The 144,179-nt window shown below is 47.9% G+C and overlaps 1 protein-coding gene across 2 annotated transcripts; it reads left to right on the top strand.

Moving 5' to 3' along the window:
• Positions 1–34,707: 34,707 nt before the first annotated feature.
• CHAF1A (chromatin assembly factor 1 subunit A) lies at positions 34,708–137,795 on the top strand. Of its 2 annotated transcripts, none has more exons than XM_085639262.1 (15): positions 34,708–34,978; positions 38,160–38,210; positions 38,428–39,251; positions 52,577–52,621; positions 53,424–53,692; positions 57,155–57,215; positions 75,252–75,320; positions 82,151–82,374; positions 100,262–100,499; positions 100,894–100,974; positions 116,671–116,766; positions 117,856–118,108; positions 126,025–126,521; positions 136,403–136,493; positions 137,006–137,795. In XM_085639262.1, the coding sequence occupies exons 1-15, from the start codon at positions 34,921–34,923 to the stop codon at positions 137,506–137,508; spliced, it is 3,360 nt and encodes a 1,119-aa protein (XP_085495388.1). In that variant the 5' UTR covers positions 34,708–34,920; the 3' UTR covers positions 137,509–137,795. The 2 variants fall into 2 exon arrangements, with proteins under 2 accessions (XP_085495388.1, XP_085495389.1); XM_085639263.1 differs by having other exon boundaries at positions 136,403–136,503.
• The last annotated feature ends 6,384 nt before the right edge of the window (positions 137,796–144,179 follow it).

The raw sequence follows: 144,179 nt of genomic DNA, 5'->3' as shown, positions 1-144,179 counted from the left end.
CAAGTCCCTAGCAGGTCTGGAACCCAAGATCAGCGGCCTACCTCGTCCCGAGTGACCGTGGGCTGCTCCTGAAGTTTCCCTGCAAAGGCGTCTTTGCGGTTGCTTCCCCGTTGGCTAGTAGCCCGCCCGAAGACTATCTGAACTGCTCCAAGGGTTCGTCTGGTTGCTCTGGGCCTGCCCTCACTTACCCTCGCTGGGTAAGTTCATCGGACCTTGCTGGTCTGAACCATCCAAGATCTTCATTCTACACGAGACTTGCAGTTGCCAAGGTTTGTTGGCTCCAATCCGAGTGCCAACACCGCCATCAGCTGCAGACGTCGTGGGACCCTCCAACTCTAGCTGCTGGTCTTCCTCGATCTCTCCTGGACCACGTGGGCGAAGAGACAAAACACCATCAGTGACGTGAAGAGACTCGACAGTCGTGGTCATCTATCCTGAAGGCCACCGGTCACTGGCAAGTGACTCTGAACTCTGTCCCCTCAATTTCTAGGTCGCCTGCAACTCCAATCCATCGTTGGATTTCCACGGACACTTCACCCGACGACACAAGCAGCAAGACTTCAACGATTCCCATTGAAAGCAGCATCGCGACCCGACACCAAAGGACACCTCTGCACCCGGCTTCCCTGGGTGAGGTAACTCTGGCATTACGGTGCCCAAGTGCGCATTGGCTATCGAAGTACTTACCCTGTAAGTTGTTTGCTTGTTGTCCATTCCGAAGTGCCCTAGAACTGTAAAATACAAACCGCGACATTTGCCATTGAAACGCATTGAAACCCGTGTGCGTGTTTAGACACTGCACGCGTCTCCTGTGGGCTGATTACTTACCTGTAAACACTGCAGCAGTGAAGCCCCAGCGATTCCCAAGGCCCTAGGCCTCTTACTTTTGCAAGTTGAGTTTGTTATACCACTATTTTAGTATATGGTCTGGTACGCCCCTAGGGCTACAGCCATATTTGTGCTTAATTTATTGAGAACTGTTGATCTTATTAATGTTTACCTGGCTCTAATCTCATAAAGAGATTAGTAGAGTATATTTAGAAATAAATACATATATATTTGATATATATACCTGTGTGGTGTCTTTTCATTTGGTAATTCAAGAGATTATAAGGTAAAACAAGCTGCTTTACATTCCTCAGAGACTTAGCCTGAAGGCTGCTCTCCACAGCTACCACTAGGATAGCTTTCTTTAAAAGGTTGTCTTTAAACCTATCTACCAAGAGTCGAATTGGACTGGTGCAATGTGGCCACTATAACTAGTGACCAGCATATGCCAGGCCAACTTCTCACATTGGTGGGCAGCGTGTGGGATTCCAGCTTGCCATTGTTTTACCAGAAAATCTCTATTTGAATTACTAACTGAAAACCACTTAAGGTACTCAAGGTACATATAAAGTCAAGCTAGTATCAATAAGTTCTACTGAACTTAGAGCTGTTTGTGAAGGGACAAGCACACCCTTGCTACAGCTCAAGCTAGGTTTAGTAGGCCACAACTAGTGTAGGTAGTACAACACTGCACAACACTAGTATGCCTCACCAGGATGGAGCCAGTGGGTCCATCCCGTCTCAGTACAAAGATATAGCCTACACTGAGCTGAAGGCCTTATGCTTTGCAGGAAATCTGAGGGTGGGCAGGAGTCCCTCATCACAACACCTGATAGATCTGCTAGTAGCAGATGACCTGAGACAAGCTCTAGGAGCTAGTGGGTCTGGATCAGGGGGTGGGTCATACATAGTCTCTGGGTCTGATGATGAAAATCAAGATGACCTGTGTCATGATTTGCCTTCCCGCGATCGCGCTCGCTGCAGACGGCAGAGACGCGAGACGCGGAACCTCACGGACTACAATTCCCGATAGGCAACGCGAGCACGTTGCGCATCGGACGACGGCAGCGGACCGGAAGCAGGAAATAAAAGCCCTGCAGTCCGGACCGCGGTGCCGATTATTCTACATCTCCCGCGGGAAAGCTGGACGCTTTGCCTTGCAGTTACTTTGGCGGTAAGAGTGTCAAAGGACACACCCTCCGACCGCATCCCTTGAGTGTCTTCAAAGCATTCATAGAACGACTTCTGAGACTCCCCTGTTGGAGGTGAGAGATTCACCGTGCAGGGGAGCGACCGCGCACTTAGTGGCGCTTGGGCTGCCAGATTGACCCCGTTGGTGAAACCGGTCCCGGTTTCGTGCGGGGTGAATACGCGTCCGCGAATGGTATGCTTTGCAACGTTGGATGGATGAATGAGTGTGACGTTAACCCTCTGAGCATCCCCAAGCTGCGCACCTCGTGTTTGCTTGTCCCAAGACAGTCTTGCATCCCGTTTGTACAACATTATATCGTGCCTGGAAAAAGTATACTACGTTATTTGTTTCATGACTTTGTTCAAATCTGTATACCAGGAACTTTCATTTGGAAAGGGAAGGGAGAAAGTCCACCATTCCTATTCTTTTGTTGCTTTCCTTTCTGGTGTACGTGTGTGCTTCTCTTTTATAGTCCACAAGACGTACGCCTAAACCTCAGAGAGCCAGATATGCAAAGCTGCAGCCCCCACATCTTCTCCTTAACCAGTTACATCGCTCTTATTTCTTTACAGGTAAGAAAGGGTGGATTGAGAGGGGGTGAAGCACAGAGTAAGGGAGAAAGGGGGAATCAAAGAACTTATTGTGTTTTCTTGTCTCTCGCCCACAGGTCTCCCTCCCCGCAGTCCCCACCCTTTACTTCCCCCGCTCAATTGCCCCAAAAGTCTGTGTATATCCATAGCCAGACTTGGGTCGATTCAGAGGTGGGCCCCCATAGAGCATCGGCACAGCCCTGAGGATTCGGACCCGGCAAGCCTGACAGAATAATCGGCCCACGAATCAGTGTCCTCCTGGTTGTGCTGAGTTATCATGGCCTCCTTAGAAGACGTAGTCGCGGCCCTAACGCTTGTACAAGCTGAATTGGCCGCTTCACGTCAGGAAACCGCGGCGCTTCATACCAGAGTAGATAGGCTACAAAGAAATCCGTTTAATGCAGGGGACACAACACACACACCTTCAGTAGTGGTAGAGATGCCAGCCCAAATTCAGCTAGCACCACCGGAGAGGTTTTTTGGGGACATTAAAAAGGTACAGGTGTTCCTCACACAAGTCCTCCTGCATTTCAACTGTAAGCCCAAAATGTTTAGTACGAATCAGGCCCGAGTGGCGTTCTTAATTTCCTACCTAGGAGGAGAAGCCGCTCAATGGGCAGTTCCCCTTGTGAGGAGAGACGATCCGAAATTATACGATTGGGATGAATTCAAGGACAGTTTCGAAAAAACGTTCGACCGCAGAGCCGACACGTTTTCAGCGGATCGAGATCTCTTGAGATTACGGCAAGGAACCACTGAGTTGGTTAGTTATTTAAATAACTTTAGGAGACTCGTAGCAGAGACAGATTGGCCAGAAGCCAAACAGTCCGCTATCTTCTACCAAGGGCTCTCGGAAGACCTCAAAGATGTATTGGCGCAAATCGATCCTCAACCTCGTACGTGTGCGGAGCTGATAGAATTAACGCTTCGATTGGATCACCGGCTTAAAGAACGACGAGGGGATAACAAAAAGAATGAAAAAGGGGTTGGTTTCAGCGACCGAAGCTACAGCGGGGATAATACGAATAACCACCCAGAACCCATGGAAATAGGCACGGTAAGGGCGTCATTAACGCTCAGCGAACGTGACCATCGCCGGAAACAAGGGTTGTGTCTCTATTGCGGAAAAAAGGGACACTTCCTCCGAGAATGCCCAGTGAAACCTAAGTATGGTAGGGGAAGGGTAGGACAAACCACCGCCCTAACCGTGGAAAAGGAGGAGGGAAACGACAAAGCTTAAAGACGAAAGAAGGGAAGTCTTCAGGCGAATATGCCATCCCTTCAGTGGCTGCATGCGATATCGATACTTCCAATCATTTGTTTATACCGATGACAATTACAGTAAACCACGAAACCCAACACCTGATGGCGATGGTAGACTCTGGAGCCACCGGATGTTTTATGGACCTCCACGAAGCTCAACGATTGAAGGTGCAAACAGTTCCCCGACCCTATCCTGAGAAAGTGTATGCGGTGGATGGACAAGAGCTGGAAACCGGTCCCATCACCCATAACACGCTGGAGTACGAAATCGTGTACGATGAGTCCCATAGAGAAAACATAACGTTCTGCATCATACATGCTCCTCAATATGGTGTCATTCTAGGCCTCCCATGGCTACAAAAGCACAACCCCACCATCCAGTGGACCCACAAGACCGTGAGGTTCGAGTCGGAGTATTGTAAAGTCCATTGTACCGCATCGCCGCTCAGACCTTCAAAGATTTTAGCCCATAGCCACCATGTAGCCACTGCCGCTGAGAAAGAGGTCGCGCTTCCATCATACTATGCACCCTACACAGATGTCTTTAGCAACAGCCAGGCCGAAAGACTCCCACCACACAGAGAGTACGACTGTCGCATTGATTTGATCCCAGGAGCAGTGGTGCCCTGTGGGAGAATATACGCCCTTACCCTACCTGAAACGAAGTATCTGCGAGAATATTTGGACAAATACCTCGAGCTGGGGTTTATTAGGCCTTCAAGATCACCAGCGGCATCTCCCCTCTTTTTCATTCCCAAGGCCAATGGAGATTTGAGATGTTGCATTGACTACAGGGCATTGAACGAGATCACCATCAAGAATCGGTATCCTCTCCCCCTGATCCCTGTGTTGTTGGAACAAGTGAGAGCTGCAAGCATATACACAAAATTGGATTTAAGGGGTGCGTATCACTTGGTTCGCATCAAAGCAGGAGATGAATGGAAGACCGCCTTCAAGACCCGGTACGGTCTTTATGAATACCTGGTAATGCCTTTCGGGCTATGTAACGCCCCCGCGGCGTTCCAATTCTTTCTCAATGAGGTTCTGAGACGGTATTTGGATGTATTCGTGGTGGTCTATATAGACCACATCTTAATCTACTCGGACAACGAAGAAGATCATGTTGAGCATGTACGTCTAGTCCTACAAGCTCTGCGAAACCATCAGTTGTACTGTAAGATCACAAAGTGTGAATTTCACGTCACAACGGTGGAATTCCTGGGAGTGATGCTCACCCCATCCGGACAAGTGATGGCGGAAAGAAAGGTGAAAGCCATTCTCGACTGGCCTCGTCCGAATACGGTCAAAGACATACAGAGGCTGTTGGGGTTTGCGAACTTCTATCGCCGATTTATCAGGAATTTCTCGGAATTGGTCACACCATTGACAAGACTAACTCGAAAAAAGGTCCCGTTCCTATGGACCGAGAATACCCAAGCAGCCTTTGACCTTCTCAAGAACGCGTTTGTCACTGCTCCCATACTTACACATGCCAATCCTGACCTTCCTTTCATAGTAGAAGCAGACGCTTCGGAGTCAGCGATAGGAGCGGTACTTTCGCAACATCAGGAAACCACGGGAAGCCTCCATCCCATTGCCTTTATGTCTCGCAAACTCAACGCAGCGGAACAGAACTACACCATTGCAGAGAAGGAACTATTAGCCATTCGAGACGCTTTCATGGAATGGAGGCATTGGTTAATGGGAGCAGTACACAAAATTACGGTGTTTTCTGATCATCGTAACCTCCAGTTTATGAAGGCAGCACGACATCTTACACCCCGCCAACTCAGGTGGATGTTATTCTTTGCGGAATACCAGTTTGTGGTAACCTTCCGTCCTGGATCCCAGAACAAGAAGGCAGACGCTCTGTCTAGACAAGAAGTCGCTTGCCCCGAAGAAAAAACAAGCGAGGATTCTATCATCGAACCTAACAAGGTGATCTGCACTCTACGATCCGAAAGGTTCCTACAAGATACCCGACTGGGAATACAAACCTTCACGTGGAAACGCTGGCTCCAGGCACATCCAGAATGGAGAATGAGACAAGGGCTTCCCATGAAAGGACCACAGCTATTGCTTCCTACTTACAAGCTTCGTAGGGCTGCGTATGTATGGTGTCACGACTCACCATGTGCCGGCCATCCAGGAGGCGCCAAAACACTTGAGAAGATGTTACGTCAGTTTTGGTGGCCCACAATCCGTCCAGACGTATTGAGGTGGGTCCAAGAATGCGACAAGTGTGTGCGAGCGAAGTCAGATCACCAGGCCACACAAGGACTGTTGCAAATCATGCCTACGCCGACAGTCCCCTGGGAAAGGATTTCGGTCGACTTCATAGTGGGCTTACCAAGAGACCAAGGGAATACCGCCATAATAGTGGTGGTGGACTATTTAACGAAGTTGGGCCATTTCATAGTGTGGAAACAAGCCCCTACGGCCAGTCAGCTGGCGAAGCTGTTATTGATCCACATTGTCCGTCTCCATGGTCTTCCCCAGGATATTGTTTCGGACCGAGGGGCCCAGTTCACTGCTGGATTTTGGAAGACATGGTGTTCCGAGCTACAAATGGCCTCATCCATCTCAACCAGTTTCCATCCCCAAACGGACGGCCAGACCGAAAGACTCAACCAGACTTTAAAACAATACCTCAGGTGCTATGTGAAGGCTAACACAGAGGAGTGGGTGGACTGGTTGTGGGCAGCGGAAGTCGCTTACAACAGCGCCAAACATTCCTCCACTCTATACACCCCGTTTTTTAGCACCTATGGTTTCCACCCGAGAGTCACACCCCTAACGCTTCCCAGTTCTACTACACGCATTCCTGAAGTACACACACGACTGCAGCACATGCGCAAAACCCTCGTGGCCATACAGGGCAACCTAGCCAAGGCAAAAGAAAGGTACAAAACACAAGCAGACAGAAGGCGTAGACCAGGTCCAACATACATCAAGGGGGAAAAGGTGTGGTTATCCACGAAACATATCAGGTTTAGAAGGTATAGTGTGTTTAATCCGAAATACATAGGCCCTTATCAGGTGGAGAAACATGTCAATCCCGTGGCAGTGAGACTAAAACTTCCTTCCCATATGCGTATCTATCCCGTCTTTCATGTTTCCCTCCTAAAACCCGCTCGGGGTACGATCTCATCTCGCCCTGCTCCTGTGGTAGTGCAGGGGGAGTTGGAATATGTGGTACAAAACATTTTGGACTCCAAGAGGGTGGGAAGGAAGTTGTGGTATTTGGTTGCCTGGAAAGGTTTCGGCCCGGAAGAGAACTCCTGGGAACCTATGGAGGCAGTGCATGCTCCCAAGTTGGTTGCCAAGTTTCATCGTCTGCACCCGGAGAGACCCTCTTGCAGCTCACGCTCCCGGTAAAGGGGGATGTGCTGTCATGATTTGCCTTCCCGCGATCGCGCTCGCTGCATACGGCAGAGACGCGAGACGTGGAACCTCACGGACTACAATTCCCGATAGGCAACGCGAGCACGTTGCGCATCGGACGACGGCAGCGGACCGGAAGCAGGAAATAAAAGCCCTGCAGTCCGGACCGCGGTGCCGATTATTCTACATCTCCCGCGGGAAAGCTGGACGCTTTGCCTTGCAGTTACTTTGGCAGTAAGAGTGTCAAAGGACACACCCTCCGACCGCATCCCTTGAGTGTCTTCAAAGCATTCATAGAACGACTTCTGAGACTCCCCTGTTGGAGGTGAGAGATTCACCGTGCAGGGGAGCGACCGCGCACTTAGTGACACTTGGGCTGCCAGATTGACCCCGTTGGTGAAACCGGTCCCGGTTTCGTGCGGGGTGAATACGCGCCCGCGAATGGTATGCTTTGCAACGTTGGATGGATGAATGAGTGTGACGTTAACCCTCTGAGCATCCCCAAGTTGCGCACCTCGTGTTTGCTTGTCCCAAGACAGTCTTGCATCCCGTTTGTACAACATTATATCGTGCCTGGAAAAAGTATACTACGTTATTTGTTTCATGACTTTGTTCAAATCTGTATACCAGGAACTTTCATTTGGAAAGGGAAGGGAGAAAGTCCACCATTCCTATTCTTTTGTTGCTTTCCTTTCTGGTGTACGTGTGTGCTTCTCTTTTATAGTCCACAAGACGTACGCCTAAACCTCAGAGAGCCAGATACGCAAAGCTGCAGCCCCCACATCTTCTCCTTAACCAGTTACATCGCTCTTATTTCTTTACAGGTAAGAAAGGGTGGATTGAGAGGGGGTGAAGCACAGAGTAAGGGAAAAAGGGGGAATCAAAGAACTTATTGTGTTTTCTTGTCTCTCGCCCACAGGTCTCCCTCCCCGCAGTCCCCACCCTTTCCTTCCCCCGCTCAATTGCCCCAAAAGTCTGTGTATATCCATAGCCAGACTTGGGTCGATTCAGAGGTGGGCCCCCATAGAGCATCGGCACAGCCCTGAGGATTCGGACCCGGCAAGCCTGACAACCTGGACTCTGTGGGTGAAGGGCCAGACCCAGATGGGTCTGAAGAGAATAGAGGAAATCTCCCTAAGAGAGCTGACAAAGTGGGAGACAGGCCTAGGTCCCTCTCAAGGGATTCTGACAGGTCATACCACTCTGGAAGAGAATCTATTCCACAGAGGAACTCCAACTTTCCCAGGGAGACCTCCTCTGACAGAAGGTTCAAGATGCTCCAGTATGAGGAAGCTAGGCTTGCCCTCAGAACCAAGCAATTGGCCTTAGATAGGGAAGCCTTCGAGCTCCAAAGAGCTTCAAAGAAGGAGGGGTTAGATGCCCCTGGTGGCAGCAACAGTGTCTCTAGAGGCAGAGATTACATGCCAGATCATAGGAACCTGTCCAAGGTTGTTCCTCCCTACCAGAGTGGGGATGATATCCACAAATGGATAACTGCTATGGAGAGGGCCTGTAAAGTTCAACAGGTCCCCCAGAAACAGTGGGCAGCAATCTTGTGGCTCTCCTTTTCAGACAAAGGGAGAGACAAGCTCCTCACTGTTAGAGAAGAGGATGCTAATGATTATGAAGCCCTGAAGAGTGCTTTGATAGATGGGTTTGGCTTAACCACTGAACAGTACAGGTTGAAGTTCAGAGACACCCAAAAAGCACAGACTCAGGATTGGACTGACTTTGTTGATTGTGCAACCAAGGCTCTAGAAGGTTGGCTGGTGGGTAGTAATGTAACTGATTTTAAGGGATTGTATAATCTTATAATGAGAGAACAGATCCTTAATAATTGCCAGAACCAGTTGTTGCATCAGTACCTGGTGGACTCTGATCTGACCTCTCCCCAAGAATTGGGAAAGAAGGCAGACAAATGGGTCAGAACCAGGGTGAGGCAGAAAAACCAGAACCAAGGTGGTGACACTGAGAAGCAAGATCCTAAAGGCTCAGATAAGGGCGGGGATAAATCTAAAGATCAGAAGTCTTCACAAGGGCCCCAAAAATCTGCAACTGGTGGGGAGTCACAATCCAACAAGGAAAAAGGCCAAAAGAAGCCCTGGTGCAAATTCTGTAAACAGAAAGGGCACTGGACTTCTGACTGTACAAAGTCCAAAGACCAAACCACCACCACTCCAGCTCCTAAGGCAACTGTTCCCCCTAATACAGCAAGTGTTGGAGGTAATACTCAGAATAAGGGTGTAGTAGGGTTGACCCTGGGTTCTGATGTGGACTCTGGCCTAGTCAGAGTACCAACACAGGCAATGCTAGTTTGTGAGGGAGACCTTGATATGTCCTTCCTAGTGAGCCCCAGTAATCTGAGCAAATACAAACAGCAGCCTATCATAAATGGCAAACAAGCTTTGGCATTTAGGGACACAGGTGCTAGTGTCACCATGGTGGCAGAGGACCTAGTGGACCCTACACAGATCATCCTGGGTGAAATGTACCAGGTAACCAATGCTAGCAACACCAGGACCAACCATAGCCTGGCAGTTGTTAATTTCTCCTGGGGAGGGGTAACTGGCCTCAAAAAGGTAGTAGTCAGTGCAGACCTCCCTGTCGAATGTTTGTTGGGCAATGATCTAGAGACTTCAGCCTGGTCTGAAGTAGAATTATGGACTCATGCTGAGATGTTGGGCATACCTGCAGAGGTATTTGCTGTGACCAGGTCACAAGCCAAAATGCATAAAGCTGAACCAGCTCTGGATCCTGAAACTATGGACTAGGTGCTACCCAAGAGGAGGAGCAGTAGGGTTAAGGCTGGGCCTTCCCCTCTGTCTCAGATCCCAGATTCCCCTCCTGAGGGAGGAGAAGCAGAGCCTGTAGAAGGAACTGCCCCAGAGGAACTTGAGCCTGGTCAGGTTGAGTTCTTGGGGGCAGGGGGCCCTTCCAGGGAAGATCTGAGCAAAGAGCAACAGTGCTGCCCCACTCTTGAACCCCTCAGACAGCTGGCTGCTGCTGAGACTGCTGGGAGTGCTAGTGGGTCCCATAAGGTTTATTGGGATGAGGAGCTCCTATATTCTGAGGCTAGAGATCCTACCCCTGGAGCCACCAGGAGGCTGGTAATTCCTCAGAAGTTTAGGGGGTTCCTCTTGACCCTAGCACATGATATCCCATTGGCAGGTCACTTGGGCCAAAACAAGACCTGGGACAGGCTTGTACCACATTTTCATTGGCCACACATGTCTGAAGACACAAAGGAGTTTTGTCGCTCCTGTGTCACTTGTCAAGCCAGTGGCAAGACAGGTGGCACCACAAAGGCCCCCCCTGATACCACTACCTGTGGGGGGGGGTTCCCTTTGAAAGGGTAGGCATTGACATTGTTGGTCCCCTTGACCCACCAACAGCATCTGGGCACAGATTTATACTGGTGGTAGTGGATCATGCCACCAGGTATCCAGAAGCTATACCCCTAAGGACTACCACAGCTCCTGTGGTAGCAAGAGCCCTCATTGGAGTCTTCTCCAGGGTGGGTTTTCCAAAGGAGGTCATCTCTGACAGAGGTTCCAACTTTATGTCAGGATATCTAACTGCAATGTGGAAGGAGTGTGGTGTAAACTACAAATTCACTACTCCCTATCACCCACAATGCAATGGGTTAGTTGAGAGATTCAACAAAACTCTAAAGGGAATGATTAAAGGACTCCCAGAGAAGCTTAGGCAAAAATGGGACCTTTTACTTCCCTGCCTTCTGTTTGCATACAGGGAGGTTCCTCAGAAGGGGGTTGGCTACAGCCCTTTTGAACTTCTGTTTGGGCACCCTGTTAGAGGACCATTATGTCTGGTGAAAGAGGGATGGGAGTTACCTCTCAAACCTCCCAAACAAGATGTAGTGGACTATGTACTTGGTCTCCGCTCCAGGATGGCTGAGTACACGAAGAAGGCCAGTAAAAACCTTGAGGCAAGCCAAGAACTCCAAAAAGCTTGGCATGACCAAAAGCCTGTCTTGACTGTTTACCAGCCAGGCCAGAAAGTGTGGGTGTTGGAGCCTGTGGCCCCAGCAGCTCTCCAGGACAAATGGAGTGGCCCCCATACAATTGTTGAAAAGAAGGGAGAGGTTACCTACTTGGTAGATCTTGGCACTCCCAGGAGCCCCCTTAGGGTGCTCCATGTCAACAGACTTAAAGCATATGTGGACAGGGCTGACATGAGCTTGCTCATGGCAACTGATGAGGACCAGGAGGAGGTGAGTGACCCTCTCCCTGGCCTGCTCTCACAGAACCCTGAAGATGGGTCAGTTGATGGTGTTGCTTTGGCAAGCAGCCTCACTGAACATCAACAAACTGAATGTAGACAAGTGCTACAACAGTTTAGACATATGTTTAGCCTGACCCCAAGTCAGACTTCCTGGTGCACCCATGAGGTGGACACTGGAGACAGTCTGCCTGTGAAGAGTAAAATCTACAGGCAACCTGACCATGTCAGGGACTGTATCAGGACTGAAGTCCAGAATATGTTGGAGCTAGGTGTTATTGAGCCCTCAGATAGCCCTTGGGCTAGCCCAGTAGTACTTGTCCCAAAACCTCACACCCAGGGCGGTAAGAAAGAGATGAGGTTTTGTGTTGACTACAGGGGCCTCAATGCAGTCACCAGGACTGATGCCTACCCAATCCCAAGGGCAGATGAACTAATAGACACTTTGGCCTCAGCCAAGTATCTAAGTACATTTGACCTTACAGCAGGCTATTGGCAAATCAAGTTAGCTAAGTACATTTGACCTTACAGCAGGCTATTGGCAAATCAAGTTAGCTGATGATGCCAAGGCAAAAACAGCATTTTCGACCCCTCGTGGGCACTATCACTTTGTGGTAATGCCCTTTGGTTTGAAGAATGCACCTGCCACATTTCTGAGGTTGGTGAATAAAGTTCTGACTGGTATGGAAACCTATTGCTCAGCATATCTTGATGACATTGCTGTCTATAGTTCCACCTGGCAGGATCACCTGATCCACCTCAGAAATGTACTGGAGGCCCTGCAGAAAGCAGGCCTCACTATCAAGGCCACTAAGTGCCAGATAGGGCAGAGTCAGGTTGTGTACCTGGGCCACCTTGTAGGTGGAGGCCAGGTTCAACCATTACAGAGCAAGATCCAGACCATAATGGACTGGGTAGCTCCAACCACCCAGACACAGGTGAGAGCCTTCTTGGGCCTGACTGGGTATTACAGGAGGTTTGTTAAGGGATATGGATCTATAGTGACCCCCTTAAATGATCTTACCTCCAAGAAAATGCCAAAAAAGGTTCAGTGGACAGCTAGCTGTCAAAAGGCATTTGATGACCTCAAGCAGGCAATGTGCACTGCCCCCCTCTTACAGAGTCCAGATTACAAAAAGAAGTTCATTGTCCAAACAGATGCTTCAGAGCTGGGTGTGGGAGCTGTACTGTCTCAACTTAATAATGAAGGTCAAGACCAGCCAGTAGCTTTCATAAGCAGAAGGCTGACCCGTAGAGAGAAACGTTGGTCAGCCATTGAGAGGGAGGCCTTTGCTGTGGTGTGGACCCTGAAGAAGCTGAGGCCATACTTGTTTGGCACTCACTTTATAGTTCAGACTGACCATAAGCCCCTCCTCTGGCTCAAACAGATGAAAGGTGAAACTCCTAAACTGCTCAGGTGGTCCATTTCCCTACAGGGGATGGACTATACAGTGGAACATAGACCTGGGACCCAACATGCCAATGCAGATGGACTCTCAAGGTATTTCCACATAGAACATAAAGACTCAACTGGTCAAGGTTAGTTTAATGTCCCTGCATTTGGGGGGGGGGGTTGTGTAGGAGAGTAGGATCTGCACTTGTGTTGCCCCCACTTTTTTTCTGATGTATACACTGGTTTCTGGCTATAGTCTGGCTGGGTCCCTGCTAATGAGGGCCCCAGTCTACCTGATCTCTCTAAACAACTTGGTGTGCATAGTAGATGCACTAGTGATTGGATACTGTGGTACCTTATCAGCCCCTAGTATATGGTACCTTAGGTACCTAGGGCATTGGTACTTCACAGGCCTACCAGGGGCTGCAGCATGTATTATGCCACCCCTGGGAAGCACTCACAATCTGACACCACAGGCCTGCTACTGCAGCCTGTGTGAGGTAGTGTAAGCACTCCTCACTGAGGTATAGGTTCCTATATCTCACCATACACACACATATAAACCTATCAGTCACCCCTATGGTAGGCCCTATCAATCCCAAGGGCAGGGTGCTTGGTTTACTATGTGAGGGGGTGCTTCTGCCTGAGCAGGGCCCCTCTGCAGCTGGCAGAGTCTATTCTCTGCTGCTGTTTGTGGATGCGGTTAAACCATATACTCTTAAGTGCATTATAACCTCGCGGTAAATGCTAACTTTGGAATGACTGCATCAAACCATGTCGTGTTTGGTGTCAAACAACTTGGAATCCTACACCCACACCAGTAACTGGTGTGGGAGTAGGATCCCGCCCTTCTAGAGGGGACGACATGTACACACTGTACTACACGGTAGAAATCTTCTAGAGCCCTGGCATCACAAAATGGATGCCACCAGCACAGACACCGGGCTGCCTTCCTGCTGCTGACCGAAACTCGCAGTGGAGGGAGCTCAACAAAGGGTTTCCTGTCACAGGGAGGTGTCACAACCTCCCAGACTAGATTTAGTGTATTGGAGCTGGGTGGGTCAATAAAGTACAACAGAGGGACCCTGAGTAAATAGATAAGCGAGGAAGGGCTCAGGGAAAATAACAAATGAAAAACAAAACTTCCTACACTATATCACTTGAGTAGAAGACAATATGTCCATACAATGAAATGATACCCACAGCAAACGGTATATAAAACTGTATTATTTCATTTATTAATTATTTTTATCATTTTTTTATATATAAATCATTTTTTTGAACAATTTTTGTGTTATAGTATATACAATATGGTTTACATCAAACTGTAGAAGCACAATTTGTAATTAATTGTACAACCATTATACAAATAGCAAGACATATATACCACATATAGACGCACAATAAAAGACAATAAATCTGCAACAATCAACAGTTAAAAATCATTGGTTGTAAATTATGACCATAGGACCAACGCCTACGCGCGTTTCGGAGCTCAAATATGATCTTAACCGGCTCCTTCTTCAGGGCGTGTAACTGTGGTCTTTCAGAAGAGAAAAAAAGGCTTCAAGAACTAGTTTGATGTCCAGTACTCCTATATAACAGTTAAACAGAAATCTTTTTTACAGCCGTAGATCTGTGGGTACAAAAAATCACAATGAGTGATTGGGAATTTATTTAACTACCTTTACATTTATTTAAGGCTAAAATGGAGCAGGAGTCATAGAAAGAGAAAAGAATAAAGACCACAATTTATATCCGTGTTGATACAAGCACCCAAAGATAAAGGTTGATGTGTGTAATAGTCCCAAATCACCTAAACTAAGAAAAAATGAAACTAAAGAATAGATAGACGAAACATATTTAAAAAAATGAGTAGTGAATAATAATCTCAACATACTTGCCAATGGCAGATTCTTATATACAGGGGAACCAATACGGATAATCCTAAATCTTTAGCTAAGATATTTTACCCTATAGAGGGAAAGAAACAATGACTAAAATTAATGATAATGGCATAATGGGCTCCCAGAAAAATGCCAATTAGTGCTTGCCACGAGAGTACAAAGCGTGGAAGTGTTCATTCTATGCTGGGAGTTCTTTTACAATTAAATGCTGTACCTTCTGAGGAGAATATAGTTATATTCAATTATTTATCCAGATAGTGAGGGATTTACACTTCCTGTCTGATGCCAATATTATTTCTCGCAATGTACCGGTCAGATATGTTTCGTAACTTATCAACTGCCTTAAAAGCTACACAGAGTTCGATTTCAGTAAAGATAATGGGGGAGCGCGTCCTAAAAAGTTGTATAGATGAATGCACGGTTTAATTAAGGGCAGACAGACTGGTTACCTGTTCTCTTTCTTAGTGCAGTATTTGCGGACGACTGAAAATCTCAAGTGTAGTTCTGGTCGGTCATATAATGATCCAGGCACGAAAACGTCAGTCTAAAATAAATTTATAATGGGGTTGACTGAAATGACGGCATGAGGGTGATACTGACATTGCTATAGGAACAAACAAGAAATGATACTGATAAGAGGAGCCTCTTACCGGGCAGTGAGGCCGAAGCTTGTCAGGAATTGCCACGTACTTGTTTAAAGTCTGGGTTTCAGACTTGTTAGTTCGTCCATAAAGTGACGAGAGGTCGCTAAGCGTATCCGATTTTTGGGTATGATTGCCAATGCACTTCGCTACTACGACACACCACTTGCGCCAACTCCTACGGGATAAAACAACCTTCAAGTGGACCGAGGAGACTCAAGAAGAATTCCTGAAGATCAAGACAGACATCAGCACAGCAGTCCCCTTGAGCGGGTGTGATCAGCAAGCTAGATCAGTATTGTCGACAGATGCGAGTGAAAGGGGCCTAGGAGCGGTCCTGATGCAAGAAACGAAGGAAGGGGAACTAGCCACCCTCAGCTTCGCGTCCAGATCCTTATCGCCCACTGAGAAAAAATACAGCGTGATAGAAAAGGAAATGTTGGCGGCAGTATGGGCCATGGAGAAGTTTCGCCAATTCTTATGGGGTACAAGATTCAGGATCAGAACCGACCACAAACCCCTGGTCAAAGTCCTCACATCATCGGGACATGCTAATGCGACCCCCGCATTGCGAAAATGAATTTGAAATTACTGTACTACAGGTATGATGTAGAACATATCCCAGGAACCAGGAACAAAGTAGCAGACTACCTCAGTCGGGCCGCAGCCATGGAGGAAGCTCCGAGTAAATTCGAGGAGGAAGACATTAGAGTGGCGTTCACGGAAGATCACGAAAAGGTGATAAGTGAACAGGAGTGGAAGGAAGCATACGAGACTGACTCGGACATCGAGGTAGTCAAAAGGTTCACACAAGGGGGATGGCCAGAGAAGAGACACGTGGAGGCAGCGCTCAGAAAATTCTTTGAAGTAAGAGAGGAGTTATCAGTATGTGACCAAGGGATCTTTCTGCGGAGAGATGAAAAAGTAGTTCCGCCCAATGCGCTGGTGCCACGATTACTAGCCATCATACATGAAAGACACCTAGGCATCGTGAAAACTAAGCTCAGAGCGAAACAGACGTACTGGTGGCCAGCAACTGACAACCAGATAGAGAGGCATGTGCGGGAGTGTGATCAATGCCAGAGAGCGGACAAGTCCCAAAGCATGATGCGTCCTCCTTTAGGGAAATTCGACAACCCCACCAACCCTTGGGAAGATCTATCAATAGACATTTTGGGGCCAATATTGGATAACCAGGGAGTCCAGAAATACGTGGCAGTACTGGTAGATCGATACTCCAAGTGGCCCGAAGTGGACATACAGGAAGACATGGACACAGACAAAATATTACAATTGCTCAGAGAAGGTATTCCACACTCTCTCCTAAGTGACAATGGGCCTCAGTTCACGTCGGAAAAATAGAATGCGTACATGGGAAGGAATGGGATAAAAATCAAACATACCTCCATATACCATCCAGCAGGGAACGGAGAGGTTTAATAGAGTCATCATGGGCTCGATACAATCAGCGATAGGATCCGGGAAGGACTGGGAGATAGAACTAAAGCGCATGTTGTTGGCATACAGGATTACCCCGACCAGCACAGGATACAGTCCCTTCCAGATTCTCAGAGGCCGAGACCCATTCACGAAGGACAATGTTGTCTGGAAGGAGCGCACGATCACGAGCAAGTGGTCTCCAGCCGTAGTGCAACATAATCCGGAAAAGGCACAGAGAATATATTCGGAACACTATAACAGGAGGAGGAATGTCAAGGAGACGGAGTTAGAGAGAGGAGAATGGGTTCGAGTCAAACTAGCCCAGTTAAGAAGAGACTTTATCTTATTTGTGAAATGTATATTTGTAAAGGGGGGAGATATGTAGTGTCGCGTTCTAGTCTTCGCGTGTGCGTGATGGCGTAGGACGCGGCAGCCATCTTGGGAACTCGAACATTAGCGCGGGGCCGGCGAGCAGTTCAGACGTCCCCCGGCGCTCTCGTGCATACATATACCTGAGAATAAATTTACGCATATAAGTATTCATAAGTGCCTGAGTCATTCCTCATTGTGGGTCACAGCAACACATTACATCTTCTTTTTATCAATACTGTCAAGGAATGATGAAAGACTGCTTCTAGAACCCCCAACCTTTAAAAAAAAACTATTTATTCCACAACCCATTTCGAAAACCTTTAAACCTGATCTGAAAGCCCTCCTGTCGGAAAGTCATTTTAGGTAACTTCTCCACGTATACAACTTTCTTGGACTTGACTTTGCACCGATTCTATTACAGGACCGGAGGCTTCGTATTATGCTTCTCTTTCTCATTTATTGCTACTCACAGCAGCCAATGAAAACTTATCTTATGTAAAACAAACATTTCCCATGATGCATGCACCACATCACTTCCTGCAGAGCCCCATAAGAGCCAGTAATACCGGAACCTGTCCTCTTTCTTTGCTGCTCACGCAGAAAGTTAAGTTGCTGACATCGTTCTTACTTTTAATTGATTTGTAATGTAATGGTTATATTATTACAAGCCGCGCGACGCATTGTTTAGGCTTAAATGTATGCCTAGAGCCGCTTTGCTGTGTACTGCTTATTGGTGGTTTAAGCGTACTTTGCCTTGTACACGTGTTTGATTACGCGCCCTTGGCGCTGGGAGCGGCAATGTTGGCAGATTTAGCGACCTGGAAAATCTAATTTTTGGCGGCTTAACGATCCTGACTTTATGAGTTCAGCGCTTACATCGCGCTTGTTGCTCTAAAGGCGCGGCGCTCGGCCGCGCTGCTCTGTGTGCACCCAGCGCGTTCAGCGCTTCATTGTACAGCACAAAGGTACCGCTTCGCCTTCGGCGGAGTATAATTATATGCAGATATAGGCGCTGAGGCTCCCCTCGTTTGCCGTGCGCTGGGAGCCTGTCACTTTTGCTTTCTGTTAAGGTTCCGACGTGCGTAGCCCAAATCCTACCAAATATAGCCCAATTGGGCTACGCACGTCGCTACTGCCCGGTTTTATGTCGTTTTTCTTTCGCTTTGATTATTCTGGTCTGGGATTTCCACGGAGAACACTGTTTTACGCTTGGCTGGCTGCAAAAACGACCTGGGCCTGGAGGGAGCACACCTCCTTGGATTTCCTTGCTCTTTTGGGCTCCACTACGCCCTGGGGCTGTAATAATTGGGACACAGCTTTTGCTGAGGAGCTAGGTACCTGTGCTGTTGTGCTGTGGGTTGGCTCCCCTCTTTTGACTCCTCCTTACTGTTGCCTTATGAGCAAGTACGTCTATAAATTTGGCTCCACCATGGAAAATTGGGTGCACTATGAGGAGGATGACACCTTATATGAGGAGGAAGTTGGTACACCTTCCATCGAGGAAAATATTGTTGAGGCCCTGGACGCTTCCGTGCAGGAGTCGGTCAATAAGGCCCTGGAGAAGGCAGTTCCGGGAACTGTGCAGCAGGCATTGGCGACTGCGTTGAAGCTTATTACCAGGAAATTGGAGAGGTTTGCGAAGCATCATGGCTTCACTACCCCAGCAGGGGCTCCGTCAGAAGGCACACGGCCTAAGCCCTGGCCTCATTCTGCCTCTTACTCTTCACTTCCGCGCCCGGTTACGGAAAAGGAGAGGGTTCAAGATACCGATTCGGAACCCGGTTCCACTGGATCTGACACCCCAGATGATTCCCCTCCTAAGAAGAAGTCTAGGAAAGGCAAGAATGTGGAAACTCCACTGACGACTCCTACTCCCTTTACCTTTAATCCCTCGGACATTGTTCATCCTAGGTCCTCTGATTGGCTGCCCGCCCCAGAGGTGGCGGCGTACCTGCGCGAGAATTTGCGAAAAAGTTTTGACAAGGAGGTGCACCACAGACTGCGGTCTGAATGTCCCCGGTCGGATCTCTCAGACAAGGTGGCCGAGACGCCTGAAATTGATTCCAGCCTCTTAACTTTCCTTAAAAAGTTTGCCAAGGACCCTAAGAAGGGTATAGATCGCGCTTGGCGAGGGTGCCAAGACAAGCTTCTTGATGTGGTGGGTCCTTTGGCCAAGATCTTGGAGATGGCTCTTGAGGCGCAGGAATCGGGAACCACCATTGACTCCCATGTGTTGGCGGGCTGGACCCAGAGGGCCATCTGCCTCTTAGGTAATGCCAATTGCGCAATTTCCACGAAGCGCCGAAAGTCCATTCTTATGCGCATGGACTCTAATCTAACGGAGTTGGCGGCGGCAGAGCCTGGGCCATTGGCGGACAGACACCTCTTTGGAGACCGTTTCGTCAAAAACGTGGCGAAATACGTGGGCACCTTCACAATCCTGGATAAAGCGCAGGCAGGAATCAAACGCGTGTTTCAGGCTGGGGTTTTCAACAGGGCCGGACGAGGCCGAGGACGCTCGTTTGGCCGTCAGTTCTCCCAAGGTCCTCCACGAAGAGAGTTCGGTCGCGGCAGGGGAGAGTGGGACTCTACCCGCGGTGGCACCTTCTACCCCACCAGGCAGCGCTTCAACAAGCGACGCTTTAACAAAGGCTCCTATCGGGGAGGATTCCAGAACACCGAGTCCTCAGGTGAGCGCTCCAGACTTATTCCTTCTTCCATTGGGGGGTCGTATTCAGCAGTTTTATCACAATTGGGTTCAACTATCGCAGGATGCCTGGGTTTTGCAGACAGTTCAGGGGTTTCATCTAGATTTCTTCCAGACTCCTTATCAGGTTCATCGGCCCAGACAGCTTTCTTTTTCCCGACTAGAGTGCGATTTCATAGATTCAGAAATAGAAGGATTGCTGCAGAAACACGCGATAGCATCTTGCGACGAGGGCCCTCACGGTTTCTGCAGCAATATTTTTCTGGTACAGAAGAAAGGCGGTGGTTACAAGTTGGTACTCAATTTGAAGGATTTCAACCAGTACATGACTTACAAGCACTTCAAGATGGAGGGCATCCATCTGTTGGCAGACCTCCTGAAGCAGGGGGACTGGTTGGTCCGGCTGGACCTGAAGGACGCCTATCTGTCCATCCCCATATTTCGCCCACATCGGCGATTCCTTCAATTTCAATGGCGGAACCGGTGGTACGAATATTTGGTCCTACCTTTCGGACTTTCCTCAGCACCGTGGTGCTTCACCAAGGTTCTGAAACCTGTAGTAGCGTACCTCAGGGAACAAGGCGTTCGCATGATTGTCTATCTAGACGACATGCTCATCATGGCGCAGTCTCAGGCATTGGCGGTTCAGCATTTGCGCATGACCATTCGTATCTTGCAGATCCTGGGGTTTGTGATCAACGAACCGAAGTCGGTTCTGTGCCCCACGCAGACGATAGATTTTCTGGGGTTCGTCATAAACTCTCAGACGGCCCAGCTCAGCCTTCCACGTTCCAAATTTCGGGATATCAAAAAGGAGCTTCGCTCCCTCCTAACCAAACAAATGGTTTCTCTCAGGGTGATTGCCCGGATAGTGGGACTTCTTGCGTCGTCCATTCAAGCAATATTTCCGGGACCCCTACATTACAGGGCCCTTCAACGACTCAAAATTCAACACTTGCAAAAGGGTCTCTCCTACACGGACTTAGTCCCTCTTTCCCCGGAAGTGCAGGAGGAGATACAGTGGTGGCTTGCCCACGTGGAAGCTTGGAACGGCAGAGCAATTTTCGGCTCCCTACCGGAAGTGGTCATAGAATCCGACGCCAGTCGTTGGGGTTGGGGAGCGCGCTGCGGAAATATTTCCACAGGGAGACGTTGGTCCCTAGAAGAGTTAAATCTACACATAAATTGTCTAGAACTCCTTGCAGGGTCATTTGCGATCAGGACCCTATCTCCCAGACAGGTCTCATGTTGCACCCTTCTTCGGATGGACAACATATCGGCGGTACGGTACATCAACAAACTGGGGGGCACGAGGTCCTCAATGCTGGTAGAGATAGCGAAGGAGATGCAGTGGTGGTTGGCCCACGTCGAGGTGTGGAACGGCAGAGCGATTTTCGGCTCTCTACCGGAGGTGGTCATAGAATCCGACGCCAGCCGTTGGGGTTGGGGAGCGCGCTGCGGAAATATTTCCACAGGGGGACATTGGTCCCTAGAAGAGTTAAATCTTCACATAAATTGTCTAGAACTCCTCTCAGGATCATTTGCGATCCGGACACTATCTCCCAGGCAGGTTTCATGTTGCATCCTTCTTCGGATGGACAACATATCGGCGGTGCGGTACATCAACAAACTGGGGGGAACGAGGTCCTCAATGTTGGTGGAGATAGCAAAGGCCTTTTGGCACTATTGCCTGAGTCATGAGATTTCGGTCATAGCCGAATACATTCCGGGTCAGTCGAATGTGGTAGCGGATTGGAACTCAAAACACAACGTAGGAGAGACGAGGGAAAAAAAGGGGGGGGCTATCTCTGACTCCCTCAGAAAACCTTTAATCACACATGACAGAGAAGCAATCACAGAAAATAAAGAGAAGTACTAACCATTGTAGGTGGGAAAATCTATAGAGATCTTTATACTGCCCTCACACACTCGAAAGTGTCATGCTTCATCATAGGGCCGCATCATACACCCAGGTGCAGACCAACACCTTGGGTGGAGCGCAGTTTTTTTAAAAGGAAAAAAAGGTGGTATATGATGAAGTAGAGTGGTGAGGGTACAGTATAAATGGCAGATAGACAGAATAAACACAGAAGTGAGATTCTGACAAAAAGGAAACGAATAGTCTCCTAAAGGAAGGGACCAAAGAAAAAGTGCAGAGAAAAGAAAGTATAAAACTGTCTCGAGGTTAACCCTCAATTTTATTCCTGTTCACCTCGGGCAGAGTTAAAATAAATGAGATGGGGTATCAAGGGCAGGTAACGACCCCGTAATCCCCACTGCTAAAACCAACATGTTTCTGCCAGTATTCTTCGTGCCCAACTGGGTCACTCTGGCATTCGTCAGGGTGTTGGTCCCTTATTGTCTGGTCTATCCCACTATTTGGGTATATATTACCTTAGTACTCAGGGTATTGCCCCAGCGTTCCTCTCTAATGGGATTTCCAAGAGGAATTATACATCTACAAAAAAAGGGGGAAGAGAAAGCAGGGAAAACAAATCGTAATTCACATGCTCGTGCTTCTCAAACTTGAACATAGTTCTCACAGATAATCCCACAAACTCATAAAAGTGAACAATAGTCTTCAGTGCAGCCTGACCTTAAAACACTACCCTCGTCCTTGTACCGGTGGGCACCACTCACCACAAACATAAAACTGTGTGTCACAAGTGTCTGATAAAAGCCTCGTTTTATCTACAGGATTCACACTTAAAAGCAGATGCTAATGGATCACCGTGTAACTACATAAAATCCTTTCATAACAATCAGCCCCAAAATACCTGGTGTCCCAAGTAAAATATGGCCTTGCATACTCACAAGAGTTTACAGTTTAAATTCTGAACCCGGAACGGCGGGGGAAGGTGCTCTTGTCGTCACACTCTGTCGGCAAAGACACACAGTCGTATTAATAAAAAGCGTGGTCACTCGATCAATGGAGCCCCCAGCGTGCTCGTTGTGTGGTTATCTCTAATCACACCCCACTCTCATATGCCTCGCATCCGATCGTTACCCAACAACGGGTAACAAAGTTATGGCGTCTATGCTGACTCAACCTTTGGTTCTCACGCATACATCCCCTTGTCACACCACCTATGTCAGACGGGTACTCACTACTCCAAAGAGACACTCTCTCTTGTTGCCCCACAACCGTCCTCCGACGATAAATGTGCCTCGTATTCTGCCCTTATATACAGAGACACGCTTAATTCCAACGCTGCTCGCTACACGCCATGTCCGTGTGTGTTCAGGACCGCCCTCTCCCCTGCACTATCATAGAGAAAGGACTACAGAACTATCAGTGGCACTTACAAGTATGTGGCGGCCATTTTGCAGTTCCTAATCCCCTCTATGTAGAAGCATAATTCTATTACAGGACCGGAGGCTTCGTATTATGCTTCTCTTTCTTATTTATTGCTACTCACAGCAGCCAATGAAAACTTTTCTTATGCAAAACAAACTACATTTCCCATGATGCATGCACCACATCACTTCCTGCAGAGCCCCATAAGAGCCAGTAATACCGGAACCAGTCCTCTTTCTTTGCTGCTCACACAGACAGTTAAGTTGAGCTTCCGATTTTGCAATAATGAATGTTTGATTTAACGTTTGATGCGCTATTTGCTGCAGCGGCGCTTGTGTTCTATTGTGTAGTGGCTTCGCTAAGGCCGCTTTGCATTTACGCTAGACTGCCCAACTTTGCGGTGCGGGACGGATTTCGCGCCTTTGGCGCTACGGAGCTCCCGCTGGGAGCGGGGACAGTCTTAGGGCTTGGCGGAGGTCCCTGGATACGGCAATCGATGCGTGGTCCATCGCGCCGATTTCTGGCATGTTTTGCAAGCGCGTCTTGCATTTTACACAGCAGCGCGTTGAGCACTTCCTAATTGTACAGCACGGTACCGCCCCGCCTTCGGTGGGTGTAATTCATGTATCAGCATAGCGCGAGGGCTCCCCTAATAAGCCGGTGCGCTGGGAGCCAGTCACTTTTGCTTTTGTTTCGGTTTCCACGTGCGTAGCCCAATTGGGCTATTTTGGTAGGATTTGGGCTATGCATGTCGTAACTGCCCGTTTTCTGTCGTTTTTCTTTCGTTTTTGGCCATTCCAGGCTGAGTCCCATTCACAGAGCATCCATTACGCCTGGCTGGCTGCAAAAATGACCTGGGCCTGGAGGGAGCACACCTCCTTGGACTTGTTCTTGCTCTTTTGGCTCCACTACGCCCTGTGGGCTGTAATAATTGAGTGACAGCTTTGGCTGAGGAGCTAGGTACCGGTGCTGTGGTGCTGTGGGTTGGTTCCCCCCCTGTTATTTCTCCTTACTATTGCCTTATGAGCAAGTACGTCTATAAATTTGGTTCCACCATGGAAAATTGGGTGCACTATGAGGAGAATGACACCTTATACGAGGAGGAAGTAGGTACACCTTCCATCGAGGAAAATATTGTTGAGCCCCTGGACGCTTCCGTACAGGAGTCAGTCAACAAGGCCCTGGAGAAGGCAGTTCCGGGAACTGTGCAGCAGGCATTGGCGACTGCAATGAAGCCTATTACTAGGCAATTGGAGAGGTTCACGAAGCATCACGGCTTCACTTTCCCAGCTGAAGTTCCGACAGAAGAACCACGGCCTACGTCATGGCCTCATTCTGCCTCTTACTCGTCATTTCCGCGTCCTGAGACGGAGAGAGAGAAGGTTCAGGATACCGACTCGGAACCTGGTTCCACCTCATCAGACACCCCGGAGGATTCCCCTCCCAAGAAGAAATCTAGGAAGGCTAAGAATGTGGAGACTCCACAGACGGCCCCTACGCCTTTTACCTTCAACCCCTCGGATATTGTTCACCCTAGGTCCTCTGATTGGTTGCCTGCCCCGGAGGTGGCAGCGTACCTACATGAGCATCTGCGCAAAAGCTTTGACAAGGAAGTGCGCAACAGGCTGAGATCTGAATGTCCCCGACCGGATCTTTCGGACAAGGTGGCGGAAACGCCAGAAATTGACCCCAGTCTACTAACTTTGCTTAAAAAGTTCGCCAAGGACCCCAAGAAGGGTATAGATCACGCCTGGCGAGGGTGCCAGGACAAGCTTCTTGATGTGGTCGGTCCCCTGGCCAAGATATTGGAGATGACTCTAGAGGCGCAGGAGTCGGGAACCGCTATTGATTCCCATGTATTAGCGGGCTGGACCCAGCGGGCAATCTGCCTATTAGGTAATGCCAACTGTGCAATCTCCACGGAGCGCAGGAAGTCCATCCTGCTGCGAATGGACTCTAAACTTACGGAGTTGGCGGTGGCGGAGTCTGGTCCCTTGGCGGACGGAAACCTCTTCGGCGACCGCTTCGTCAAAGATTTGGCGAAATACGTAGGCACCTTCACGACCCTGGACAAGACTCAGGCAGGAATCAAACGTGTATTCCAAGTTGGGGTTTTCAACAGGGCCGGACGAGGCCGGGGACGCTCGTTTGGCCGTCAATTTTCCCAAGGTCCTCAGCGAGGAGACTTCGGACGCGGCAGGGGAGAGTGGGACTCCACCCGTGGTGGCACCTTCTACCCCACCAGGCAACGCTTCAACAAGCGACGCTTTAACAAGGGATCCTATCGGGGAGGATTCCAGAATACCGAGTCTTCAGATGAGCGCTCCAGAGTTATTTCTTCTTCCATTGGGGGGACGTATTCAGCAGTTTTATCACAACTGGGTTCAAATATCGCAGGACGCATGGGTTTTGCAGACAGTGCAGGGGTTCCACCTAGAGTTCTTTCAGACTCCTTTTCAGGTTCATCGGCTCAGACAGTTTTCTTTTTCCCAACTAGAGTGCGATTTCATAGATTCAGAAATAGAAGGACTGCTGCAGAAACACGCGATAGCACCTTGCGACGAGGGCCCTCGCGGTTTCTGCAGCAATATTTTCTGGTGCAGAAGAAAGGCGGTGGTTACAGGTTGGTACTCAATTTGAAGGATTTCAACCACTATATGACTTACAAGCACTTCAAGATGGAGGGCATCCATCTGCTGGCAGACCTATTGAAGCAGGGGGACTGGTTGGTCCGTCTGGACCTGAAGGACGCCTATTTGTCCGTTCCCATATATCGTCCCCATCGCAGATTCCTTCAATTTCAATGGTGAAACCGGTGGTACGAATATTTGGTCCTTCCTTTCTGACTATCCTCAGCACCGTGGTGCTTCACCAAGGTTCTGAAACCTGTCGTAGCCTACCTCAGGGAACAAGGGGTTTGCATGATTGTCTACCTGGACGACATGCTCATCATGGCGCAGTCTCAGGCATTAGCGGTTCAGCACTTGCGCATGACCATTCGTATATTGCAGAACCTGGGGTTCGTGATCAACGAGCCAAAATCGGTTCTGTGCCCCATGCAGATGATAGATTTTCTGGGGTTCTTCATAAACTCTCAGACGGCCCAGCTCAGTCTTCCAAATTCCAAGCTTCGGGATATCAAGAAAGAGCTTCGCTCCTTCCTGACCAAACAAATGGTTTCTCTCAGGGGGATTGCCCGGATAGTGGGACTTCTTGCGTCGTACGTTCAAGCAATATATCCGGGACCCCTACACTACAGGGCCCTTCAACGACTCAAAATTCAGCACTTGCAGAAGGGTCTATCATACACGGACGTAGTCCCTCTGTCCCAAGAAGTGAGGGAGGAGATGCAGTGGTGGTTGGCCCACGTCGAGGTGTGGAACGGCTGAGCGATTTTCGGCTCTCTACCGGAGGTGGTCATAGAATCCGACGCCAGCCGTTGGGGTTGGGGAGCGCGCTGCGGAAATATTTCCACAGGGGGGCGTTGGTCCCTAGAAGAGTTAAATCTTCACATAAATTGTCTAGAACTCCTCGCAGGATCATTTGCGATCCGGACACTATCTCCCAGGCAGGTTTCATGTTGCATCCTTCTTCGGATGGACAACATATCGGCGGTGCGGTACATCAACAAACTGGGGGGCACGAGGTCCTCAATGTTGGTGGAGATAGCAAAGGCCTTTTGGCACTATTGCCTGAGTCATCAGATTTCAGTCATAGCAGAATACATTCCGGGTCAGTCCAATGTGGTGGCGGATTGGAACTCATGCCACCTCAGGGACTACAGCAACTGGCAACTTCTCCCACGGGTGGTCCGGTGGTTGCAGGAGATATGGGGGTTTTGCGAGATCGACCTGTTTGCCTCCAGGCTGAACCGTCAAATGACGAAGTTTCTCAGCTGGAGGCCGGACCCATTGGCGCTGGCGACGGATGCCTTTGCGCAGGAGTGGACTCAGAAGTTGAATTATGCGTTTCCACCCTTCATTCTCATTCCTCGCGTGTTCACTCGGGTGATGCGCCAGAAAGCAGAAGTGATATTAGTGACTCCCTTGTGGAAGTCGCAGCCTTGGTTCCCGTTGTTGCTGGAGGCGAGTTGCGACTTCCCCAGGAGGATCCCATGGTCCTCGACGATGCTCCAGGGCCCTCATGGAGAGAAACACCCGAAGGTTCTATCGGGGCATCTGTCTCTGATGGCCTGGAAACTTTCAGGCAGCGTTGGCAAATGCCAGGATTTTCGTAACAAGCTTCAGGCTTTATCAACCAAGCGTGGGCCCCCTCTACCAGGAAGCGATATTCTTCAGCCTGGGGATGCTGGGTTCGTTGGTGCATGGGACAGCATGTGGATACCGTGGGGGCAAGATTACCCTTTATTGTAAACTTCCTGTCCGAAAAAGCGTTGGAAGGTTTAGCGTATCGCTCTGTTAATAACTTCCGTTCCGCCATATCGGCAGGCCACTCTCAGATCGAGGGCAAACCTGTCGTAATGCATCCTTTAATATGTAAACTCCTAAAGGGTATCAGAGTAGCTAATCCACCCAAACCAAAGTATTCTTCCTTGTGGGATATCTCGCTGGTTCTGTCACTGTTTAACAGATGGCCCGACAACAATATGTTGTCCAGGAAACAATTGTCGGCCAAACTGGCCATGTTGCTCTGCCTAGCGGCTTGTAGACATTCCTCGGATGTTAAAGCTCTTGATATTACAGGTAGAGTGTTTACTCCGGAGGGAGTTTCGTTTAATATTACGTCTAGAACTAAAACCATGTCACGCAGTGTGGATTATCATGCTTTTCCCGACAATGCTAAACTTTGTGTGGTCCAATACCTTAAGGCTTATGAAGAATGTACCAGGCCTACTAGGCCTGATGGTGTGGTACAATTGTTGATTGCTCTGCAAAAACCGTACAAACCTGTGACTGCGGCTACTATAGCCAGATGGCTCAAAAATGTTATGCAGGAAGCGGGTGTAGATACTCAGGTCTTTGGTGCACATTCTGTTCGAGGCGCTATGGCCTCTAAGAACTTCATGTTGGGTTCTACTGTACAGGATATCATGCATTCTGCAGACTGGTCATCTGAGTCAACGTTTAAATAGTTTTATTATAAACCGGTGGGTGACATATCCTCTGTTGTTTTTAATCAGCGTTAAACTAGCCTAATACGAAGCCTCCGGTCCTGTAATAGAATAAAAAATTGGCTAGCATTCGCGCCAAGAATTTTCAATTCTATTAAGGACACGGAGGCGAGGATTATCCCACCCGGTTAAATTACAGTATTGTAATTATTGCTCACCCGTTTTGCATATATACTCTGATTATACAGAAGTTACGGGTTGTTCTAGCTCTGTTTTTTCAGGATCCGAAAAGAAGATGGATTAGTCGTAATCCTGCTTGAAGTTGACGTTCTTCCGAGCTGGTCTGGTTTCTTCCACGTTGGAAGCTGTTGTTGAACTTTGTTATAATTATTGGACTTATTGTTCGGAGCAAAGAAAGAGGACTGGTTCCGGTATAACTGGCTCTTATGGGGCTCTGCAGGAAGTGATGTGGTGCATGCATCATGGGAAATGTAGTTTGTTTTACATAAGAAAAGTTTTCATTGGCTGCTGTGAGTAGCAATAAATAAGAAAGAGAAGCATAATCCTCGCCTCCGTGTCCTTAATAGAATTGAAAATTCTTGGCGCGAATGCTAGCTAATTTTTTATCCTCGCCTTCGTGTCCTTAATAGAATTGAAAACACAACGTTCTTGTTCACGTGTTTTACTCAATATATGTGAGTGGTGTAAATACAACAGAAAGGTATAATAGTTATTTTGTAAAGTGCTCTAACACATCTGGAATACATAAATAGTTTTGAAGCCAGCTCTGACCACACTGTTCGAAATGCCGCTGCCCGCGTCCCACGCAGAGGGACATCAGCAGGGCAGCCTTCTAGTGGCCGCCCGTCGCAGCCTCCCCCCCCCCCCCCCTCCTGCTCCGCCTTGCTAGCGAGGCCGCGCCCAGGGAGGGGAGCTCCCAATGAGTTGGCCCTTAGGAGGCGTGCCGTTAGTGGGGGCGAGGCTAGACCCCCTTCTTAGGCGCCTCACTCCCCCAGATCCTCCTCTGCTTCCTGCGCCGCTCCTACCTGGCCACGCGCATTCCCACCCTTTCCGCTTACCCTGCGCAGCGGAGGCAGCGCGTTATTGGAATGAGTTCTTCTATGATTGCTGCATGCCAATGGGTTGCGCAGTCTCCTGCGCCTACTTCGAAGCCTTCAGCTCGTTCCTTCAGTGGGCCTTGGGGGACCTTCATGGGATCACGCAGGTGACCCACTACCTAGATGACTTTTTGTTCTTTGGCCCAGCTGGGACAGACGAGTGTGCGGTAGGGCTGAGACGCTTTGAGGAGCTGGCAGAGTTACTAGGAGTTCCCCTTGCCCCAGGTAGGACCGAGGGGCCGGCACAGGTCTTGACCTTTTTGGGTGTGGAGCTAGACACGGTGAAAGGTGAATCGAGGCTTCCCGCTGAGAAGGTTCAGGGCTTGTTGCAGGACATCCAGGCGCTGCTGGGCAAGGACAAAGCGACCCTAGGGGCTGCCCAGAGCTTGGTGGGCAAGTTGAACTTTGCAGCTAGGGTGATTCCAGCGGGCAGGGTATTCTCAAGGAGGCTGGCAGGGGCCACGGCAAATGTACTACAGAAGCACCATTTTGTAAGGTTGACTGCAGGCTTGAAAGCGGATCTAGCAATGTGTGCAGAATTCCTCATTGGTTTCAATGGGACGGTGATTTGGAGGACCCCGTGGATAGCCAGCCAGGAGCTTTGCCTGTTCTCAGATGCGTCTGGTAGGGAAGGTTTTGGCGTGATCCTTGGCGAAGAGTGGTGCGCAATGAGGTGGCCGAATGCATGGCGTAAAAAGAAGGTAACAAACAACATTGCAGTGTTGGAACTCTTTCCCATCCTTGTAGCGCTGCACCTATGGCGGGCCACCCTAAGCAACATGAAGGTAGTTTTCTGGTCAGACAATATGGCGGTGGTGCACGCCATCAACGGTCTTACTGCCTCGTGCCCGCTAGTTTTAAGTCTGCTGAGGGAGTTAGTGAAGGAAGGGCTGCGCAGCAACATTGAGTTTAGGGCGCGGCACATCGCGGGTGTCAAGAATGTGGCAGCTGACGCTCTTTCTCGCTTTCAGTGGCTCCGGTTTCGAGAGGCATGGCCGCGGGCAAGGGCGGAGATGACACCATTCCCAGACCGCCTTTGGCGCCTGCTTCGGTGGGGGAAAGACTGAGGAGGATGGGGGAGAGGTCCCTGGCACCGGCAACGCAGAAGAAGTACGGCTCCCAGTTAGCGACGTTCAGAGCAGTAGTGGAGGCGCAGGGTGGTCTAGCCTTGGGGAGCGAGGATCAGGTAGAGACCTTCGTGGTGTGGGCCAAGGAGAACGGCAAAACCCACTCATGGACATGTGGTCACCTGGCAGCCGTGCGCCACGATGCCAAGCTAGATGGGGGTTTCGACCCAACGGGGTCTTTCAAGATTAGGGCGGCCCTGAAGGGCTGGGCCAGGGAGGAGGTTAGACAACCGGACACCAGGGCACCCATTGAATTCATGGACCTACAGCGTATCCTGGACGCAGTACCCCTGGTTACTTTCTCCCCGTTCGAAGCAAGGCTCTTTTCAACAGCATTCTGCCTGGCATTTTTTGGCGCCTTTAGGGTTAGCGAGCTGGTGGTGAAACCCAAGGCTGACCTGTCTGGCACAGCGCTGGGTATCGCAGACGTGGCCCTTAATGTATCCCTGGAGCTCCGCATTCGCAAATCAAAGACAGACCAAGCGGGGAGGGGAAAGACAGTGGTCCTACAAGCCTTGGGGGACAACAGGTACTGCCCGGTCCACACTGTCAGGGAATACCTGGCCTTACGCCCAGCGGCCCCGGGCCCCTTCCTGATTCATGCGGATGGGTCCCCCCTCACCAGGTTTCAGTTTGATCGCATTCTGGGTGCCGTCCTCGACAAGGGGGGTTTATCTGGGAGTGAGCGCAGATTCTCCTCCCACTCTTTCCGAATTGGCGCTGCCACCTCAGCTGCCAAAGCAGGCCTGGGCCCAGAGGGCGTGAAGGGTGTGGGGCGCTGGGAGTCCGACTGTTTTAAGAGATATGTTCGACCTTGATGCTGCATGTACATTTCTGAGTTTTCCATACTGAGTGTTCCTTTGCGGATGAACATATCCGAGCGTCCTTAAACTGTGTTCTACTGCGGGTATCCCCCCAAAAGTTTTTTGTGTGCAAATAAAGATACAACTGCCTAAAAGCTGCTTCATCGTTTCATTGGCAGGTCACCAGGTTTGGTTGATGGGACACTCCTACATCACGAGGTTGGAACGCTGGGCAGCGCACAGGAATTGGTCGCAGAATTTTGTTAACACACAGTTCGTGTGGTTGGGCTCCCCGGGGATGAAATGGAGTGAAGCACGGGGCTCAATTGAACAGCGCTTGGCGGCTGGGGGGGTACAGCCGTCGGTCATCATCTTGCACCTTGGGGGAAATGACCTTGTTTCCAGGGGAAGGAGGTCCCTGCTTCTGTCCATGCAAACGGACCTGCCAGCCATCAGCCAGGTTTTGGGTTCATGCGAAGTGTGGTGGTCGGAGATTGTCCCCCGCAGGACTTGGAGGGGGGCCAGGTCTCCGGCAGCTGTAGATCGGTCACGCAGAAGGGTCAATAGGTCCATGCAAAAATTCATGGAGCGCAGGGGCATGGGCTTCATCAGACATGCATTGATCCAAGAGAAGGTGGAGGGGTTCTACGAGCCAGATGGGGTACACCTGTCCAGGGTAGGGATGGACATGTTCTTGCTGGACGTGCAAGAGGCGCTAGCAAGGGCAGGGCATCAGTAGCAGCTATGGAGGGAGGGGGGCTCTGGCAGCGACGGAAGCCTCCCCAGAGCTGTGGCGGAGTTACAGGGCGATCTGGAGGCAGAAGGGTACAGTAAGGGTACCTCTGCGACAGGCGGTACAGTAAAGGTACCCCTGTCCGGCACAGTAAGGGTGCCCGAGCCAAGGTCCGGGAGCCGAAGGAGGTTCTGGGAAGACCGCGACGGCGCCCCGTTAGTCCTTCGGGCGGTTGGGGGGCCTGACCAACCGGGGGTGTGCCACAACACGCTCCGCCCCTGTCAAAAGGGGCGGGAGTAGGAGACAGATCACGTGACCCAGTGGATGATCTGAAAATATGTGCCGCACTGCCGGGCATCGACCCACCGTGCGTGCTGGCTCACCAGGCGGGCGGAGCAGCGGGGGGCTGCTTGCCCTGGATCGCCCGTAAGATAACCCATTTATCGTCATACTTATGTTGTATGAAATAAACCTGCAGCAGTTCTTCACCCACAATGAAAGTGTCAGTGTAATCCTTGGGTGACGTCTGTGCATGCGTGTTGAGTGGAGCGGATGACGGTGTGGTGACTATGCCGCTGCCCGCGTCCCACGCAGAGGGACATCAGCAGGGCAGCCTTCTAGTGGCCTCCCGTCGCAGCCTCCCCCCCCCCTGCTCCGCCTCGCTAGCGAGGCCGCGCCCGGGGAGGGGAGCGCCCAATGAGTTGGCCCTTAGGAGGCGTGCCGTTAGTGGGGGCGAGGCTAGACCCCCTTCTTAGGCGCCTCACTCCCCCAGATCCTCCTCTGCTTCCTGCGCCGCTCCTACCTGGCCACGCGCATTCCCACCCTTTCCGCTTACCCTGCGCGGCGGAGGCAGCGCGTTATTGGAATGTTTTAATGTTTCTTCTTGCGTTGCAGGCGGAGTTACAGGGCGATCTGGAGGCAGAAGGGTACAGTAAGGGTACCTCTGCGACAGGCGGTACAGTAAGGGTACCCCTGTCCGGCACAGTAAGGGTGCCCGAGCCAAGGTCCGGGAGCCGAAGGAGGTTCTGGGAAGACCGCGACGGCGCCCCGTTAGTCCTTCGGGCGGTTGGGGGACCTGACCAACCGGGGGTGTGCCACAACACGCTCCGCCCCTGTCGAAAGGGGCGGGAGTAGGAGACAGATCACGTGACCCAGTGGATGATCTGAAAATATGTGCCGCACTGCCGGGCATCGACCCACCGTGCGTGCTGGCTCACCAGGCGGGCGGAGCAGCGAGGGGCTGCTTGCCCTGGATCGCCCGTAAGATAACCCATTTATCGTCATACTTATGTTGTATGAAATAAACCTGCAGCAGTTCTTCACCCACAATAAAAGTGTCAGTGTAATCCTTGGGTGACGTCTGTGCATGCGTGTTGAGTGGAGCGGATGACGGTGTGGTCACTATGTCATTGTCCATCCTTCCGCTCTCCTAACCCTTCTCCCCATTGGGTCTGTTTAGCGCGTGCTTCTGAGTTCTATACTATTGTGTAGAAGCTAAAACGCCACATTTCACTACAAAACAATATTAACGCGTCCTCAAGTTTCGTGAATTATGCCAGACATCAGCTCTGCTTCCCTCACGATGGAAAACAGAAGATACTTCAAAGCAGCCTCTGCAAAGCATTCACAAAACACAAACTGTTGCCAAACGTCACCAATCACTACACCGGGGCGTGGACCAAGGACGAGATACGTCATCATTTAGCAGCCAATCATAGTAAACTGTCTGCCGTTCGCAGAACGTGCCGAACGATCTGCAGGAGCTCTTTCCTTATTGCCGCGTGACAATTTACGTCCCATTCCCATAACAAACGAAACCGGACCATGAATATGGCGGCCATTTTTCAACAAAAGTGTTTTCAGGCTCAACACTGCAAGTTTCTCAAAAATTGTCAAATCAACAAGCAAAAAAATAAATACAAAATAACGTTAATCCTTAGCATAGCTGACATACATACATATAAAGGTAACATTATTTTATACGGAGGTTCATATCGCCACAATTAAAGGAAGTTACTGTTAATGGCTTAATTCCACTTGGTCGAAAAACTAAACGCCTGCTTGATAAAAGGAAGGTCAAAATGAATTATAGATATGAAACGCACCAATTTGAAGACAGTCCTTCGATTTTATCATACTTAAGAAGGGGCACTGAGAGATACTCTTTTGCCACTAATCAGCAAAATAATTTAGCCACTTTCACGAAAATATGTATTTAAGAGATATTGTTTAAACTTCCTTTGCTACTATATTATTTAGTAATATGCTTTTCATTTCTAGGAAGGCTTCGGTTTGATAATTATTTCGGACATATACTTAATGACGATATATTTGTAATACAGTGCGCTTGAGCAATATAAAAGTTTAAAAAATTCGTTCACTGTAAAATATGCCAGTAGATAACAGAAAAGATAACATTCTAGGTAGCCTTGTACATACACCGACATTTCATGAATCTGGGAGCAGAATCAAAACTTTCGCAGACAGTGACGCTATCAAGAATTATCCAATGGACATTTAGTTCACACTAGCGCAGGCCAATCGCAACCTTCCTCGGAGATTGGGCGGGTTCCGTGGACGGGGTTTCTATCTTCTGGCCCAGACGAAGTTACGGCAAGAGTGAATTCGGTGTCACGTGATCGTGGTTCAGCCTATCAGCAGTGTCCGCCGCTGTTCCCTCACACGTTCCCGCCAAATACGATAGGCGGCTGAGGAGAATCACCGGGAGGACTGACGGGTATCGGGAAGTAGACATAGAGGGGTTACCTCGGGGCAACCGAGCAGCAGAGACAACGGAACCCTACAGGAAGCGTTATGCCCACCTCCGAGGAACCGGCGGTCACGGTTGGGGGCCCCCGGAGGAGTCCGGGAGGTGAGTGCGCGCGACGTTCGGAGGAGCTGGACAGCGGGCCAAGTGTCCCCTAGTGGGAACGTTGGAGGCAGGGAGCAGTTTTACCGGCTGCGCTAGTTATACTTCGCTCTCACTTGACTGTTTAATAAATGCCCCTGACTGATGAGGACTGCCCCCCCCCCCCCGTCCGCCTATTGGTCCAAGGCCCAAGTATGTACGGTTGAGACGCATCCTGACCCAGGGCCCTCGGTGTCAACATATCTCTACATCGCAAACATCCCTTCCTCATATTAGGGGGCAGTCATGTCCCCATAACAGATTTTGTTCATACACACCACTCGCCCTTTCCTCAAACTAAGTCCCCTATACTGAGTTACCCCAACAGTACCGTCCCTCTCACAGGTGGACAGCGATACCCCGTATTTTAAATGTCCCATTCCCCTGCCCTCTCAAACCACATCCACAATGAGCCTTGGGTATACAAGAGTACCTTTTTAGAAGAGACTTTTACTGTCAAAATGTCCCTTATTAAATGGAATCTCTTTACTTTCATTACTGTCTCCGCTGTCAGCAACGCTTATCTCTCCCCCTAACAGACGCAACTAAGAGTAACCTTGTTATGCAAAATTTATATAGTGCTTACTACCTATATGTGGGGTACTGAAGCGCTTCACTACATGTGTACCAAATTGTGCAATGTAGGTGTGTGGTTGGAAGGGATGTTGTTTTTTTGTGTGATCCTATGTAGTAAGTGTTTCTATGTTGTGAGTGAGGACTACAGAGGTGCAGTTATCGTGTTATGGGATGCATTACGTAGCAGTTTGGTGGGTGTTGCGATGGGAAACAGATGCACTTTTATGGTTTTCAGTTTGATTGCAACTTTGAACAGCTCTGCAGGTACCTTTATGGTATAGTCTGCTTAGTTGGTTGCTGCACTGGGATGTCCAATCTGAGATCTTATGTATAATTGTGATCCTGAGCTGGCATAGTTGGAGGGGGCGAAAGAAGTGGAGAGATCTGTTAGGTTGGGCATTTTTTTTGCAGCTGGAGTGTAGATATTAGGGGCCTGCAGTGGTGGACAAGATTAAAGCCCTCCAAATTGTCCGGGTATTTAATGTATGTTTATTTGGAGACCTGATTTTTTTTTATTTTTTGTCTGTACAGCACTGTGAAGGACAATCCTCGTAGCAGTGATGTCATTTGTGATTGTAAGAGGTATAAGTTAGTTTGCTGCTGTCCGCTGAGTATTATGCCTTAGTGTTATTGTGGTGCCTATAATGTTATGTATGAAATCACATAACTATACAATGCTCAATTTACCATATATGCGCATGGAAAGCAGGTTTCCGGGTGCGTTGTTTCCTTTCCATGGGTTGTAAACTAAGGGTGAGACTGTCGTTCTGGGCTCTGTTGCTGTGATGTGGGGTGGTGTAGTTATCTTGGTAATAACTATTTTCAGCTGTTCTCTGAAGTGCATGTGCTCCTGGGTTCTTCCAAAGTAGGATACTAGTGAGTTCCAGAGGTTAGTGGCTTCTACTGAGAAACAGTGCCTGCTGCTCATTTCTTATAGTTAGGGGGTACAAGTGGTGCAAACCTGGAGCGCTGTGTTCTGTTTTGTTTGTATTGATTTTGATTTTAATTTTACTTGTAGGTATAACAGTCCTTGGTGTGGGGGGGGGGGGTATTCTATGAACAGTGCAAAGCGCTTTGAACATATAGCTTTAGACAGCGGAGCAAACGCAGTACTGGAGTCATGCTTTCTTTTGGGTAAAGGTGAAGAAGCCCTGACTCAGCATTTTGGATGAGCTGTATTTTACATATGATGAATGCAGGTGCGCCATGTTATAGGCTGTTATCATAATACAGCTTTGCGATAACGAGTTTTAAGATGGCTTGCAGTTTGTTACTGTGCAAGGTATGGGAAGATGCAACTTTATGTAAAAGACACTCTGTGACATTGTTAACATGTGGTTTCAAGGATGGGTTTGAATACATGGTCCTTTGATGTGGGCCTTTAGGTTGATGGGTTGAGGTTTTTATTTTTGAGGAGACATTGAATGTAGGAGGTTTTGAGCTTAGGTGAGGATGAACCTAGTTGCAGGGACTTGTTGAATAGGCATTTAGCTACCGCCCATGCACAGGTTAAGATTTTTGGTGCTACTGGTTCTGAAGGTGATCCAGATGATCAGGTGGTAATGATATTGAGCAAATTGATTTGTGACAGGGTATTGAAACAGATGTCTTGCAATTGTAGTGTTTCTGTGTTTTGGTACAGTATCGCAGAATTCTGTTAGAATTTTATGGAGTTCTTCAGAAGGGCAGTCCAGCTTCAATTGTGCATGTAGAGTAATGGTGTCTTTTTGTGATTCTGATGGCACTTTTGTAGGCGTTGATATAATGGCATGTTTTTGTCAAATCTCTTGATTTTCTCCACATGCACTTTAGTATGTTGAGATGTTTCCGTTCTTTTGATGTCTTTAACTCATGTAGTGTTCTTTAGGTGGTCGACCCTTGATGTGGTTATTGTTGGTATGTGTTTGTCCAGTGCAGTGGAGATCCGGATGTAGGTAGAAGGGGGTGTATTTATTTCAGCTGCATATTTATTGGAGGTTTTTCAAGATTAGTATGAAGTTGTCTTGTATTTTTCATTGTCTGTACGCGTTTGTTTGGTGTGGATTTTTGGTGTCTTTTGATGTGGTATTGTTGATGTTGATTTTGAAAGTGATGATTGTGTGGTCTCTTCAGCTTACCGGGGAGTTGTCTATAACCGTGGCTTGTCCTATGGGTGCAAATATGACCTCTAGAGTGTGCCCTGCGTAGTGAGTTGGGCCAGAAAGATTTTGTTGGTGGTGGTGGTTGTGTAAAGTGAAATGGGCCTTCACCATTCTTTCACACTAAAAAGGAGGAGGCGGCAATTAGGTGTCACATGGTAGTCTTGTCATTCAGTCTATTTTGGAGCGTTTATCATTGCTCTAATCTCTTGTTGTGAGTTATGTCATGTATTTCTAAGTTATGATTAATTTTATGGTTCTTAGGGCCTTTACTTTCATGGGGGTGGGGGGATGTTATGTAAATCCATTTGTCTTGATAAATTGTAAAATCTTGAAAGACCACTTAGGTGATTATTTAATTTCATTTTCCACTATTGTTTTGCTGCCTTTGTTTTGCTTTTGAATTCACACACCTTTCTCTCTTTATCTAGTTGGGCTATCCAAGGAAAAGAAGTCTACCCCTGGAAAGAAGCTTGTACAAGGTAGTATCCTTGAATTATGGAATTGAAGAAAAAAAAGCTCATGCATGTGGTTGTCTCATGAATGCTTCTTTCCTATGCTTCATTTGTTCAACTTGGTTACCAGGTCAGGCCTTAATTAACCATTAATATTAGTAAATTGTATGAGCTGAAAGTAATGGTGTGATCTTGAGTTATCACTGTTAAACACTCGACACACGATATGTTTTATATTTTACAGCTCGGTTGCCTTTCAAGCGTTTGAACCCTGTACCAAAAGAAAATGTGGAAGGAGTATCTGATGTGAAAAAAGTGAAGCCTTCTCAACATGTTTCTAGTCAGAATCGACTTCCAAAGCTTGACACGTCTATAGACTCCTTTGAGAATGATTGCCAGATAAATCCTGAGACTGTCTCCCCACCACCAAAAACAGTCAATGGAAAAGGACCACTGGATCAGTTTCTAAAGCGAAGGACTGATCTCCCAGACCCTCCAGCCATTAGTATAGACTTGACTGAAGACTCTAACAGTTCACACGGATGCAGTAAAGAAGTAAATGCACTGGAAGAGGCTTCAAATAGAACAGTACAGCAGGTCAAAATTCCACTGAAACCTGATTTGTCCAATCAGAATGACCATCCTGAAGTTCCCATGGAAACTGATGAACCAAGTTTGAATACGTTGGCTTTTACGAATGGCGATTCCAAGGATCAGAAGTCCTACTCATCAAATGTATTATCAGATGGTAAGGGTTTAACAATGTCACAGGAGAACGAGGCTCTTATCTTTCAGGGGAAGAAGGCAGTGGTGGTTCTGGAGGACATTATGATTACAAAACCCGCTTTACTGGGGTCAAGAGAAGAAAGTGAGGTGTTTAAGGACAACGATGAAGCGATAGACTCCCCTGTTGAAGTAGAATCTGCTAGTCCTACCAGTTCTCCTTCAGTAGACAGTTCACCTGTTGCTGGAAGGTCACCATTGAGTGGAAACTCACCAGTGGCTGCGACTACTCAGGAGAACAAGAACAGTACAAGCCCATCATCGCTCACAACTCCTAGGCGCAAGGTAAGTCGATTTGCCCATTCAATATTTTCCTATTCTTTTGTACTGGTATTGTGAAACTTGACCTGCAGCCTGTTCTTTCCTGATATTGAGCAATATTTCACAATTAGTACCAGATAGATGTGAGGAGACCTTTGGTCGCAAAGCATTACATCTGTTAAGTTTGATTTTCTTGATGACGATGCTCCACATCCTAATAATTATTTAAATGACACAGACATTGCCTAGTTTAGATTAATGTTAATAAATAGTGGCACTATGAAACCTGCTTTGTGAATGACTAAACTTATTGTGATGCCAAATTGAGAGTTGGCTTCTTGCTGTCTATGGGTGCAGCACTGGAGTAGTTGTCCTCCTTGGAGTACACTTGAACCCTTTGCTTAGTAGCTGCTTGAGCAAACAGGCAGATCTTGTTGTTTTGAAAGAGGTGTATCGTCTGTTATGGAACCAGTTTGACCCAGTGGTGGTAAAGCCTTTATTTGGATTTTACAAAAATATTTCTACATATTTTCCGTTATGAGTTGGAAGCACTAGTAGTGTCTTAATTTATTCATGTCAAATAGCAGTGGGTCTCCGGAGTCCTGTTTAGATGATCCACAGATTGTCTGTAATGAAGCACTGAATCCAGATGGATTTATATTAAATGCCCTGTTTTTGTTTTCCTTCTTTCTCTTCTTGAAGACTGTGTGTCAAATTAAGCCTGATGGTCCATTATCATTCCAGAGAATGAGTGCATGCTACTTTCTGGCGAAGATCCGCTTTACCTAGATAAGAATTTGGAAATGTTATGTTGCACTTTGTCACAGATAATGACCTCTGCTGGTTTCAATGAAGCGATTACATTCTATTATTGATGCTGATTTACTAATAATTTCGACAAGATTCATAGTGTCAGAGACGGTACCCAATAAATGGAAAAAGATAAAGTGATATTTCAAATTTATTAATTCTTATTAAACATTTTTTAATAATTATCACATCTGATTCCTCACACACTGTAGATGAGCTGTAGTAGTTCTGGGGTATGCATTTCTACTTGAATGTCAAGATTACCTACATGCAGAGTCTACTGTCTGGTGTCGTTCCTTGTCTCGATCAGTCACTTGAGGTCCTGTCAGCTGCCTTGTCTCCCCCCCCCCCCCCCCACCCACCCCCACTCTAGCTGCTGTCCATCCATGCATGATCCCAGCATCCTATCTTAAGTGTTGTTTTAATGCTTTATTCTTATTCCTCATAGTAGTGCCTTAATACAAGTGTCTTTGCATCTTTCTGCAGTGTGGTAAAGATGTTTTCATGCCAGGCTGGTTAATTGTCAGTGTGTTGTTTAAAGGACCTGCGGGTACCTGTGGTTGAAGGTTACACAGCCTGTTCTGTTGAGTGTACTGTTCCGTGCCATCAAGGGAATTCGTTTTGAAAGTGCCTTGATACTGGTGCAGTTGCTGTGCTTGCAGTAGCTGCGGTGTTAATTCAGAGTGAGTTCAGCTTTCCCGTAAGCATCCTACCTGTAAGCAACCTAAGCTACTTTGTCTTAAGCTGATATTCCCTATTGACCACTCATAAGGAGTCCCAGTGCCAGTGCCCACATCTCCAGAGCCTGTGCACAGTGGAAGGAAGAGGAAGGTTGATGAGCTAATGGTAGCCGGTCAAATAATTCTGCCTCTTGATCCTGCTTGTACAGAGGCCAAAATGTGGTTTTGATGCTGGTTTCCTTTATTTGGTTGCCTTACCTTTTAGGCCCTTTGCTAGGTTGCAGGGTGAAGGGTCTAGAAAAAGGTTTAGGCATGTGACTAGCCCCTGGTTGATCCACTTTGTAGTCTTCCTTCAATTTGGCTCTCTTGTGTTTTATAGGCTTTTGAACTCCAATCTTAAGGAATTCTCTTTGAACAAAATGCAGAAGCCTCCTAAACTGTCAACCCCACAATATTGATTTGAAACCAGTACATGATCTTTGCCTCTCAAAACACACCTGTGAAATAGAGGATTGTAGAATGCCACATTAACCCACAATTTGTTCTAAAATCCTTCCCATGGAAGCTTGATACCAAAATCATAAATTTTAAGGTCTGGATTCACACATAATTATAGCACCCAGACCTCTTTCGTAAATATACACCCAGCACCAAAACTCTTTCGTAAAAATAAATTTTCCTGGAAATATTAGATACCCTTTGCACACTCCTGCTGCTGTAGCTTGTACATAGTGCACAACACTTGAGTCTACACTGTTTTAAGAAATGTAAATAAATGGGTGAGTGTCATATGCCCCTAAAGGTTGTTTTGAATCTTTCCTCTGAGGGGAAAGCATTGGTATGTGTGCTAGCTTATATTTATGACTCCCATAAAATTCTTTTGTTAAGTTTGAGTGGAGTGTGATTCCTCCTTCACAATCGCCGTGAAGCTTACTTAAGTGATTAGTAAAGAAATTGGATTACTACTTAGGGTGGATGACTGCCCACCTCAAGGAATAGTCGTAATCCATGTCGGGGTGAACTCTCAAAGCTATGGCTCGGCATACCAGACCGGCTTAACTTGGGGCAATGTGTAAAGTATTTATGCAGTCCCAAAATAATAAAGTAGAAATGCAACATAATAAAAATCCCAAACATAATTAGACAAATAGTTAACTTTAATAAACAAAATGACACCACAGTGACAAAAAGCCAATAAAAGATATGAATTTTTTAAAGTTTAAGTAGGAATCTTACCAAGATGCATAACAAAACAATGGTCAATGGTTGCTGTAGACCAGGACCTAGGCACACTTTGAAGCTGAACAATATAAAGCATGAGTCTGAAACGCCAACCAGGTCTGTCCTGGTCAAAACCTTTACCTTCTGACTTAGTCCTTTTTTCTGTCTTGATCCACCACAGGAGTACTTTACTAAAGCCCCTCTAGGACCTCATTGAAGAACATAAAGACTCTCAGGATGTCAGGCAGAGACCAAACAGCAGGGTCCAGTCCATGTTCAGTACCACTGGCCGTCTGGGCAGTTGCAGAAAATCCCTCTTCTAGTTTGTAGCTTTTACGTCCTCCTTATGACCTCTGAAGTCTACTTCTTTATTCTGGGTACAAGGAGCATGTCCGCCTCATTTAGGGTTATTCCCGGTTCTGTCAGCAGGTTCAGTCTTCTGATGTTCTACTGATCAAAGAGTGAGCCGAAGTGGGTGCCTGGAAATGCCCCATTTATGCTTGGCACAAGGTTGTGGCTGGGAATGACTCCTAGAGATGCCCTAACCAATGGGTAAAAGTTCCTAGGGTTAACTCTACCAACTTCCACCATTTTTAAGATGGTGATAATCTTCAATTACGCCTACACTTGACCTCTGAGGGCTGGTAGTGTACTATGGTAATCCTCATGTCCTTTCACATTTATTGCTAAAATCCAGTTTGGAGCAATCGCTGTACTCTCAATAAACCCTGAAAAAGGTGTCTGGTAGAAGAAAGCAGGATTTTCTACCTGCCAGACAGTGAATACACAGTTGTTTTGGCTTCCTGTCTCCATTCCTTTCAAGGGCAACTCCAGCGTTTCATGTAAAAACCTGTCAAGAATGTTTTGACATTCAAACAGGATTGGACACTAATGTCAACAAGAGTTGGCATAGCCAATAGGTCTCGCTTTTGGGACCTTATAAGTATTTAGTTATGCAGCACAATATCCTTGGTGCAACAACATCAACCGTTGCATGGCTAAACACTTATAAGGACCCAAAGGCAAGACCTATTGGCTATGCCAATGCTTGTTCTGTGTAGTTAAGAGAAAGGCATATGCAGGCTGCAAATCTGGAAAAGGCTTTAATGTTAAAACGGGCAGCTGAATTCTCGTTCCCGTCCACCAACAACGTGCAGGACTGTAGACTCTCTTTGCAGTACCTATTGCACCTCTGTGAGATTGTTCTAAATTTTAATGCGGTGTGCTTCTCTGGAAATTCTGGTAAATATAGTTAACTAGAAAGAAAAAAAATCCTAATAAAAAGTACGTTTCAGCTAAAAAATAACAAGCATTTACAATGCAATGGTCTCGGCATTGTTAAAGTTAGAGCTATTGGCATTGCTCATGACATTATTTTTGTTTGTTTTTGTTTTTAAAACATTTAAAGAAACGCCATTGTTATTTACAATGTCAATAGCTTAATCACTCTCAAATGCGAGACCTATTGCATTTGCACACACCCACACACAGAGCCACCCACACACACAGAGCCACCCACACACACAGAGCCCCCCCCCACTACCTCGGCATTTATTTACATTGCATAAGGCCCCTGTGCTCCAAAACAAACGGATGCCTCTGAATGCACAGAGGTTCTTGAGCTAAGGGCTGGGAGCGGAAACCCTCGGACATGTTGAACATACCAGTTGTTAACCCGTTCCAGACTGGGGCGGCTCAAGTTCTGCCATCGGGTATTAAAATGTCTTTGATGGGTACGCACTCGCCACAAATGACCTTTCATTTAGGAATGACCCCATGTACGCGCCCCACAACGTTGGCCTACAGTAGTTACGGATTTTGCGTTTTTTATTGTGCTGTTAATGTCCCAAATACACAACCGAAGGTCCGTCAGACTGCTTTTCTTTTCGTTTTCTTCTTTTACTTTTTAAGATTTTACATTTCTGACAGTTAACTCAAACCACAAGTTGCAAGTAACATGCTTTTTAAGGCATTTTGTCTTTTTCTTTCCATTTTGGTCCACTATTAAACGTGTTAACTGCTAAAGTTTCTATTTACAAAACCGGTACCTGATATTTTATGTAGTTTCATGATCCTGAATACCAAGCTGAGTCGGGCAGATTCTAAAACGTTGCTTACCAGAGACGACGTAAATCAGAACAAAAATAGCATCGGCAAAGCCAATTTCTAACTTAGAAGTTTATTGCCTTTGCCAATGGTTTTTATCAATGTTGTGCAGTATGGCTAAAGGAAAGGAGCAAAAAAGGTGCTATAACATAGCGGGCACGTCCGTTTCTAGTTGTGTGCACCATATACACGTGTGTCTGTAAAATGTGAGCATTTTTTCCCATGTGTCCAGTTGGGTCGGTAGATAAAGTGCAAGGGGAGGGAGCAACACAAGTAGGGGTGGGCGTAACTGGTGTAATTCCTTGTAGCGGAATCAAGTGGAATTACCCAGTATTACGTGAGAAGGGTAACTCTGTGTTTAGTGCTAGTTTAATCGCGCACAATGGACTCAAAGACTCATTCTGCTCTAAATAGCACTAAATTCAACACAATACGAATAGTGAGCAGCAGCGGGCACCCACGCTCACTAAATGCGCTCTTGCAGTCGGATCCCCCCAAAATTATTCTTAATTACATGAGCAGACGTAATCACATTATCACCAGTAATTCTGCATCAAAAAGTAACTCAGAATTACTGCAATTACTCCGAGGTTATTGAAATTCCGCTCAGGCCTAAACACAAGTAGGGGATCCGGCGGCACTGAGGGTGGGGGAACAAAAGCAACATGAGGTGCAGAGGAGAGAAGCAACATCAACATGGAATATGTAGGAGTGGAGCTTATGGGCGAGGGTGACAAGCAGTTGAAGGAGAGCACAACATGGACAGGAAGGGGAGAAGCAAACGAGCGACAGAGAGCAACACTGAGTGCGGCCGGGGACAGAGTCCGGTTACTTATCTGCCGCACGTCCTCGAGCGCCAGGAAACGCTGAGATCAGCCTTGCAGCAAGGAAGAGGCGACCCCACGTCCCGCTCCGTTCCGACCGCGCACAAAATGGCCGGACCTTCCGATTTTGTAAAAAAAAAAAAAAAACTCACTAAGCCGGGACTAGCCACCGTAACAGCAGCAGTACATGCAGCAGCAAGGAGTGTCGGTGACACTTCTTTTCTGACCACATCACACCTGACCTGCCTTCACTCCGCAGGTGATTAGCAGCGCTCTACAATTACCCAAAACATAACAAACTATAACATAACAAAAGGGGAGATGATGTCGCCTACAGCAGTCCACCTCAAAGCTGGGCAACTGGGTTCGAGTCTCGGCAGGGACGCCCAACATCCTGTGATTCTGGGCAAATCACTTAATCTCCCCTTGCCTAACATGAATGTGTCCATCAGTACACAGTTAGTGCTCATGTTAAGCACTCTGATACCTTTGGGTGGAGTTCGCGCTATATGAATAGAAAATAAAAAAATAACATAACATGCCCCTATCAGCTTGGAACCAACTTCCGTTCCATCTGCGTTGTTGTTTGGACTTTACCAAGTTAAAAAAATCTTAGAAGTACTGGCTGTTCCAGGTGTTGTGGTGTTTCTGTGCTGCTCAGCACCGAGATATACCTTTGGGTATGATTTGTTGCGAGATACCAAGTAGGAATAACATAACTCCCTGCTTATTCCTCCTTTTCAACACAGACATTAAAGTATTTCTATTCAGAAGATACCTCTCATAACATTATGCCACCTCGTTCTGTATCTCCCCTCGACACTTGGGGGGGATAATTACAATAAAATGCTGGAGCTTAGAGCACGGCAGAGAACCACAGTACACAGGCAGGCATGCCAATAAAGAGTCACAAAGAAACGTCCACAGAAACACAAACATAGAAACATACAGAACACATAACCAGACAAGCAAACAAACAAAATAACTGTAACTAGCAAGTCAAACAGAGGAGATCATGGACATGACCAAGCAGTCAAACAAAGCTGAACAACCGAGGAACACAATCTGGCAGGGAATAGAGAAGAGAACAGAGAGAAAATAAAGGCGACAAAGGCTGACACACAAAAAACGAAAGACGGGTAAAGCAAAAACCATGTCAAAACACATGCAAAGAGGCAACACCATAGAAATATAACCAGGGAAGAAAAGTGAGAACAGCATCGAAAGAGAAGTGAGTCAACACTAGAGAGAAAAACAAAGTGAGAAAGAAAACAAAACGGGCAGTTCTAGAACAGCATAAATCTCAAATCAGAGAGGCGAGAAATGGGAGAAAAACACTAAGAAATGTAATCTGAAAGTGTTCGGAAACTCAACCAACCACACACATACAGACAACCACATATAAATAAACTAAATCAGCGAAACAGAAAACACAATAGACCGCAACATAGAAGCACTTCTGAAGAGAATACTGTTGACGCAGGATAGGTTGTTGAACACATCTAAGGGAAATTCTAGAGAGCAGCCAAATGGAATTGTAATATAGAATAATCTAGCAATAAAAGGGAGAATTGCACAGAATCCCAAGAACCGGATGAACCAAGAAGTAAAGAAATGCACAGACGTGGAAAGTGAGAAAAAGATAGGGTGACAGCCCACAAGTCTAAACGCTAAACACAGAGAGAGAGACATGCAGAGAGTCAGAAGAAAATATAACTCCAGGGACAAGCACAACGAGTATCCATACCAGACAGGGTGGCAGGGGGCAGTTGCTAGGAGAAGGCATTATTCCTCTCAGAGCTGGGGCAGTTACACCACAAACAGAGATGGGACTGTGGACAGGGATGCAGAGTTTAGGCATTGGTGAGAACAATGCAGGGAGGAAGCAGTGTTTCACATCCAGCCCACAGCTAAGCTCCTTGCACAGTAGTGCCAACTCTCGTTAGCCTGGGTGACATCCCTTGGAGGTTCCTGACGATGTCGCGGAGCATGAAGCCAAAAGAGCTTATGGGCGAGGGAGACAAGCAGTTGAAGGAGAGTACAACATGGACAGGGAGGGGAGAAGCAAACGAGCGACAGAGAGCAACACTGAGTGCGGCCGGGGACAGAGTCCGGTTACTTATCTTCCGCACATCCTCAAGCGCCAGGAAACGCCGAGATCAGCCTTACAGCAAGGAAGAGGCGACCCCATGTCCCGCTCCGTTCCGACCGCGCACAAAATGGCCGAACCTTCGGATGGTAAAAAAAAAAACACGCCCAACACACGTAAAAGAGGCAGGGAGTAAAAAAAAAAGTGGAAGACACGAAAAAAACCCGCCCCCGAATCCGAAAAAGACGGGGCTTGTTTGGAGAGACAAAGCTCTTCTCCAATGGCTGACCAGCATTTAAGGGGCCAGCCAATGGAGAAGAGGGGCGGGTTCAAACCCCACTTCTGAAAAACATTAAATCTCGCGAGCGAGACTGAGCAAGTGCAGCCTTCGCTAGCCGAGACCTAAAAAGTATCAATACACGTTTTAAGTCATGACCCCTCTCTACAGAGACAACCACAGTGTCACATTAGGTTTTTGGAAGTGTTCCTTTCGTCGATACATGCATTGCACTGGGATCACAACACCAAAAACTGACTTTTTTATTTTTTTAAAAACTGTACAGTAATTTGAGTCTAAACACAAGGCTGTGACTCTTGAAGATTGGAAGCTTGTATGAATTAACTTCTAGCACCACTTGTTAACAAGTAAAGCAAACACACGAATCCACAAGGGAGAATGGTCAACACCTAAAGAGAAGGCGGACTATCAACGAATATTAATTTGGTGTCACCAATGTTACATCTCTAAGAGCACCTGAGAGCTAGAGGACATATGTGACAAAAATGGAAAACAATAACGCTGAAGTAGACACTCTCATATTACTGTGAATATTTTCAAAGGGATCTGGGATCCTTTCACAAGGAAACAATATAGATTGCCTCAGTTCATAAGAGAACTTCCTGGAAGAAAACGCCCACTTTCAGGCACGCCTTACCTTAAGGCAAGAGAGTGTAAATCCTCAAAATAATGTAAGTGCAATCCAGTACACTAACAATGCTAACAGCATTACAACCTCAAACAGGACGCATTTAGAAGTCATGAGATAAAGATGGCCTCGCTATTTGCTACCGGAGAGCCAATAATGCTGCTCATTTTTATGGTATGAAGAATCAAAAACTGCCTTGGATTGTCAGCTACATGTGACACGCAAGGAAAGGGGACATATGTGAAACTTTGCCTAATTTAAAGTAACATGTAATGCCTAAAGTCTGGGTGCATGGTACTACTTACATTTTGGCCCATGAGGGTTTACTGGGATGGATATGATTCTTTACCCTAGTGGGATAAAGTGAAATACCATCACCGGCACCTCTTTGCCCAGTGACATGGGATAAATTCCTCTAGTAACAACTTTTTAATCAAATGCTTCCAAAATGGGAAAACTTTCAAAAGAAATGTGGCAGAAAAGATGACGGGCAGACAACTTTGGTGTATTGTATGAGGAAAGAAATATGGCAAAAGCTCCATATATGCTCCCCGGCCTTGATCCGCACAGAGCTCCGCATGTCCAGCTGCAAAGAATGAGAAAGAGGGTATAAGCATACCCAGGCGAGCAGAGTCTATTCAAGCACATATGCAGAGCAGGGCATAATTAGGCTTTAAGATTTAGAGCTAAGCAATGTACAGAACTAGTCAGAGAAGGCTTTCCTAAGGACACACAACTACTGATTAGGTCAGCATCCAGCGGCAAAAGACCGTACAGCATTTCTGCAGAATAAGAGACAGTCTTTCTATTTTAAAAAAAAAAAAAAAAAACACCATTAGCATTATGAGCAGATTTATTTTCCCCAACTGTGCTAAAGATATGCAAAATGTGCTTTTTTCAGACCAGATCTCCTCATCTCGCTTAACAAAACTTCTCGAAAAACAAATCAAAAGTGCAGCGAAGATCTCCAAATAAATAAATGACAGACTTGTTCGATGGCAGCAATGATATTTCAAAAAAGCATGAGCAAGCTTGTTGTACAACATGATTTACCAAACAGCAGTTTATAATAAAGGCGCCCGGTTGCGCTACCTCTGAAACGTTCCAGCGGCCAGGCCATCTCCTCGAAGGCAGCCGACCTTCATGATGGTAGCGCAGCCAACAAGCATCACGGCACCAACGTTTTACTTTTAATGTTAAAAGTAAAGCGCGGGTGCCGTGATTATATCAAAAGTAAAGAAATAGATGTTTTTTTCTGTTTCTTTACTTTTGCTATAATCACGGCACCCGCGCTTTACTTTTAATGTTAAAAGTAAAGCGCGGGTGTCAGAGACTTTAGTAGGTGAGTTTTCAAAGTGCTACTGAAGGCTGGCGGTTCGCGCGTGCACGCTCACGTGAACACAAGCTTGTCGCCAGCCAGCAGCACTTTGAAAACTCACCTACTAAAGTCTCTCCGAGCAGCGCATGCGCGCTGACTCAGCGAGACCTAAAAAGGATTCTCGCAGTCCCACCCAGCATATTCTGTCCGGTTAGAAGTCCTCTCTACCGATTTAGCTCAGCCTGTTTGGTCTTGGGGGTACTTTCCATCTTTTCACACCTTTTCAAATGCTAATTGATAGCTAGCAGAAGTGGTAGAACAAATGCAAATTCAGCCACCAGGAACTTAGTTAGAGAAAGGGGTATCTTTCTAAAAGTTACTTTTCCTTAGTATTTATAAAAAAAATCTGACCTCCATTGAATTTGGATTTTAAATAACTATTAAATAGTTATCTCTCCAACTGGTCCATTTCCTGAGAGAAACTATTAGGATTTTTAATGTGTTGTATTAAAGCTGGCTCTCTATATAGGGCACCAAAATGAGGTACACTGTGCAGAGTCCAGGTAACCCATATTTGTTTACAGACGGGGAAAAAACACTAAATGTTCTTTTGTGGTAGTGTCGGCGAGCAGTTTAGGCTTATCAGAAGATAGTGCTAAGCATTTATTGTACTCCGAGGCAATAAATGGGGTACACGCTCAAAGAATAAATCCAAGACCAATTAAGAAAAATAACTTGTATTTTTAGGTACACTTTGATACTAAGAACTTCGTAAGCAAAAATTAACTTTTTCAAATATCCAATTTCACAGGTAAGTAAATGTCTTTACGCTTCATGCTTTCCTATGGAAGAAAAAGGCGTAAACAGTTACTTGCAGTAGGTTTTCGAGGGTCACCTTCAGGACTTAAGGTGGTAGCGGTGTAATGTCCAAAGTACTACCAGCAGGTATAGTTTACCTACCCTGGGTCGTCGAGGTGCTGGTCGGGTTAGTAGCCTTACGTGCTAGACCTGAAGTAGTTGGGTGTGGGGCACCTAAAACAGGCTACACACCTGGGCACAAGTCCGGAAGCACCCAGCGGGGGGGGGGGCTTGGCTAACAAGTCTGGGGAGGAAGGCAGCACAGTCCTTTTTTTGAGAACCCAGGTAGGGGTGCTGAGGGGTTTGGTCAGCTGGCCTGGTGCGTTGCAGCTCCTTGCGGTTGTCGACTTTGCTGGTTGAGAGTGAAAAAATCAGGGTAGCTGGGCCAGCCTGGAAGTGGATTTCTACGGTGCTCACATCCCTCGACTGCTGCTCAATGTCGTTGAAGTCCCGACTGGACTCACACAGGCTTTGATTGCTGCAAGGGGTCTGGTACCCTGAGTATTGGTTCTGTGCGGCTCCGGTTGGTCCTGGCATCCTTTCACTTGGTGGAGAGATGGATCTGACTTTCTGGAGCACGGTGGCCTCTTCCTGAGCCACTGCTGCGTCAATACGACCGGGCAGCGGCAGCACGATAAACCAGATTTGGTACCTGTGGACTGCAGGGGCGTAGCTTCTCTACCCAAGGGAGATTGGCAATTTGCGATGGCCTGGCAGTCTACCAGAGATCTTGGCAGAGGCTCAGCTTCAGGACAAGTCAGTTCCTTCACCATTGTCGACTGGTGCAGACATGGTTTGGTGCCAAAAAGTCCACAGCAAGTCTTCAGTTCTTGTTTTTGCGGCTCTTCTTGCTTCTCTCTTTCTGAAGCCATCAAATCTCAGTTTGTCATTGGCGGTAACACCTACATACTCCATTTGGGGGAGTTAAGGGGAGTGACAGGTAGTCAATGGGCTACTTACTTACCTTTAAGATGACAACATCCCCTATATGACCACTTCCTGTGGGTACTTACCCAGTGAGACTAATTCCACCAAAAACCAAGATGGTGGAATTTTAGTTTTTGTGTTCACAATAGTTAGCCCAGCTTAGGGGTGGAACGGGCCTGATAGTGAAAACGCCGCCTTACTGCCTCATTTTCCCACCTTTCCTGGTGCCAAATGGTCCTGTGGAAGGGGGTGGCATTTACCGTGTTTGGGGGAAGCTTGGGCCCGCATATCAAAGGCAGCAGAGGGCTTTTTTTAGCATCCTGCCTTGATAGGCTGATTATTTAGCCATCCTTCTTGGAGGAGATGACCCTTCCGACCAGAGAGCGTGGGCTCACTTGCAGGGGGCCCCAAACCGGTCAATGGTGGCAGGCTCGTTTATACCAGTCCGCTAATGCACTAGAGGTCGGTAGGTTCTCAGGTATTCACCTGCGTGTGTTCCTACACAGTATTGTTAGAAAATTGTTCTTCACTAGGCCAGTGGTAAAAACGTTTCCAAGCTGGTGAAGAAAGGTGTAGGGGAAAGTGCCCGAACAGGACTGGAGTGTTGTCCCGCGGTGTTTGGTGGAAATTTATGGTGCCGCACAGTAAACTATGGTGTGTTGGTAAATTTTGCTATTGGGATGTGGCTGTAAAATCTGCATTGGATCGCACATTGTGATTTCACTGCTAGATTGCAGCATTAAATTGTATGGCCCTGAACGGATCATGTCGTTGTTATGAGACCTCTTGGACTATGCTACTCGTATCATCTTTTATGCACCGAAGAAGCGGTTTGCCTTTGTGAAACATGGTGATGATGGACCATATTTTTTAATTGGATGTGCAACAAAGACTAAAATAGGACTACCAAAATTTGAGGAGTGTTTTTGAAATACAAGATTGATCTGACATGAACCCTGACAACTTTGGGTTGACTATTGTGCATGTATATTGAGGTTGTTTATAGATCAATGGTTTGTGTAGTATTTATGGTAATTCGGATAAAGGACCAAGAGTGTTGACTATTTTTTGGTGATAATGACTGATTTGAGAATTGTTTTTAATCATTCGCACCCCCCGCCACAGGAGGAGGTTTTGTCCCTCCTCCTGTGGCAACTGTCCAGCCCAAACTGCCAGGCCGGGTTCTCCCTGAACCGGAACGCAACCAACCCAAGGCAGCTGTTGTCCCTTGACATAGTGCTGTATGCATGACTTGTATCCCAAAAAAAGTTGCTATACTAATGTGAGGATTCGAGCACCACATTGGATCTGGAAAATGTCACTTTCCCTTAGATCACAGGTGAATAGAACAGAAGCACCAGAACAAGGATTTTATTCCTACATTATCCAATCTTTCTATCAACTGCATAAAAACTATCCTCCAGAACCATTGCCTTATAGGCTGAATACCTTAAACTTTTTTTTTCTTGGATGAGGATGGATGATTTTGTTTAACTTATTCTACATTGATGGACTAAGCATGTGCCCGCACATTTTCTTTGTTGAAATATTGAGACTTCTCAGCTAAATTGTGACTTACTTCATTTTTAGATTCCCTTAAAAACCAGTAAACCCTCATCGGAAAAAAAACGCACGGTAAGATTTTTGTTTATCTACCTTCTCTTTGGGATTTGCATCGTGTACGAATTTTTTTATATTTACTTGCAATACTGGTGGCTGCGATGGACCGGAGGGGAAAACCAGCACCAAATGGTTTGTATTTTGATAGGACATGGGTAATGGGCTGTTGAGACAGCATTACAACTCATTGGGTAAACTTGGGACACTTTGTGATGATTTTCTGCAAACGTTACTACCCCCACCCTGTACATGTGTTTTCATAATTGTACGGAAGTGAATATAGTCCTGAACTGAGAGCCAACAATGAGTTTTATCCTAGGTCCTTATTTTTTGCCAGAAAAACTCAAACGTTTGACCACGTACTGTTTTACATGCCTGTTGCCTATTTTTTTTTTTTTTTTTTTTTTTTTTTTTAATCTGGAATGGAAAATAGGTAAACGCAGAATTTCAAAAGATTCTAAAATCACTGGTTTTCTTTTCCCTGAAACACAAACCAGTTGTCAATAAATTAACATTAGTGGACTGGACTTGGTGTTGCATGAGGGTTTTTGGATTTAGGCAGCCTGGCGCTCGATGTGTCAATAAGCAACCAGGTTTCAAGTCTGCATTACCAAGGTATATGGCAGCAGTTAATCCTGTGATTTGGAAGGAAAGAAATCCATTGTTTAAGCTCACTTTCTCTTCAGTTTAGGCCATTCAGTCATTGACATCTGTGATTATTAACTGAGTGCTTAAGTTCGTGATTTCGCAGTTTATATAACACTTCCGTCAGACTACTTTATTTCAAGATGCCCTTTGTTGTGCCTTGTGCAAATAGGAACAAGAAGAAAAAAAGAAAAAACTGCAAGCTGAAAAGGAAGAGAGGGAGCGGTTAAAGGAGGAGGCCAAGAATGCAAAAGAGCGTGCCAAAGAGGAGGCAAAGAAGAAGAAAGATGAAGAAAAAGAATTGAAGGACAAAGAGAGGAGAGAGAAAAAGGACCGGGAAGAACAGGAAAAGAAAGAGAAGAGGGAAAAAGAAGAGAAAGAAAAGGCAGAGAAGCTGCGTCTGAAGGAGGAGAAACGCAAGGAGAAGCAGGATGCCTTGGAGTATGTTGTCTTTATTAGAATTAAAGGGATTAAGTACTGGGTTTTCTAAAGGATGCTCCTATGGTTTTGCTGATGTTTCTGCAACTACGTTTGTTTCAAGGCGGCGAAACCCTCAATTTTAAAGTGCATTAAAAAAAAAGTCTCCATTATTGTAAAGTCCACTCTTTAGCTGATCCTATTTTATAGGCAACTACCTTAGGGTCTCCTGTGTGGCATACAATGGACTCGGATGCTTTCTTGGTATGCCATTTTAGTCAGATCGGTGACTGAAGTTGTTTATTAAAAAACTGCTAGTCTCAAACTATGTTTGAGTACATGGCTCTTAAATAGTTTAATACATAGTACACAGCAAACATAACAATACATAGAAATAAATGTCTCCTATCCATCATTAATAAACATCAGTACATTATCCAAAGCTTATAAGAATACAAAATGTAATTTATCAATGTTATTGTTAGTCAATAGCTGACTCTAATTTCTTTTAAGAAAATGCCTGTCTACTTAAGGCTGTACTTGGTTTCAAATACATGCATTGAATCTTTTGTTATTTTTACTTTGTCAGAGTAAACCATACTAGTAATATTGAATGGAGATTCGCAGACTATCACGACCATGCTTAAACTCACATTTGCCACAGTCAGCGAAAGGCTGTCTGTGCCTATGTTTGCTAAAAGCTTGTTTTGTAATGCAGACTTGCATTTCTATTAACAGCTTATTTCCTATGCAGGGGTTTGCACCAGGTCCCGTTAAAAGATAATACAGTAACAACGTACCACCCGGTTTGCTCTCGCTAACTAGGATTCCGTACTACATTGGATTGTGCTCCCACAAAACCAATATATGCTCATGCAGGCTGCTTTTCTTCTCTTTCTTTTTTTAAAAGAGAAATATTCTCAATGGACGCAAAAAGAGGGGAGAGAAGCGATTAGTCAGTTCTAATCCTTGTCATGAACTTCTTTTGAATGCTCTTCCACAGTTTCCTGTTCTTGAAGCATTTCTGGGTAGCATACTGAGTCTTAATATGGCTAAGTGAGGCCATTGCTGCCTAACCCCAAATTGGACATGTCCTTGGTTGAAAGGACTTGTTAGATCTGCAAAGATCCCGGCATTGTGGCGAGGCCCTTTTATTTATTGCTGCGTAGCACTGGAGTTAGCATCTTGAGGTTCACTGGGCGATTAATGATTAGTTTTAAACAGTTTTTTTGCTGGTAAGATATTTTCACAATTCTTCTGAGGTGTTTGGTGTCTTTCCAGATCATGTGTGTTCACCTGGGAAGTTCAAATTGGTGGATGTCTTTACCTGCCTCATGTTTGTCATTTGTTTCCCTAATGAGCTAAGTTGAACATGATGATCATTTTCAAATCAGAAAGATAAAAGATAAACGCTTCATGGACTCTCAAAAGGGGGTTATGGGTGAAGTTTTGAACTTGTTCCAAAGGTCACTTTACTCCTTTAAGTTTCCACACTGTACAATATGGTACTCGCAAACATTTGCCCAGGGCCGGAAAGTACAGTCTGTGGTGTGACTGAGGGCCACACTGATGCCAGCTGGGTGGTGGCAGGGGGTCTGAGTGGGTCGGGGATTGTGTAAAGAGGTCTAGAAAATGTTTACATTAACGGGCAAGCATTTATTTGCAGGTTAATAAATGCTTGCTTGTTTACTTAACATATTTTTCTGAATAAGAGTGCTTAGCTTGTGCTGCTGTTCACGGGGGGGGGGGGGTGCGCATGTAAAGATCAAGAGGGCCACATGTGGCCCAGGGCTGTACTTTGAGTATCACTGCTTTACAAGAAGACTTAGCATTTTGTTTTTGTGCTCAGAACCTAGAATTTTTTAGAAATCTCAAGTTAAACATTTACTTATATCTTACACCCCTTTACTCCACAAAGGAAGCAAACACCAGAATGGATTAAGTAAGGCAGGCATTTGGCCTGTAAGGGAAAGACAGTATCTCCTGGTGACCCCTGTGGGGACCACTAACAATGGTGCTGCTGATCTTTTGTTTGTGGCACAACAATTTCAGAATCTGGTCTGAGCCTCTTCTTAGACTGACCAGGGTGTTTGCACAGGTATTGTAAGTTGGGGATTGTACCGTCAGTACACCTGTGAAAAACCCCATAAATCTTTGGAGACCCCGGCATCAACAGTGCGCTGCTCCAACAATATTAGTGTCAGCTTTATACCATTAAAGTGTATCCTCCTCCATACAACCCCTTTCACCCTCCACTCCACCACGCACCCACCTTTTTTCTAATCTGGCTTTTACCATATCAGGCTGTGTTATGAAAGAAGGGTGACCACAAATAACTATCGTGAAAGGAGTGAAGCTGTGGGAAACGTTTAAGACCCTCTGTAGAGCAAATAGCAATGCATTGTTTACTGCCCTCCGTACCTTTTTAAACACACCAACTTCTGCAGTACATAGTTGATTCAAAATCTCATACCTGACCTGCTAATCCCCAGAGACCAGGTCCTCTGGCTTAAGTGTCAAGACCCCCCATTTTTAATGGGGATTTATTTTATCAGACTATATTTAGTGTTCTTAATGATGTCTTGAGTTTAAAAGCAAAATGTTTTTGCTTATTTGTAGTAATGTAATTAAAAAGTGTCTGAATTGTTTAATGGTTTGTACTAAACCAAATAAACATGAGAAGAAATGGGAAAATACTTCTCATCTGCTCCATCTTTTCCTCCACTTAGCCGCCTCTACTCTCGATCTTTCCAAAAATCTAGTAAAGTATACTTGGTGGTGACATATTTGCCATCTGCCAGCTAAGGTCCCAAACCTTCTTCGCTTGTATCAACAGCCTGAATTATTTTATCCCTCTTGTTGTAATATCCATGCTGTTGCTTTCACGAAAAGCTGCTTCTCGTTGTTTTGGTCCATGTCAAGGGTCCATATCTCACCTCACTTTCCAAACATAAATTCTTGGGCCTGCAAGATCCCAGTACCTTACATACACACAGCCTTTAGGGTGTCACTCTCAGTTCCATTCAGCAGACCTGCTTATCGTGACTTAATTTGTCCTCTGAGCATCTATGAAGTTCCAGTAAGAAACCTCATTGCTTTTACCTGGGTGCATAAATCAAACATTTATTATGAGGAAACTATCTGTCCCCTGTGTGGGTTTCAGTGAGATGTGTACAGAGAGCTCATTTCCTGCAAGGTGTCCTTCAGCTTAGGACCTGCTTATTAGACTTGTACGGATCTTAGGTGTCTCAGTCTGAGCTCAACACAACAGGTCCACATACTTTACAGACACAGACGTTAAGTTTACTGGTTACTGACCCTGCATAACATACACCATTGTAAGTGTTCCTTTTTTAATGTATGCAGCTTTTGGTTTTGTGCGATTGTCTTCAAAGCCTTAGTTTACGCCACTTAATGTGTTCGAGCCGAGGTATAAATGATAGCTTAATTTAAAGCTCAATGTAATTTGTTTGAATTTGCTTTTAGGGCCAAACTTGAAGAAAAAAGGAAAAAAGAGGAAGAAAAGAAAGCTAAAGAGGAAGAAAAGGTATGGTTTGTTGTTGATGGTTTCTGGTGCTTCTACCTGTAGAAAACTATAGGATATTACCTTTCAAAACCCCTACCTTACCTGTTACTGTTTGTCTGGCTTGAACGACTTGCACCTAATGCATACATTTGATAATCCTCCCATTCTGTAGTCCCATCATGGCTCTTTGCCATTCATATCCTTTGGGTACAGGATTTAATAGAGCCCTTGCCGATCAGGTCAAGACCAATTGATTGAAGACCACCATTGGTGTTTGTAGGCTGTGCATAATGGATCTCTAGGACGTAACTGGGCTGGTGTAGCAATACCATATATAGCATAGTTTAAGGAGCTTATTTGTAAGTATTGTCAACATTTTATTGTCACTGTTCAATAGTGATTGATATGAGGACTCAGTTGTCCAGTCACCCATTGCAAAATTCAGTGATTTGTTTAACATGTAGACAGCATTAACAGCAAAGGCGTATGTAACCCTAGGCTGGAGAGGGATCTCCTGTAGCATAGCCACATCCGTTTTATGCCAGTCCAGATATGCCAAGTCATCTTTTTTTAAATTGTTGTGGCAGCATAAATTCCAGCTAAGTTTCCTGATTGGATGTTGATAGTTAGTGGCCCAAATCTGGCAGGAGACAGCCCTCCATCAATGGGACTCTTTTGTCCCTGCCACATAGTTATATTGTGCTTCAGGCATGGTGGGGCCAGAGACTCGCAGTGTAACAAGGTATCTCACATATAATTACATAAAAGGTTATTATTGATTCATCTACCTCCGAGGATCCTCTTGCTCGCTCTTGCATCAATATAACTTTTCCTATAATTATCGGCATCCTGGTGAGCCCAGTCCTTTACATTTGGAGCACATTATCTGCTACATTCTGAACAGCAAATTATTGACATTGTTGCGTCCGAAAACTACCCTCCAAATGTTTGTTCTGGGAATGCATTAGGTCTTGTATTGGCTTCTGAATATGCACACTTGTAGCCTTTGCATCTTCCTCTGCATCAGAAAATCTACTCTCAGCTGGGTGATCCCTACGGTCCGTTTGTCAGCCTGGCAGTAGTTACTGTTTTTAAGTTGTAGGCGTAATTGTACCACCTCCATATCTCCGCGAACGTTTAAATCTTGTGCTGGTCCCGTGGCATTGGTAGTGTTATCCCTTTTATCAAACTAAAACTTCCCTTGCCTGGATCCAGCCTTTACCATGCTAGCACTTGTTTTTCTTATTTTCGTTATCAAATTTTATTAGGTTTTACCATTCTTGGCAGCATCTACCGACATTAAAGGAACAACATCACTTTTTGTACCAGACCATAGCACGTTATAGTCACACTGGTAGGTGACATCATCACATCAACAGCCCATTATGGGCCCACCACCCAACCCATATCCTTATAATGCTTTTGGGGGCAACCTCTAATTTCATAAATTGGTTGCTATTGGCACGCACACCAGTTGACTCCCCTCCTCCAGAGTACTAGCGAAGTGGGTTCTGCAGGCTTCCAGGCTTGGGCAGTGGCCCTCTTGGCTACCAACAAGGTCACCCCTGTGAAAGCCCTTTCGTACCTCTGTCGCCCTGCTTCCTCTAGGAGACCCAGTAGGGCCACCAGAGGACCCAAGTCAATGTGGCGACCCAGTACCTCCATAATCTTGCACTCTACCCCTCTCCAAAAGAATGATAGACCTGGGCAGGACCAGACCATAGGGAAGAAGTCCGTGACAGGGAAGTAACATCTTGGGCACGCAGCCCACCCGCTGCAGTTGCTGGGGGTTAAGATAGGTCGCTTTTAGTTAGTTGATTTGCACCATTCGAAGCTGTGACGAAACCTCCAGTTCCCCCGGGCCAGGCATTCCTCCCTCCATTCATTGTCCTCCATTTCACCTGCCCACCCCTCCCACCTGTTCCTCAGACAGAGGAAGTTATTGGGTGCAATAATTATCAAGGAGCGATAGATCATGGATAATGGGGCTGGGCAGGTGGGGCTTAAGGTGTAATAACCATGCAGTGTGATGAAGCAGGTGTCATGTGTTCTAGTGCTGGCCTATAGGCCCTGCTCCTTGCCGGTACTCAGCTTGAGCAGTGCTTCTAAAGGTTGACACAACACACTCCATTGTTGTGGCACTGTGTACCTCTCTTCGTGGCTGCCTGGCCACCACTTTCTTTAGCTGTGATTAGTGGTATTCTGCTGCTTTGTTGGCCCCCGATAACATTTTAGTGCACCTGAATTTACCTCCTAGGACAGGATCGTGCTATCGCCAGAGGAGGAGTTGAAAAAAGGCGAGCAACTCTGTGTTGAAAGTAGTGTGAAAACTCAACTCTTCTGATTCCACCACAGCAGTCCTGCCTAAATCCCAGATTATGAAGAGGCAACTGTTTACCATCCCAATAATTTCTACCTCTACTGTGAAGTCTTCTGACAGTGCCCAGTCGTCCAAGAAGGTCCGGTCTATTGCCACACCCTTTTTGACTACTGTGAGAGTGCCATCTTTATTGCATGGTATGCCCCCACTTTTTTTTTTTTTTTTAAACCGTTTATTGCAATCTCAAATAGTTACAAGTATGGGCCTACAACCGTCTGGCCGGCCGCTAGAGTGGCAGAAGCATATGACATACATACAGAAAAATCTCTTGGCGGTGCAAAAAGGGTAAATCAGGAGATATCAGTAGTGCAGGCCACATAACTCCAAACCCACAATACGGTTTCCTTTTGTCAAAACACAACAACACAAAAACAACCACACCCGCAAGGCAACCCGCAATCCCAAGTGACAGCACGCGCTCCTTAAGTGGGGGACCCCAACCAATCGCCAAACTCTGAAGAGGGGAATGAGAACAGATCAAGGACTGGGGAACCACGTGCCCATGGCTGGGGGAGGGGGTCGGCTAGGGGGACGGAGCTGGTGAGGCAGCCGGCAGCAGCGGCGGCTCGCAAATACCCCCGCGATAGGCGTTCCAGGGGCCCCAGATTTTCACCCACGCCCCAGGCTTACCCCTCGCAACATACACCACCTTTTTACGAAACATACACCAATCCATGTGTTCTTTCCAGGCCGACACCGCCGGAGGCCTCTGGGATCCCCACAATTGAGCAATATCACGCTTAGATACCATGTATCCCAGAGTCACCCACCGCGTCTGCGGAACCGAGTAGTCAGTTGGCTCCCACACATTCAGCAAGCATCTCCTCGCTTCAGGCAACAGCACGACACGCGTAACCACTCGCAGGACCTCGTGCACACCACGCCAGAATCGCTCCACCTTTGGGCATTCCCACAGAATATGCAAGAAAGTTGCCAAAGCACCACAGCCACGCTTACACAGTCCATCCTCAGCAGAGCCCATACGTAGAAGCCTTGGCCCCGTCACGTAAACCCGGTGGAGGATCTTAAGCTGAACGAAGCGAAGGCGAGCCGGGATGGCCACCTCCTTCGGAGAGGCCACCGCGGACATCCAGTCCTCGTCGTCCAACTCCAGCCCATCGGCAACCCAGGCCTCGCGGAGGCCAGTCAGCAGGCCCGATCGGTCGTTGATCAGTTTTTTATATATAAGGGAGATCGTGCTGTCTGGGACATGGCCATCCAGCACTCTGTCCTCCAGGGGGGAAGACTCCGGAATGGACGCGACATCCGGGAAGACGGAGCCCAGCGCGTGGCGGACTTGTAAGTACCAGAAGTACTCACTGCCTTGCAACTGAAACTCCGTCTGCAGCGTCTCGAAAGTTTTGAATCCCCCCCTCGTCCAGAGATCTCCCACTGTGCTGATGCCGATCGTGTCCCATTTCTCGAAGCCCTTCGAGGTCCACAGGGAGCCCAACCTCGCCGACGCATATAGCGGTGACGCCCGGGTCAAACGGTCCTTCCACCCCATAGCTGCGTTAGCCGCGTGCCATACACGCACCATGACACGCGTCGGTCCCGTCAGGCGAGGGTCCGGCGCGCCAGAGTAGAGCGCTCGATTGTAGTCGCCACCGGGCAGGAGCATCTTGTCCATTTCAAATGCCGGGTTCAGGGCGGGCCCGTAAAGGCCATGATTAATCGCAGCTAGTTGGGAGGCCCAGTAATACCGTTTAATATCCGGGAGGGCAACCCCCCCATCGTACCACGGGAGCGTCAATTTAGCCAAGGCAATACGTGGCCTCCCGTCCCAGAACAGGCGACGCTGCAAACTCTCCACCTCTCGGAAGTAGCGCGCCGGAACCAAATCCATAGTGTTCTGGAGAGCGTACAGAAAGCGCGGCAACGACATCATCTTAAACAAGGCCGCTCGGCCGAGCGGCGAAAGCGGCAGACGTCGCCAACGCACCACGTCCTCCTTCAAGCGCTGGAGGGGGGGCAGCAAATTCCGCTCGTAGCGGGCCTCCGGGTCCAGAGTAATATATATGCCCAGGTACCGAAACCCCTGGGAGGCAATCTGGATCGGACAGTCCCGTGGTAGGACCGGAGCCCCCCCGGCAAGCACATATACACAGGATTTCGCCCAGTTGATGACGAGGCCTGAGTTGCGACCGAATGAGCGCAAAACATCAACTAGGACGATCAGTGATTTACGCGGGGAGGCGAGATATAGAAGGATATCATCAGCGTAGAGGGACACACAGTCCTCATGCTCGGGGGTCCAGCGGAGACCACGGATGGAAGGGTGCCACCGCAGCCACTCCGCCAGGGGCTCCAGGGCCAGTGCAAACAGGAAGGGTGACAAGGGGCAACCCTGTCGCGTGCCCCGTCCCAGTGCGAATGGGGCCGAAACTCGTCCATTCACCACCACCTGCGCCAATGGGCCGGAATACAACAACTTGACCCAGCCGATGAAGCCTGGTCCGAAGCCAAACTTCGCCAGCATCGCCCAAATGTATGGCCACTCAAGCGTATCAAGCGCCATGGTGGCGTCCAAGGACGCCAAGATGGCCGGTTCCCGCACGAACGGGACACGCCCGAGCACCCCGTGCAAGCGTCGCAGATTAAGGGCCGTGTTACGATGGGGTATGAAGCCGGACTGGTCTTGGTGGACCAAGTCGCCCACCACGCCGACCAGCCGGTTGGCCAGCACCTTGGCGAGGATTTTGGGCTCCGCGTTCAAGAGCGAGATAGGCCTATAGGATGTGACCCGCTCACGGGGTCTCCCCTCCTTGTGGATCACCACGATCGTGGCCAGACGCTGGTCCGGCGGAAGGGAACCCCGCGAGCGGGCCGCCAGGAACATCGCGCGCAGGTGGGGCGCCAGCACATCCGGTCGCAGCTTGTACAGCTCGATAGGAATGCCATTGGGGCCCATGGCCTTGCCAGATGCGACCGAGCGGATAGCAAGAGCAATTTCGTCCGAGGTGGGAGGAGCGTCCAGCGAATCCCTGTCCTCCACCGAAAGGGAGGGCAGCGCGATGTCCCGAAGCAGGGCATGGGAATCCTCCTCCGAGCAGGGAGAAACCGGGGAATACACCTCGCGGAAATAATCCGCGAAGCAGGAGACAATGGCGTCCGGCTCGGTGACACATACACCATCCATCCTCTCGATCAACGGAACCACACGACTCGCTCTCTCCTTTTTATCCAACCACGCTATCAATTTACCAGCCTTATCACCCACATCATACAGTCGCCCCTGCTGCTCTCTACTGAGGCCCCTGGCCGCCTCCGTGACGAGGGCCCTATAGGCCGCCTGCTTGAGGTGTAGGACATGCAATGTGGCATCCGTCACCCCGCTCCCCAGGTCACCCTCTAGTTCAGTAATTTCGGCCTCCACCCGGGTTACCTCCTCCCGCTCGCGCCTCCGGGCATGGGAGATAAAGGAGAGGGCCTCCCCCCTGAGACCTACCCTAAAAGCCTCCCAAAGGGAGATAGCCGAAGGGACAGACCCCACATTCTCCTCAAAGTACCGCTGCAAGGATTTGATCAATTCGGCTCGAATAGTGGGGTCGCGCAGGTACCAGGCATTGATTGGGGCTACCCTGCCCTCCCCCCTCGGGAAGACATCAAAGTGCAGCAGTAGTGGGGAGTGATCTGAAATACCCCGCGCCAAATGGCGCACCTCTCCCACTCTCCCAGCATAGGCCGCAGGAACAAGGATATAATCAAGCCGCGAGAGGCTACCATGGGCACCCGAGTGGAAGGTGTATTGCAGCTGCGCGGGATGCTTTAGTCGCCAGCAATCCACCAATCCTAGTGTATCTAAAAGGCCGGACAGCCACGCCTGTGCCCGGGGGAGGTCCCTAGGGGGATGACGATCCATAGACCCAGAGGCCACCGCGTTGAAGTCCCCCCCCCAACTACCAGAAGCCCACCCGGGAGGTCAAGGAGGAGGCGCCCCAGGTCCGCAAACGTGGTAGATTGCAACCCCGGCGGAACGTACACTGATACAAAAACGACCACTCTGCCCTCCATTCTACCCACCAAGACAGTGTAACGTCCCCTCTCATCATGGCGCACCTCATCAATTTCCAATGGGAGCGAGTTCTTAATCATGATGCCCACCCCCCGCGAGCCCGAGGTGAAGCCCGAATGGGCCACCAAGCGATAGCCTCTCCGATTCATGGCATGAAAGGAATTACCTATAAGGTGCGTCTCCTGCAGGAAGATCACATCTGGTGAAATTCGTTTCAGATACTGCAGGACCACACCACGCTTAATCCTATCCCCCAGTCCGTTAACGTTCCATGATAACAGTCAGATCCCTACCCCCCATCATACATGGAAGCCATCAATCGTCCCCCAAAGAGCATCTCAAAAACAACAATACAGTAAAGGGTTCGCCTTGCGGTGCAAACAAACAACACTCCACCCCCACCCACCCATCCCAACAGAACTCCCCCCTCCCTGCACCCCTGCATGAGCCCAGACAGCCCCCCCAAAGTGCAGTGTGCCTGTCGCCCCATAGATAAAAAACTAACTAGTCCCCCAGAGGAGGAGGGAAAGCCCCCAATGGACTCCGTACGACCTCCATAGGAGGGGAACATACACGATCAGTGAATGGTAACCAAAATGTTGTCCAGAGCAAGGCCTACTATTCACCCCTCAGTTCTGATCCGGCGAGCCCTCCCCGCCAACCGCACCCCCCCCCCCCCCCCCCCCCCCGGCCCCGATCCCCAGGCAGAGTATCCAACCAGTCCCCAGCCGCCTCGGGACGGTCAAAAAAGTGCGTGCGACCATCCACCTCCACCCTCAGCTTAGCTGGAAAAAGCATTGAGTACTTAAGGTTCAGGTCCCGTAGGCGACGTTTAACTCCGAGAAAACTCAATCTCTGCTTTTGGACCGTCGGAGTAAAGTCAGGGTAGAAATTTACGTCCATATTATCGAGCTTGACCGGTCCCTGTAGCCTGGAAGTCTGCAGGATAGCGTCTCTGTCCCGAAAGTTAAAAATCCGGGCAATGAGAGGCCGCGGCGGGGCTCCGACCTTAGGTCTTCCTCCGGGGACCCTGTGAGCCCGTTCCACCGCAAAAAGTTTACTCAGCCCCCGGGGCTGGAGATGGGTGAGGATCAGGTCTTCCACAAACAAATCCGCCGCCTCCTCCTCCCGTCCCTCCGGCACCCCGACAATACGAACGTTGTTCCTCCGGGCCCGACCCTCGGCGTCCTCCAATCGACGGTCCATCATGGCGCTCGCCTGGCCAAGCCGGTTCACCTCCTTTTGAAGGGCCGCCACGTCTGTAGTGAGACTCGAGGTGGTGTGGGCCAGGGAATCGACCCGGTCATTTGTTTTAGACAAGTCGGCTCTCACCAGGCCCACATCCACCAGGGCCGAGTCTATCTTCTGCGCAAGAGTATCAAAGCGCTGGTCCACCGAGGCCTTCATCTCGGCAATGGCGCCCATGACGTCCCGGAGGGTCAGATCCGCGGGCTGAGCAGACTCCTCAGCCGGGCCCGCGGGGGATGTACGCTGTGCCTCTGGGGATCCCTTCTGGAGGGTGTAGCGGTCCATACTGTTTGACTGATGTGCCGGGCCGCGGCGGGTCGATTTCACCTTTGCCCGGTCGCCATCTTGCTTTGTGGACATGTCGCACTCCCAAAGTCGTGCCAATCTCCTCGAAAGGGCCGATAAACCAGTTCACGGGTTCCGTGGGGGGGTGACCACTGGACCGCAGGACAACTCACAGCCGGCGGGTCAGCCAGGCACCGGGACAAGGCCACACCACCGCACCCCGCTCCGCAACCCTACCTCGCTTGAGGGCAAGGAGGGCGCAAAAGCGAAAGTGAAAGCGCGGGGTACGCGAGTCGCCCAGCCCTGCCCGCCGCTGTTGTTCGCTTTGTCCCCGGATCGCCCCACAACTCCAATCCGGGGGGCCGGCGCGGAGAAGGCCGCAATCTTCGATCGGTGCTCCCACCAGTATCCGGGGTCCGATTCGAAAACGGAAAACGGGTGCCGCCTCAGCTCGGGTACACAGACACAGTCCCCTCATCAAAGACAGGATATAATCAGGATTAATTCAGGAGGTCGCGGAGGTCCTCGGGAGCTTCGCACCTACGCGGCCATCTTGGTTGCGCGCTAGGCTCCTCCGTATGCCCCCACTTTTTGCTGAATTGCTGAATGTACTTTGACTGAGTGTGCCCTAGGCTCCTGCCAATCCGGTGCCCAGGGCCTATGTTCCTTCCCTAAACCAAAACCTCCAACCCAAATTGGCAAGCCCTGGCCACATGTCAGCCCCTGGTAAATGGTACCCTAGGTACCCAGGGCCTTGTGACCAGGGAAGGCCTCTAAGGGCTGCAGCACTCATTGTGCCACCCTTAGAGGCCCTGTACCCTAACCCACACACTGCCCTTGCAGGCTGAGTGTCTGGGTACAGGACAAAACAGTCGACATGGCACACATCCCTGTGTGCCATGCCCACAACCTACACTGCCCTGACCTACATCAGCCACCCCTCTAGCTGGGTGCCCTATGCCAGAGGTGAGAGCACAGGAGCATGACCCCTGTGCCCCTACAGTACCCAGGTCCATTCCTGGGCCCTGTAAGTGCAGTGCTGCCATTTAAGAGTACATGGTGCTGGGAGCTTGTCAAACACGAACTCCACAGCACCATAATGGCAACACTGAAGACTGAGAAGTTTGGTATCAAACTGCTCAGCACATTAAACCCGCACTGATGCCAGTGTGGGATTTAATGTACCAAGCACCACAGAGGGCATCTTAGAGAGGCCCCCTGAAACCTCACCTACAATCCACGTCTGGTCTGAGAGGCAGCCTAGGCTGCCACACAGCAGACATGTTGCTGGACCCCTGGGTAGGAGAGCCCCTGCTCTTGTGGGCCTGCAACAATGCACATCCTGGGCGAGGTGCTAGATCTCCTCCCCCAGGATGGGCAGGGGGAAGCTTCAAAGGCATGCCGCCTCTGTGAGCTTCCCCAGGCCACTTGCAACCCCCACTCTAGCTGGAAGCTTGGCCGGAAACCCCAAATAAGGCCAGGTGATGTGCCAGCCTGCCAACCCCACCCCTCAGGTGGGGTAGGCGAGGTGAAGCACATCTCTGGGCGCTCGCCATCTTGAAGATGGGAGGCCCTACCCAATCAGTACTAGGCTACTGCCCCCCCTCCCACAGGAGAGTGGCAGAATAGGGGGTGTATCCACCCCAGGACAGGGACCCATTGGTCCCTGCCCTTTACCTACCTGTAACGCCCCTAAATCTAGTGGCACCCTGAACCTTCCTTTTCCAGATTCCGAAATACAAAGAAGAGCAAGAAGAAGACCTGCCCTGCAGCTGCTAAGAAGAGGAAGACACCAACTGCTTTGGCCCCAGCCCTACCGGCCTGTCGACCCTCGAACCTGCTCCTGCTACAACCCAGCACCTGTTGTGGCCAGCAACCTCTCAAACCCCGGAGGACCTACCTACCTTTTGTCTCTAAGCACCTGGGACTCCCATGAGTAGAGGCTCTACTCAAAATCTGCTTGTAATCCCTGGCATCGGCCCGGAACCGTGAACCCTTCACACTCTGCACCCGCCAAGCATGGCCTGTGCCGGAGTGAACCAAGACCACGAGGACGACCCCACGGAGACTGTGACCCCGAGTCCGGCACCCAAGGACTTCACTCAACGCTCCCGACGACGCCTGCAGCCTTAGAACCAGGTACCCCCCCCCCCCCCCCCCCAACCGCGATCAACTGAGGGTAGAATTTCCCGACACCAAAAGGCACCCCGGCACCCTGCAGCCCCTTGTGCCCAACACCGGGGTACCTACCTATCCTCCAACTACCCAACTTGCCTCTCGAAGTGGTGGTGGCACCTGAAGAATCTTCGTCCCCGAGCTTGCAGTCTTTTTCTAAACCGGAGCTTTCCCATTGAAATCAATTGAGCGCCCGAAGGCTCAAAAGCACCCTGCACCCAGCTGCCCGAGTGGCCCTGGCAGTGTAACCTCTACACCCATCTACTTCCCCATTTGCCTAACGAGAACATACTATACCTGCACCTTGAATTTTCTTCCATAGGGAATCATTGACTGTTTTCTATGAAATTTCTTCTAAGTGTCAACTTTTAAAATGGCAAAATATTGCCTAAAATCATAACGGTAACTAAGTCGACTTTTATCACTTGCTTCTAAGAACTGTTCCAGGACTGAATCTAGGATCCAGTCCTGGAGTTTGAAAAGTAATCCTGAAAGTAATCTATTGCAAATAACTTAACTTCCATTGAACTCAATGCATTATTGTGTTTGAAATTGTGTTGCCTATTGCAACAACTTGTAACTATCTACAAAAGCCAATTGCATATTGCAAAAGTATTTACCTCCAGCATCTCATTCTGAGAAAGTGTATTTTAATACCTATTGTTGGTTTTAAAATAAAAACAGCATATATATATTTTTTTTTTATATATAAACCATTGGCCTAGAGTTCAGTTATTGAGTGTGTGAAACCATTTGCTGACTGTGTGTACAACACAATGCTTTACACTGTCCTCCGATACTGCCTTACTGCTCGACCAAGCTACCACTCTAGAGAGTAAGGTTATATCTAACTTTAACCTCTGCCAAACCTCTGGGGACTGTGGACTCTGTACACACTGTACATATTTGGGAACAGTATATACAGAGCCACTTTCTCACAGCAGGCTTCATTTTTTATGTGAAGGTAGGTATGAGCCTTCTTACTAACTCAGTTGACAAACTTCAGTAATGCATAAACCAGTTTCCTTCATGTCTACATTGCAACTGATGATCACACTATCCAAAAATGGATTTCTCGACCTCCACATGTATTCTCCACTGCCACATCTGCTAACGCTGCCTGTGCAGCAATCATATCCTCAGATGCCTACTCCGCAACGTCCTCCAATGTCTGCTTCTGCTTCACCTCTGTACCCCAACACCTAGGTACCTGAGGGAGAGATTCTAATGACTTGTGATCAGGAATCAGATCTAGACTAAGAGGAAGTTGAAGTCCTGGAGGAAGGGCAGGAGGTGGAAGGTGGTCACCATGATGTGAGGAATGAAGGAACTTCATCCCAAAGAAAGTGACAAAACCACTCTGCTAGCAGACTCCACTGGGTGCCATTTCCCATAACCACCTAGAAAGGGCAGCCAAAATTATGACCTCCTGGTGTCTTGAGTAGTGCAGATGTACTTTTTTATGACTTCCAGGAACAAACCAGTAAAAACTCTTAATGTCATCCCTATACTGGATCTTATTGGAAAGGGACTAGAACCGATGCAGACCTTTCCAGTGGTACAAGCAGTATTACCATTGGGTGGGGGTGGGGTTGGGGGGGGGACGACAGTTGACATGTATAACTTGTCATCTCGTGCTGAGTACCTTTAGTGTGGCGGCAGCTCGAAGCCGTTAAGAAAATATATAGCCTTCCATCCATCTGAGGTCGATAAAATGACTACCATTGAGTTGGGTAACCAACATCTGTTGTTCAGCGCCCAAGATGCCTACGGGTGGAAACGCACTTTACAAATTTGTTATATTATAAAAATAATCTATTTGGGGCTCGGTCTGTCCAGATGAGCACAGGTGTGTTGCCAACCTAGGCCACTGAGTCAGTTCCACGACCGCGACATACATTGAGGCAACAGATGCATTTTGATGGACATACCCTGTTTGGTAAACCGCACAGTTTAAAATTTAGCATGATCCGAGTCCTGCACCCTTTTCACATCCTTTTTGTCTCCACATGCTTGCAGGCCTATAGAGGAAGTTGGAACCAGTACAGTTATCAAGGACAACAATATTACCTCCCAGACAGTCTGGATATGATCCCAGCTATGCCTACAACAGGGGCCAATGTCAAGGCTATTGTAAATCAAAAACAATGAAGAGGTGCTGCTCATTCTTGCTCCCAGAATGACCAAAAGCAAGCCACTCCTCAATCGCCACCTACTCTCAGCCACCTGTGCCCCCTACTGACTTCAATACAGCATGTAAGGGGAAGAATTGCATGTTTTATTCCTGATTGGAAGATCACTATTGATCGCTGGGTGCTCCAAAGAGTGCTGTCTGGAGATACTCTGGAATTTGTAGAAAAGCTTCCCAACCTTCCACTTTTTTCCACCCAAGAAGGAACGCCATCAGCCCTGTAGAGAACAGCAACAAGAAAGTATTCACCCTCCTCCTAAAAGGAGCAATCCAAGGACTCAAAATCCCAAAGGAGATCTGTTCTTTCAATCCACAGTCCTTCCTGGTTAGGAAGGAGACCGCATAGTGGAGACAAATTTTATATCTCCTGAACTGAACATGTTCCTGAAGTCCTTTTTTTTTTTTTTTTTTTTTTTTAATGTTACCTTGCAGGAACTCATTATGGCAGGAGTGTTCCTTACCTCACTGGATATTCGGGATGGTTACTTCAGTGCCCAATACATCCAAACATCTTTGATATTTCTGTGGCGAGTGGGCACTACCGACTCAAAGCACTTTCAGACTAAAGTCAGCCCTCTGACATTCACAAACCGCTTGGCCACCATGGCCACAACCTTACACAGACATGGGCGCCAGGTGAACCCATCCCCTAGAGGACTGTCTCCTCGGCGCTTTATCAGGAGAAGAGGCCTGTACCTCCGCAGCTACTTTTGTTGAACCTTTCCGTTGGTTAGGTCTTTCACAGAATGCTCAAAAATATCCCTCAACCCAGCAACAAAACTGCAGTTCCTACACCCATGTATTGTAAAAGCATTTACCTTAGCTGAGCGACTGGTGAAATCTATAGCATTGGTGAAGATCTTTACTAAAGTGGTGGTTCCAGTCAGTATTTACGAATCCTTTCTGGCTTAATGTCATCATGCATCATATTGGGGTCCTGCGAGCTGTGGATGAGGATGATTCAGCAAGAGCTGTATCCGCGATGAATGCAAGTAACTGGATCTTGGAACAATGCAATGCAGGCATCCAAAAGGCTCTATCCGGCCCTGCTGTGCATAGATTCCCAAGAAATATCAATGCAGGTCTTCCATCCCAAACTACTAAGGACAGACGGACAACCGAATCATTGATAGGATGAGAAGTCCACATGCAGGATTTGTCCACACATGGACTTTTGTTGTAAAAATTCGCTTAAACGTCTTGGAAATGTTGTCCATCGGGGTAGGTCTAAAAAAGCATTCCATCCAATACTGGCGAGCTCAAACTGTGTTAGTCAGTACAGACCACACAAGAACGATGTACTGAATCGCCAAAAAGGAATGCACAGAATCTGTGGGGGTGGACCATGGGCCCAGAGGGACCAGGCAGATGCTCTGTTTTACCCTCCCAGACTGCCACAAGTGGGAGCTCATCCAGGATCAACTGCCGTAGGTGTTCCAAAAATGGGTAAAACTAACTAGACCTTTGTGCCACCGTGTAGAACAATTAATGTCAGTGCTACACTTGCAGGTACTGCAACCTGGATTTAAGAGCAATGCCTTCTTGATGATATGGTCAAGCACCTTTGGCATATCTGTAAGAAAGTGGCTCTGTATATACTGTTCCCAAATAGGTACAGAGTCCACAGTCCCCAGAGGTTTGGCAGAGGCTAAAGTTGGATATAACCTTACAGTAAGGCAGTATCAGAGGACCATGTAAAGCATTTGTTGTACACACTCAGTCAGCAAATGGTCTCACACTCAAGAACTGAACTCTAGGCCAATGGTTTTGTATAAAAATATATTTTATTTTAGAACTAACAATAGGTATAAAAATATACTTTCTCAGAATGAGATGCTTTAGTTAAATACTTTTAATAGGCAATAGACTTTTGAATGCAATAAATTTGTTGCAATGGGCAACACAATTCAAACGCAATCATAACATTGAGCTCAATGGGAATTTCTAAGTAAATGCAATTAATTACTTTTAGGATTACTTTTCTAACCACAGGACTGGATCCTAGATTCAGTCCTGGGACATTTCCTGGATACAGGTAAGTAAATACGTTTTGGTTACAGGTATGATTTTTAAGGAATATTATATTTTAAAAGTTGAAACTTTTTCACATAGAATCACCAATGTTATCCTATGGGAGGTGATTCACTTAGCAGGTAAGTAGGGTTATTGTTACTTTTTCTTACTCCGTGTTGGATCCTGGATCCAGCGCTGGTGCATCTCCTGTAAACAGTTGAAAGAATACGCTTTTGTTACACGGGCGATTTTTAAGGAATATTTGTAAGTTTGGAAAATTGACTTTCTGGCAAAAACCAGGCAATGTTATCCTATGGAGGAAAATCAAGTTATAGGTAAGTACGGTTGTAATTACATTTCAGGGTCCGTGCTGGGCACCAAGATCCAGCACTGAGATCTCTCCTGATAACAGGTGAGTAATTTCGTTTTCATTATTCGGCTGATTTTAGGTGAATATTTTAAAGTTTCAAAACCCGACACTTAGAAGAATTTCCGAGTGAAACCAGTCAATGTTGCCCTATGGAAGAAAAGTGAGTTATCGGCTTTTGGGTAACTTCTCGACTGGAAGAGTTAAGGTTCTGGACATAGACTCTGGGATCTCCCAGGGTCAGGTAGGTACAGTTGTTACACCCTCAGCGGCACAGGAGCAGCCGGGTGCAGAGAGTTAGGCCCAATGTTATCCTATGGCGGGTAGGGGCCCTTTGGTTGGTGGCTGATGGCAAGCAGGCCACGCAGCTGTGGGAGCTGGGCTCCTGGTCACTTACTCGAGCAAGTGGGGAAGTAGATTAGGATAGATGTTGCACTTCAAGGGGCACTCGGGCAGCTGGGTGCAGGGAGCTTTTGAGCCGTTGGGCGCTCAATGGTTTTCTATGGAGAAGTTTCAAGACGAACAAAGGCTGCAAGCTTGGGGACGAAGATTCTTCAGGTGCGACCACCACTTCGAGAGGTAAGTTGGGAAGCTGTAGGTTAAGTAGGCACCCAGGAGCTGGGCACAGGGGACCGCAGGGCGCCGGGTGCAGGGATGTCTTTTTGTGTCGGGAAATCTTACCCTCAGCTGGTCGTGGTTGGGGGGCGGGGGGTCTCTGGTATTGAGGCTGCAGGCGTCCGGAGCATCGAGGAGGGTCCTTGGGTGCTGGATTCGGGGTCACAGTCACCGGGGGGACGTCCTCGTGGTCTTTGTCCACTCCGGCACAGGCCAGGCTTGGCGGGTGCAGGAGTCGCGGTTCCTGGCTGGTGCCAGGGGTCTGTTAGTTGCTTTGAGCAGAACCACTGCTCGTAGGAGTCCCAGTCTTTTTAGAGTCACAAGGCAGCCAGGTCTTTCGGGGTTTTAGAGGTTGCTGGCCACTGGAGATGCCGGATTTTAGCAGGAGCAGGTTCGAGGGTCGACAGGCCTGTAAGGCTGGGGCCAAATCAGTTGGTGCCTTTCTCTTGTTAGCAGCTGCACGGCAGGTCTTCTTTCTTGTTCTTCTGGCTTGTTTCGGAATCTGGATCTGCGGAAGGAACCTTCAGGGTGCCCCTAAATACTAAATTTCGGGGTGTTACAGGTAGGTAAAGGGCAGGGACCAATGGGTCCCTTCCCTGGGGTGGGTACACCCCCCTATCCTGCCACTCTCCTGTGGGAGGGGGTCAGTAGCCTAGTCCTGATTAAGCAGGGCTCCCCATCTTCAAGATGGCGATAGCCCGGATATGTGCTTCACCTCTCCTCCCCCACCTGAGGGGTGGGGTTGGCAGAGGCTGGCACACCCCCTTTCCTCACTTGGGTTTTCCCGGCAGAGTGGATGGCCGAACAGATAGGGGCCAATTGCTGAGTACAGCAAGTTGCCTGGAGAAGCTCACAAAGGCAGCATGCCTTTGAAGCTTCCCCCGCCCATCCTGTGGGAGGAGACCTAGCACCTCGCCCAGGATGTGCATTGTTGCAGGCCCAGGAGAGTGGATGGCTCTCTACCCAGGGGTCCAGCAACATGTCTGCTGGGTGGCAGCCTAGGCAGCCTCTCAGTCAGGATATTGGTTAGGGTCAGGGGGCATCTTTAAGATGCCCTCTGTTGTGCATCTTAGATTAAATCCCACACTGGCATCAGTGTGGATTTAATGTGCTAAGAAGTTTGATACCAAACTTCTCAATCTTCAGTGTAGCCATCATGGTGCTGTGGAGTTCGTGATGACTACCTCCCAGCACCATATACTCTTAATGGCCGCACTGCACTTACAGTGCCCAGGAATGGACCTGGGTACCGTAGGGGTACAGGGCTCATGCACCTGTACCCACACCACTGGCATAGTGCACCCAGCTAGAGGGGTGACTGAGGTATGCCAGGGCACTGTTGGTGGGCATGGCAGCAGGGATGTGTGCCATGTCGACTGTTTTGTTCTGCACCAAGACACCCAGCCTGCAAAGGCAGTGTGTGTGTGTCAGAGTACAGGGCTTCTAAGGGTGGCACAAAAAGTGCTGCAGCCCTTAGGGACCTTCTCTGGTCACAGTGCCCTGGGTACCTATGGTACCATTTACCAGGGGCTGACATGTGGCCAGAGATGTCAATTGGGTTTAGGCTTCAATACAGTTTTAGGGAAGGAACACAGGCCCTGGGGTCCTGATTGGCAGGGCCCCAGAGCACATCAAGTCAAAGAGCATTAGTAGTCTGGCAACAAAAAAAGGGGGGGGGCTACTGCAACAGAAACCCACTTTCTCACACTGGGTCCAGACTCTGCGCGTTCAGCTCCGAACAGAAAAGCACGTTCCGACAATAAGTAGACCTCAAAGGTAAACACGGCCCTAAAGCAAATGGAACCAGATTGAGAAACAGCACAAAGTGGCTCAGGGTGGAGCGCACAAACTTATGCTGAAAAGTGTCTCAGCATCTATCATGTTTAAAACGTGTTGGACAAATTACTGCATGAAGAAAGCTCTTCGGGCGGAAGTGCACATAAATGGTAATGCTAAAGTAATAATGATGAAAGGTAACCTCTCGTTTAAAGGGTGACGTCCATACAGTGCTGAATCGAGTCTACACCACTTGAGTATGCTGAGACACACGTGTGTGTGCGCGCGTTCGTTTGTTCTCAACTTCTGGGAAAGTGAAAGTCCGAGAACCACGGCCTGCACAAGGGGGGAGAGACTGCGTGGGAGACAAGCGCAGACACGCTAATTATAAACAGATGGCCCCTGCGTGCCGCTGCTGGCTCCCGAGAGCAAAACGCTCTGGAAGTAAACCTATCACAAAAAGCTGGGACTTCCGCACACCTTTGGCCAATTGTGTACTAAAGCCAGACGCAAAGGCCAACCGCATGTGAGCACCACACGCACAAGCTTCTACACAAGCTGTAGTGATTCCAAGAAGTCGATTTCCTATGCAGCGCATGCACGCTGCCATAGGCTCGCCCTAAAAATTACTGGAAAGTCCCAGTCTGACTACCGAGTGAGTAAAACTTGTTCTTCAATGAAAGATACCAACTCTGGAGAACTGGACTTACAGGCTAGTAATTTGTGTACAGAACATGTATTGAAATATTTCTATATCTTGAAATGTTGTTGGATATATAAAGGTGATCTTCGTTATACCTGCCATATCGTGCATCTGGAGTTTTTGTAATTTTTTTCTCAAAGGTGGTCTGTTATTTCATATGTTTTAGGTGGTAAATGGGTATCTTTGCTGTGTGAGCTTGAGCCCTAGTTTCGGCACCTACAAGGTGGTTATAAATTGCTAGTCATTACTGAAATATAATAATCTAAACCTATTCCTTCTACAATTTTAGAGGATAAAAGCTGGAAAGTCTGAAATCACCAGATTCTTTCAGAAACCAAAGACTCAAAGCACTCCCAGGGTAAGATTGAGAGAACAATTTGCATGTCTCCAAGTAAGATGTCCTTGTGATTTCCGATTTCAGTGGTACTGTCTACTCTATTCAGATGATTCTAGAAGTAACACAATAACTTGCTTCACTTCTATTCTCCACCTGGCTCTGATTGCTAGAGTCTGGCCAGTTTATGAATAGCAACCAGTGTCAGAGGTAAGTTCTATATGTTGTCTCTGGAGAGGGAGCTATAGCTTATCATCCAACAGACCAGTTTTAAGACAGCCTATTTTAAAGAACAAGAAGCTTGCGTTTTTAATTGTATGCTAAAGTTCTAGTTGGTAGGGCTGCGTATTTAGTGATTACAGGGTCAAACTTTGCCACATAAAATCTTTGTAAAGAGTTTTGCTAACCTTCATTTGTGCTGAAGGCCAGTTTTGAGACCTATTAATGGTGTTTTGTAAAATGGGGGAAATAGATGGTAAGTTTTGCTGTAATCCTCTCTGAACTGTGTCGGAGAGGTAAAAATGTATATTGGAAAGCCAGCTTTTTGAACTTGCAGAAGAAAAAAACACATCTTTTCTTGGTGGTTGATTTATTTATGATAAACCTTTGTTCCTGTTTTTCTTTACCTGTTGACCGTGAATATATCCCTTTCAGAAGTTATGTTGGAGATTCTTAAAGTTAAATACATCAACTTGTGTGGGATCCCAAAACACCTTTTTTAACAAACATTTTCAAATTGAAATCAAATGCAATTTCAATCTGTTTTAAAAACCAAGTCCAGTTGGCCTGATTAGATCTCAAAATAGTACATTTGAGTAAAAGCAGTAATTGCTGCTTCTTTGCTTAAACTGTACAGTAGTGCAAAGCTCACCCTGCAACTTTAAGAATTCCGATTTTCTTTTCTTTCTCTTCTCCTCACCCGTTGTGCAGAGGAGAGCGTCAATGAGGCGCTCTTTGTTTCCAGTTACTGAACGAAGAGCTCAAATACTGCTGCCTCCCATGAACGTAATCTGTTGAGAGCAGTTTTGCTTCATCTTTTTGTCTGTTGATTTAATGTTTAAAGAGTTCTGCCAAATTTTCCTTCATGTAGTGATATTTTGTAGCTCTTTACTGTCTGTTTTTCGTATTTCATTTCTTTTGCCATCATACCTGCATTTTTCATGTGTCATACAGAAGGCTGAAAGAAAGGGAGAGGTGTTGGCTTTGAACCCAAATTGGCGACCTTTAGGAGTGCGAAGTCCTCAGTCGCTTAGTAATGCAATGGTGCACTGCCTCTTGTCCTCAAGACATCGGTGTTCAGCGATAAGAATCAGATTTCATCTCTTGAACTTCCACAAGTAGTTTGTGAGGAAGTTATCCCATTTACTGTAAGGATGATACTATAGGGTCTGTTGTACCAGGCATCAATCCAAGTCGCACACTCCTTCTAAAACATCAGACTTTTATGATACTGAGGCTCCTCTGTCTTGTCCTTCTCAACCGTGAAGTGTGAAGAGGTTCCTGGAAATGCTCCGAGCACCTCTTGACCTTGTTCTCCTGGACATTTTGTCAATATTCTTAGAGTGGAGCATTCAAAGGACTTACAGCTCTTCCACGTTGCTGACGCGTCCAACTGACGATTGTCTACTGCGAGTGATGGGGAACCCTTGGAAGCTCTGTCTTCTTTTTAGTATTTCAAATGCATTTTCACATTGCTGTGCTTCTCGCAGTAAATGAGTTATTACACATTTTTTATTCAACAAGACTACTTTTGTGAAGGCAGAGCGTTCAGAGAAGAAATCTTGTTTCAAACTTGTAAAGTCTGGTGGGAGGAAAAATCTGCATGCATGACCTTCATACTAAGATTGTCTACTCTGCATCCTGGCCACATCAGTAACATTTTCTAAACTATCTCCATGTAAGACTGGGAGAGAATGCTTGCTTGGGCAATCCTCAAGAAGACAGCAGATGATTCACCCATGGAAAACTGAGCCAGGGCTTTTGAAATCACCTCAGTAGCCTTGTACCAAGACTTCCCTGCTTATTAGAGAATGCTCCAACACTACTGTTAATGTAGGAATCTGTCTCTTTATCTGATATATCAAAATGAGATGCATCATGTAACGAGTCCTGGGACTACCTTATGAGTGGACAGGGCTTGCTATGCCAATCCTAAGGTGCTCTGTTAAGAGGTTTTGTGGTCGAGCAGCCTTAGGCTTAACACAGGAGTGCAAGACATTGGAAAATACGCACACTGGTCAATAAATGAGGCACACTGTTCAAGAAGGTGACCAATTTATAAAAAATAGCAGTGTTTTATTTATATAAATATATATTTATATTCCTCATATTCCTCGGAGATATTCGTTCAGGTGAGTACGTTTTTAAACAGAATTTTTTTTTAGCTCCAGATTTCTGCAATGTTAACCTATGGGAGATCGATCATATGTGGTTTATCGTTTCTTGTTGGCGACGTACGGGTCTCGTCTCCAGGAGTTGTGGTGAGCAAGGTCCAAGGCTGAACACTACCACCGGCACTAGGGCGGCTGGGTGCAGAGGTTCAAAACTGCACCGGGTGCCCAATGTTATCTAACCGAGAACGGTCACGGTAGAAAGAGGCTGCAGGAGGGGCCTGGGGGAGATCTTTGGTCCTCTTCTCCTTGGGGTGTCCGGGTGCTGAGGATCTTTGGGTGTCTGGTTTCTCTGGCAACACTTGCAGTTTAGGGGGCCTGTCGACAGAGGCTGCGGGTGACGTCTGGATGTTCATGAGGGGTCATTACACCGTGGAGTCCAGTACCTTGAGGGCTTGGGGACCACGCCGACACGTTTGCCCACTGGCTGGGGAGCTCTAGTGGAGTTTGGCGGCGTCTTGTTCTGGCGGTGCTGGAGTCCTCTAGATCTTTCTTTTGCTGTCTATAGGGACAGTTCCGCTGTCCCTCTGAAGGTCTTGGTTCCTGGGCGAAGGCAGCAGGTCTCCTGGGATTTGGTGACTCAGCAGCTGCAGGACAAGTCTACTTTTGGTGCAGTAGGCCAAGTCGGCAGGCCTGCAGGGTTGGTGCCAAGTCAGTTGCTGGGTCTTCTGTTCTTGCTGTGTGACTCTTGTCTGTTTTCTTTCTTCGGATCGTCAGGATGAGGTTATCTGGTGGCAGGGACTCCCCTAAATACTCAATTTAAGGGTGTTTGGGGAGTGTAGGGTAGTAGCCAACGGGCTACTGACTCCTGGGTTTAATACGCCCCCTATATGATGACTTCCTGTGGGAAGTGGGCATAACCCTGTCTCAGAATTCCTAACTATGCCACCACAAAGACTGCTTCTCCTGAAATTGTGTCCACCTCAGTTTAGCCCACCTTGGGTGTGGTACTAGCCTGGGGGTGGCACGCCTACCGACTAGCTATCCCCCGCCCCACACCCTGTCCCTTCCAGGCGCCAAAGGGGGCTCTGGACAAAAGGTGAGCTTCCTCTCCTGTGAAGGGAAGCCAGAGTTGCTTACAAAAGTGCCAGCTCTTTGAAGCATGCCGGCCCAGGAAGGCCAATCGGAAGGTTATCCTGAGTGAGGGGAATTCTTCTTCCCAGAAAGGCTTTTGTTCTGTGCCTCCTGAGAGCAGAGGCTCTCACCCTAGGAGGTCAGAACAGTGTTTCGGGTGTAGTAGGCTTGCAGAAACCAGTTGGGGAGCACACCATAGGATTGTAGATTTTCTGGGGACACCTCTGATGTGCCCTCTGGGTGCATGTATTGGTATATCAGACACTGGCATTCGTGTGGGTTTACCAATACAAGATGTTTGATACCAAACATTCCTATTTTCAGTGAAGCCATCATGTAGCTGAGGAACTCCTTTTCACCTGTGTCCAGCACATGTTTTAAAATGGTTTCCCTGGTCACTTGTGCTGGCAGCAATGGGACTGACAAGCACAGGGGCATGTCTGCTCGTGCAGGGATGCCCTCATAAGAAATATTCAGCACTCTGCCTCAGGGCTCCCCATTAGAAGGGCTGTAAAACAGTGCAGTTTGACCTCTAGGACGATGACGTTGAGTAGGTAAAGCACCAACCTATTTGCTGTCAACTCTGGGTTGAAAAGACGTCGCTGCTCCACGCCGACAAGAAGAATTCCGTCAATCACAAAGCTGATGACAAGGACACCCCGGTCGGCGTGAGGAAGGCCTCTGCGGACGGCGATGCCTCGCAGGTCGCCGTCGGGGTCCTTACCGGTTTCCACCCATCCCTACCTGGCGACGTTGACACACCGTCAGTCGCTTGATGTCAATAGACCACCGTTGATCGCCGGTGCACTCCCACAGGTTGATGCCAAGGCGACGTCGAGACACCACCGTATGACGTCCAGACGAGACCTGCCTTCGCTGTGACGGTCGACGAATAGATCGACGTCTGGGGAGGACAGAAGGATAGTCTTCAGGGACTTTGTCAGCCTCTTGAAGGCTTCAGGAGGTGCACAAAAAGAAGGCTGATGTATACATCGGATTCTGAGTATTCCCGAACGAACCTATTCTCCGTCTAGGGAAGTTCCTTCCAACGCTTTCTCCTCCTCAACCTCCACCTCTGCTACCAAATGTGGAACTAAGAACTCTCAAAACTGCGTCCACCTCCACTTCCTAAGCCACCGCCTCCAAGGTCTAGGTCTCGCACTCCACATCGGTCTCACAGACGAAGACACTCCTACTCACTCACATTGTCGGCGTCACAAAGGAAGGTATCATTCGAGACATAGCAGGGACATCTTCTCTTCATGCACAGGGAGTTACACTCCAACATATTCGGACTGCTCTCCCCCGTGTATTTCACCAGTGGATGACAAATCGACCTTTCAAGAGGTTCTGTTGCGGGGTGCTTCCAAATTAAATATCCCAGTGTTCACTCCTACACTGACAGCTTCTGTAATATTTGAAAATCTACAGCAAAAAAAAGCTTCACACCCCTTGTTACCACTTGTCCCCGGGTCTCTTAGAGCCAGCTATGAAAATTTTTCTGACACCTTCAATTAAGTCGGTTCCATCCAGGCTGCAAAAGAAATACCGTCCTCTAGAGCAGGACCCTGCTTTCCTACAGACAGACTCAGCTCTGGATTCTGTCATTGTGGTGGCTGCGCAAAAGCAACCGGTCAAGGCTCCAACCTCTGCAGTGCCACCGGTCAAAGAGCCGAGAAATGGACTTGGTAGGGAGGAAGGCTTGCAACACAGCAGCGACAACCATGAAAGCAGCTAGTGCCACAGCCTTACTAGGCAGTAATGGCCGGGCACTGTGGGAATCGCTCCAACAGTTTGTGGACTACCTAATGGAGACAAAAGAGAGGACTTTAATGAGATCTTGACAGAAGGTCTTATGGTCTCGAATCAAGTCATAAGGGCAGCAGCGGGAACATGTCTTCTTACTGCACACGGGTCTTGCCATGGTGTGGCCCTTCAGCGGCATTCATGGCTGTGGCTCGCGTATCTTAAACCTGAATCACAGCAGTGCATCTTGAATCTCCCGTTTTTCAGGGGCAACTCTTTTCGGCCCTCACGCTGACAGAGATGGCCAGAGGATTCAAACCCCTCTGTGGTATCTGGGCTGCCAGTCAGATACACAACAGTATCAACACTCCTATAAGCCTTATCAGAAACGACAGGTTACCAAAAAGCTAATAAATCTCTGGCTGCTAAGCCTATCGCTCATCCTACCAGAGGAAAGGCAGCTACCGAGGCTTTGCTCCTTAACATACCCATTGCAGAGATATGCAAAGCAGCAACCTGGAAATCAGTTCATACATTCACTAAACACTACTGCTTGGACTCGGATGCTAAGTCAAATGCTCAAGTAGGGCAGGCTTCCCTTAGTAACCTATTTGTTTAAATCGGTCTACCTCTATTCTCTGTCTCTTCCACGGGGTTCTGTAGGGATGGGCTTGCTAATTTATTCGTGCTTAAGACTATACATGGACATTTCCTACAGGAGAACGAACAGTTTCTTACCTGTAACACCAGTTGTCTCTTGGGGGTATTTCCATAAGTCGTTAGCAACCCTCCCTCCCCCCGATGGAATAGACCGAGGAATCCACACATAAAACATGCCTTCACTTCTCATCGCTGTCAAAAAGAACTAAAGTTACTGCCACTAGCTGTGCATGATGGTATACTGGTGGTCTCTGGTTTCTTAAAGGTACAGCTTCAATTTTTAAGACCTATAGTGGCAGCCTATGAGGCTATTCTGTCCTCTACCTTTCAGCTCTTATCATTAAAAAAGGAGTTTTGTGAAAGATTCTTCGGTGTGTTAAACACTACAAAATAGCACAATATAGTATTCTATCACCCTAAATTCACTTCAAGAGGAAGATGCCGCCAGTGTAGCCTATATATTTAGGCTGCATTATTGTCTCTATCTCAAAGTGTCTGTGCGGGCCGTCTTGAAGAAAGGCGAAAAATATCTACTTAAGAAGATATATCTAAAGAAGTGCTCTATGGTCCCTGCACGTGGGCGAGACTATGCAGGTGCTTATGACTTATCATGCAAATACCCCTACGAGAGAACTGGATTTACAGTTAAGAAACTGTTCCATATGAGATATACTAGCTTAAGGAATTTAATGTCTTTATGGGATTTTCCCTGTTTTGTGTAATCATGAAGTCCCATTTACGTTTTTTGTTTGTATGGTTTTAAAGAAATTCATGGCAAATGTGGATTTGTCAATATAAAATGTATATTTTAGCTGTCAGCAAATGTTGCTAAGCTGCATGTTTTCTGGGTAAGTTTTCTTTCAGGTTGAAAACCTATTGTTTTAAAATTACTTTTTGATCCTGCAAATGCATAGATATATTCTACCCTTTGAGTACCCACGATGTACTGGGAGTTTCATCTTCATATATTCTTGTCCGTTTCAGACCTTTGCCAGCTCCTGTGGGAAGTTTGCACCCTTTGAAATAAAGAAGAACATGGCACTTGCACCTCTTTGTCGTGTTGATTTTGACCAGGCTGCCTCAGATAAACTAGATGAGTTGCTGCAGTCACAAATTCTGGAAGTTTCCTACTTGAAAGAACTTAAGTGCCGGAAGGCCTATATTTCAGGGAGAACAGTTGTCCATCACCACATTGTCCCAGCTAACAGGTTGGTGTCCCATGCTACTTCACCTAGCATTAGTTTTAATCCTGCTGTGGTCCACTTGCCATTGCTGATGGAGCTCTTTGATTGTTAAGGTATTTCTTCCTCCGTGTTTGCTGTGGTTTCAGCACACATCAAGCTTTTGTCTTGCTAATGAGCAGTTTGTTAGATCCACCCTTTGCACAATGTCTAGCTAATGTAGTCTGGTCCATTTCCTTTTTCAGTGGAAGCCTACAGGTGTAACACAAGTGTTCATTCTGCGGGATAGGGCAAGTTCAATATTGTTTGCTGCTGTGATCAGGACATAAAAGCAAAGTCCTATGTATAGGATACTACATTACAGTTCCTGTGGTACTGAAAGTCTATTCTCTTGTCTGCTAAAGCGTTCATTGCATCTCTAATTTTCCAGAGTTCCATTAAAGGGGGAGTTGCATGCTAGGTCCCAGGTGGATAATGTGCTCGACCTGCTTATTGACCTCTGACCGTAGGTAATGCTCTTGCCGCCTCATATAATGCTTTAGAGTTCATTCCTAAAGATTTGAACATAAAGAAGTACTTCAAAGTTAGAAATGTTTCCTGCTGTGCTGACCCTTGTATTCATAGTCCTGAGTTTTTTTTTTTTTTTAATTCACTGTTCAGCAATACGTATAAAGATATATGAATCGCTGCTAAATTGGAACAGAGAAAAATGAATGCCTTTGCTGGAAGAGATGATCCCACTGATACTGGATTATCAAAATGTAAAGCTTAAACCCATTTCATTTTCCACAGATGCCAAAGATAAGATGCTGTTTGTCACAGTAGAAAGGCTTGCAGTCGTGACGTTTAGTGAGACACACAGGCAGTGAGCAAGACCAGATCCACTGCAGTTAAGAGCTCGGTTTAGCAGACAGACTGCGTCGTTTGAGTTTTGTAGCCCTTTACTTGCAGGGGCACAACCTAGAAGTTGTATTGAGTGTCTATATCTCAATTTTACACACTCCAATAGGTTTTCTGACTGTTCGAGTAATTTCCCTCAATGCATCTCAAGCAAGTATGTATGCTTGCCCGTTCATCAAATGTTAATGATTTGTTTGTCATCAAAAACTTACTGGTTCAAGTGTAGTTAACTTCAGCAGATGTCCTAATAGCTATATTTAACCAATGTTTGAAGCTCCCAAAACAGGCGTTCAGGAATGTAAGAAGTTGTGGCTTCCAGCTGTGGGGGTAATGCGTAGCCAGTGGCTAACTGGGTTTTGTGCCCAAATCAGCATTGGTGTGTGTGTGGTGGAAAACTGCTAGATCCTGAGTTTTGCCGCTTGGAATAGGGGAGAACAATCATTACTGTGTTATCCACAATTCTAACCCTCCAGGCTCATAATGGGAAGATGGTACTCCACCAAGGCAATACGTGCACAATGTTATCACTTTTTTGCACCTGTGCCATTACCTCCCTATATTGGCGTGCAACGTAAAACAAGACTGTTTTCCGAAAAATTGATTAGCTATATGCAAATCAGTCTTGACCTTGTGCCTCATGGGAACAGTCTAGCCCGAACTGCCAAGGCAGGTCTGCCCTGAAACGGAAATAAGCATTCTGGGACCGTTTTCTGGGTAACACCCTTCACCAGCCAGGCTAGCTTGAATCCAGTGGCAAAGTGAGCAAGGGACCCACGTCTGGGCATACCCTGCCAACTTTGGGTGAACAAAGCAAACACAAGGAGATGATGGACTGAGGCAGTCTGCTCCGTACCGCTCGAGGTCCTGATTGAGAGGGAGGTCGTGGGATTGGTCGCGAAGTAATCACCACCAGCATAGTCTCTCTTCGCACCATGTCTGTCGCCTGACACCACGTGGTTCGAGGAAGGTAGTCGTCGTGCTCTGCCCGTTCTGGGAACCGGGGCGACCACTGCCCAATTTTGTAGATTTTATGAAACCCTCCACTCTATCTTTAGGCAACCCAACTCCACCGGCGTTTCTTCGGGCCCCGCAGACACGCCTGAGGGCTCTAGGCCTTCAATGCTGGCGGCTTCGGCTCTGGCACCACAGGGCCCTCAGGGATCCAGGCCTGGATCTGATCGGCGCCGGTCGACCTCTTGACACCTCCTCTGACACCGAATCCAGTGGCGACACCTCCGACGTGGGCTGTGTCCCCAGGCGACGTCAACCCCACCCACCCCCTCGGTGTGGACACGGAGCCGGATCGGTGTCGACCGGTACTTTTGTACCACTGTTCTCCCCTGGTGTTCCCTATCGCCCTGAGTGGCTACCTGAGGAGGACTGGGGAGGGGTCTGTGGACCCGCTAGCAGACAAGTTAGGAGAACCGGACTGGAGAGAGGAGTTGGGTGAGGCCAGTGGTCTGGACACCTCCCCAGACCATGGCATGCTATCTCCCCCCTACCTTGGCTACGGAGGGTGGTGCATCATACGCAGTGGTGTTGCGTAGGGCAGCTGAGACCTTAACCCTCGAGCTTCCTACGGTGGCAGTCAAGACTAACAACCTGACAGAGGGGCTTCAGCCGTTAGCGGCCTCCTCAGTGCCCCTGCTGCAGTTCAATGAGGGCCTCGGGGACATCCTTTTGGGCACTTAGTCCAAGCCCAACACAGGGGCTCCTGTGGATAGGATGATTGCCCTATGCCACTGCCCGGCCCCAGCCAACCCCATTTTCCTTGGCTGCCACATGGGAGAGGCAGAGGTCAGAGGCCTCTGGCGGAGTCCGGGCTCCACATCAACCTTCTGGAGCTGCGCGCGATCTGTCTTGCACTGAAGGCATTCCTTCCTTCGGTCAAAGAGAGGGTAGTGCAGGTGTGCACGGACAACACCACCGCCATGCGGTACTGCAACAAACCTGGAGGGGTAGGGTCGTGGACCCCATGTCAGGAGGTACTTCGTCTCTGGAAGTGGCTGGAACATCGGTGCATGTCCCTGGTGGTTCACCACCTGGCAGGTTCTCTGAACGTCAGGGCAGACTAACTCTGCTGCTGGTGCATGATGGATCACGAATGGCATCTTCACTCTGAGGTGGTGCAAGGTCTAATTCAGCGGTGTGGAGAGCCTTGGTTGTTGGCTATGTGGGCACCAAGAAATGTCGGGCCGTGCAAAAGCGAAACATCTCCCGATGGGTCGTTCTTTGCATCAAAATCTGGTATCCTTAGCGAAAAGGGAACCTCCAGTTGGGTTGTGCACTTATTCCAGCAGTGCGACGGCAGCCTCACTGCCTTGACACTTGGGGAGGGTGTGGGGGGCGGGCGGGCCTTCATGTCATCTGCCAGGCAGCTACGTTAGCTTCTTTGCACACATTTTCTTAACACTACTGCCTGGACAGCTAAGTCCGGAGAGACTGCTTCTCTGGCTGTTCAGTTCTCCAGACTTCCTGGTGTGAACTTGGTTCGCAGACCCACCTCCGGGGTTGGTTTTGCTGGGGAATCTATTCTAAGCTGAGGAATCCATAACTAATTCTCTCTTTCAGATGAACAAGTTACTTACCTTCGGTAAGGACATATCTGTAAGAGACTTAGATTAGTTATGGATTTCTCACCTACCCCCCCCCCCCCCCCCCCCCACTTGTAGGGTGAGGGACTTCCCTTCAGGGCCCTAGTTTTGTGCACCAGTGGTCAGTGTCTTGCATTGCTGAGCGCTTCTGACGTGGAATGTCATGTAAAGAACTGACGTTAGTGCGCCGGGGCATTACCACGGTGCCAACGACTAACGCGGAGTCGACTGATGCCACCTACCGACACTCAGGGGTACTGCTGAAGAAAAAGTTTGAGGCATATTAGCTGCAGATTACACACTTTTGCATAGATCGCCATCTGGTGTTGGGCCCGGATGTTTGCAGTTTGTTTTTCCTCTTGGAAAGTCTTTGGAAGTCACGAGGTCGGTGACTCCTCCCTTGGTTCGTATTGCGCATGGGCTTCGGCTCCATCCTCCGATTGTTTTTTCCCGCCATCGGGCTTGGATGTAATACTTCGCGCTCCGGTTCCGAACATTCCAGTTCGACGATCGAAGCGGAGTCATCGCTCTCCGCGGTATTGTTTAGATACTGATCTCCTCAATCACCTTCTTCGACGCACCTTCGATTCCAGTCATCGACGGCGGCCTTCGGGCCTATCCAGGCTCCGGTCCCAGCTGATGGAAAGAACTCCATTCAAGAAGTGCCCTCGATGTGAGTCCAAATTCCCCCACACCAATCTTCATGATGTGTGCACCCTCTGCCTCTCCCCTGAACACGAGGCTCGAGACTGTCCCGCCTGCAAGTCTTTTAAATCCAAAAAGACTATTCGAGACCGACGGGCCAGATGGAAAATGGCGCACTCCTCGACTTCCGTTCCAGTTGACATCTTCGGGGACGACGTCGAAGTTCCGGGACACCAGCACACCGAAGAAGACCTCGTCAGTGCTTCCGAAGCAGACGACTCGGATGTGGAGGACATCACCCCGGCGCAGAGGGTCGTGAGTAAAATACCGCCTCCCACACCCGCGCCGACACCCAAAAAGTCTTCGGTCACGCCTTCGCCTTCGGGCCTAGGCAAGACCAAAGACACTGCTTCGAACACCCCACTTTCGGGCCCGGTAACGAAGCCAAGTAAGCCTTCTCGCGGCTCGGGCTCGGGCCAGCCTGCCAGTGGTGCCGAAAAACACCCTTCGGCACCGAAGAAAAGATCGGCCTCTACCTCGACACCGAGCTCCACACCAAAGCCCTCGGTGTCGAAACCCAGCCTCTCGGTGCCGACTAAACATCATAAGGCCCTCGGCACCGACACTCCCGTGCCGAAGCCTGTCTCGGCACCGAACAAAAAATCGGAGGTTCCCAAAAAGCACGGCACAGATAAGCCTAAGAAGCCGTCGGCCCCGAAAACGTTGGCGCCGACCGAACAACCAGTGTCGCAAGAACTTTTTACACCGGATCCTTTGCAAAAGACACTTACCAAGGATCCAAAAACTGGACATTTGGCACTGTCTTCTAAAAAGACAATTGGACAAACCAGCTCCACCTCCAAAGAGGAAGGACTGTGCTACCTCCCCTTTCAGAGTGCCTTCCCCGCCTCCTCCACCCCCACCCCCTTCTCTACCTGCCTCATCGCTCTCCGACCCCGTCTCCGGACCATGATGATCAGGGGGACCCATACTACGACCCAGCAGATGTGCCACAAGACCCCACCCCTACAGGATCCCCAGACCCCTGGGATGATTATTATAATCCAGACATTCCAGATGTCCCACAAGATGACCTATATCCATACAGGCCATCGCCACCAGAAGACTCACTAGGTTTTCACCACCTACTTCAGAGGGCGGCACATTATCACGGGGTAGAGCTACACACTGACCCAGTAGAGGAAGATTTCCTCCTAGATACCTTTGATACAGCACATAGGTCTACTGCTATACTACCTATGCTCAAAGGGGTAATAAAACATGCGCTAGAGGTTTTTAAAGACCCAGTCAGGGCTAGGGTCCTAAACCCACGCATAGAAAAGAAGTATAAAGCTGCCCCTATAGATCCTGCCTACATCAAAGGGCCAGCGCCACTGGATTCCCTAATGGTATCCACCGCAAGAAAAAGATCAAATTCCCAGGCGTCAGGCGAAGCACCACCACCTGACAAGGAATCAAAGCTCCTGGACGCATCAGGAAAACGCACTGCGTCACAGGCAGCTAATATATGGCGTATCGCCAACACTCAAGCGCTATTGGCCAGATACGACAGAGCTCACTATGATGAACTAGAAACCATCATGCACCATCTCCCAGAGAAATATAAAAATAGGGCCAATGAATTAATCCAAGAGGGTAAGACCATAACTAATACCTCTATACGCTGTGCCTTAGACGCAGCAGATACAGCTTCCAGGGCCATTAACACCAGTGTCCTACTCCGTCGACACGCTTGGCTGAGAGTGTCAGGCTTTAAACCCGAGGTACAAGCCTCCATATTAAACCATCCGTTCGATCAGGAACATTTATTCGGTCCAAAGATAGATGAGGCCCTCGAGGATGAAAAAAGATACAGATACGGCGAAGTCTATGGGAGCCCTACAGTCACACCCTCCTAGACGCTCCTTTCGCCGCTCTTCCTTTCGGGGCACGGGCAGAGGCTACTCCTCAGATAGCGCGTCCACGTCCTACAAATCCCCTCCTCAGTCCACCTTCACAAAAGGTTATCAAAGAGGCGGCTATCGAGGAAATAACAATAAAGGCAGAGGCAAAACAAATACCGCCCGCTCTGCCACACCGCCTACCCAATGACTTTCCCCTGCTCCCCCCAGACCATCCCACTCCGGTCGGGGGCAGACTCCAAAATTTCCTTCACGTCTGGGAGTCCATCACATCAGACAAGTGGGTGACCCAAATTATTCGTTCAGGGTACTGCCTGGAACGCACATCTACCCCCCCCCCCCCCCCCCAACATTCCACCCAGACAACGCCCAATGTCACAAGAACATTCCACATTACTAAAACAGGAGGTCTCCTAACCCAGAACCATGGAAAGATCAGACACCCGGACCCAGCTAAGCTCAACCTTGCGATTTGGCTCCTGAAATCCTAGAATTCGGATACCTTAACCTTCCCCCCGACTGTATGAATTTTATCAGAGAAGCTAGACGTCCTACCACTAGAACCTGCTACGCTGCCAAGTGGGAAAGATTTGTTGTTTATTGCCATAACACAATCAACCCTCTAGACGCATCCATACAGCACATCATATGCTACTTACTACACCTACAAAGATGTAACCTAGCATATACATCCATTCGGCTACACCTCGCAGCAATTGCCGCTTACTTACAAAACAGACAGCACCTATCACTTCTCAGAGTGCCTGCCATTAAAGCCTTCATGGAAGGCCTAAAACGAATAATTCCCCCCAAAGTGCCACCCTCACCTGTGTGTAACTTAAATATAGTGCTCACAAGGCTAATGGGACCGCCTTTTGAACCCTTGCACAAATGCGAACTGCAATTCCTCACATGGAAAACAGCTTTGCTTGTAGCCATCACCTCCCTTAGAAGGGTCAGTGAAATACAAGCACTTACTATACAAGAACCTTTTCTCCAAATGCACCCGAACAAGGTTCTTCTACGTACCAACTCAAAATTTCTACCCAAAGTCATCTCCCCCTTTCACCTAAACCAATCGGTAGAATTACCGTTTTTTTTCTCGCAACCTCAAACTGTTGCAGAAAGGGCTCTACACACACTGGATGTTAAAAGGGCCTTGCTTTACTATATCCAGAGAACACAACCTTTCAGAAAGACAAAGCAACTGTTTGTCTTTCTCTCCACCTCATAAAGGCAACCCCATCTCTGAATCCGGGATAGCTAGGTGGATTGTAAAATGCATACAAATTTGCTTCCACAAGGCAAAACGCACGCTATCTGTTCCCCCTAAAGCCCACTCTACAAGAAAGATGGGGGCTTCTATGGCTTTTATAGGGAACATCCCATTAGATGATATCTTCAAGGCAGCTACATGGTTAACACTGCACACTTTCACTAAACATTACTGTGTAGATGTGCAAACCAAGCAACAAGCTAGTGTGGGCCAGGCTGTACTGAAAACACTATTTCAAACCACTGCAACAGATACCGGTGGTCGCCGCTAAGGTTGGGAACTGCTATATAGTCAATGCAAAAGTGTGTAATCTGCAGCTCGTATGCCTCGAACGGAATATGCTACTTACCAGTATGCATCTGTTCTTGGCATGTAGAGCTGCAGATCTACACACGCCTCCCCGGCTACCTTTATCTGTTCGTCTATCTTATTTAGATACAACACACATGGGTTTCTTCACTGTTATTACTACGCTCCATCTTTCCCTGTTGGCGAAAAACAATCAGAGGATGGAGCCGAAGCCCATGCGCAATACGAACCAAAGGAGGAGTCACCGACCTCGTGACTTCCAAAGACTTTCCAAGAGGAAAAACAAACTGCAAACATCTGGGCCCAACACCAGATGGCGATCTATGCAAAAGTGTGTAGATCTGCAGCTCTACATGCCAAGAACAGATGCATACTGGTAAGTAGCATATTCCTTCTCCGGATCCAGTCTGACGCCTTGGGGTAATGCTAAGGTGAGGCAACCATAACTAATCTGTCTCCAACAGATATTTTGTTACCAAAGGTAAGTAACTTGTTCTTCTAGTGGCTCTACTTATTTCTCTAGTTTTGCAGAGTTGATTGGGCTATAAACCAAGCTGCAAGATTTTTGAGGAGTCACAACCACTTAAACCACACTTTGAAATTGCTACACTGCTGCGTGTAGACACAAGGATGAGGTTTAGACTACTTTGTGCTCTTCACAAGGCCTTAAAGGCAAATACTCCAAAATGCTTTCAAAATCTGAAACCCCTCTAAATACAGGGCATTGGCTTGTGCTTAAGTAATATGAAGTATGGAGGAAGGAGTTCATGGGTCCAGAGACCCAGGCGCTATAGTGCATTAAACCTCCGATTAAGACCAGAATCTCCTACCATAAATGAACTAACTAGCATGTGCTATACCTCCTACCTATGGAGAGTCCGGATTCCTCCCTGATGCCTGCAATTATTTTTGACCATGAAATTTTTATTTTCTTTTGGAAGAACAAACTTAAAAGGCACATACAACAGTCCAATTGAACTGGCATCAAGAGGACATATTGTGGATTCAATGACAAGCAGTAGCAAAATCCTCCATCCCCTCCCTTGGCCTCCCGTACCCCTCACCCGTGCCCCTTATTCCACCTCCCCCCCCCCCCCCTTAGAATGAGCCCCCTAACCATTTCCCCTATTCTCTGCGAAACTTTTTGGGGCATCCCCGTGCAGCATATAATGTCCGTTCTTGTGCGGCACACCAGTCCACGCCCTTTCTCCATTTAGCACAATTGGGTGGATCGATCTGCTTCCAGGCGGCAGCGATATTTCTTTTAGCTACTACCAGAGCAGTAGTTGGGAAATATTTTTCATTGCGGGATCCATCCAATCCATCTGTTATCCCCAGCAAAGCCATTTTGGGGTCATGGGGGACCTCCCACCCCAGGACCTCCGTTAATTCAAGCTCAATCTCCCTCCAGTAGCTCCCCAAGTGCGGGCAATTCCAAACCATGTGGAAGAAGTCCGCCGGGCCTACCCCACAGCGGGCGCATGAAGCCTCCGGGGAAAGGCCTGCACGGTAGAGGCGCTCCGGGGTCAGATATGCGGCATGCAGATAATAAAACTGGATGAGCCTCAATCTAGCCGAAGTGGTAATAGTCCTGGGGGGCCTTAAGGGCGTCTCTCCAATCAGCTTCATCCAATGGACCCACCCAGGTCTCCCAGCGCTGCTTCAGCCCTTCCCAGTCTACCGGGGTGTTATTAACCAGGGAACGATAAATACGGGAAATTCCTCCCCTCCCAAGGCACCCCCAGCATCACCTGGGCCTCAGGCGGGCTGTGGTCAGGAATCCGTGATTCCAGAGGGACGTGAGTTTGGATCGCGTGGCGCAGCTGGAGGTATTAATAAAATTGCGAAGGGTGCAATGAAAATCGGCCCTGAAGCTCCTGAAAGGAACACATGCGGCCCCCCTGCCACAGGTCACCTAAGCGAGAGATCCCCAGAAGGTCCCATGCTCGAAACCCCGCTACCTCCCGCAGCCAAGTCCCATGCCAAAGTGGTGTGACCAGGGTCAGTGTCCTTGACCAGCAGGTATGCCGTAGAGCAGCACGCCATGCCAAGAAGGGGGCCTGCGTAACGTCCGAGAGCGACAGGGGGATCACTGCCCCGTAGAGCATGTTTTGAATGGAGGAGAACCCCACGCGCTGTACCTCTAGCCTATAGGCCGGATCATCCCACCCGCCCCAGAACCAATCGTGGACCACCAGAAGCTGAGTTGCAAGATAATACAAATAGAGGTTAGTCATGCTCAGGCCTCCGTCGTATGAAGGGATCCGATAACGGTCCAGGGCCAGACGGGGCCTACCGCCACCCCAGAGAAACTTAGTCGCAATCTTGTCCATCTCCCGGAACCAGGAGAGGGAGCAGGGCGTGTTTTGTAGCATGTATAGGAACTTGGGGAGGATCATCATCTTGTAGAGTGCGATCCTCCCCAATGGGTTCAGTGGGAGCGACTGCCACTTCACCATGTCAGATCTGGTCTTGTTAACCACAGGGGCCACGTTGAGGGCCCAGCAGAGCTCCGGAAGAAGGGTGATCCAGATCCCCAAATATTTAAAGGAGAGTCTCTGGAGGGGAATATCCGACTGCCAATCGAAGCACTCCCTAGACGGGTGCAACGGGACCAGGACAGATTTTTTGGTGTTTAGGCGGAGACCCGATGCCTGTCCGAAACGGCTAAGAATCTGGCGAACACGAGGGCCCGAAACAGCCGGGTCAGAGAGATAGAGAAGGACGTCGTCCGCGTACAGGGCAATCTTATCAGGGACCATACCCAGCCAGTCCCATCCGCGGAGAACCGGGTCCGATCGGACCAGAGCGGCCAGGGGCTCCATCGCCAGGGCGAAGAGATGGGGTGAGAGTGGGCAGCCCTGTCGCGTTCCCCGCCCTATTGAGAACGTGTGAGAGAGAGCTCCATTCACCAGCACTCTGGCTCGTGGAGCCGCATACAGGACCCGGACCATGGCACGAAACTGGGTGCCAAAACCCATGCGCTCCAAGACCTCTCCGAGGTAGACCCAACCCACCGAGTCAAAGGCCTTTTCAAAGTCAACCAGTAGTAGGGCCAGATAAGGAGATAGGTGCTCCCGGTGGGCCAGGGCCAGATACAGGTGCCGCAAGCAGTGCCTAGTCCCTCGAGCCGGCATAAATCCACACTGGTCCGGATGGACCAGTGAGACAAGATGCGGGCGAAGCCGTTGCGCCAGGATGGTAGCGTATATCTTAAGCTTGGTGTTAATGAGAGATATAGGCTGATAATCCGAACAAGATTGTGATGGGGGTTGTGTTTTTGGAAGGACTACTATCGTGGCCGTCTCGGGTGGGAACGAGCCCTTCTCCACCACTTCAGCACAGAGATCCAGAAGCCTCGGGCAAGGATTTCACGGTAGTGGGCATAATATTCCTGTGGGAAGCCGTCCGGCCCTGGGGTCTTCCCGGAAGCCAAGTGACTGATTGCTTTATCGATTTCCTGGAGCGTAATGGGCAGATCTAATGTCTCACTAGCCTCCCCTCTCAATTGCCCAAGATCCGCCCCGCTCGTCCCCATCATCTCCGCAAGGGAGATCCCCGAGCCCGGTATAGTTGGGAGTAATCTGCAAAGGTCTGTGCCACTGCGACAGATTGTGTGAGTCACGCCAGTGGAATCCACAATGGCAGGAATAGGTTTGCGCGAGGGTAAGTGGCCAGCCGCTGGAGGAGCGTACCGTTCTTATCCCCCCCCCCCCCCCCCCCCCCCATCCGTACACCCGGGCCACCGAGGAGCGCCAAAGAGTCCTGGCCGCCTCCATAGAGTGCATACGTATCTCTTCCCGCAGAAAGGCCAGCCGCCGCGCGGCATCACTCAACGCCTCCTGGTCCCGTTCAAGTTCCAAGGCTTGTGCTTCGCAGGCCGTGAGTCGCTGGAGCTGTGTCCGGCATTGCTGCTGCATGTGCCCCCGGGCAGCCCCCCTAATAGTCTTCTTGCCGGCCTCCCAAAGGATGGCCGAGGAGGAGACGGAGCCAACATTATGACGATAATAATTGGTAAGCTCGTCTCCCACTGTTTTCCGAAAATCTTTGTCCTGAAGGAACCAGGCATTCAGGCGCCACATCGGCGGGCGGAAAAGGGAGGTGGGCCGAGAGCGAGAAGCCGTGGCGAGTGGTCCGAAAGGCCCTTTGAAAGAATGCGGGCGTCCTGCACACCCGCACATTCCGTAGACTGGACAAAAATTAAGTCAATCCGGGCGTATGAATGATGTGTCGCCGAGGTGTGAGTGTATTGACTAGCGTGTGGGTGCCAAACCCGCCAGACGTCGCACAGGCCCTGGGCTTCAGCCCAACTCGACAACTGCCTCGCGCGAGCGGCTCTGGCGAGGGAGATCAGACCCGTCGAATCCATACGGGGCGTGTAGACAGCATTGAAGTCCCCCACCTCTCCCCCCTCTAAAATGAGCGAGCCCGCCGGGAGCGTTGGCAGCAAATCTGCGGTGTAGGAAAGGGCAGCCTGCAACAGGGACGGCGCCGTGTACAGGGACATCAAGGTGAGTGGTCGCCCCTCGAGAGTGCCACAAACTGCAACCGCCATACCCTGGGCTAAATGCACCTGGGCCAGTAAAAAGGGAAAGGACCGTCTGATCAGGATAGCCACCCCCCGGGATCCCCTAGCAAAGCCGGAGTGCCAAACCCGGTAATATCCGTAGCGGGTGAGAAAGGGACATTTATTGCCGAGTAGGTGGGTCTCCTGAAGGAGGATCACGTCTATCTCCGTACGCTGTGCATATTTGAGGACAGCCATGCGTTTGAAACGGTCCAAAAGACCATTTACGTTCCAGGACAGTATGCGCATGGCGACCCTAGGAATGGGTGTGTCAGCCATAAGTATAGTCGGGGGCATGCCTAACCAGAGTTCTCGTCTTCTGGAGTAGAGGGAGCGTATCCCTCAGACCGTGGGGAACTCCATAAGCTAAGGGGAGCGAGCCTGGCGCAGGGAGCAGAGTACGATGCCACCCCAGCCTGTGGTGGGGACGGGTGCCATTGTAAGAAGCGCGTCCCTTGTGGGGAACGGATGACCCCGGAGTATATTGCACGGAGGGCCGGGGAGCACGCAGAAAGGGGCCACCCGTAGGGCACGGCACCCACACCAAAACTGAAGGGGGCGCAGGCGCATGGTCTCCCCGGAGGGAGAGACATCGGGAGAGCGGACAGGGGACCAGGTCAACAGGGTCTTGATGCCATAGAACAACAACAATGAGGAATTCATCCCCCACCAACGAAATCCCCCCCCCCTAGGAGGAAGAAACAACCCCAAACCAACCCCCACCCCCCACCCTATACTTAGAAAACAGAAGCATCTGTCGCCCTAACGGTATGTAACAACAACCAAGCTAAAACGCTCTGGCTTGAGCACCTAGTGGACCCCTCAGTAGATTGGAACAAGACAAAATCTCCTGCCCTGGCCGAGAGCTGCGATTGTAGTGAAACACTGAAGCCCAGTCCCTCGTATCACCAGCCTGGAAAAGCAAATCCCTTCCCCCACCCACAAGTCCACCTACATTAAAGGAAAAATTAAATGACTGGACTGCGGGAAAGATCCGTAAGGTCTATTTGTGCGTCTGGCTGGGCTGCAGAGCCCACCCGCAAGGGGGACTCAGTGTGTTGTCCAGTAGCAGCGGCACTTGTAGGTGCAGCCGAAGAGACTCCAGACGCCCGGCGTGACCGGCCCATGGAGCTCATGACGACCGCCTCTCCTTCTGCGCGCCTCCGGGGCAGTGTGCGTCGCCGTCAACGGGTTCTTGACGGCCGGGGCGCTTCCTGTCCCCGACGCCCAGCTGCCGGTGATCCCTGTCCAGATCGATGCAAAGGACGCTCCTCCGTCAGCCAGGTCCAGGCTGCTCGCGGCGTGTCAAAAAATATTGCTTTGTGTTGAAAAATGACCCGGAGGCGGGCTGGGAACTGAAGCTGGTACTGGAGGCCCATGGCCCGCATCTTCTGCTTCACCTCCGTGTAGGATCGTCTGAGCTCCTGGACCTCCCGGGTGTAATCCGGGAAGATCATTAGTGTGATTTTGGTATGTGAGAGTCTCTTTGCGCCTGGCCTCACGGAGAATTGCGTCCCTGTCTCTGAAATTGAGGATCTTTAAGATGAAAGGCCTGGGAGCCAGCGAGCGGTGGGCCCTCTCCACCACAAACCAGGTTGACAGGCTGTCCGCTGGCATCCAGGACTTAAACCAGCGTTCCAGGAAATCATCTGCACGGCCCGATTCTGCCCCCTCCGGAAATCCCACCAGGCGGAGGTTACTAAGCCGTGCTCGGTTCTCTGCATCCTCAGCCTGGCGGTGCAGTTCCTTAGAGTGGGTGGTCAGTTCTCGCACTTGGTCCTGTAACTGACGGATGTCGTCCTCGGCTGTCGATTATTCTTGATTCGGTTTCGGAGGTGCAGGCGGTGGCGTTACGCAGGTCCTGCCGGAGGAGGGCAACGTCGACCTTGATCTCCCCGACCATACCCTCCAGGGAGGGGCGGGAGGCGTTGATGGCCTGCAAAATGGCTGCTAGGTCCGTGTTGGGGGCCGAAGTCGCCTCCTCGGTCGAGCCCGCCCCCCTCTCGGAGGTCGTGTACTGATCAATCCTGGTTTGAGTGGCTGCGGGTGGCGGCCTGGAAGCCCTGTCCCTACCCATGATGGCCGCACCACGGTCAACAGGGGACGTCACGGCCGGACAGTGAGCAACACGGGTACCCTCCGGAGACCCCACAGGGACCAGGGCAGCGGATGGCAGGAGGGGAGGATGCACGGCTGGGGCACCTCGCCCGTCCGGAAGGCTGATTGCCACCAGCAATGCCGATCACGTCCTTGCCCGCCGCCCGAAAAGGCAGCAGAATAGCGCTCAAGGCCGCCGACTAGAAACCCCAGACTCGTGGTCCGCCGGTACCCAGGGCAGTGAGCCGCCTCCTACCGGACAACACAGCCAAGGCCAGATCCACGCCGCCCCCAGCGAGGTCACAGGACCAGAGCAGTCCGTACAGACGTCCAAGCCCTTCAAGGTGGTCCCCGGTGCAAAGGCGGGAAGGACCCCCCCTGTTCCAAGCACCTCGCGGTGGATCCCCAACCACCGATGCCACCACTCAGCCCAGGGCCGCGGGGGCCAGATTCAGTTCAGGTCTGATGCCTGCAATTTAATGGATTTATAAATCCAAATTGAGTTTTCCATTCACAGCTCATTTTCAGTCATCACTCAATAAAAGGAATAGCAATATATTTTTCACTCCTTTTCGTAATAAATTAACATCTCGTATGTAAGATGAACAAAATCTATACGAATGAGCTGTTTTTATTCTGAAAACAAGTGTACATAATAAAGCAGTTAAGAAATTTACCTTACTTGCTGTGCAACTGTTCCTTGTTAAATGATGGAAAGTACTTGATCCTAATTGAATCCTACCTTTAACCTTGATTAATTGGAAGTACCTTCTGAAAATAGAATTATCCCACCCATCGCTCAACCATCACTCCTTTTCCAGTGTTCTTCTAATACAAATTAACCCGAAACGTGACTTGCAGCACGTGTGAAGACCTGCATAAGAGCATGCCAATATGTATTAAGATTTGTGCAATGGGTCACAAAAAAAACTCAATCATCCAACTCAGCTGCTGCCCAGAGATTCCGGACTCTGTACATTTGAAGTCTTAAAAGGAGAAGCATCTTTCAGAAGTTTTGAATCTGTACTTGAAGTTCTCCTTAAAAGGTCCCTGTTAAAGAAGGCTGAGTTTTATGAAAATCCAGAAATGTTAATCTGCAACTTTGATGGTGTAAACCGATGGATTAAACAAACTCTGGCCCACTTCTGTACCAAGTAACTCTCAAAGTAGATTCAGCTGTCCTGTCTGTATAATATTTACTCCTTTTGAAACCTGTAAGAGGGTCTCGTGAAATGGTGAGCATTACTCCTTGTGCCCAGACAGGAACACCTTTCTTGATTAAAGCAAGGCTGAACCTTCTCCAAAAGAGTACGGTGATTTGTGGACTGCATTTTTGTGTGGTGGATAATTAAAACAAATGCTTAATGATGGAATTTTTCAGCCTAATTGATGTAACAACTGACCTTGTTTTTGTGTGATTTATTAGAAATGGTCTAGTTTATTTGCGTAAATTATGGAACCCAGCCAAATGCTGTAAACATTTTTTTGCTTGCACGTGACCCATCATAACTTGGAATTTATTTTTGTTTACGCTACCATATTTTATTTGGCATAACGTACAAGCACAGGGAAAGAGTACAAAAAGAGGTCCTTTCCTACACCTGTGCTACACCTAAGTTTTTGAATTCATTCTGCTGGTTTTTCAACTCTGTAGTGCACTTAGGCCTGCTCTCAAGGCTCCAGTTCATGTGCTCGCAACCTCAAAGTACGTGTGCAGTTCGCTAATACCCGATTGATTCATCTGAGTCCCTAGTATATGGTACAAGGGAAACCCAGAGTTAAAATGTCACTAGTGGACTGCAGCACTTTATTGTGCCACCATTGCGGAGGCCCGGTGAAAACGTAACTAAGCCTGCCACTGCAGCGGAGTACAGTAGCGGAGTACAGCATGTTTAGCACTGCTGATTCAGCAGGGCAAAATAAACAAATTTGCCAGGTCAAATTCTTCCTTTTTAATATCAATAAGCCACCTATGGGAAGGTCTTGGTGGCCCACCAGAAAGGGTGCTTAATACTAAGAAGGGCAGCATGTTCCTTTTGTGTTTAATATGCTATGACGGTGAATACACAATGTTTTTATTGTAGCAATGCGGGTGGTCCTATTGGCTAACGTTGAGTTTCACTAGCCATCGCCCTAAGTGCTAAATTCCATCTCTGATCAACAAAGGTATTGCTTTAAGGTATCAAATTAATTGTTCCATTAAACCCCACTCATTGCTGAGATTGGATATAAGGTAACTTAATAGAAAGGTGACTTTAGAAAGTCACATCTTTGCTGCCCAACCCTCTGGTCTATCTGCAGCATGCTGCCTCCTGCTGGAAAGCGTGAAGTGCTCCCAGGAACAGGGAGTAAAGAGAAATGCTGGTGGGAGTTGACCACCTCCAGCAGGATGACTACTGGGCAGTGGCCACAGATGGCCCAGCTTTAAAGAGGCTACCGTTCAAAATAAATGAAAATCACACCTTTGCCTGCCCACTTCTTTGAGGAGATGCAAGCCTGTCTGCCTACACAGAGGGGGGAAACTGGTTCTAGGACTATTTTTCCAGGAGTGGCACCTTCAGCTGGGTATATCCCAGGGGTGTGCCCAGGGCTCCTCACAGGGGAAGAAGTCTGGCCTAATCTTGGATTTAGGTAGAGAAGAGGATCCTGGGATTGTTTATTGGCTAAACCCCCAGTTATTATACTGGACTGCTCTGTGCCACAGTTACACAGGACTGACCTAAGGGATTTAACTAACTGGACCTGATAAAGATTGTAATGTTATTACATGGTGAGGTCTCGCAACTGCACCGCTTTCCAGGATTTCATCTTTCATATGCATAATTTGAGACGTATCCTGAGTGTCTGTGCTTCTGCGGTTGCCCTGTATCGTCTTGTTCATGTTTTTATTTTTTATTGTGAAAAACGGCGATCTGTAATGAGGTAGTGGTTTTGAACCAATCAAGGGCCTCAGAGGTAGCTTTTGCCCTCTGGTATTTAATAGAGAAGGTCCTGATTCTGCATAACTTGGGGCTGCATTACAGAAGTGTAACGGGAGCATGCTAGTTGGTTGAATGATACATATTCATAATCTTTCCCAGTGGTATACTAGTGTCCTCTCCTTCGTACAGTACAGTAAGTAGATTGGAGCGAAAGCACAAGTGGTGTACGGAGACAGCATGGAAAAACACAACCTCTGTAGTAGTCGAGGAACACAACGGTTGTGTAAAAAGTGAGAAAGTCTTGTGTACTCTAAGCTGCCAAAGGGCACCCTAGGTTGCATGCCGAGCAAACTGGAAACCATTGCTCAAAACATTATTAATGGGCCACAGGTAACACAAGTGTGTTGAAATGCACTGTTGGCCAAGAAATGCTATTAGTAAAGTCTATTATGTTTATTTTCTCCAAGTGGAGAGACACCTTCTATTGGAGTTGACACCTGATTGCTAACATTTAGCAGACCTTTTAAGACTTTTACATGGACTCAAATGCATAAATTATGAAGACTAGGGTATTGGAACAGCGCTATAGTTTAAAGGTGCAGGATGTTTCCACACAGATGTAGAAGCAGACAGCATCTACTTACGATTTACTTTTTTTATTTTTTTATTACAATACTTGCCAGTGATGTGATTGTGGAGGAAAATGGTGATACTGACGATGTGCAGGAAATGCCTGATGATCCCCTTACCAGTGACCTACTAGAGGATGACCCTGGCACAATGGATAATGTCCCAGAGAGGAACAAGTTTGGTAGAATGAAACTCCTGCAGTTTTCAGAGAATCACCGTCCTGCCTACTGGGGAACCTGGAATAAGGCTAGTACAGTTATCCATCCCAGAAAGCCTTGGCTCAAAGATGATGTGAGTATTCCAGCATCTTCTTTAGTTTTTTCTCCACTCCTCTTTTATTATGCACTTATTAAAGATGCACCCTCTTTCTATCCACACTGTGCTTTATAAATTGCTTTGCTCCAATTTGTACAATATGAAGTTTCCATAAACAGTGGGTTTTCTTTGTGGCGTGCTGAAGGAATGAACTGTATGCTTTGGCACGCACTACCATTGCCATGCAGACGCTGAACATTTGTCAGTAAACGCACCTAGTTTTAGTGTGGTTGAAATCTTCTTTCTTTGCTAGCTGCGCAACTATTCTGTGTAGAATTGCAAAGAGCTTACTAAATCATGAACAACTTTACAGTATCACAGTGCTACTGGTAAAAGAATGAAATGAACAAATGTTGGCTGTGTTTTGCAGAAGATATTGGACTATGAAGTAGACAGCGATGAGGAGTGGGAAGAGGAAGAACCTGGTGAGTCTCTTTCCCACAGTGAAGGGGTGAGTACACTTATGAAACTGATCTTAAGCCAAGCCTACATGTTACATGCTTCTTGTAAGAACATTGCTTATGTTCTCAAAGGTTTGATTATTTTAATATTGGGTACAGTTCACCTTTATTTTATTTTTTAACTCATTGCTTTCTTTAATTGTGTTGCCTCTGGACTAGTATATTGTAAGGCTAACTGGGTTCTGTGTAGTGTCCTTGGAATGTTGTGAATGCCATTGTAATGGGTTACAAATGACTGTTTCCATTCTTGGGGGTTAACATTTTACATTTTGTAACAGGATGTTTCTGCAATATGGCACACAGGACACCACCTGTCCATTAACACACTGGCATTAAACGATTCGATCTGAAAGAGACAATTAGTTATATACTCCTTACCTTGTGAATTCCCTCAGGCGTCAGACTGGATCAGGAGAATTTTTTTCTTCAGCAGTACCCCTGCGTGTCGAAAGCTGACGTCAGTCGGCTCAGTGTTAGACGTTTTGGTTACCGGGACGACGTCGCAGCAGCCAGTTGGATGCCTGCCTCGTGCGTCGATATCAGTTCTTAATTTTTCCGCGCCAGCGAGCACAGACCCGAAGAGAGCGGTACCTCCAGTCACTTTTTGACTGTTTTTTTTTTTTTTTTTTTTTTTTGTGCGTCTTTTGTCGACACCGTTGAGTCCTTGACTCCTGGTGTGCATAGGATGCCCGGTTTCAAGGCTTGCGGCTCCTGCCGACGGTTGATGTCGGTGACAGATCCGCACTGCGTGAGCCTGTTTTGCCTGGAACAGGACCACGACTCTAAGTCGTATTCCGAATGCCGGACCATGAATCCGAAGTCTTTGCGGGTGCGGTCCCGAAAGCTGCTTGAGGCCCAGCAGTTGGTTCCATGCCGTTCAAGGGCCCGGTAACGTGGGAGGGCGAGGGACCGGTCCCGGAGCCACCAGTCGCGGAGCCACCACTACCAGTCTTCAGTCTTCGCACTCCTCAGGTAAGTCTAAGCACAAGAAGTCGAAGAAGCATCGCCGTTCTTCAATTTCTCCCAGTCTGTTGGCTGACGCAAAGAGGGATGCAGACAGTGCCCCTCCCGCTGCTCTGCGTGCGCAGCCCGCTAGGTCGAATCAGTTTCCCTCTATTTCCGGGACCCGGAGCGACCCCTGCCCAGCTTTGTAGCTTTTCCGAAGCGATGCATGCCATCTTTGGGCAGCCCGACTCTGCATGTGCGCTTTTGGGCCATGCAGACTTGGCTGGGGCCTTTGATGCTGGCGCTCCGGCACCGCAGGGTCCCCTTGGATCCAGGCCGTGATCCGGATCTTTGCCAGTTGACCTTGTAACACCTCCCCGGCGCTGATGGCCCAGAGTCGGCAGCCGACGCTGGTTGTGTCCCCAGCTGGTGTCGACCGCGGCCTCCATCCTGATGTACACACGGAGCCGGACGGATCCGGCGCCGACTGGTACTTTTGTTCCTTTGTTCTACCCTGGTGTTCCTTTCAGGCCAGATTGGGAGGGGTCTGGAGACCGTTTAACTGACCAGTTGGACTAAGATCCCGACTGAAGAGAGGAACTGGGGGAAGCCAGTGGTCTGGATACCGACCCGGACCGTGGCATGTTGTCTCCTCCTACTGTGGCTATGGAGGAGCGAGTGTCTTACAGTGGTGTTGTGTAGGGCGGCCGAGTCTCTTAACTTCGAACTACCTACGGTGGCATTCGGGACTAACCTGACAGATGCTGTGAGAAAGTGCCATCTTTCTTGCATGGTATGCCCCCACTTTTTGCTGAATGTACTTTGAGTGTACCCTGGACTCCTGCCAATCAGGTGCCCAGGGCCTATGTTCCTTCCCTAAAAACGCAAAACCCAAATTAGCAAACCCTGGCCACATGTCAGCCCCTGGTAAATGGTACCATAGGTACCATGGGCCTTGTGACCAGGGAAGGCCTCTAAGGGCTGCAGCACTCATTGTGCCACCCTTAGAGGCCCTGTACCCTTACACACACACACACACACACACACACACACACACACACACTGCCCTTGCAGGCTGGGTGTCTGGATGCAAGACAAAACAAAGAGTCTACATGGCACACATCCCTGTGTGCCATGCCCATAACCTACACTGCCATGGCATACATCAGCCACCCCTCTAACTGGGTGACCTATGTCAATGGTGTGGGCGCAGGAGCCCTGTGCCCCTACAGTACCCAGGTCCATTCCTGGGCACTGTAAGTGCAGTGCTGCCATTTAAGAGTACATGGTGCTGAGAGCTCGTCAAACACGAACTCCACAGCACCATAAAGGCAGCACTGAAGACTGAGGTTTGATATCAAACTTCTCAGCACAGTAAACCCGCACTGATGCCAGTGTGGGATTTAATGTACCAAGCACCCCAGAGGGCATCTTAGACATGCCCCCTAAAACCTAACCTACAATCCACGTCTGCTCCACACAGCAGACATGTTGCTGGACCCCTGGGTAGGAGAGCCCCTGCTCTCGTGGGCCCGCAACAATGCACATCCTGGGCGAGGTGCTAAATCTCCTCCCCCAGGATGGGCAGGGGTAAGCTTCAAAGGCATGCCGTCTCTGTGAGCTTCCCCTGGCCACTGCAACCCCCCACTCTGGCGGGAAGCTTGGCCGGAAACCCCAAATAAGGACAGGGGATGTGCCAGCCTGCCAACCCCACCCCTCAGGTGGGGGAGGCGAGGTGAAGCACATCCCCGGGCTCTCGCCATATTGAAGATGGGAAGCGCTACCCAGTCGGGACTAGGCTACTGCCCCCCTCCCACTGGAGAGAGGCAGGATAGGGGGTGTACCCACCCCAGGACAGGGACCCATTCGTCCCTGGCCTTCACCTACCTGTAATGCCCCTAAATCTAGTATTTAGGGGCACCCTGAACCTTTCTTCCCCAGATTCTAAAATACAAAGAAGAGCAAGAAGAAAGAAGACCTGCCCTGCAGCTGCTAAGAAGAGGAAGACACCAACTGCTTTGGCCCCAGCCCTACCGGCCTGTCGACCCTCGAACCTGCTCCTGCTCCAACCCGGCATCTCTTGTGGCCAGCAGCCTCACAAACCCCGGAGGACCTGGCTACCTTTTGGCTCTAAGCCCCTGGGACTCCCATGAGTAGAGGCTCTACTCAAAACCTACTTCTAATCCCTGGCAGCAGCCCGGAACCGCGAACCCAGCACACTCTGCACCAGCCAAGCCTGGCCAGTGCCGGAGTGAAAAAAGACCACGAGGACGACCCCACGGCGACTGTGACCCTGAGTCCGGCACCCAAGGACCTCCCTCGACACTCCTGAAGAAGCCTGCAGCCTCAGAACAAGGTGCTCCCCCTACCGCGATCAACAGAGGGTAAGATTTCCCGACACCAAAAGGCACCCCTGCACGCGGCGCCCGCGGCCCCCTTTGCCTAATTCCCGGGGTACCTACCTTTCCTCCAACTACCCAACTTACCTCTCGAAGTGGTGGTGGCACCGGAAGAATCCTCGTCCCCGAGCTTGCAGTCTTTTTCTAAACCGGAGATTTCCCATTGTAATCAATTGAGCACCCTAAGGCTCAAAAGCACTCTGCACCCAGCCGCCCGAGTGGCCCTGGCAGTGCAACCTCTACACCTACCTACTTCTCCACTTGCCCTGAGTAAGTGACCAGGAGCCCAGCTCCCACAGCCGCGTGGCTTGCTAGTCAGCAGCCACCAACCAAGGCCCCCTTATCCCTCATAGGATAAAATTAGGCATAACTCTCGCTGCACCCGGCCGCCCTAGTGTCGCTGAGGGTGAACCAACTGTACCTACCTGACCCTGGGGGACACCTGAGTCTACGCCCAGAACCTCAACTCTGCCAGTCGAGTACTTGCTTTTAAACCAATAACTCTATTTTCTTCATAGTGTAACATTGACTGGCTTTTTCCTGAAATTTCTTCTAAGTGTGGACTTTTCAAATCTTAAAATATTCACCAAAAATCAGCCGATTAACAAACTAAAATACTTACCTGCTTTAAGGTGAGCTCCCAGTGCTGGATCTTGGTGCCCAGCACTGACTCGGAAAAATACTTGCAACTGTACATACCAGTAACCCAATTTTCTCCCATAGGAAATCATTGACTGTTTTTCTATGAAATTTCTTCTAAGTGTCAATTTCTGTAAACTTTAAATATTCTTTAAAAATCGTATAACTTCTGAAAACTTAATTGCTTACCTGTTTTGGATAAGGGTCCCAGTACTGAGTCTAGGTACCCAGTACTGGATTACAAAAGTAACGAGAACGTACTATACCTGTAACTTGAAATTTCTTCCATAGGGAATTATTGACCGTTTTCTATGAAATATTTTCAAGTGTCAACTTTTAAAATGGCTAAATAGTGTTTAAAAATCATCACAGTAATTAAGTCGACTTTTATCACTTGATTCCAAGTACTGACCCAGGACTGAATCTAGGATCCAGTCCTGGAATTCCCAAAGTAATCCTAAAAGTAATCTGTTGCAAATAACTTGAAACTTCCATTGAGCTCAATCCATTGTGTTTAAAATAGTGTTGCCTATTGAAACCACTTGTAACGGTTTACAAAAGTCACTTGCATATTGCAAAAGTATTTATACAAAGCATCTCATTCTGAGAAAGTATATTTTAATTTCAATTGTTGGTTCTAAAATAAAACGAGTATATATGTTTTTTTATATGTAAACCATTGGCCTAGAGTTCAGTTATTGAGTGTGTGAGACCATTTGCTGACTGAATGTGTACAACAAATGCTTTACACTGTCCTCTGATACTGCCTTACTGCTCGACCAAGCTACCACTTTAGAGAGTAAGGTTATATCTAACTTTAGCCTCTGCCAAGCCCTTGGGGACTGTGGACTCTGTACACCCTGTACCTATTAGGGAACAGTATATACAGAGCCACTTTCTCACAGGTGCTTCAACCAGCAGCGAGCTTTTCGGAGGCCCTGCTACCGTTTAATGGAGCCGTAACTAACATCCTTTTGGGCACCTGGTCCAGGCCCAACATGGGGGCTCCTGTGGATAGGATCATTGCCCGACGCCACCACCCAGCCCTGGGCAACCCCACTTTCCTCTCAACACCCTACCCCTGAGAGCTTGGTGGTCCAAGCCTCAAGGTCCAAAAGCGCATTCCCTAACGCACCACCTGATAGGGAATCCAAAAAGCAGGACCACCTTGTGAAGATTATTTTTTCTTCCTCCAGCTTGGGACTGCGGTCGGTAAACACTACATGTCTGTTGGGCCGTTACACCCACTCTGTGTGGGATATGGTAGCGCAGATGCTGCCACAGTGCCCGGAGGAGGCCCGGGCCGTGCAGTTGCCGAGGAGAGACGCAGCCAAGTTGACCATCTGATGTGGGCTGGACACCGCTGACTAGCTAGGCAGGACGATTTCCACGTCGGTAGCCCTTTGACGCTATGCCTGGCTAAGGTCGACGGGCTTTTTTGGGGATGTCCAAGCTACCCTTATGGATATACTCTTTGGCCGTCGCCTGGTCCGCGACAAGGTAGACAACACACTAGAGCGCCTCAAGGACTCTCGGGCTACGGCCAATTCCCTGGGCCTCTCATCTGCTTTTCTCCCCTTTCGTGGGTACGGAAGGGATGCCTGCCATGTTTTACCCAGAGCCACTGGCCGGCGCAAGCTGTTCAGCCTCTGCCCGGGCGGGGGCGAGGACGTGGGACCCACTGTCATGGGTCTGGGGTCCAGCGAGCGGGCCAGTCCACCACCCACTCCCCTCTGCAGCAGCCTCCAAACCCTCCTAGTCAGACCTTTCATGGCCACCAATCGCCAGTGGGTGGCAGGATTCACTATCGCCTCCCCCCACTGGCGCACCATTACGTCGGACATGTGCATTTTGCAAATAGTCCGAAGGGGCTACTCCCTCCCCTTTGAGACTACCCCACAGCCATGCCACCACAATACCATTGCATGTCAGAGGATCATCTGGCCCTTCTCCAACAGGACGTTTCGGCTCTCCTGGCCAAGGGAGCCATCGAGTGAGTTCCTGCCCCAGAAGTAGGTTGTGGTTGCTATTCCCACTACTTTCTTGTACCCAAGAAGGACAAAGGCCTGCGTCCTATCTTGTATCTCAGGAATGTCAACCACTTCCTCTGGAAGGAGAATTTCTAAATGTTGAAGCAAACTCTGGTTCTGTCTGCCCTCGACCCTGGAGCTTGGATGGTATCGTTGGACTTGATGGACAGTTATTTTCACATCCCCAGCCTGCCGGCCCACAGGCGTTACTTGCGGTTCATGGTATGCCACGAGCACTTTCAGTTTACCATTATTCCCTTTGGCCGTACCAGCGCCCCTCGGATATTCACAAAGGTGATGGCGGTGGTCGCAGCTCATCTGTGCAGATCAGGGGTTCCTGTCTAACTCTAACTCGACGACTGGCTATTGAAGGCAGGCTCGCCCCAAGCTGTTGTCTCCCACCTCCAGACAACGGCGGACCTCCTGCATTTGCTGGGGTTCTCTGTCAATGTGCTGAAGTCACGCCTGACTCCATCTCCAAAGCTCCTCTTCATCGGAGCGGTTCTGGACACGATGTAGTTTCAGGTCTATCCTCCTGAGCAGCGAGTCCGGGCTATGATTCCGATCTTTCAGCCTGTATCTCGGGTTTCGTGAGGGTGACCTGATGGGCTCCTGCATCCTGCTGGGGGATCATGCCAGGCGGCATATTCGGGCTTTGCGGTGGGACCTGAAGTTCCAATGGGCACAGCATATGGGGAACCTGTCCGATTGCGTCCAGATCTCAGAGGGCACTGCAGGCCAATTGCAGTGGTGTCTAACGAACCAGGATTGGGTCAACGGCAGATTCCTCCTCCCTTCCCCAACCAGAGTTCACAGTGGTGACCGATGCATCACTTCTGGGATGGGGTGGCCACATGAGGGAGGCTGAGAACAGAGGCCTCTGGTCTCCGGTGTAGTTGGGCTCCACATTAACCTTCGGGTGATTTGTCTTGCACTCAAAGCATTCCTTCACTCTGTCTGGGGAAGCAAAGTCCAGGTGTTCACGGACAACACCACCGCCATGTGGTACTACAACAAACAGGGCGGGGTGGTGTTGTAGACCCTATGTCGAGTCTCTCTCTCTCTGGACATGGCTGGAAGATCCAGGCATATCTCTGGTGTTTCAACACCTGGGCAGGTTCTCTGAATGCCAGGGCAGACTAATTCAGCCACAGGTGCATGATGGATCACAAATGGCGTCTTTACTCGGAGGTGGCTCAAGGTCTCTTTCAGCAGTGGGGAGACCCTTGGTTAGATCTTATTCGGCTCCGAAGAGAATGTGCAATGTCAGCAATTCTGTTCATTGGAATTTCCAAGGCGGCACTCACTAGGCGACACTTTTCGTCACGAGTGGAGTTGTGGTCTTCTTCTATATGCCTTTCCGCCTATACGATATCTACCCAGAGTGCTGAAGATCAAGCGTGACGGGGCCCAAGTCATCATTGTTGCTCCGGATTTGGCACGAAGAGTTTAGTATACCGTGCTGTTCTACATGGCAATCGATCCTCCGATCCAACTGCCTCTTCGGGAGGATCTTCTGTCGCAGCAGCACGGGACGGTCCTCCACCCAAACCTGTCCAGCCTCCACCTCCTTGCATGGAGATTGAGCGGCAACAGTTGACAGTCTTCGACCTTCTTCCTGAAGTCTGCGATGTTATCTTGGCAGCCAGGCATCCCTCCACTAAAACAATACACGCCTGCAGATGGAACAAATTTGTGGCATTGTGCACAGCAAAGGTTCTGTATCCCCTTTCTGCCCCTCTTTGAGGTTATCTTGTTCCTCCTTTCTTAGGCACAGCAGGGCTCTGCTCTGGGCCCTCTAAAGTGCTACCTCTCAGCCATTTCAGCTTTTCTTAGGCTTCCTGATCAGCCTTCTCTTTTCAAATCCCCTGTTGTAAATTGCTTCCTTAAGGGCATTACTCATCATTCCACCTGTTCCCTTCGTAATGCCCAAGTGGGAGACGAACTTATTTCTTACCTACCTTATGTGTGCTCCCTTTGAGCCGCTTCATAACTGTCCTCTCAGATTTCTTACTTTAAAGACTGCCTTTCTGGTTGCCATCACCTTTGCTCGCAGAGTGAGTGAGCTCCAAGCTCTTTATTCCAAGCCACTCTTTTCGACTGTTCATCCGGACACTGTTGTCCTAATAACAAGACCTTCCTTTATTCCCAAGGTGGTTACTTCATTCCATATTGGTCAGACCATCACTTTGCCCACCTTCTTTGCGCATCCTTATAAGTAGAAAGAGAGGCTCCACCGTCTGGATCCAAAACGTGCGCTTTCCTTTTATTTGGATCACATCAAGCAATTCCGGGTGGATGACCAGCTCTTTGTTGGCTACATCTGCGCCAAAAAAGGTCTGGCTGTGTGTAGGAAAGTGGGTTTTTGTTGCAGTAAGCCCCCCCCCCCCCCCCCCCCCCCCTTTTTTTTTTGCCTAATAGCTGATGCACTTTTCCTTGTTGTGCCCTGGGTTCCTGCCAATCAGGTGCCCAGGGCCTGTGTTCCTTCCCTAAAAAACAGCCTAACAGACAAAACCCAAATTGGCAAACCCTGGCCACATGTCAGCCCCTGGTAAATGGTACCCTAGGTACCCAGGGCCTTGTGACCAGGGAAGGCCTCGAAGGGCTGCAGCACTTATTGTGCCACCCTTACAGGCCCTGTACCCTAACACACACACACTGCTCTTGCAGGCTGAGTGTCTGGGTGCAAGACAAAACAGAGTCGACATGGCACACATCCCTGTGTGCCATGCCCACGCCTACACTGCCATAGCATACATCAGCCACCCCTCTAGCTGGGTGCCCTATGCCAATGGTGTGGGCACAGGAGCAGGAGCCCTGTGCCCCTACAGTACCCAGGTCCATTCCTGGGCTCTAAGTGCAGTGCTGCCCTTTAACCCCTTCGGTGCTCATGACGGAACGGTTCCGTCATGAGCGTCGGTTGAGCTGTGCTCATGACGGAACCGTTCCGTCATGAGCCCGCCCGCGCAAGAAACGGTCAGCACCGCGGCGGAATTCGCGCCGCATGGAAGGGGTTAAGAGTACATGGTGCTGGGAGCTCGTCAAACACGAACTCCACAGCACCATAAAGGCAGCCCTGAAGACTGAGGAGTTTGGTATCAAACTTCTCAGCACATTACACCCACACTGATGCCAGTGTGGGATTTAATGTGCCAAGCACCCCAGAGGGCATCTTAGAGATGCCCTCTAAAACCTAACCTACAATCCACGTCTGTGCAGAGGCTGCCTAGGCTGCCACACACCAGACATGTTGCTGGACCCCTGGGTAGGAGAGCCCCTGCTCTCCTGGGCCTGCAACAATGCACATCCTGGGCGAGGTGCTAAATCTCCTCCCCCAGGATGGGCAGGGGGAAGCTTCAAAGGCATGCTGCCTCTGTGAGTTTCCCCAAGCCACTGCAACCCCCCACTCTGGCGGGAAGCTTGGCCGGAAACCCCAAATAAGGACAAGGAATGTGCCAGCCTGCCAACCCCACCCCTCAGGTGGGGGAGGCGAGGTGAAGCACATCCCCGGGCTCTCGCCATCTTGAAGATGGGAGGCCCTACCCAATCAGGATTAGGCTACTGCCCCCCTCCCACAGGAGAGGCAGGATAGGGGGTGTACCCACCCCAGGACAGGGACCCATTGGTCCCTGCCCTGCACCTACCTGTAACGCCCCTAAATCTAGTATTTAGTGGCACCCTGAACCTTCCTTCCCCAGATCCCAGATTCGAAACTACAAGAAGAGCAAGAAGAACAAAGACCTGCCCTGCAGCTGCTAAAAAGAGGAAGACACCAACTGCTTTGGCCCCAGCCCTACCGGCCTGTCGACCCTCGCTCCTGCTCCAGCGCGGCATCTCTTGTGGCCAGCAACCTCAGAAACCCCGGAGGACCTGGCTACCTTTAAACTCTGATTCCCTGGGACTCCCATGAGTAGAGGCTCTACTCAAAACCTACCTTTCACCCCTGGCAGCAGCCCGGAACCGCGATCCCAGCCCACTCTGCACCCGCCAAGCCTGGCCGGTGCCGGAGTGAACTAAACCCACGAGGACGACCCCACGGCGACTGACCCCGAGTCCGGCACCCAAGGACCCCCCTCGACTATCCTGAAGAAGCTTGCAGCCTCAGAACAGAGTGCCACCCCAACCGCGATCAACAAGAGGGTAAGATTTCCGACATCAAAAGGCACCCCGGCGCCCCACGGCCCTCTGTGCCTAATCCCGGGGTACCTACCTATCCTTCAACTACCCAACTTACCCCTCGAAGTGGTGGTGGCACCCGAAGAGTCCTCGCCCCCGAGCCTGCAGTCTTTTTCCAAACCAGAGATTTCTCATAGAAATCAATTGAGCGCCCGACGGCTCACAAGCACCCTGCAGCCAGCCGCCCGAGTGGCCCTGGCAGTGAAAACTCTACTCTAACCTACTTCCCCACTTGCCCTGAGTAAGTGACCAGGAGCCCAGCTCCCACAGCCACGTGGCTTGCCAGACAGCAGCCACCAACCAAGGCCCCCCTATCCCTCATAGGATAACATTGGGCCTAACTCTCTCTGCGCCCGGCCGTCCTGAAACCGCTGAGGGTGAACTAACTGTACCTACCTGACACTGGGGGACCCCTGAGTCTATGCCCAGAACTTCAACTCTGCCAGTCGAGTACTTACCCTTAAACCGCTAACTTCATTTTTCTCATAGGGTAACATTGACTGGCTTTTGCTTGAAAATTCTTCTAAGTGTGGACTTTTCAAAACTTCAAATAATCACCAAAAATCAGCCGAGTGACAAACTAATTTACTCACCTGCTCTTAGGTGCGCTCCCAGTGCTGGATCTTGGTGCCCAGCACTGACTCTGAAAAGTACCCACAACTATACTTACCTTTAACTCATTTTTCTTCCATAGGAAACCATTGACTGCTTTTCTGTGAAATTTCTTCTGTTGATTTCTGCAATTTCTAAATATTCCTCAAAAATCGTATAACATCTGAAAACGTAATTACTTACCTGTTTTGGATAAATGTCCCAGTACTGAGTCTAGACACCCAGTACTGGATTACACAAGTAACGATAACCTACTGTACCTGTAACCTATATTTCCTTCCATATGGAATCATTGATTGTTTGCTCTGAAATATTTTCTAAGTGCTCACTTTTGAAATAGCTAAATATTAGTTAAAAATCATTACAGTACCAAAGTCGACTTTCAACAGCTGATTCTGAGAACTGACCCAGGACTGGATCTAGGATCCAAGCCTGGAATTACAAAAGTAATCTGTTGCATATAATTTGAATTTATCATTGAGCTCAATGTATTGTGTTTAGAAATAGTTGCCTACTGCAACTATTTGTAACTGTTTACTCAAGTCTATTGCATATACAAAAGTATTTTTATGAAACATCTCCTGTCGAGAGTATATTTTAATTTCAAGTGTTGGTTCTAAAATAAAACAAGCATATATTTTTTATATACAAACCATTGCCTAGAGTTCAGTTATTGAGTGTGTGGAACTATTTGCTGACTGAGTGTGTACAACAAATGCTGTACACTGTCCTCTGATACTGCCTTACTGCTCGACCAGGCTACCACTTTGGAGAGTAAGGTTATATCTAACTTTAACCTGTTAAACCCTTGGGGTCTGTGGACTCTGTACACCCTGTACCTATTAAGGAACAGGATATACAGAGCCACTCTCTCACACTGTGCACACACAAACCATTTCCTGATGGGTTGTTTTGTGCATCAAAGCTTGCTACTCTTTGGCAAAGAAGGAGCCTACAGTGGCACTGCATGCTCATTCCACAAGGGCGACAGCTACCACTGCTTTGGGACGAGGAGTGTTCCCCCCCCCCCCCCCAGTGACATCTGTAAGGCAGCTACGTGGGCATCTTTGCACACGTTCACAAAACACTACTGCCTGGACAGCCAGGTCTGGAGAGACCGCTTTTTTGGCCGTTCTGTTCTCCCAAGACTTTCTAGTGTGAACTTGGTTTGCAGACCCACCTCTGGGGTTGGTATTGCTGGGGTATCTATTCACAAGGTAAGGAATCTATAACTGTCTCTTTCAGATGCACAAGTTACTTACCTTCGGTAACGATATATCTGTAAGAGACCTAGATTAGTTATAGATTCCTTACCGCCCCACCCATCCTCCCCCGTTCTGCAAACTGACTTATAGGGTTAAGGATTTCCTTTCAGGGCCCTAGTTTTGCGCACCAGTGGTCAGTGTCTTGCATGGCTCTGCGCATCTGGCGTGGAAAGGCGTGTATAGAATTAACAGCAGTGCGTGAGGGCATAGTCTTAAGTAGCTGCTGTGACGCCATCCCGGCGACCACCACGACTAACGCGGAGCCCACCGACGCCACCTTTTGACGCGCAAGGGTACTGCTGACTAAACAATTCACTGGATCCAGTCTGACGTCTGGGGGTAATTCACAAGGTAAGGAATCTATAACTAATCTGTCTCTTACAGATATATCGCTACCGAAGGTAAGTAACTTGTTCTTCTGATAGTGTACCTGTGGGATCATTGTTTTCCATGGTGTCTAACCATAATTGCCAAATTTCAATGGTTTTTAGTTTATATATTGCAGCATAGCATGCCCTAATGTTTGTAGGAAGCTGGAGTATTAAGTGGCGATGCTGGTTGGGTTTCACCATGCAGCACTATCACAAACCCCAGAGTTGGTCTCTGCCTTCACACTAATAATTCCTCAGCTCAGTCCTGGTAGTGTGGCAAAGAGCAGTCCGGCTTTACTAGAGGATCATGTGTTAAGCATTTTAAAGTACCAGCATGGACGATAAGTAATTTATTCACCTCAAAAGAAATCTGAAACCAATTTATAAAACAAAAAAAACTGTTTTTTTTAAAAATCTTAATTTAGCACCAAAGTAAACTTTAACAGATGCATTTAACCGGAAAGATGGGTTTTAGAGGCAATATAAAATCAGTGCCATGGTAAAAACCACTAGTGACGATCAGCCACTTGGAGGTCCAATTTCCTGGATTCTAAGCCGGGTAAAGGTGATGTGTGTCCTAGGACCAAGACAGTCAGTTCAATTGTACCTGGCCCATGGATCCAGAGTGCTGAGCTGTCCTGGCTGTCCCTGTTTCTGAACGGGAGCTGCAGGAGAGCTGCTTTTACTGCTTACATGGTGCTGCGGGGAACAAGATGCGCAAACCCAACAGGGCCGCCGCCGCTGCTGATGTTGGATGAACGTCAGATGGAGTTCCCTTGAAGTGCAGTGTAGAGTTCAGGGGTCGTTTGCCAGACTGGCAACCAACAAGCCTTGGCAGTGGTAACTGGAGCTGATGGCTACTTAGACTTCTGTTGGTTCCGGTGAACACCGTAGCTCCCTGTAACTGTGGAAGGCAGGACTTCATTTCTCATAATTCACTAGACCATATGGATTTGGGTGATTCCTCAGAGGGCCCGATGGCCGGCGATCCTTCGCATCTGAAGCACCGTTTCACCTGCAGTTTGCAGGGGACTAGAGCCACTAGTTCAGTGGAGTCTGAGGTTGCTTCTTGCTCTGACAGGGGTCCCTCTGTCTGGGGGAACTGACCTTTAGCCTAGGATGAGCCTCAATAGATTAGTTCCAAGAGTGTTGTCACAGGTACAGAGTCTCTCTTGGTTTGTGCAAAATCCTATTCTAGTCTTTTCAGGTCTATTCTCTGTCCTCTTTGATGGAAGTTGGATCAGAACTGAGGTTCTGTTGTCAGGGAGGCCATTAAATTCTAGATTTATGGACATTGGGGGTATGGGTGCAAGTGGCCAATGGGCTACTAGCCCCAGCGGCTAATCTGCCTCTGAGGGGACCACATCTGGGGTTGTAGGTCACCTTTTCTACCCTTGACCCACTATTTATACCACTTTTAAATATGGCAGAAGTCTTCCTTCATGTACAGGCCAGGCAGCTCCCCCTAGAGGTGTTGCTAGCCTTCTGGGGTTGTATCCCTCCTGACTACCTAATTTTCCCCACCTGCCTGCGAATGTTCCTAGGGAAGGGTGGGGGCTGTTTACTCTTACGTGACAGCCTGGATGCATATCCGAGGCGGTTCAGCCTTTGATGCTCACTGCCTTGATGTACCACTTAACTAGCCTTTCTGGGAGCGAGGAATTGTGACCTCCTTCCTACCCAGGCCTTTACTCCTTTGAGTGTTTACACTGCCTGGCAGGAAGTCAGAATCCTGTTGTGACGGCAGCAAGCGTGAGCTACGAGTCAAAGCACAGGAAAGCTGGGGCAACCTCTATGGTATCCAGCTGGGTGCATGCCTTATCGCTCTTGGCACAAGATTCCTGTCGGGGATGAGAAGGCACATTGTTTGATACCAAACTAGACAAATTTAGGTGGTATCATAATGGAGCTAGCGACCCAGTGTCTGCCCGGGTGGAAGCCCATGTTATACTATGGACCGCCCATCACTTATATTGAACTTTAATGGTAAAAGGCCACTATAGAGATGTATAAGCTTGCACTTACATGCCTACACCCAGAATATAGTGCACCCGGTTTCCTGGGCTCAGCAGGCGTTTCTTAGTGGTGACTGACATGTAGTAAAAGCAGTACATTGCCTTTGCTACATATGGTGATGGCAAAATCGAAATGGGGCGGTTTACACTGTTCCTGAAGTCTGCAATGGCAGGCCTGCTGTCAGTAGTATACCTGGGTCACTGAGGGTGGCAAAAACAGCGCTGGAAGCTCTGGGGACCCCTTTATCACCCATGCCCTGGGTACCACTGGTACCATATACTAGGGAATTATGAGGGTCTTGCCAATTGGGGATACCAATTGACATATATAATTTTTGGGGCAAGAGCACTGGGGTCAGGTTAGCAGGCTCCAGTGCACTATCCGAGCCGAAAACCAGCATCTAGTAGCCCAAATAGGGGCAAAAAGTGGGGAGGGTGCTGCATTAAGACCTGTGCTCTTACACAGTTAACACCTGATTCCTCTGTGATACCTTTCGAAATATTTATTAAATAGCAACTTTTTAATGAATCTGGATACACCAGAACAGCGCTTCACTGCAGCCCTAACTTGGTAAGCATGCTTCAAATATTACCTGAGAGTGAAAATACATAAACAGATGTGTGTTAGAACATGCATGGGGGTACATCAGTGTACATTGAATGTACAATGTGTGGCTTTGGCATCATGCTTCCTTGACCAGGCACCACATGTAAACTCATTGATCATCTTCTGATATAGTGGGTGGGATACAGGACTCCCCACAGCCACCCCTTTCTTGTTGCCGCCATTCGGATTACCCATAGGCTGTTAATTACATTAAAAGAAACTTGTTTGAAGGTCTCATTGGGATAATCTGTCTTTCTCTAACTCAAATTTGCAAGACCCCCATACAGAGCTCCTTTCTTTAAAAAACTCTCGTAGGTGTGACAGCGGTTACCAAGACATCTAACTCCAAACCACTCATTTCCCTCCTTAGCATTTGCTTTGCCTTCTGCACACACTCATTAGAGAGCCTCCTTTACAGGATCCTCAGTTGTGAAACCGTAAGGGAACAGATGTTAGTCAGTTTACAGCTTATACTTAGGCTGGTACTAGCTAGATAAGACTTTGTTTCATTGGTGTTTAATGTATTCAAGCCAGTTTTTGGAAAATCATGTGCACAAAACTGGTTGATTCTTGAGCAAAAATGGATCATGTATATTACTGAGTGCACATGATCTTTTGTTTCAACAGGATGATGATGAGGAAGCTGGAGATGATGACGAGGATGACGATGGATTTTTTGTTCCTCATGGTTATCTCTCAGATGATGAAGGGGCAGCAGAAGAGGTATGAACATATAATGAAGTGTGCTTTGACACCGCATAGGGGCTGTGATTGGATTGGCAACGTTAAGTTCAAGGTCCTGTCCCCCACAAGACAGTAAATGACAGTAGTCCTGGGTGTCTCTGAGGTGCTATCATAGTCTGTATTGCACAAATCTTGAAGTGAGACAGGAGCCCTATGTTATCTTCACAGGTTCAAGAATGTGTTTATTTATAGTGACCACCTTATGAGTCCCTCAGACTGTCCTTTTTGAAGTGCATCTTGTACCAGACATTACTGCATGCAAACGGGGCTCAATGAGCTGCGCTAGGCATGGTTGTTTCCTGGACACCATCCCAGCCCTCTTAGTCAAAATCATCATTTACATCATGACGTACTGCTTGTGTACGCATGCATACGTCCGGCCAGGTAAGTCTGTAACAGTTTTGAGAAACCGTTGTTTATCCTTTCACTGCTTACATGTCCTAACATGCATACGTCCCTTAGTCAAATGATGAAACTACTTCAGAGGATGCAGTCTGGTGCTCCACGACTGTCTATTCTGTTTCAATCTGCTGCTGGCTGACTGTGGCCAAGCAGATGGCGCTAGACACTTGACCATCATACATGAGCCATTGAATAGCATCCCAAGGTTGCTGCCCCGTAATAGTTTAAAGTGTCCTCGAAGGCAGTAGGGATTATAAGCAACTTTACACCTTTGTTCAGGCTTGACGCAAATTGAAGTAATTATGTTGTGGGAAAATCCAAGCTAATTATGTGGCTTGTTCTTTGTTGTAGGGGCATGTCTTTAATCCTAGATTTCACAATATTTGTTTTTCTCAGTTTTAATGGATTTTTTTATTGCACCAGCTGAGCTTTAGGGTGAACAGGATTATAGCATACTTGATACCATATCTGTTAGACATTTCATGATTGGAAAGTTTTGAAATGATGATGCGACGTGCCCCTTTGTTTTGGATTTGCCCCTGCCCTTGGTGAGAAAGTATTTGTTGAGAGAAAGTAGGGGGGGGTGGGTGGACTAGTAGTGTTTCATTACTTCAAAGTTTCATGATGTTGGACTCCTTTGTTTGATTGCATGTCCTGTTTTTTTAGGAGCGAGTAGACCCAGAGAACCAGAAGGTGCGTCAGAAACTTAAGGCAAAGGAGTGGGATGAGCTTGTATCCGAAGGGAAGAAATTCCGTGTTCTAAAACCTGTGTTGATTGGCTGTATTTGGGAGAGCAGTGAAGCAAGTCGTGAGATGAAGGCACTGCAGAGGTTTGCAGCCTGCATTCTGGAATCTGTCATAGCCGAGGAGGAGCTGGCACAAGAAAAGAGCGAGAAGCGGAATCTTAAGGACCAGCAAAGTAAGACTGGGCTATAAGATTTGGGGTGGGTGCAACATTGCACTCAGTTGATAGATTTGTCAGAGAGCTATGCCAATGTCATTTACAGGAATGTTTAGGATTTTTTTACAATGTATGCAGATGACGTTTAATGTCCACCCTGAAACCTACTTACGCATAACCATTTATTTTACACAATGCATTACATTCTTCTGACAAATATATTTCTTGGTACTTATAAGGTGTAGCTGTGAGAGTGCCCTCTTTCTTGCGTGGTATGCCCCCACTTTTTGCTGAATTGCTGATGTACTTTGAGTGTGCCCTGGACTCCTGCCATTCGGGTACCCAGGGACACACACTCACTCACTCCCCTGTGTGCCATGTCCAGAAACCACTGCCCTGGCATACATCAGTCACCCCTCTAGCTGGGTGCCCTATGCCAGTGGTGAGGGTACAGGTGCATGAGCCCTGTACCCCTACAGTGCCCAGGTCCATTCCTCGGCCCTGTAAGTGCAGTGCTACCATTTTTATTTATTTATGTTTTTGCAGAGTTTTATATAGTGCGAACTTGACCAAAATCCAATCGGGTATCAGTGCTTTACATAGCACCAGTTACGTTACGTTAGGACACACGTTTATTCTTTGTTAGGCACGGGCAGATTAAGTGATTTGCCCAGAATCACAGGATGTTCAGCGTCATTACCGAGACTCGAACCCAGGTCCGAGGTTGAGCGCCCTAGCCGTTAGGCCAACTCCTCTCCCCTACCATTAAGAGTATATGGTGCTGGGAGTTTCTCATTACGAACTCCACAGCACCATAATGGCTGCACTGAAGACTGGAAAGTTTGGTATCAAACTTCTCAGCACATTAAACCCACACTGATGCCAGTGTGGGATTTAATGTAAAATGCACCACAGAGGTCATCTTAGAGATGCCCCCTGAAAAACGACCAACTACCAGTGACCTGACTGAGTGGCTGCGCAGGCTGCCACCACCAGACATGTTTCTGGACCCGTGGGTCGAGAGCCTGCTGCTCTCTAGGGCCTGAAACAATGCACATCCTGGGACGAGGTACCAAGCCTCCTCCCCCAGGATGGGCAGGGTTCACGAAGGAGAAGCTTCAAAGGCTTACCGCCTTTGGGAGCCTCTCCAGACCACTTGCTGTACTCGGCAACTGGTCCCCACTGGTTCTACCCCCCACTTTGGGCGGGAGACCCGGCGTGAAAAACAAAGTGAGGAAGAGGTGTGCCCACCTCTGCCAACTCCACCCCTAAGGTGGGGGAGGCGAGGTGAAGCACAACCTCGAGTCCCCGCCGTCTTGAGGATAGGGGGAGCCAGACAGGCTCCTGCCCCCCCCTCCCACTAGAGAGTGGCAGAATAGGGGGTTTACCCACCCCAGAGAAGGTACCCCTTGGTCCCTGCCCTTTACCTACCTGTAACGCCCCTAAATTTACTATTTAGGGGCACTCTGAACCTTCCTTCCTCAGATCCAGCAACCACACGAAAAGGACGAGAAGCCATGCAGAGCTAACAAGAGGACGACACCCACTGACTTGGCCCCAGCCCTACAGGCCTGTCTCCCTTCGAACCTGCTCCTGCAAAACCCCGGCGTGTCCAGCAGACAGCAACCTCAAAAACCCCGGAGGACCTTCCTGCATTCCCTTTCCAAGCTGCTTCTCCTGTGAACACTGGACGTGTTTGAACTGCAGCTTCTGGTGCCAACTAGAAACCGCGAATCCAGCACACTCTGCACCCGCCGAGCCCGGCCTGTGTTTGAGTGAACAAACACCACGAGGAGGTCCCCCGGCGATCTGGACCCGAGATCCGTCGACCCCTGACCTGCCTCAAGCCTCCAAATGACGCCTGCAGCCTCAATCCAGGAGACCTCCCTACCGCGACCAGAGCGGGTAAGAAAATGCGACGTCCAAAGGCGTACCTGACACCCCACGGCATTGTGCCCAACCCAGTGGTGCCTAACCATCCCAACTTACCCCTCGAAGTGGTGGTCACTCCTGGAAGATCTTCGTCCCTGAGCCTGAAGTGTTTCTTTGTCCCGGAGAATCTCCATTAACCTCAATAGGGCACCCGACCTCAAAACTGCACCCGGCTGCCCTTGCACCGCTGAGGCTACCCCTTTGGTGCTAACTGGGTCCCCAACTTGCCCTGAGCTTAACCCTAGGAGCTTTGCTCCCACAACCATGTGGCCTGCTTGCCAGCAGACACCAACCGGAGTCCTCCTACCCTTCAAAGAATAGCATTGGGCCTCAACACTCTGCACCCGACCGCCCTAGTGCCACTGAGTATCAACAGTGCATCACTGACCCTGGGAGACCCCGGAGTCTAACCCCAGAACCCTAACTCAAAAGACCGATCACTTGCCTTGAAACCGATAACTCATTTTTCCTCATAGGATAACATTGACACTTATCTCCCAAAACGTTTCTAAGTGTCAACTTTTGAAAACCGCAAATATTCCGTAACAATCAGCCTTATTAACCAAAATGCATTTTCTGAACTGTTTTCAGGAAATGTCCCAGTGCTGAATCCAGGAACCAGCACTGAGTAAGGAAAAAGTAACAATAACCTAACTTACCTGCTAAGTGATTTTCCTCCCATAGGATATCACTGGTGATTCTATGTGAAAAAGTTTCTAAGTGTCAACTTTTGAAATGCAATAATATTCCTTAAAACTGTACCTTTAACCAAAACGCATTTACTCACCTGTTTTCAGGAAATGTCCCAGGGCTGAATCTAGGATCCAGTCCTGTGGTTAGAAAAGTAATCTGAAAAGCAATTAACTGCCTTTTACTTAAAAAGCCCATTCAATTGAATGTACTATACCTGCAATGTGTTGCAATCTGCTTTCTTAAAACTGTAACCAAAACCAGTACAAGTTATACTGCAATTCTGAACTGTGTTCAACCAAATAAATTACTACTGCAAAGTATTTATATGCTTACCTGTACCAGGCTTGCTTGGCTCTAGAAATAAAACAGTATATTTTTTTTATACAAAACAATTGGCCTGGAGTTCAGTTCTTGAGTGTGAGAGGCCATTTGCTGACCGGGTGTGTACATCAAATGCTTTACACTGTCCTCTGATACTGCCTTACTGCTCGGCCAAGCTACCACTTTAGAGTAAGGTTCTATCTAACTTTAACCTCTGCCAAACCCCTGGAGACCCTTGGACTCTATACACACTGTACCTCACTTTGGTGCAGTATATATAGAGCCGGTTTCTTACAGTAGCTTCCACCCTAACTAAGATGTTACCACTAAAAGCCTACATCTAGATCAACTATACAGTCCCCAACCGAGTTACGAGCTGTATTACAAAGTAGGAAATTGCCAGTTATTTAGCCATTTCCTAAATATCATAAAATCCGATTCCTGGCTTATGTGCCTGCCACCTAATGTTTTTAATCATTATTTAACAATCTGGAAGTGAAACTGGTTCGTGGATCTCCGCAGACAACAAGGGGAGTATTATTTAAATTTTAGCCAAAGAGGTGCTCAAACAGCAGCATAGACTACCTTATGCACCAACCGGATTTGAAATAGATCAGCTCCTTTACATGCAGCCAATGTAAAGATGCTAATGCTGGTTTCATGTAGTTTCTCTAGTGATTTCCACAAGGTACCTTACCTGCATAATTTTGAATGAGTTGCAGCTTTTGAATCTGGTTGACTGGCAGCATAAGAGACCTTGAATTATATTAACACATTCATGCAGATGCAAAAACATTCGCACTGTGATAGAGAGAAAAGATGTGGCAGTTCTCAGCGTGTGCAGTTGAAAGACAGGATTTCACCACTGCTGAAATTTGATTGACTAAGCTCAAAGATGACTTGATCTCAACAAGAGCATTCACAACTCTTAAGATTATGCAAGGGGCCCAGATTAGTTGACCAGAAAGGTAACTTCCAGAACACTGAAGACTGGAAATGAGTTTTGTCTTGTCAACCTTGAGCGTTGGTGGTTCGCACTCACGTTTGAGAGGCACTCTTGCAGTTGAAGCGCTGCACCTGCAGTTCTCCCTTGTTTTAAAATAATATGGGTGTCTTCTGCGTAAAGAAATTGATTGAGTTGTATAAGCTAGATGGGTCATGTATAACAGTTTATGATCCCCAATAATTTTTTCGTAGTTTCACACTATACCATATCAAAATTCTGCAAACCAAGACTAAAAGTACTTTTTTTACTGCATAGTTTTGTTCAGTTCTTTGGATGGAAGAGAAACTTCCAGCAAAGGAGTTCTCATATAGTCGCACTGAATTAGTAAACATTGTGTAGCCGTTAACATTGTTGAAGATGCCTACCGGATTCTAAATCGATAACGAGTTATAGAAATTTCTGAGTATCATTCAGCAGCTTGTAAATCCTTAAGTGTCATGGATTTGCAGACACCTCAACACACATGGAATTCATTTCTTTTGCAGCTTTTGCTCTTTGAATGATTCCTATGCTTGAAATATTCCCCTTAATTGGTCTTTGACCTGTACTCCCTCTAGAGCCTACTACCAATTTCTATATTTTTTTTATTGCATGTTAAGTGAAAGGAATTTTCATAGATGTGCTCTTCGAAGACAAGGGATCCTAACTCTCCACTGTACTGCAGTGCTTAAAAGCCATCAGTAACCCAGTGCAGGAGGTCCATGGGAAAACGTTTCTGTGTGGTATAATGTGTGTAATTCTTGCTGTCTTCCAACTCATTGACCATAGGAACGTAGCATCTTTAGGAAGCCAGCTCTTTATATAGTGGATCAAAAGGAGGTACATTGTATAGAGTCCAGGCAACCCCCAATTGGTTTATAGTGCACAAATGTTAGCCCATATGCTCTTTTGTGGTAGTGCGGGCGAGCAGTAAGGCATATCGGAGGGTTGTGCTGAGCGTTAGTTGACACACGGGCAATAAATGAGACGTATTCAAGAATAAATCTGAGATCAATTTTAAAATTATTAATTTTTATATAAATTTTAATACCAAAAACTGATAGCAAGCAAGTACTTTTTAAAAATTTAATTTTACAGTTACGTAAAAGTTACTTAAATGCTCCTTTATGCATAATGCTTTCCTATGGGAGATAAGGTATAGATAGCACACAGGTATTTAATGTCTGCTTCTGGGGGTCTCCTTCGGTTCTTAGGGTCATGGGGGGGGGGGAGGGGGGCAAGGTTCAAAGTACTACCAGCAGTTTCTTGTTACCTTCCCTAGGGTGTCTGGGTGCAGAGGTGCTTGCCACATTGGTAGCTGTGCACACTACGCTGCTTAAAAGGGTGGCGAGGGGTCACCTAGAAACAGCTTGCAAGGGGGACTTGGGGTCAAGTCCGGGAGCCCCCAACGGGGGGCTCTGGTCACAGGGGTCCAAGTGACAAGCGAGCACATTTGATTCGACTGTACCCGGGATGGGGGGGGCTTGGGTGCTGGGCAGAGAGGTTGGCTAGGCCCTGTGCGTCGTGGAGCCTTGCAGTCATCGGTCTCGCCAGTGCAACATCAGGACAGCTGGGCCTCTCTCAAAGTGGGTCTCTGCGATGCCGACTTCCTTCGATGGCTACTTGGTGTCGGAGTCTGGATAGAACTATCAAGGTGTTGGCTTGCTGCACGAGGTCCAGCACTCTGGGTATTGATCCTGTGCGACTCTGGTTGGTCCTGGGGGTCATCTCACTTGGCAAGGGACATATCTGGGCTTCAGGAGCCACAGGTTCCTCTTCCTGGAGAGCTGCGGCGTCTGGCTGGGCGGTGAGCTGCAACATGGTGAACTGAACTTTCTTGTTGGTGCCTGCAGACTGCACAGAAGCAGCTCCTCTAATCCAAGGGAGATTACTTGGTTATTTGCGAAGGCTGGCAGTCTCCCAGGGTTCTTGGAAGCTGGTCAGCTGCAGGACGAGTTGCTGATCGCAATTGTCAAGACTTGGTGCAGGCAGTGTTTGACCCCAAAAGTCCACAGCAGTCTTCAGTTCTCACTCTTTCTTGCGGCTCTCGGGGTCCTCTTTTGGATCTGCCAAATCGGAATTCCTGATGTCAGGGGTGCCACCTGAATACGCAATTTAGGAGCGTTACAGGTAGTAGCTGATGGACTACTTACCACTAGGGTGTCTACACCCTCTATATGACCACTTCCAGTGGGAAGTGGTTATAACCCTGACCCAGATGACCTAATTCTGCCAAAACGAAGGTGGTGGTATTCTAAAAGTAGTGTCCACTTCAGGTAGCTCCCCTTAAAGGTGGTACTAGCCTGAGAGGGGTCACGCCTCCTAACTAGCTAATTTTCCCGCCTGTCATGGTACCAAATGAGCCCGGGGCAGGGGGTGGCATTTCCACTGTCTGAGGAAGCATTGTCGCATATCAAAGGTGACGGAAGCGTTTGAAGCCTTCATCCTTGATATGCCGATTACGTAGCCATCCCGCTTGGAGAAGCAGGCAAGTCCTCTGGCCAATGGCAGGCATTGTTTCCACCCTCAGAGCGCAGACTCTCACACCTTCAGGCGTCAGAAACTGGCCTGTGGTGGCAGGCTGGTCAACACTACTCGGGCAGTACAGAGTCAGTCGGTAGGTTTTCAGGGAGCACCTCTAAGGTGCCCTCTGGGTGCATGTATTAATCCATCACTGGAATCAATGTGGGCTTCTTAAGATGTTTGATACCAAACAACTTTAGCTTCAGTGAAGCCATTATGTAGCTGGGAAACTTGTAAACACCAGTGGCCAGCACATATTCTATATGTAGCTGGGAAACTTGTAAACTCCAGTGGCCAGCACATTTATTTTATTTAGCAGTTGGTCAAAATGCATAGCATTAACAAGGAACAGTTTTTCATTTGTTTGGCCCCTCGTAGGGGCCCACATCACAAGAGCACATGTTCTTAAATTGGCTTCCATGTTAATTTGTAATACCCAAGAATCGACTTGGATATCACTGGAGCATATTGGCTCATGTAGCTATGTCAACACATGTAGTTATAGTGCACCCTGCCTTGGGGCTGTAAGGCCTGCTGTAGGGGTAACTTACCTATACTGCATGGAGTGTCTGCAGGCATGGCACACAGGTGTGCCATGTCCTGTCTTCACTTTTCTCTGCACCATGGCACACAGCGTGCAATGGCAGTTTGCATGAAGGTGCTGAGGGGTCCCTTAGGGTGGCACAATACATGCTGCAGCCCTTGGGGATCTTCTTTAGCCTCCTTGCCCTAGGCACCAGGGGTACCATTTACTAGGGGCTTACAGGTGGTGCTAAAGGTATTGCCAATTGGGGAAACCATTGTACAATTTTAGAGATCTGGCACTGGGGACCTGGATAGTAGGAACCCAGTGCACTTCTGTAAAACTTGCATCAGATACCAAGCAAAAAGTGGGGGCGACTATGTGAAAAAGGAGCACTTTCTTACAGCAGCTGCAACAAATTCTACAAAAACAGAACACCTAGAAAGATAGCTGGTGTTCTCCTTCCTCAGGACATCCTTCAGGTGATGAATAGTTTTAGAGTGACAAAGACAACATCCCTGAGGTCAGTCTGTTTCACAAATCACTCTGAAAGCACCCATTGACCTATCCACTGCTGTTAAACTTCTGATCCTTTCTAAAAAGGTATGAATGGGATCAAGTAATACCAGGGTAATTTAATACTATAAAAAAGGGTTTTCAAGTATATAGGCACGCTCACCTTGCCAGGCCTTTATTTCAAATTCTTTCTTTACTGTTTTCATATTTGATCCAAGTGCCTAGTTTTCAGATGTTGCCCCTGCTCAAGTTTACAGAGATGGAAACTTCAAGCCAAGAATGTGGTATAACTAACTGCATTATTGTGAAAAAATTTCATAATTTGATAATGCGGCATATTTGGCCTGTTAAACAAATTACGTTGTTTCACTTGGATATTAAAAACTACCATTTTTATATAAAAAAAAAGTTTTGTACTAATATATATTCTTCCCTCTGCAGTTTTGAAAAAGTTGCTTCCATTGCTTCATGGCAATTTCAATGGCAGCAAGGTAATTATACACGAGTTCCAGGAGTGCTGCCGACGTGGATTGCTTTCTGAAGGTTCAGAGCCTGGCAATCCGGAAAGCAACAGCACCAGTCCCATAAGTCCCAATACTTCTAGACCTACGACTCCGACTGCTGGTGAGAATGCACTTGTCCCATCCAAAGCCCGTCTGAAGCGCATCATCTCTGAGAATTCCACATATGAGAAGAGGCCAGATGTTAGAATGTGTTGGTATGTCCATGCAGAGGTATTGAAGCGATTTGACCAGCAGGCACTCCCTGTCCCATGTCAATGGACTTATCTGACGCAAGTCAACCCTGCAGCCAAAGAGGACAGCCTTAATAGTATGACCACACTCTCGACACAAACAACCCCAGTGTCAGTGAAGAGGAAGTCTAGTGGAAGCATGTCCATTACCAAATTCATGAAAAGACCCAAGGAGGTTAAACAGGTGAGAGAATAAATGTTCTGGTTGGAAATTGTCAGTGCTGTCGAGGTGGAGTAGGAGAACGACAAATATCCGTAGACTTTATTATTTTACATGTTTAGTAGCTGTATCTTCTAGTAGATAATTTCTTATTGCTGTTAGCCGGTTTTGGGGTATAAATGGGAATATATATCTTGCATCTTATTGTATTTAAAAAAACTAAAATAAATCACCATTCCAGTATCTGGCACTCCACGGGCCAATTTTTACCTCAAAAGTTATTAGATTTTTGTGACGGCATCTGCGTGTTTCGGCAGCAGCACGCTGCCTTGATCATGATTAGGGCTCCCGGTTTTCCGTTTTTACGGATTTTTACATATAAATACAGACGGAAATCTATATTTCCTTTGTCTGTATTTATATTTAGAAACGGAAAAATACTGGAAAATGTTGCCAAGCTGCCCTGCTCGAATTCAGCCACGACCCCTTCCTGCTGCTTGAAATTCCTTCCCGGGCAAACACACAGCCGCACCCGAGCACTTCACAGGTCTTTTGAAAGACCATTTACTTGTTAACGAGGCTTTATTGTGCTTTCACCCCATGCCGTAGCCTCCCCCAACACCTGTGACTCCTCCTGTCCCAGGCCGCATACAGTGCACGTTTTAAGCACTTCAATTCACAGTGCTGCAGCATTAGAAAAATGAATATTTTCCACCGTGACAATCGGCATCCCCTGAGGCCTTGATTTGGAGATTTCATCCCAGAACCGAGGCTGGGATGTGTGATCATTTCCTCCTGGTGTTATATATTAGCAGCTCCTGTCCTGGAAGGAAGACCCGCCGTCGAGAGCCAACTGCCTTGTGATTAATTAAGCCCCCCGTCGGGCTGGCCGCCCCACAGGCTTTCCTCGTGCGCTCTTCAACATATGAAAGAAAAGAAAAAAACATGATCTGGTGATCAGTATCCGAACGGGGAACTGGCTGCAGCGTCACACAGATCTGATAGTGCCTCGCTTTCAGTCACTTCTATGCACTAGTAGTGCAGAGATTCCAGGTGGAAACGGGCAGTTTGGTTCTTTTAAACTGAGCTGCCATAGACTGTCCCTGCCTCTTAAATTAAGTGGTATTGGCAGGATGTTTTCCCCCCTGTGTTGCAATTACCGAAGGGTCATCTGGCAGTCAGTGGAGCCCCTCCTCCCCCCAAACATAATGTTGATCCCAGGCAGCCGGTCTGATTCAGAGAGCAGATCGTTGTCCACCGAGGCCAGTCTCCTCTGCAGCAAAACCAGCAGAGCGGACTGGCAAGAAGTCGAAGTTCAAGGAGTACTAAACACCCTATTCACATTTCACACAGTTTATTCCATACTGCATTCCCGAAGACTATTTCCTTTTACTATCTGTTTTGTAGATTTTAACAACACTGACATGACGTGCTTGTGGACAATTTCAGAGAGATGTTGGAAGAGAAATAATAAAAGTGTATAAAGAGTTTAAACATGCAGTGGACAGTATGAATGGAAAAACGTGATAGATTCAAGCACTCTAAAGACTGCTTCCCTTCCACATACCTTAGTAATACTTAATTCACAGTCTAATATTTCCAGAATTGCATGATTTTAAACTCTAATTCACAACAAAAAACATTATTAATTACTCATTTATTTGATACTGCTAACAAGCATTAGTTACACCAACAGGTCTTGTCTTGTTTTAGGGTATGTTAGGTATTGTGTTATATATCTGGCTATAGCAATTTCTTATATTTATATGTTCCTCTAATCTTCAGTGCTTGATTTTGCTTGTGAGAATGTGTCACTCGTCGTTGCAATGTCACTCATAATTACACTGAAACTATGAAAATGTCACACATAGCAATGAGAAACCTTGGCAGATATGAGCAGAGAAGGAGCCGACGCTCCCCTCCCGGGGTATTGAAAACAGCTTTTGGCAGCAGAGAACACCCAAGCTACATGCCACGTCCTTAATTGTTACGTATACATATATAATATGAATCAAAAGGACGTGAAGTGTAGCTTGGGATCTAGCTGTCTGTCTAGCTACACATAAACACACCACCACCAATATAGGTAACCTTACGTACTTTTGCTGTGAAAACCATAGACATTTGAAGGCAGATTTCTAGCTGGCTTTAGATGGAAATACAGAAGCTCTGGCACATGTTTGCTCCTGATAAGTGCTTGTACTCTATCCTAAAGTGTTTTTATAGTAGAACTGAGAAGCACAGGTACTCTCCTTTTCAAATTACTCAGTACCGGACCATTTAAACCACTGCTAAAGCCACTACAAATCGCTAGTTTAAGTGAGCACATATGTGCATTGTCAATTTAAATAAATGTGGAAAAATACTAGCTGTAGCGTTGTTTTTTACTTGTGGCAAAAATAAATGTGGATAAATACAGAAAAAATGCCCAAAAAATAAATATGGATAAATACAGACGGAAATGGCAAAAAAATAAATACCATAAAACCGGGAGCCCTAATCATGATGCAGAGCGCCCTATATATCTATCATAATTGTGTAATATGGTCCAATATTACCATAGAGCTGTGCTCTGGTGACCTCATTAACCAGTCCACGAAAGACCGGTCGTTGGTGAATGTCACCAGCATCATTCAATGGTAATATTGGACCATGTTAAACTTTCTGTTACGTATTTCATTGCATGTTTATTTTGTGGTCATCTTGAAAAATGTATCTTTCCTAAGAGGTAACCGTTTATTGAATATAAAAAGTGAAATCCTCAACTTTGCTGTTTGCAGTAAATGGAAACAATCCGTAATTATGTAGTTAACACGTTGCATTTTTTAAGTTGTCAGCTGAAGGGAAAGATTAAGGGTGTTCTCTTTAAGTAGCTAACAGTGGACACTGTCAGCAATTAAACTGTTTAGGTTTTGTTTACCTTTAATAGATTGTTGATGAAGCAATGGTCAGTCCTTTTTGGAATTGTTTGACTCGGCTGCGGTATTTACTGCATAGTTATGGATTAACTTAATTTGACACCGAATTTGTCATGTGATTTGCAGATTTCAGCAAAAAATTGTCAAAATACTGACAATGTGCTGTATTGTGGCACATTTTGCGTTTTCATGCAGCATGATTTAGACAACACTGCCATATGTTGGTCCTCCATTGCCACAGACTTGGTGGTCCTCGCAGTGGTCTACAGTGTATTTGGAGGCTTTCATTATGATGACAAAACCATATATCACTGGAAACTATAAATATTTTCCATACTTCACAGTGCCTTTTGAAGAATGTTTTATACCACTGCATTTGGTGCAGGGAAAGCACCCAAATATGTCAAATATATATGCAGTGTGTGTTTTCTTATAAAATGTATGTCTATCTCTGATGGCCATTGTTTTTCAGCATTCATTAATTTGGTGAAAAGTTAAATATGGAAAACTAGGATTACAGAGGTGTAACATTTCTGTTTTGTGTTCAATACGACTGAAGATAGGATATGTTAATTATAATCTTGGTTTTGTCTGTGAAATAATCAACCCATGCTCAAAGAAAATAATTCAGAACGAAGATCCTTCTTTTGATGTAGGTGGTAAAATAATCAGTTAAATTTGTCACTGCATTGTTGGACTCTGCAGCCATCCTCTTCTAAATTTGGTGCTAAATTTGTTTTAAAAAAAAAGACGTGCTGGTCTCCAAAATTCAGAGGCAATTTTTTACCTGGAGTGCACCTTGACACCCATTTCCCCCCCACCCCCCCCCCCCCCCCCCCCCCCAATCCGCCCTCCTTACCACCACCTCTTCAGTGGCCCTACCTTCAGCAGCAAGTAGAGCAAGAAACAGCCCTACTTTCAATTCCATTGTGGTTCTTGGAAATAGAGGGCTGCCACTACACTTAGATGAGGTATCACTGTATAGGTTGCCCAATTTCTATGCTAATTGGAAATCAACTGCTGGAGTGGTGCAGGAGATGGCAAAGAATATCGGTACCTTGAAATAAGTACTGTTGTGCACACCACCATTCATTTTACAACTGCCTAGAGTGGTTGCTTCAGAATTGCTCTTAACTGAAGTGCCTTTACCATTTTCATATTTACTTTTTTATTGGGTTTTTTGGCGTATTTGCAAGTACAGGTGTCCTTTGGATAGGCATTGTTCATTATTTTTTTTCATACAGCATTTGTCTTGAGGTGCTGTGGGCTCCTGCACATAGGCTTTTCTGTTTATGAATTCAAAAAACCTATGTTCGAGACATGTGAGCTGTAGATCACATGCTTTGTATAGCCCGCCATCTAGTGTTGGGTCTGGATTTATGCACTTTGTTTTTGTTTGAAGAACTCTTTTCCAGTCACAAGGTAGGGGACTCCTCCTTTCGGTGATTGTGTGCATGGGCATCGGCTCCATTTTTAGACCGTTTTTTTCCGCCATCCGGTTCGGATGTGAATTGCTGCGCTCCGGTTTGGTACCGTTCCTCGGGTTCCCGCGCAATCCACTACCCTCAACAGTATTGTTTCTCGATCGCGTTTCCCATTCTCCGCGTATCGTTTAGACTCCAAGATCTTCGATCGGAAAACTCGTGGAGGGCTGTTGGGTCTCCCCGCGCCGGGCTCGCTAGCAGTCGATGGAACGAAATCTATTCAAGTTCTGTCCCGGGTGTTGCGCCAAATTTCCGCGCACCAACCTGCACGAAGTGTGCAACCTCTGTTTATCCCCGGAACACGAAGAAAAAGATTGCGACGCATGCCGATCGTTTCGATCGAAGAAGACGCTCAGTGACAACCTGGCTTGACATCACGAAAAGCAACACCACGGCGGCTCCGTACTGGACATCTTCGGCGAAGATTCCAACTGAGAAGGAACACAAGCTCAAGGAGCAGAGGAAGAACGCATGTCCGAGGCAGACTCTGACATGGAACAAGAGGAGCAGGTTACACCGGGTCAGCGTACCGGGAGTACAGAAGCCCCCTTGCCCCAACAACACAAGACCAAAAAGGCTCCTGTCCTTCCTCTGCCTACGGGCCAAGGCCAGTACCAAGAAAACGTTTTGAGTGCCCTCCCCCTGGGCCCGGCGCAAAACATAAGGAGAAGCCTTCTGGCTCAGACTCGAGTCGGCGCCGAAACGAAATCCTCGGCGCCGAAATCAAAATATGTTGTGGTCCACGTTCCATCTTTATCAAAGACTAAATCTTCGGTACTGAAGAGTTTGGAGCCGAAACCTTCAAAGTCGAAAACGGCAAGCAAAGAAAGACTCCACCAAAAGAGCCTCAGTCCGATGTTCCACCTTCAGTATCCGAAGCAAAAAGAACTGGTTATAAACCCAGACACTGGTCAAAAGGAAAATGGGCCAACGGGAAGAGTACCACATTCCCCTGAAGAAATAAAATGTGGGTACTAACCCTTCACCACCATATATTCCACCTCCTTCGCCCACTAATCCTCAATTACTCATCACACCCACTAATTCACCACAACCTGAACCACAGGATGTTGACCCATGGGAGGATTACGACACTGACTCAAGCACGGATAATGACCCTGACTTCTATCCATCAAGACAATCACCACATGACAATATAGGGTATATTGACAGGCTTAACAGGGCTGCCTATTATGGGATGGAACTGCATAAGGAGGACTTCTTGTTTGAGACCCTAAGTTCCTCTAAAACTACCCATACACTGCCAATGCTTAAGGGGATGCTTAAACACGCAGATGAGGTTTTTAAAGATCCTGTAAGGGCAAGATTCATCACCCCTAGAGCTGAGAAGAAATATAAAACCGCCACGTACTGACCGTGCTTACATCAAGGGTCAGCTGCCCTTAGACTCTCTTGTGGTTTCCAATGCGCACAAGAGCTAACTCTCAAACCACAGGTGAGGCCGCCACTCCTGATAATGAGTTCAAGTTAATTGATTCCTCTCGCAAAAGGGTAGCCTCACAAGCGGGTAATCACTGGCACATCGCTAATGCTCAGACGTTGCCATTATGAGGAGTTAGAAAAACTCATGCAATTTCTGCCTGATCAACATAAATCTAAGGCAAATGATCTTATTCAGGAACGTAAACTTATCATCCATACCTCCATCAAGTGAGCCCTAGGCGCAGCAGACACAGCAGCGCGTGCAGTAAACACCAGCGTACTGCTACGCAGACATGCATGGTTGAGAATTTAAGGTTTTAAACATGAGGTACAGTCCTCTATTCTTAACCAGCCATTTGACAAAGAGCACCTCTTTGCTCTAGCAGTTGACACTGCCCTGAAAAGATGGAAAAAGATACAGAAGTCGCAAAGTCCATCGGGGCTTTGCAGCTACCTACAAATAGGGGTTCCTTTCGTCGCCCCTTTTACAGGGGTGGCTCCTATAATATTTCCACATAAAAATCCCTCCTCCTCTTACAAGGGCAACAACCAATCGCCCTCATCAAGAGGCTATTTCAGAGGAGGTTTTAGAGGAAACAATGGTAAGGGAAGAGGCAACTCCACACGCACTTCCCCCCGCAGATAACAAGCAGTGACTTCTTTCTGCTACCCCCTGATCATTCCACTCCTGTCGGGGGACGTCTCACACAATTTCTCCCTGTCTGGAACACAATCACCTCAGACAAATGGGTTTTACAAATTATCCAATATGGTTACTGCCTGGAACTTACAGACACTCCCCCAAAGATTCTTTCAAGATCACATGCAATGTCACAAGAACATCTTACCCCTCTAAAGCAAGAAGTTCTCTCTCTGTTACAAAAAGGAGCTATAGAACCAGTTCCATTAAAATATGAAAGAGCAGTGGTATACTACCTGTACTTCTTAATTCCCAAGAAGGACGGCTCTCTGAGGCTCATACTAGACCTCGAAGCTAAATCTATGCATTCACTCGGACCACTTTCACATGGTCACACTCCAGCAAGTGCTCCCGCTCCTTCAACAAGGCGATTTTTCTGTCCGCTCTGGACTTAAAGGACTCCAATTTCCATATCCCAATACACCCTGCTCACCACAAGTGCCTCAGTGCTAACCTGCTACTACACACCTATCGGTTCAAGGTGCTCTCATTCGAAGTAACTACTGCACCCAGGGTTTTTACCAAGTTCCTGGCAGTAGTTGCAGCTCGTTTACGAAGACAACACATTAACGTCTTTCCATATTTGGACGACTGGCTCATAAAAGCCAACTCGCAAAAGAGCTGTCTACGTCTCACTCACAAAACGGTGCAATTGCTCCACAATCTTGGATTCACAGTGAATCTGTCCAAATCCCATCTACAACCATCCAACAAACAAGCGTACCTAGGAGCCACAATAGATAAAGGCTTTGGCCTACCCCAATTCGGCCAGAATTCACAACATGCAAACTTTACTCTCCGTTTCAGCCTCAACACTCATTACCAGCTTGAGTGTTCATGCAGTTACTAGGGATGATGGTGTCTTGCATTCTAATAGTCCCTTACGCAAGACTCCCCATGCGTCCCCTTCAGGAGTGCTTAGCACGTCAGTGGAACCAGCCTCAGGGTCTCTTATCGGATCTAGTGTTGGTGTACGGCCGCACCCATCGCTCTCTGCAGTGGTGAAATACACAACCTTTCAAAAGGGTGGCCCTTCATCGACCCGGTTCCACAGATAGTGCTAACAGCAGACACATCGCTCACTGGTTGGGGAGCTCATCTCCAGACGTATACAATTCAGGACATGTGGAGCCTGCAGCAAAAGCAGCTTCACTTAAATCTAGAGCTATTAGCGATTTTTCTAGCGCTCAAAGCGTTTCAAGTACATCTAGTAGGCAAAGCTGTCCTGATCCGTACAGACAACATGACAGCAATGTACTGCATACATAAACAGGGTGGGCCCACACTCTCCAGCTATCACAACTAGCACAGACCATCTGGAAAAGGGCTATACGTCACAAAATGTATCTCCTTGCAGAACACCTCCCAGGAGTAACCAATCAGATTGCAGATGTACTCAGTAGTCAAAGAAAAAAGACTCGGGAATGGGAAATCCACCCTCAGGTTCTCCTCCCATTCTTCCAAATGTGGGGCTTTCTGGACATAGATCTGTTGGCCACAAACCTAAACGCAAAATGCCCAAGCTTCGCGTCCACACCCATTGTCCAAAGGCAATGCACTGTGGATGAATTGGATATTTGCCTACACTTTTCTGCCTCTCCCACTCATTCCATTAGTGGTTCAGAAGCTCAGACCGACGTCCCTGACACTAATCCTAGTTGCTTCCACATGGGGCCTGGCAACCCTGGTTCACAACACTGTTGGAGCTCTCAGTAGTTCCTCACCAAAAACTTCATCTCACTCCCAATCTTCTCACTCAGAGCCATGGCGAGATGAGTCATCCAGATCCCAGTCCTCTCAATCTTGCGATCTGGCACCTGAAATCTTAGTTTGGCTACCTTAATCTCCAGCCAGACTGCAGGAACATCAGAGGATAGACGTCCTACCACAAGAGCATGCTATGCAGCAAAGTGTAAAAGATTTGTAATATACTGTAATAACAATCAAATCGATTCACTGGACACTTCAGTTCAAAACCTAATTTGCTATTTATTACATCTGCAGCTTTCCAATTTAGCGTACTCTTCCATACGACTAAATCTTGCTGCAATAAATCTTGCTGTACAGAACAGACATCTGTCTCTCTTTAGAATGTCTGTTATTAAAGCATTTATGGAAGGACTTAAAAGAATAATTCTTCCACCTGCTCCAGTGTGGAATCTCAAAAGTGTCCTTACCAGACTGATGGGTCCACCCTTTGAGCCATTGCATAGATGTAAACTGCAATTTCTCACTTGGAAGGTATCTTTCCTCATAGCTATCACTAAGGATTGTAGGTGAGCTTCAGGCACGAACCATAGAAGAAGCATTTTTACAAGTACACCAAAACAAAGTGGTTCCAAACTTTCTACCAAAGGTCATTTCTGCCTTTCATATCCACCAATCTTTTGAGTTACCTGTGTTCTTCCCTCAGCCAGATTCTTGGACACACTGTGGATGTGAAAAGAGCACTACTTTACTATGTAGAAAGGATAAAACCTTTCCGAAAGACTAAACTGTTTGTCTCTTTTGCGCCACCACATAAAGGCAATCCTATATCAAAATCAGGCATTGCAAGGTGGATAGTCAAGTGCATTCAGACATGCTATGCATTAGCAAAACTAACACTGGCCATTCCCCCTGGAGCGCACTCCACTCGCAAACTAGGGGCATCTATGGCATTCTTAGTGAATATACCCATAGATGACATCTGCAAAGCTGCAACATGGTCTACACCTCACACATTCACAAAACACTATTCTGTAGATGTTAGCAAGACAGCAAGCTAGTGTTGGCCAAGCAGTTTTATGCACTCTATTTCAGAGGACTGCAACAGCTACTGGTTAGCCACCACTTTGGGATTATACTGCTGTATAGTCGATGCAAAGCATGTGATCTACAGCTCACATGCCTCGAACAGAAAATGCTACTTGCCCAGTATGCATCTGTTCCTGGCATGTAGAGCTGTACATTCACATGCGGCCACCCGCCTCCCCGGGTCCCTATAACTGTTGTAGTAATATCTTACTTACATACATATATATAAATACATACATGGACATCTCTTACTAACTCCATTATCACCTTCTGCGGCTAACAATGGAACCGATGCCCCTGCGCACTATCACCGAAAGGAGGAGTCACCTACCTTGTGACTGGAAAATACTTTTTTGACCAAAAAAAAAGTAGCATTTTCCTCATCATTGAGCAATAGAATTGAAAGTAATCTTCCTTTCCACCCAAGTAGAATTTCAGAGCTGGTGTTTATAGCTTTAATTTGCTTTTATTCAGCTTTTAATTGATGGTAAGTATGCCGGGGTAGCTACGTTCGTTTTCAAGTACATCTTGTTGTTGTTTTTTTTTTTTTGTTGTTTTTTTTAGGTTGGAGTAGTTGAGACAGATGGTTTTCAGGCGGACACAGAAGACGAAGATGACGATGACTGTATTGTAGTGGATGTACAGCAAAACAAAGGTATGAGCTGGTATGTTAAACTCTTAAGGTTTCTTTAGATCTTCAAAGTAAATTATCAGACACTGTTCTATACTGTTTTGCGCCTGAGGCATAGTAATTTGTAGAGTCCCTATAATTTGAATGACCAATCCATTGTCTGTTAATTGTTAGAAGTACTTCTGTGGTTTGAATTTCTGTAAATAAAATCTATTGTCTAATGATATGCTGTTGTGGTGCCACTTTGTAACAGGATGTCATGATTGGTGCTTCACTGTTGGATGTTTTGAGAAAATAGAATGAGAAAAGGGGCTTGGAAAGTTATATTAGATACTTTTCTCATTCTTTGGTAAAAGGGTGGCTGTCTGCCAACCCTAATAAGAGTGGTTAATTAAGTCATGTGACACTGCGAATATCCGGGGAACAATGCAAATGGCATATGTAATGGCATTCAATTACAATTTGCTTTAATGCTTTGTTACAGTGTAAATATGTTTAGCTACAGGCAAAACCAAATCTGTGCTTTTTGTTCACAGAGGGAATAACTGCAGCTGCTAAAACAGCCGTAAAAACATCACCAAGTAGTGGTTCTGTTGCATGCGTTTCTAACTCTACTGCTTTAGAACTATTGGAACCTGAATGTGAAATGGAGGTTGTTCCAAGTGAAGCTCCAACCGCAAACATGAGTAGAGGGATGGAAGCTGGAATTACTGGACATGGTATAGTGAGCAATAACCGTGAAGTGAAGACTGCCCCACATGGCGACGACATACTCTGCATCAGCAGTGCAATGGACACCATCCCCAGCAATGGTACTACAATCTGCAATGAGAGTGGAAAGACTGTTTCAATTGGAAATGCTGGTCTTACAATGGACACACCACTCCCACGCAAGAGCAAAAGGGACAAAGATGTTCATGTCTGCTTAGAGAATACTATACCGAAAGCATCCAGTTCAGTTGGTATCGTAGATATCAACAGTGCAATGGAACCCATTCCTGCCACAAGTGCTTTGATCAGCATTTCTAACCAAGCTTGACCTTCAGGTCCGCACTAACACGCCCCACCCAATGTATGTATGTAGAACTTTTTTAGGGTAATTTTAAATTCCTATTTGTAACCTTTCATACAAGATACTTGAAAATATTAAAATGTACTTTGTAAAGAGAAGATGGCACTTTGTTCTGTGATGCAAGTTACCTGCACGTTTGGGGAGAAGAAATATTCTTTGAAGTGTGCTCTCCTGACTGCATTCATATTTTCATACTGAAATTGTAAAAAAGGAAGCCTATTAATCTGTATTGAATAAAGCATTACTGAAATTCACCAGTGTAGTTGTCTCCTCTCTGCTAGTAAAAGTATTATTAGTATTATCTGGATTATGGTTACCTCGATTGGCTGCCATCTTTCAACCTACATTAAAAGAAGTGTAAAATCATGAATCCTTTGCTGCAGGAGTAGATTCTGAATCGAAAGAGCATTTCTAGTTCTACCTGAAACCCTCTTGGACCCTGTGCTATAAAAATGTAAACTTGTAGATTACTGTTCTTTGTCAGTCTTGCAAATGTAAACTGCTCCAAAGAATCCATAGCAGATTTCATATCCCAATAAATATGCCAACTCTTCAAATGTAATGTTAAATATTTATAAAGCGCAAGTACACCACATGGTTTCTTGGCGCTAAGGTAAAGTGAGCACTGCCCCCAAGTGATACATTCATAAGCCTGGCTAAAAAGCCAGGTCTTTAACAGTTACTTGAATAGGGGGTATGATGTTGTCGATCTGATGTCCAAAGGAAGAGGGTTCCAGAATTGAGGGTCCAAGACTGCAAATCTTAGTCCTTCAAATTTCTTGCGGTTAAAAGATGGGATAATCTAAGAGATTCAAATGGGAAGACCTAAGATCCTGAGTGGGGATGTATGTCTGGACTAAAGGAGAAACGAAAACTGGGCAGTTAGCATTGTGATCGTTTAAAGGGGAGGCATCCCAACTTGAACACACTGCATTCGACCACCGGGAGCCAATGTAACTTTCTCATAAGAGGGTGGCATGCTGCTATCTTGGCTGGTGATGAATTAATCGGGCCTCCTGGTTTTGCACGAGTTGGTCTTTTTGATTGGTATGCTAAAGTTAAGCGAGTTAGTATAGTCTATGTGGGAGATGAATAAGGCCGCAACTACTTGGGTAAGAGCTTCAGCAGACTCCTTACTCCTGATCTTTCTGAGCTGAAAGAAACAGGCAGAGACCACTGTCCCAATCTGAGATTTCATGGACAAGTTGCAGTCAATGGTGATACCAAGGCTTTTTGTTGATCTAGATGGTAAAGGAGGACTTCTCAACTCGCACGGGCAGAAATTGGATTTCAGGGCCCTCCAATTAAGATCAGTTCGGTTTTATCGGGGTTTAATTTCAAGTGGTTACTGTTCATCCAGCTACTTTTATGTCGCACTATAGACTTGAAGATGGTGACGGAGGCACCTAAGTTATTTATCAAAGATCAGTTGAAGATCGTCCGCGTAGTTGAAAGTGCATAACTTCCTTTCACCTAAGGATTGAATTGGAGGATATAAGCACAAATTGAAAAGGTGCGGCGACAGGTAAGAGCCCTGTGGTATCCCACATGTCAATTTGACTTTAGAGGCAGAAAATTGGGCGAGGCAAACGGCTTGTGTGCGAGCCTCTATAAAAGACAATAGCCACTTAAGGGCCAGGCCCTGTATCCCTGCGCTATTGTCATGGTCAACCAGGAGTTCATGATCGACCGTGTCAAACGCAGCGGAGAGGTTGAGTAACACCAGGGCCTGCGTAGTGCCCTTGTCTGCCCCTTTCCTTAGTTTGTTTAAAACAGTCAATATAACTGCCTCTGTAGAATGAGAGTCGGAAGCCCGCCTGATGAGCGTCAAAGTGCGACTGTTCGATAAAGGAGCAGAGGCAGTTTGCGACGTGGGGTTCCAAAACCTTGGCTAGGAAGGGGTAGTAGGGAGATAGGGCGAGAATTCTTTAGGGTCTGCCCCTTTTTTCTTCATGATGTGGACTAATTCTGCTTCTTTCAATGCTTTGGGAACCACCCCCTGCATGAGGGGGGAGTTCAGTAGGAAAAGAGCAGGGTCGGGAAAGTGAGGAAACGTCCCTTAAGATGTATGGGGGGCAGTAGTCCGCTGGAGGCCCAGATCTGACCTTCATTAGAAGGTTCAAAAAAACTTCTCTGTTAGTGGTAGAAAACTGCACCAGGTAGAGAGTGCTTGAGCATGGTTGGGTGGGCTATATAGGGGGAGTTAGCAGGAATACTGGTCTTGATGGTAATGTTTTTTTCCATGAAAAGTGTTTAGTGAGTCACATAGTGCTTGAGTAGGAGCTGGTTTCACCGTGACTGACAGGATTGACATAAATAGATCCATAACAGGTTTACATTTTGAAGAATACTTCCTAGCCATTTAAATAAATCTTTATACTTAACGGCCAGTTAGGCAGTGTTGTATCCTTCATAGATTCATATGCTTGAATTATTTCCCTGTGTCCGATTCGGAAGCCTGTTAGTCACTGTTATCACAGCAGTGTTTCAGTGCAGCCTTTGGAATTGAAACAACAAACCTTAATAGACCTTAAACAACTCAACCACTTCAAATAAGCCGAAAACCAGCCAATCGGGTGGAGGGGTTCAGGATTCCAACCTCCTTAGAGGCTCCAGCTGTTGAACTGATCTACTGCTCAGCATTGAGTAACAGGAAATCCCTCTGAGCTCTGCTCAGCTGCTATCCTACTGAACATTTGGCAGGAATCTACACTTTTAAGTTACCAGAGATTTACTTTCTCCAGCCATTTGGAGCCGAGGTACAGTTTTTTTGTGATAGCATCATGCTGGATGATAGCTGAACTCCCTACAACAATGAATCTGTGCAGACTGCATGGTTCTGCAGTGGTTCTCGTCATTCCTGCATAACTGCTGTCAACAAATAAAAATACACCACTACTTCTGATACCTATACCATCACCTGAGGCGTCTCCAGGGCTCACAACTTTCACCTACAGTCTTCAATATCTACCTCACCATAATACTTAAGCAAACCTTGCCAACCACCTCTATGCTGCCGACTCCACTCTACCTGGAAATGTATTCTTTGGACAACATACGCCGGCTGAACACCACTTTCATAGAAGTCCAAAATTGGCTAAGACAACCACCTCAAACTCAATCAAGAAAATGCAAATTCTTTTGTCCAACCACAGCCAATCCTACCACATCCAAGAATGACTAAATAATCTAGATGTGCTAAACTGCAAACTAACTCGGGCAGACTGCCAAATCTCTAGGGATCACACTGGACTCCAGTCTGAACATGAACACTCGCATAAAGAATACAGCAAAGAGCGCCTCCTACAACTCTTTAAAATCAAGCCCTTCCTCCCACCGTATGACTTAAAAACCGCCAAGCTCTGGTTCTGTCCCGAATGGACTACAGGAATGCCACCCTCACTGCCATGCAAAAATCTTTCTTAGCTCCTATGAATGCCACTCTAAAAGCAGTGGAAGGATGGTCACTGGAAGCCAAGAGATGACCACATCTCCACCTCAGTGAAAAGTCTAAAGTATCTACCAATCGAAGCACGCTGCTGCTTCAGGTCTGCCTGTCTCAACCACAAAGTTCTGCACACTGGTAAACAAGCATACCTTGTGTCCTAACCCTCAAAGGCAGGCCAAACTAGATATCGAAGAAGCTCCAACACACTTCTTCTCAAACCCCCTCCCCACCGAAAATCCAAAAAGCCCTCTCTCGCTCAATGCCCCCCAAAATATGGAAAACTCTCTCAATACATATCAGAACTACCCCTCCTTCATGAGCTTAAAGACTACTAAAAAAAATCCTCCTCAATCAGAACTTCTACCATCTGGGAAATACCTTCTAACTCACTCTGGAACTGCTACCTCGTGCTATCTTGTTTCTCCTAAGGATTCTACACTGCTTTGTTACTCCACACTAATTATCTAGTATTGGATCTTTCATAGACTTGCATGCTTGAATCCTTCCCCATCGTCGAAGTGGTAGTCCCATGATACCATAGTAAAGCGGTATGTATAACTATCCTAGGCTATAATGGCACAAGGCCATCGTAATCTATTTTCCTTTTTAAAATGAACTATGATCAATCAGGTGCTAGCACCCTCTAGTACACTCCCAAGCGAGGCTGACTTCCCTCAGATTTTGCCCGCACTCTTATGAAAGGAGTTTCCCTGAGCTCCTCTGTTTTCTTACCAAAAGATAATGAAAGCTTTTTCTACTGATCAAATGTCTGACAGATAATGCATTTTCTGTCCCTGCAAGACTTGTGGGAAGAAAAGGGTCCAAGTGGATGACCCACATAAGGATTGCCTTTACTGCCTCTACCACAGCATAAGATAAGCGTGCAAGATTTGTTGCACTTTCTCCTAAAAAACATTGGACAGGGAGGGGAGGCTGCTCTTGTGGCTTCCAAAAGCCAAAACCCTAAGAACATCTTCTGAGGAAGACTGTGATGCCTCTTTTAGGTCTCTTCCGTCAACTGGCAGGCGCTGTTTTAAGGTGCCAGGGATGGCTTTAAGCGACTCCTTTTAGGCCCGAAGTCCAATCTAAGATACTTGACATGACGTATGATGGGGGAGACACTTTTTGGCAAGCACGTTGGATGATTCTCTTCTTTCCGTTGGACTGACTCTGACACAGCCAAATCCCTCTGTACCCTCCAGTACAGGAAATTGCCGTTTCGGGGGGTGCGTGGACGAGGTTTCTCAACCTACAAGGGTGATTAGACAGATGGGTTTGGACCTAGTCACCTATGGCCATACCCTGGAGTTTACGGAGAGACCACCAAACACTCAGCCAAGGGGAGAGCACACCCCTCGTCGTCACTTATTAAGAAAGGATGCCATCATAATGCTTGCCAAGGGAGCGAGGATTCTGATTGCTCAAAAGGGAAGAGTTTTCTACACCAGTTTTTTTTCCTCATACGCAAGAAATCAGGGGAATGGAGACCCATCCTAGATCTCAGGAAGCTTAACCAATTCCTCTGCAATCAATCCTTTCGGATGATTACTCTCCGACATCCTTCACCCCCTGAACAGCGGAGACTTTATGTCCTCTCTAGACCTGGAAGATGGATATTTCCATATCCCCATTCGTCCTAAACACCACTGTACTCTCCTTCACTGTAGTTGGTACCTATTACCAATTCAGAGTCCTCCCATTCGGCCTCAAGTCAGCCCCTCGCATATTCAGCAAGCGTTTTCCCCCGGTAGCTGCCGCTCTCAGGAAACCAGGTCATTAGGTATTCCCCTACTTAGACTGACTGCTAAAAGCTTCAACTTTAAGGAAAGCTGCCAGAGCTACGAAAGCCTGACTGTCAACCTAGTTTTGCTGGCACGCCTCAAGATGAGAACATTGCAGGAAGATAAGCAGCTCCAATGGATTAAATCAGAAGGGTCCTTCGAGGACTTGATAACCATAACTCCAGAGACGATGCACGTTAGTGTGGTGGTCTCGTAGATCTCGCCTGATTTCGTCGTCCCCACGGATACTTCACTAGAAGGCTGGCGAAGTCACTTGCATCACCTACAGATCCAAAGAAAGTGGTTGACTCGTCGAAAGGCTATGCTCATCAACCGCCTAGACTTGAAAGCCAATTTTCTCACCCCGCAGGCCTTTCTTCCAAGATAGCAGAATCCTCTGTGCTGGTCTGTACGAACAAAACGACTGTAGGAAGCTAGCTATTTGAATAAGTTGATATACTATGTAAAGAGGTAGTTCACCACCAGCAGCACATGGGTGCAGGGTGCAAATCTGCATCAGGGGCCCAATATGTTTCAATGGGAATCGGTCACTGTAAAAAGAGGCTGCAGGTTCTGGTTAGGAAACCAGTCAGGTTGAACCAACAGGGGTTTTCAAGGCTTGCCATGCTCGGGGATGTAGACACATCTGAGATCCTCTTCTCCACGGCCAGGGGGCGACGGATGCAGGGGTGTCTTTGGCATTAGGTTTCCTTACCGGTAGCTTTGCGGTCAGGGGGGGGGGGCAGTATGCAGATGCTGCAGGCATCGTTAGGGAGTACATGAGGGGTGAGACAACAATGGGTTCAAGCTCTGGAGAGCTGGGGGACCTTGGTGACACCAGTGACCCACTTCAACTCGGGCCGGAGGCGATGGGTGCAGTGGTGACTTCCAGTGTCTTGTTTTGACTGTTCCGGAGGCCTCAGTCTTCTCTTTTGAAGTTTCTTCAAAACCGGTCCACTGTTCACGGGAGGTCTTTAGTCTTTTTCGAAGGCAGGCAGTCCTCCCAGGTTTCTGGAGTCAGCATCTGCAGGAAGAGTCAACTTTGGCTCAGTTTTCAACGATGGATGCAGACGGGCTGGTACCAGGTCAGTTGCTTCTTCTCTCCTCTAATGCTTTGGTAGCTCTTCAGTGTCCTGGCTCTTATTAGGTAATCAGGATCTCCTTCTCTGGTGCCCGGGACTCCACTAAATACTGAATTTAGGGGTGTTGTGGGAGTCTGAGGTAGTAGCCAATGGCCTACTGACCATTGGGGGGGTCACTACGTCCTCCCTATATCACCACTTCCTGTGGGAGGTGGGCATAATCCTGTCTCAGAATTCCTAGGTTGCTATCACAAAGTTGGCTACTTATGAAATATTGTGTCCACCTCACAGTAGCCCAATTTAGGGGTGGCACTAGCGTGTGGGTGG

The sequence above is a fragment of the Triturus cristatus genome, chromosome 12 (genome assembly GCF_964204655.1).
Source record: "Triturus cristatus chromosome 12, aTriCri1.1, whole genome shotgun sequence".
NCBI classification, from domain to species: domain Eukaryota; kingdom Metazoa; phylum Chordata; class Amphibia; order Caudata; family Salamandridae; genus Triturus; species Triturus cristatus.
This window is presented reverse-complemented; position numbering and strand designations above follow the sequence as displayed.

Bases quoted from the DNA above. Each gene is read 5' to 3' on its own strand.
- CHAF1A (XM_085639262.1), top strand. From the start codon at position 34,921: ATGCCCACCTCCGAGGAACCGGCGGTCACGGTTGGGGGCCCCCGGAGG. The intron at 57,216-75,251 runs GTATGGTTTGTT...CTACAATTTTAG, and splicing joins AAGCTAAAGAGGAAGAAAAG to AGGATAAAAGCTGGAAAGTC. The intron at 100,975-116,670 runs GTGAGTACACTT...TTGTTTCAACAG, and splicing joins CTCTTTCCCACAGTGAAGGG to GATGATGATGAGGAAGCTGG.